This window comes from Neovison vison, chromosome 1, assembly GCF_020171115.1.
Source record: "Neovison vison isolate M4711 chromosome 1, ASM_NN_V1, whole genome shotgun sequence".
Lineage (NCBI taxonomy): Eukaryota > Metazoa > Chordata > Mammalia > Carnivora > Mustelidae > Neogale > Neogale vison.
This window is the reverse complement of record NC_058091.1, coordinates 190804690-190948868: the sequence shown is the minus strand read 5'-3', so window position 1 is coordinate 190948868 and position 144179 is coordinate 190804690. Positions and strand designations below refer to the sequence as shown.

Genomic DNA, 144179 nt, shown 5'->3' with positions numbered 1-144179 from the left:
AGTGAATGAACAAATGGATGACCTAAAAATTATACCTTCAAGAAACTTAGAATTACACTGGGGAAGATAAGACATGCACAACCAAAAGGAAAAACAACTTTGCGATTTGATGAGTGGCAAGTATAAAATAAATAACAAAGATAATAGGTATTGTGAAACTTCAGAGAAGGGAATTCTCACACTTCCATCAGAGTATTAAGAAATGCTTTTCAAAGAAGGTGGCATTTTGTCTGACCTTGATGAATACACAGATTCTTCTTATAGGGGAATAATGAAAGAACATGGTGGCTAAGAATGCTGGATAGTCACAAACGCAATTCCTCTTCTGTCTGGGATCATGGTTGGACAGATTTTCTCAGGCTCTCTTGCTGCTAGGTAGGCAATATGATTGAGCTCTAGCCATTGGAATGTGGATAGAAGTGGTGTGTGCCGTATTCAGGCCTGGCCCATAAAAACATCCAATGGACCACCCTTCATATTCTTTCCCCATGTTCCTACCAGATGCAGATGCTTTAAGAACAAATGAATTTGGATCTTGAAACATTATGTGGGGCAAAGCCACCTTCCAGCCAAGAACATCTACAATGGACAATTAATGTGAAAGACTAATGAGGCTTTATTATCTTAACTCATTAATACAGTTTTGTTGCCAAAGCTAACATAATCTCAAATAGTCAGCTATCCATGAAGGAAAAGTTTTTTGAGCAAAGTTGCATGAGCAGAATGTTTTAAGACATGCCAAAAATTTAGTGACTCAGAGCAACTGCAGCAGAGGCTGTAGGTGGGTAGAGGCAGTGTGGAGGATAAGGCTGGAAAGATAGTCAGTCCGTAAAGGGTCTTGAGTATAAAGATGAGTTTGTACTTGATACATCAACAGTGGAAATCTATTAACAGTTTGTGAGCAGAAAATATATATGCAGTGGTTTTTAGAAGATTAATTTAGAATGGGAAAAGATTAAGATAAGCAAGTCTATTATTATTATAAGAATTAAATATAATCTTGCAATATGACTCTGGAAATAAGAGCTGGAAATGAATGGGAGGTGTTACATGCTATCATAGGACAGAAAACTCTTCATTGTACTTATTTGCATATCTGTCTTTCTACCCTTAATGGAATATATGCAGCTCAGGGACTTATAAATTTTCATATTTGTTTATTTAGGTATTTCTCATGCCTAATAATCTCTGGCACATGGTAGGGGCTTGAAGAAGTTGGCTGAAGGTATTTGTGTGTTTTTTGATAAACTGAAATAACCATGAAAGAAAAAATAGAAAATGTTCATTGAGCTGGTAGAAAAAATAACTAGAAACCTAGGAAATGAGAAGGACCTGAGAAATTGATTTAGAATTTATAAGTAAAGGGACAATTATAAAGAAAAAAGTAAGAGCACTGAGGACAAAATCTTGAAGAATAAAGAAGAGCTGAAGAAGAACATAAAGAAGGTGCAAGTAGATCCTAGAGAACATGGAAGCAAGAATATAAGATAAGTAAAAGTAAGAGAAGAATTTTAAGGTGGAGGAAATGGTCAACAGTTGTACAGTAACAGCACAAAAATAACCACAATGATAGCATTTTAAATCCTAGTCTATTTGAGAAGTCAAGAACAAGGGTCAAGAAGTGATTAAATCTCAAGATGGGAAAGTAAATGATATTACATAATTTTAAGGCGTAGGATGGAAATGGAAGACAGATGTTTGAGCCGTTGGTGCTGATCAGTACATGATGAATGATTAACCAAATAGAGTCATACACTAATATCATCAAAGGTAGAAGACTTTGATGAAAGGTCTTCTCTCCCAAGTAAACAACAGCTTTTTGACTTGAATAACCCATCAATGTGGAAATAACTCATTTTTTAACAACTTTGTTAAGTTATAATAAACATACCATGTATTTCACCCATTTAAAGTGTAAAATTGAATAGTCTTTGGTATATTCATGGAGTTGTGCAACCCTCACCACAATCTAATTTTAGATCATTTTTGTTACCTCAGAAACTCCATAACCATAGCTGTCGATCTATTTCCCCCAACCTCTCAGTTCTAGGCAACCCTGGGCCTCTATGGCCTTGTCTATTGCAGACATTTCATGTAAATGTATTTGTACAGTACTTATTCTTTTGTGTTTGGCATCATTCACTTAGCAAAATATTTTCAATACTCATCCACATTGTACCAAGCACTATATTCCTTTTAATTGATGAATAAATGTTTTATTACTAGAGTCTAGCACATTTTGTTTATCCATTCATCAGTGGACTGAAATTTGTGTTGTTTTCACTTTTTGGATAAATGCTGCTGCGAGAATTTGTGCACAAGTTTTTTTTGTGGATACATATTTTCATTTGTCTTAGGTATATACCTATGAATGGAATTGCTGGGTCAAAGGGTAACTCTGTATTTAATTATTTGAGGAATGAACAGACCATTTTCCAAAGTAGCTATATCATTTTACATTCCCATCAGCAGTGCATGAACATGGTGAATTTCTCCACATTCTTGCCTGTATTTGTTAATTTTGACTTTTTGATTATGACCATCCTAGTGGGTATGGAGTGGTATTTCATTGTGGTTTCTTTTGCATTTCCCTGATGATTACTGATATTGAACGTGTGTGTGTGTGTGTGTGCGCACACGCACGCGCACGTGCATGTGTATACACACGTGTGCTTATTGGCTATTTGCTTATCTCTTTTGGAGAAATCTCTACTCAAATCCTTTGCACATTTTAAAATTGGATTATTTATCTTTGTATTATTTTGTTTTGCAGTGATAATTATCCTTGTTGTAGAAAATTATTTCTGCAGTGTAACCCTTCTTGACAGCTCATTTGATTGCTTTTAGCTATAATTACAGATTGCATTGACTATGTTCCCCTATTCTGCAATGCAACCTACAAATTTTCCCTTTATTAATTATGGTGAGAGTTTGAGGCAGTAGGGCTTCTTGGAGGAAGGAGGTATTTCAAAGTGACCCTGTAATATACCACACAGTATGTAATCTACTTGAGGCCGTTTTAGGGAGCAGATGGGAGTATATATATATCCTGTATTAGACGGAAAGGATTGAGGTGGTAGGAAAACAAGACCATGATTTTCTAAGTTTGTTTCCCTAATAGGACCCTTGACTGTATAGTTTTATGTTTATTATAAAGAGTTAAATGCTGAGCTATTCCATCCTTTGATGCATATTTACATATAATGGAGGAACTGAAAAACTTATAATTAAAGGGGGGGGCTCGTCCTTTCATTTAAAAAAAAAAAATTGTACTATAACAGTAGCATTTTAAATTCTACAACTTCCAGAAAAATGGGCCTGACCATAATTTCCTCTATGGTTTACACAACCCTAAATGTATAGTTTTCTTTTCAAGTTTGCTTGGTATCAAAGTTGGAACATCTGTTTCTTTTGTTTATGCCAACAGATCTCATAAGCATTTAGGCTTTCATAGAAAATGTTCATGCAAATGCCAGCCGGGTGTGGGCAATTAGTTATGTAAGCTACAAGCAAACTCCCTCTCTGTAGAGTTACGGATAATCACTTCCATCCCACCTACAGGTCTCCCTGCTTTATCTTTTTCTCTTCAGTGTGTAATTAAGCCTTTCTAGTGCATCCCGAACAATGTTTTGTGGTGTGAATGAGATTTTCAGAAGTGCAGAAAATACGTGTAATTTTAAAGTCCCTCAACCCCTCATTTAGCAGATTTGACTAGACAATGGATTTCAGAGGTTGCTCCTCAGTATTGAGGAGTACATTTAAAAAAAAAAAAAAGAGAAGTAGACTCAGCAGCTACATGAATCCCTGCCAGGGCAGCACTTTCTGATGTCGAATAAAATCCTAGGTTAACTCTGTATTATATGGTTTCTGCTACTGTAGAGATCCTTCGGCTCTTCCTTTTACAAAACCTCAGGGCCTCCTAAATACAAAGTCACTTGCAAGGCAAACATTGTGATTTGTTTTCCATTTGGATGGACAAGATACAGTTAATGTTCTCATTGGAACAGTTACAGAAGGCATCAGAAAATAAAGAAATTATTATGTTTTATTAAAACTGCTTTTAGTTATTTTATCTAGAAAGACAGGTATGGAAAGTGTTCTGGATGTTTTGTAAAAATCTGATTCAACTTACCAAGTCAGACCTGCTTGACTTTTAAAGGGTAGTCCTTTTTATTTTCCTTATGAGTTTTATTTCTTTGTTTAACACTGATCTTTTAAAGTCAGAGGTAGAAAGAAGAGAGTAGGGAAAGGGCAAGAGGGAGTGGGAGGGAGAAAATGGAGAAAAAGAAGGAAAGGAGAAAATGGAGAAAAAGAAGGAAAGGAGAAAGTAGAATGGGAAGACCGGAAACATCCATGAATATGTTCCCTATGAATAAACATTTATTCCCTTAAAAACAGAGGTCTTTGAAAAACATAGTAAAAACTCATAAGAGACTCTATGATAACAGCTTGCCTATCTTTGTGTCTATGTAAAAATAATTAAGCCAAAAATTATTTTTTACTTTTGGTAATTTGAAGGGCACTAGAGGTCAAACAAGGTTGACTCTGGCAAAATTCCTCATTTTTATCTTTTGTCACATGACTTCCTCTTTTGCGCTCCACCCCACACTTACTTGGGGTCTATGCTTCTACTGCCAAATTCCACCATTTGGGTAAAACCCCTCTCTTCCACAATCATTAAGGCATTTATTTGCTAAATAATCACTTACATATTTGATTAACTGATTAGAAGTTAATGAAAAAATGAAAAAAGAACTTCAGTTGACATTCATTCACATAAAAAAGTAAAAATATACCATGCATTTGCATTTTAATATCTAATTACAGAACAAAAAGGCTTTTCCCCCAGTTCAAAGGACTTTCAGCTTAATAACTTGGCCCTTTGCTTTCCTATAAACATGTTAGAATCTCACTGAAAAATTTCTTTACCAATAAAACAAAAGCAAAAACAAAAGCAGCTACTCTACTAGAATTTTTTTTTAAAGATTTTTATTTATTTATTTGACAGACAGTCAAATAGTAGGCAAGAGAGGCAGGCAGAGAGAGAAAGGAGGAAGCAGGCTCCCCACTGAGCAGAGAGCCCGATGCGGGGCTCGATCCCAGGACACTGGATGACCTGAGCCGAAGGCAGAGGCTTTAACCCACTGAGTCACCCATGTGGCCCCTCTACTAGAATTTTAGTGAGGATTCCACTTACAGATCAGTTTAAGGCAGAACCGACATCTTTCAATGTTAAGACTTAAAAATGATACTTAAGTTTTCCTGGTGTTAATTCAGGTGCTCTATAATGTCTTTATTATTTTCCAAGTAGTATTCACTATACATTTATTAGAACTATCATTATCAATATGCTTTTTTTTTTTTCCTAAGGGCTTTCTGTTCCATACCCTATATGGAGGTCTTCGATCTACACTGCCCAGACATGCCTTCACCTGCCACACTTTCTGATAGTCTTACCTCACGCTGAGGTTACATTGTCACCAGGAAGTCACCAATTCCAGCCACTGACTGAATTTGGAGGGGTACTAGAGCCAGGCTCATTCTGGCAAGGCAAGACTTCTTGAAACAACACTCTGCTCTGGGGCTTCCTATCAGCCTCGGGATTTTTCAGAGTTACAGTGCAGCTTGAGGTTCTAACTATGTAATCCTGATTCCTTCTCTGTCTCCACTCGCATGTGCCAGACCTCCATTGGGAAGCCTTCAGAAACTTTTCTTATGTATGCTCTCTTTCTTTTGTCTGTCATAGTGATTTCCTCCATTCTTTTGCACATCTACTTTCATATTCAAGACTATTTCTCAGACTATAGGAGCTGAGGAAAAGGACCTCCTTTTATTACCTTAAACAAATTTGCATCAATTCCCAATTTACTGATGTTTCTGTAAACCATGGGAAGGCTCGTTTGAAACTGATTTCTGATGAATGGAAAATATAGATAAGAAATAGTGAAGAAGATAAACCATGCTTGCAAGCCTGTGAGGTAGGCTCAGGCAGAGGAGAGAAATTCTAAATTGGATAAAAATGCAAAAATCTTGATTATTACGCTAGAATAACCTATAGCTCTATGATTACTGCATGGACTTTTAATGACAAAACAACAGAGCTTTTATTGTTTAAGAGAGACTATATAAAATTAAGATCCATCCCAGAACTCACCCGGAGCAACAAAAAGTGGGTCGGTAAGTTAAGCTTAATGGAGAGTATTAAGAAAAAATTATTTTATGTAACACACTGAATCCTACTTAACCATAAACGGGTATTTGGGATAATGTCAGTTTAACAGTTTAACTAAGAGGAGTTGATGTGGTTTTTAAAGTATTGGACATTTTTCTTAACAATTGAGAATGGACTAGGTCCATGCATTCAAAGGCAAATCCTTGATAAGAATAATAAAATTTTTAAAGAATGGGATTCGATGGAAATAATAAACCAAGAAGAGACAGACCACCTTTGTGTGTATTAGGTCATACTTTGTTGGTTTGTGTGACTTGTTTTGTCTCTCTGTGGGTGCAGAGTGTCGTGGCGGCAGTATGACTTGAGGCCGAGCTCCTTGACGTCCTCGCACATCTTCTTCATCTCTTCTCCATTATGTGGTGGCTTGAAATAGGTAGAGCAGCATTATTCTACTCTCAAGTCTGGAGCGTACCCTGGTTTCCTAGCAACTCAGGCAGGCAATGTTATTCCCTTGCATTGGGCTTAAGTGAAATAGTTCACATTGTTCTGTAGGGGCCCAGAAACCAGAGGACATTTGAGGGTTGGAGCCCATCCCCTCTCTTTTTATGACTCTGATGTGCCATTAGAAGGCTAGAACTGCTGAAATCATTTTGAATCCAAATGGGAAGCTTGTAACACCAAGGAAATTGGGGTCAAAGAATTCATACCTTTGATAAAATTGAGCTACAGAAACAAATCATCCACCTACGCTAAGAACCTTCAACTTTTGTGAGTCAATCAACCCCCTTCATTGCTTAAACCATTTTCAGTCAGATTTCCTTCGGAGTTGCAACAGAAGGTCCTAACTGATAGAAGCCATAGGGAAAGAACTCTGTTTCTCGGGGCAGAAATTCTGAGATCTGAATCTGGGAGTCGTTGTGATAAAGTTGTGTAACTTTAGGCCAGTTGCTTAACTAGTTTAATGAACTATAAACCATATATTCATTCATTAAATGGAAGTGATAATGTCAAGTCTCAAGTTCTGTTGCATAGATTACATGGGAGAAAGTATATCAAAGTATATCATAGATTACATGGGAGAAAGTATATCATAACAGGTATCCAATGAATATGATGGCTTTTATATTTAAAGTAAATTTGATTTCCATTTTGATATTATAAATTAGCAAGTAAATTTCCTTCTAGAAAACATCAATGAATGTGTAATAGGTATCCAAGTTACTTAGCACTAAGTTAATCCCCTCTGGCTTAAAGGAGACTAATCCTCTATATTACACAAAATCTATGCCATTGATCACCCGGCGTAAGTGGTAACTTGTACAAAGAACTTTCCTTAGGAAAGCTTCTAAAACTATAAAACTTCCTTGTTGCATTAGGAATATTTCACATTCTACTTGGATACTCAGTATTTCTTCTATTCTCATTCACTGAGAATTGATTGTTAAATTCTGTTCATGTAAAAAAAATAGGTGATTGTCTGAGTCCACTGTTTGCCACCGGCGTCCCCCAGGACTGTGGAATGCCAGACTAGGAGGTGACGATTTCACGTGCTCTGCTCTCACCCCTCTGGGCCTTTACCCAAGTTGAGTAGCCATCCACTTTTTTACAGATATGAGGACACGTTCCCAATGGAATCACAGAACATACAATGGAGGAACACCTGAATGCTGAGAAGCAAAGGAAAATGAAATGTGATCCTGGGTGATAATGGCACCAGAGAAGGCAGGAATGGCAGGATTATGGCAGGAAAGGCAGGATTATGGCACCAGGCCAAGGCAGGAAGGGTTGTAAGGGAGGTGGTACTCCTCCCTTCCTTCTGCCCCATGCTGCCCCAGCCTTTAGCCCTAAGGTTCTCAGAGTCTTCCAACAAGCATTTTGGAGCATCTCCTCTATTGCCTGAAGACACTGCACAAAGTACTGAGGATAAAATGATGTATAAAATAGTTCCTGACCTTGGTGAATTCATAGTGTAGATGGGGACCATAATGTAATTCAGAGATACCCCAGTGGACCTGGGCCTCCCTCTGTGATAAGCTCATTAGGCCTTTCCTAATGCAACATGCTGGCTGTAGATATCTTTATCTTTTAGTCCATCCAATCTTAGTCTTCTAGCTCTAATTTTTTCATAGCATTGACCTCAGATTATTCACCTGGTATACAGATCAGGGAGCAAAGGATCTAACTTTGTTTAGGTGTTTGTGAGTTTCTAATTTGTTTGTTAGGAAAGAAGGGAATCTGAGAAGCTGTAAGGGAAATAATTTAGGAGGAAAGGAACTCCTCCCAGAAAGGATTAAAGACAAATAGATTGGCAACTGCTGCCTCTGTAAAACCATTCTTCTCTCCAGAGCTTCAGCCCTGTTTCCACAGCTACAGGTAGGGCTCTTCTCTGTAGGGAGACCAAGGCCCTGTGGCGACCAGGGGACCATGTTCCACAGGGGAAAGCATGGTCCTTTAGAAAGTATTTGACTATGATGTGGGCACTTTCAATCACCATGAGTTTTTGATAGACCGAGATTTAGAAATTGCTTCTATGGCATGTGTGTGTTTTATGGGACTGTATCAAAGGCTACTTATTATCTCGTGTGAAGTTGGATTGAGTTGTTCCGGTCTGAATGAAAGCTGCTATAGTGAGACAACTTACTAGCGTCCACTTCTGTTACCACGATTGGTTTGGAGAATTGAATTCGGAATCCCCAGGGATAATCACCAGTTCCTTTGAACAGTCTCACTGTTCGCTCGCGAACTAAAGAGGAAGCAAAGAGGGCATTCTTTTGAGTTACTCTTTAGATACCACAAATATGATTGTAAAAGTAGCTAGTATTTATTGCTAGTTTATGACATGCCAGACCTAATAAAAATGTTTTAACCACTCACTAGTATTATCTAATTTAATCTTTATGTCAGCCTGTTATTATTCTTTTTGTGGAGAGGAAGAAACTGAGGCACAGAGAGGGTTTTTTGTTTTGTTTTGTTTTTAAGAGAGAGAGAGAGTGTGTGTGGAGGGGGGCATCCGTGGGGTGGGGAGAATCTTAAGCGGGCTCCTTGCCGTGTGCAGATGTGGAGCTTGATCTCATGATCTTGAGATCATGACCTGAGCCGAAATCAAGAATTGGATCCTTAACTGACTGAGCCACCCAGGTGCCCCAAGACACAGAGAGGTTAAACAGTTTGCCTGAGTCACATGGTGAGTAAGGGGCAGTGCTCACCACCCCAAGGCAGAATGATTCCCAAAAGGCAGCTGAGCCTTACAGGTCTGAGTCATTCAGATCCATAAACAATAGGACATCTGTTGCAAAGTTCTACATGGAAATAAGAAAACAGAATCCTCAGCTGTACATTTAACTCTTACAGGACCCAGGGAAGCCTGAACAACTGAGTTTCTCGGAATAAGCAGGAACTGCTGGGTGGACTTTACAGATATTTTTAACTATAAGGTTGTGCTGTATTGAAGGTAGTTCCAGAGACTTCACAGTAAGAATTCATGGATTTTTACATTCGTCTAATGACCTTTCATTAATGTGGTCCTGTGATTTCTCAGTCTGCTTTTCCATGTATCTTCTCCCTTTTCCTCCTGCTACTTTGACAGCATCTTTTCTGTATATACGTAGGGCTCTGGGTGTGTGTGTGGGGTGTGGGGGGTGTGTGTGTGTGTGTGTGTGTGTGTGTTTCATCTTCTTCTCACCAATGAGTTTGGTTTATTCATAACTTCAGCTCACTCGTGGACCCTCTTGAGTTTTCTCTACCTCAACTCAAGGCCTTTTCACTTCTGTGCTCACTACCATAAGGGCTTCTTCAAATTTCTGAAAGTGAGAATCTCATCGGGTGAAAACATCTCTGCTCATAACTGTTTGGGCTGTTACTCTTTGGAGGCAACAAAAGGGCAGGATTATAAGGCAGAAAATATGTCACCGCAGGACTGTTCTTTGTGTGGCAGGACAATTCACATAACAGGAGATGTGGATATTGTAAGCAGTTTGTCTTTTACTGTATATTGACATCTTGGTTTTTATTTAGAAAAAAAATTTATGCCTAAGTCATACTAGAATATAAAATTGAAACAAAACTCTGAAGGGCCTACGTGATCTCAAAAAGATCCATTTTTTCAGTGCTGACAAAGTTATCCCATGAAGAATGTTAAGCAAAAGTCTTCAAAATACTGAGTGTTTAGCTATATTTAAGGTCAAATTCACCAGAGAGAACCACTCACCTAACACTGGGAGAATTAATCTGTCTCTCCAGATGATACTTTATTGTGGCATACTTTATTGAATGATTTTATTAATTTTTCTATGTTAATATCTAAAAATGATAAAGAATAAATCATAATAAAATATAATGATAAACTCCCTACGCTCTATAAGTGAATTATTGGTAATAGGCCTATTGTTAAGTCTGTAGGGGAAAAAGTCAGGCAATTAACTGTAAAATAAGAATACTCCTCTAAAAAAGAAAAAAGAATAGTCCTCTATTCATAAGGACAGGGCAAATTCACACCTTAAAACTATAATTTAATAGTATCCCCTTTTATTAAAATATAGGAGTACATTAGAATTTATGGGTAACATTTTGCTGCTGCTCTCCAACCCTTCTTTGATATTTGGGTATTTCCCTTCTCACATCTCAGAGGGTTTGAGATCTTCCTCTAGATTAGAGATCAAGGACATTTCCTCCTTTAAGGGTTGCATCCTCTTTAGATCCATATTCAAAGGCTATTATGGAATGCCTAATGTAGGCAAATTATAGATAGAATTAGAAGCAATTAAGAGGCCAAAGGAAGGGGCACCAGGTGGCTCAATGGGTTAAGCCTCTGCCTTTGGCTCAGGTCATGATCTCAGGGTCCTGAGATCAAGCCCCGCATCGGGCTCTCTGCTCAGCAGGGAGCCTGCTTCCCCTCTCTCTCTGCCTGCCTCACTGCCTACTTGTGATCTCTCTCTCTGTGTCAAATAAATAAACAAAATCTTAAAAAAAAATCTTAAAAAAAAAAAAAGAGGCTAAAGGAACTCTTAAGAATTTAAAACGATTGACTTAACAATTACATTTTGAGTGGGAAAAGATCTTACTCCAGGTTTCTACTTGATGAGGAACTTCTTCCTTGCCATCTGATAGATGATCTGGATGGGTGAGTCCCTGATCTTTGGAGATACTATTATTATTAATTTACATTACAATTTCTGATTACAAAGTTTGTAAGAAGATGTGCTGTTATTTTATTGAATTTTCTCTCAGATAATCTGAGGTAAATGAATAGGGTTTTTAAGAAGATGTGCCGTTATTTTATTAAATTTTCTCTCAGATAATCTGAGGTAAATGAATAGGGTTTTTAAGAAGATGTGCCGTTATTTTATTAAATTTTCTCTCAGATATTCTGAGGTAAATGAGTAGGGTTTTTTTAAATGAAATTTCTTATAAGAAGTTACAAATACAGTAAAAAAAAAATTAGGCAATATGTCCGAATGTGTTTGGATGTGACCTTCTGCTTGGTCGTCCAGGGAACAAAAATATCTGCTAAAAACAAGGAAATAAGTGTCTCTCTCTTTAGTGATCCATTATAGCCTAATAGTGGAAGTTATTCATTCATGAACATTTACTGAATATCGACCAGGTGTCCAGGTGTTTTCCTTTGTGTTACGACTGTAATGGTAAAGATGGACAAGAGACTTCTCATGAACTTTTCATGCTAGACACTGGCTGCCAAAATAGGCATGCATTTAAAGAGAGGAAGGATAAAATCTCTTCGTATGCATCACTGAAGGAATGTTTAACTTTCCAAAATGTCTGAAGAAAATACAGTTTTTCTGTTGTTGAGAACAGTATCAGGAAAACATGCCGAAGTTCCTGGGAGGGCACTAGTGTAACCCAGCCCTAACACTCTGTCCTCTGCTCTATTCCATGCTCTTGGGAAGATTTCCATCATTTCTTTAATTTCCTTTTGGCAGTCATTTTATATCACTGTTTTGATTGCCATTTACTGGATCTCAGAATAATTTAAGGGACAGAAATAAGAAATTCAAGGACGCAGAAATGGATATTTTCACAATCTGTAACAGGCTGGTAGCCAATCAGGGCAGAAAGAAAATCAGAAATCCTATTTCTGACCTCTGTAGAAATCATTTCTAACATCCCCACTTGTCAAAACGTTTTGCTCCCTCTAGGTTACCCTCTTGATACTGTCTTCTGCTTTTGACAGATTGATTACCCAACAGATATTTGTTTAATGGAATATTTTTTATTGTGTTGACTCAAATCAAATCATGTTTGTTGTTTTGTTTTTGTATTACATGAGACTGTGAAGATAGCTACTGCTTGAAGGCTTCGGTGATGGTGCCTTTTTTTTCCCTTCAATCAGGCAAATTGAATGTCAACAATGTATGCAAAAGTATAAACAATTCAATGAAGTCTTTAAATGGTGAACTCAACTGTAGCATTCTCCTGTGGGAGACGAGACAATCAAAATGTTTTGCAATATGTTCCCCTCCCATTCTCAAGACAATTTTCTCATATTTTAAGATTTGCAGGCCTGGTTTCCCCTGCCACTGTCTGGTGGATAATCTATGAGTGCCACACAGCTGCCGAAAAGCCACAAATGAATGTCATTGTCTTTTCAGAGACTCTGTGGGTACATCTTCAAGTAATTTATCCCCTCAAATAACACACTTCCTTGGAATCATCTTGTTAGATGTAAAAGTGCAAACGAAGGTAAATATTTCCATAAACATAACACCACTCATATATTAAAAAAACCTTAAAATTTTTTTTGTTGCTCCCTCAATATGCTTTTTTTTTTTAATTTGAGAGAGAGAGAGAGTGTGTGTATGTGTGTGTGTGCACTCAAGTGAGCACAAGTGTTGGGGGGAGGGACAGGGGAGAGAGAGAATCTTAGCCCCTGAGTCGGGGCTAGATCCTAGAACCCTGAGATCATGATCTGAACCAAAGTCAGACATTATAAGCTTAACCAATCAAGCCACTAAGTCACCCCTCAATATAATTTGATAGTGATGCAAACCTTTACCTAGTTCTCCAACTTCTAGAAGGGCTCTTTTAGGGGATATAGATTGATTTATTTTTTAAGTGTAAAATTTATTCTTACAAAATACAGGCTGGTAGTTATAAATTAGTATTGCAGTACCTTAAGATGACATTAGGTTAATTAAGATTTTTTTAGTTAAAAATTATTCATTTGCCTTCAGCTCACCTTTCCTCTTAATCTTCGCCTTCTTCTGCTGATCTCTCAATGTCATGTAGTTAAGAACGTAAGCATCTGCTAACACTTCAAGTAAGAAAGAACAACAGCCACATTCTCGAACTAAGTTTCAGTCCAATAAATGGTATTATGAAACTCACTGGCAGCATTTAAACATTTTGTTTTTCTTAGGTGTGATATGTATATCACACATAAGATTTTCTTTGGCAAAACTGAACAAAAACATGTATATGTAGATATGTATATGCACATATATATGAGAGTATATATGTATGTGTGTGTCTGCAACTTTTGGGCAAAATTGAAGAAATTTTCATTTTTTTAACTAAAGCAAATAATAGTGAATCAACCAAATGCTTTATTTTTTGATGACCATAAGCAGTTGTTGAAATAGTGATAATTGTACTTTCTCACAGATATCATGTATTAGTACTAGCCAAAACACTGTGAGGGACTAAATTGTATTTACTCATCACATGTTTTCATACCTGCCTGCTGTAAACAAAGAGGCAATAAATATTCATAAATCTAGTGAGTATCTTAAGTAACAGCAATTGTTTAGAATTCATAGAAAATATGTATGAATATATACAAATGTATGTGAATATATATTTAATATTTATCCAAAATTCTCATAAGAATTAAGAAAAACATGTCCCGGGGCGCCTGGGTGGCTCAGTGGGTTAAAGCCTCTGCCTTCGGCTCAGGTCATGATCCCAGGGTCCTGGGATTGAGCCTGGCATCGGGCTCTCTGCTCAGCAGGAGGCCTGCTTCTCTGCCTCTCTCTCTCTGCCTCTCTGCCTACTTGTGATCTCTGTCTGTCAAATTAAAAAAAAAATAATAAAATCTTAAAAAAAAAAAGAAAGAAAAACAGGGGTGAGAGATAGCAATAATCAAGATGGATAGAAATAGCCAATAATAATGATCACAAATAGAATTTCATTTCATTTTTTATAACACTGTAAGATCGGCAGAGAGGTAATAACAATAAATGACTTTTCTAAAGTCAGATAGCTGGTAGATTTCTGAATATTACTGAAATCCAGGACTTCTTATTTATTCATTCAACAATTATGTATTGGCTTCCTATGATGAGGTATGCATTGTCCTGGGTGGTTGGAATACATCAGAGAACAGATAGACAGAAATCCTAACCTCCCAAATTTTGCTTTCAGCCTGGTGTCCTTTCCCTCTACTATTCTATTACCTAAATAAAAGTTAAATATAAAAATCTTTTAAAAAGTTTTTTTCTAGATTCTCATCATCTATTTTAATTTTCAAAAACTCCGTTCTGAATTCTTTGAATTTTTAGACTTAGAGTCCTATACTTACTAGTCAATGAATGGGTTAAGCTTATTATGATATGAATATAAATAAATATTCTAAATGTACAAAATATAAAACTTGTATTTTATGCATGTGTGCAAGAACTGATTTAGATTTACAACTTTGCCTGTACTGAACATGAGAAGTACATCTTTGTAAAATCTGTCAGTTCTCACTGTCTGTCTTTAACAACTTCCACTAGTGCCTGGACCATAGTAGGCATGATATTTGTTAAATGCATCATGTGTAGTTAATTTAAAATATTATTTTCAACCTAAATCTTTGCTTGCTCGAGTTAAATTTTTAGCTCTTCATCAAGGTCATTTATTTATAAGGCACAAATTTATAAAAGCTCCACATCTTAAATTTTATAGCAAAGATTGCATGAAATAATAATTTCATATATTAAAACTTGTAATTCAGGTATGAGATTTTTTTAATCATTAAGCTGTTATTGCATTAAGGAAATATACATACTGTCAGTAAACTAAAAATTTCATAACAATTATGAAATCATTAGAATATTAATAAAGTCTGCAAAAACATTTATATTATTAAATGAAGATATACTGACTAAATAATCACATTTAAATGTGAAAAACAGGTTATAAAATCTTATGTATCAGACTGTATACATGATAATATAAAATGTATATTTCATGTATATTTAAAAACAAAACTAGACCTATGTATAATACATAATAATGAAAAAATCCAGAAACAATAAAATGGTTATATTTTGGTGTTGGAACAGTACATATTACTTATTCATACTCTCCAGTACATTTTTTAAAAATAGTATTTTTACCCCTAGAATGGAAAATATTGGACCCCTCCTACGTTAATCTTTATTTCAACTTTGGAATGACAATTCTATGTTTGAATGAGCTCTTAAAACAGTTTTTATCTTAATAGTTTCAGATTCTTACCAAATAGTAAGAAATACATTGTATATGTACACTCCAAACTCCAAACTCCAAAATCTCCAAACATTCCACCCTGTGTGTGCATTTTGCCAACCTCAGAAACTAGCCTGGAGCTTGGCTACAAGTTCTCTAAGGTGTTTCTTTTATACTGTAACTGTAGAGTCCTTACCAGCTACTGGACGGGGTTTTTTGCTAAGACATCTGGGACTGTCCTCCGGATTCCCATCATCCCCTCGGAAAACCCATGCTGCTGAATGGAAATTCTCTGTGTAGAATCCTTTCTCTTCAAGATCAACTCGAAAGCCAAGATCCACAGAGCAGCCATCTTCTGAGGTGACTGAGGAGCAGAAAAGGGGATAAGTGAATTATGCACTGGCAAGAAAGGAGAACCTCACGTGCTAATGGGCAAAGTAGGAAAGCAGCAGAATGTGTGCAGGAGTGAAGTGTTCACTCGTGGCACAACATCATCCTTGATAACAAGGAGCTAAGTTTGTTAGTTCCCTTGGGAAAAACTTTGCTAATCCTAAAATAACATAAATAAAACAGACGTTGCTTGAGGACCTACATGCTAGAAGTCAGTACCTTGCAGATGGCACTGTGAATCTTTTTGTTGAGGAAAATATGGAGAAAATAATTGTTCTGAGACTTACATAGTAATACTTAGGGTCAAGAGGAAGCCATGTAAGACTGCGAATGAGAATCTTTTTCAAAACTCCAAGCGCAAGGGAAGAAACCCTATTACTTTCTGTGGTTCGAAGAAAGCACTGCAGAAATATCCCTAAGAAATTCTTGTGATCCTCCATGTAGAATAAGGCATATCGGGAGGTGGTAAAGTTTCAGTCAGCAGTTTCATTCATAGCAGTTATGGGTTTCAATGTATGTGGAAGTCTCCTGGCTAGTGTGGAAGGCTGTGCTTGGGAAGACCTATAGCATCGCTTTTCTGTATTTGCTTCCAAGGGTTTCTTCGTTGCCATGTTTCGGTAACTTATACCTGAATAAAGTCATGCCCCATGTCTTTCAGTCTTTCAAGCATGCAGAATTAAGAAGCAGCATTTCATAACTAAAATATAATTTCAAGAAAAGCCTAAATCCATGACTTGCATTTCTCACCTATCATGAGGAGGGGTGCGGTTTGAGGTCACACTATGCTTTGTCAACAACAGCAGAACACCTCTCTTTCAATCTCTCCTCATAGACTATATACAGTTCTCCCTAGATCTTTCCCTCAAAGAAAGAGCTAAAGTCTCTTCCTTCTTCTCCTCACTGTGTCTAGCAGTGACCAGCTGGACTTCCACTGAAGGTCTCTTTTCTTCTCACTGATTGACTCTGGAGAACCCTCCTGAATGGTTCCAGTCCTTGACCCTACATTTTCACATCTGCTTTCTCAGTACCAAAGACTGTAAATGTTACTTATTGTCCTGACACACAGACAAATGCAACAATAGTTTCTAGCTCATGTATTTGTTTCAGTTGCGTAGAAATGGTTACAGGTTGGTATGATGACGAGAGTGCATCAGCCTAGTCTCTTGCAGACGGTCAAGAACAAACTCCAATATCTTCACAAAAATTTATTATTGAAGTATAATTGACATACCATGTTATGTCAGTTGAACCCCAATATCTTTAATGCTTATTCTTGTAGTTTTTATTTTGTACAGCAAATGAGATTTCATGAATCATCTGATAACTAATCCACAGTTTAAGTGGTTTCAGGTGCATTCATTCATTGTTCACTCATTTATTGAATTGAATTAACCTAAGAGAATTGTTCTTCTGTCATAAGCAAGGTGCAAGTTAAGCACAATGGGGTTGAAAAAATAAGATAGGGGACTCATGAGGCAGTAAGAGAGTTCAGAGGAAAGAGAGAACAATTCTGGATATAGAGAAGGAGAGGATTAAAGGAAGAAGAATTTGAGGGGTGGGCAAAATCTCTACAGGAAGATGGGGTTGTGGATTGCTAAATATACATGATATAGACAAGTGGACTGAGGGTGAGGAAGTAGATACTGAGAAGACAGACCACGTTGGTTGAATAAGTACAATGTTAGTGCAGAAAAATAACGGGGATGGCATACTGGAGTGCTATGTAATGATAAAGTAGGAATGTAAATTATATGAGAATGTTACTGGATATCTTGTTGATTAAAATAAAAAAGATGAAAACTTTAGAATACCTTAACTCTGCATACAGCATGCCTTCTTTCACACATCATAATTCAAAATCACTTTTTTTGCATTCATTTTTTTAAGAAGTCTGAGTGTGACATTTGAGTTTAGGTGGTAGGAAACGTAAACTAAAGAAATTATAACAATTTGTTGACCTTTCTGAGGTTTAGGCCTAATTCAAAGTTGCTTTCTACATTGTACTTACTACAGTTGCAGAAGTCCTGAAGGATTTTAAAGTATGAAAGCACCTTTCCTTATTTGATTTATATCTTATATTGTTGGCCTTAAGTATTCAGTTACATTTTAATATTTATGAATATAAGGTACAGATTCCTGGGCCCCTGGATTTATCTTTATTTTTATTTTTTCCCCCAAGCAGTAGGTCGGTCTCTAAATTATAGTGATCTTTGTTTTTATCAGCATGCAAGAGACTGTTAAAACAGCTCACTTATTTACAAACAGATTTGATTATGTGGATGAGCGGTTTTCTGTTCATTCAGTTACCAAGACAGAGCTAATCAACATACCCTTACATAAACTGAAACATAAAATTTGTGATAAAATCCAATGAAGCAGCAAGTCACACACCTGCTGCAGCTTTGAACTTCCAGATTTCTCAACAACTGCCCCTGTGGAACTTTAAGCCAAGTAAAAAACAAATCCAAATGTACCTTTGTCACTAAAAATTTGTCTCCAAAATTTGGCTTGTGGCGATGAGCCTTTTAATAAATGAAAATTTAAAACAGAATGAGCCCTTAACATTGCCTGGTATTACTGAAATTGGATTTGAGCTTCTTCATTCTTGAAAAACTAGAACACTTCTTTTCTTTTTTTCACTTGAGAATCAAAAAATAAAATGCTCAACTCAGTTCCAGATGGCTTTAGACATTCTCATATCTCTTACATTCCTCTGTATTATTTGCACATAATAATGTGGTGTCACAAGAAGGGAGACCCTGTCTGGAGTTTCCCAGAGAGGAATCAGGTTCAGATCTGAATGGTCCGACCAGAGGTGGTAGACTGGGTTCAAGAGCATAGGGTATGTGGGTTTGAAAACCACTAATTTATACCCGAGTGACTGGACACATCACTTATCCTCCCCATGACTCAGATTGCTCATTTGGTAAAGTGAAGATGAAAATATAGTTCCTAATTTATGGTGTTGTTAGCATAATTCATAAGCAAATGTTTTGTAAAGACTGACATAATAAGCACAATGTAATTGTGAACTCTAATTTTTATTTATTTTTTATAGTATTTTGCTCTTTTTTTTTTTTTAAAGATTTTATTTATTTATTTGACAGACAAAGATCACAAGTAGGCAGGGAGGCAGGTAGAGAGAGAGGAAGGGAAGCAGGGTCCCTGCTGAGCAGAGAGCCCAATGTGGGGCTCGATCCCAGGACCCCAGGATCATGACCTGAGCCGAAGGCAGTGGCTTTTACCCACTGAGCCACCCAGGCGCTCCAAACTCCTATTTTTAGAAAGCAGAGTTCCTTTGCCTGCTTGCCTCTCTCTATCTCTCTCTTTCTCTCTCTCAATCCCCTCCTTTCTTATTTCCATGGAAACTAAGGTTTTGAAAATACATTTATGCAATAATTTTTGTAGCTGAACGAAATAAAAGAAATGCTATCAAGTATCCTCACACAATTAGACCCAAATTCTTGCCACATCTGTTTGTGATACAGGAGCCGTTTGAGATGATAAAAATCGGAGCTCCATTTTGCAAGCTCTTTCTGACTTTAGTTTACAGCCTTCAAGTTATTTACCTGGTGTGCCTTAGTCAGCATTCCCCACAGCCTAGATGCATTGATCAACTGTGTCCACATACATAAATATGTCATTCCTAATGTCTTTTCCAGTTATTATGTAGGAAGTCAGAGATGAGTGAGATTAACAGACTGAGAAACACCAGCTGTAATGATGCTCGATAAAGCTGTCAGGTTTTAAGTCATGGATTAGTAGCATAGCCTGACTCTATAAATGAGATAGAATTTAAGCCACACATTAAACAATGGTAGCTCCAGCACCTCAGAGTGAACTGCAGCCTCTCTTGAAACGTTTCTGAAGAAACACAACATGAGTGTCTGTGGCTTGGATTAAACTGAGAAATAAAATGGCAGACAGTTCAATTCCCTCGTGTCTTAGGTCAGACCGATTGTTCAAGTTTTCGTTCTGAACAGAATTCGCCTCAAAGAAAACAGTCATTGTTTTAAATTAAAATGACTGTGCTCTTTTGGCCTGAATGTGAATGTGTGTAAGTGACACAGCTGACTCCTGTGTTGTTTTGTGCGGGACCTGGTAAATGATTAAGTGGCTCTTCGAAAGGAAAAACGAGAAAACAACCACCCTGATTTGTAATGTTTGCCAGTCTCCACTGCACAAATACTCGCAGCCTGACCAATTTCTAGCTATCAACCTGACCTCACTGCATTGCAGTGTTAGGACAAAGTGTGCTCGGGGAGCTACTGTGAACCACCCAGAGCAGGTTCCAACACACCCACGGCAGTGTCTTTCTCTCAAGAAACGCACAGCAGATGTGAATGTCTAGCAGCAACTATGTCTAGAGGACAAATGTCTAGATTTGTCCTCTAGACAAATCTAGAGGATTTGTTCATCAGATACTGGATGAAACAGGCTTGGACTGAAAGGATCCAGGAAGCTCAAAGACACAATGAACTAGAACAAAGGGGTCCTTCTACAGGAGAAGAAACGGAAGACCAGAGAAAACGATCCCTTTTGCTATGACACATAGGCATCATCTGTGGTTAATCAAGCAAAGCGTCCATTCAATCTAATTTTTTTTTAGATCAATCATAAATTGTTCCAGGTAATAGTGGAAACTACTGTTATAAGTAATAGATTTTTATTACTGCATGTAACATTTTGTTTCTGGTTTTCTTGCTTATGGCCAGATTGTTCTTCCTTCTGACTCTTGCTTCTTAGCTCTTAAGATGGGTAGATTTGGATTCCGTTAGTGTTAGTGGATTGTCGAGGACCTTGGTAATTTTGGTTACATGGGTTTAGAGGTATGAGCGGCAGTTGAATTTTCTGTGGTATAAAAGACAAGAATTTCAAGGGTCCAAAAGGAGAAAACAGAACTCAATCAACATGCGGATTATAAAAGGGAAGTGGGGTTATAAAAGGTCTTCCTCAGGTGAATACAGGGCAGTTGGAGGCCTTTAAGGTAGAGCGGCATCTTAGAAAGGTTTTCAAAGATGGTCCTTTAGCAGGACCTCAGTCTCCTCATTCCTTCAAGGTTCCTGCTGATCTTTCCTTCTGGCCAAAGTCCACAAAAAAAAACCAGGGGGCAAATTAGCCCCTTGATATAGTCCATAGAGGAGAGACACCTAGGGCTGAGTGCCAGGTGGAGAAGAGTAGAAAAGGAAGCTAGGTGGGCAAATGGAGGCTATTTGTAGATGTGGGTTCAGGATAGAGCAGTAGCAAAAACCCAGTCTCCCAGTTTGATGAGAAAGCTAGAAAACATACATGCAGGTAGGTCCTAATTCTTGCAGGTATTTTATTGAAAGTGTGATGAATTGAATTACACATATGTAGAAGCAAGAGTTGCAGCTGAATTTTTTCTGCGTAATAAAATAGCATTTCAAAGTTCAGAGGAAATCAGCAAAAAGATGGAAGGGAAGGGAAGGGTGTGTGTGTGTGTGTGTGTGTGTGTGTGTGTAGCACAGCATGTGTTTTAAGACCTATAGATGTGTTTGAAAGCAAGAAGGGAATCAGTACACAAGTAACTGAGAAATACCTGAAGTCCAGGATCAACCTATAAGCGGTGAAGTGAAATCATAGCAGAGAATACATGTAAGAAAAATTGTTTCCTGTTGAAATCTATTTGACATAGAATATTATGTAAATTGAAGGTGTACCATGTGTTAACTTGGTACATTTATACAGCATAATATGATTGCCATTGTAGCAATAATTAGCACCTGTGCTCCATTTCATAATTATTCTTTTCAGTGGTTTTGAATAATGAAGTTCTAGTCTTTTAGCAAGTTTGATGATAATACAATACTGTTGTCTGTACATTTTATCTTTAAGACATATTTACTACTCATCACAAGTTAGTACCTTCAAACAACATCTGTCTTTTCCCCTACTCCCCAACCCTTGGTAATTACCATTTTACTCTCTGTTTTTATGAGTTTGGCTTTTTTGATTCCACATATAAGTTATACAGTACTTGTCTTTCTCTGACTTCTCTGTGAGAAAGTTTTGATGCAGAATGGCGGGAACACCACCAAGAGTGAGGGAGCTAAAGATGCCCCAGGGTGCAAACAGTGGGGTAATCAGTTGGGCAACCACAGGAGAAACAGCAGGTAGTTTGACGTTCGTACATCACTCACTTTGAACTACACTGTGGGTCAGGAAACAGCAGTGATTGTACCTGTCTTTAGCCATGAACAATGAGTGTGTGAAAAAGTCAAGGACTGAGAACAGAGGACATCCAGATGGGATATGGGATATCTTGTGCAGGAGTGTCATTTATTGCAACCTGAAGCAGGAAACTATGAGAAGAGAAAGGAAATTAGTATCTGAAGAAATCGTCTCTGAGAATTTATGAGAGTGGAAGAATGTTATGAGTCATCAGAATGTAATGGCCTGTGGGATGACAAACATGAAAACGTATTTGAAATACACACAGTGAAATACGTGCTAGAAAATTTTTAGAATACCAAGGTTAAAGCAAAAACTCTAAGAGCTAATAATAACAAAAGCTGGATTAATTGCAAAAGTTTTGAGAAGGAGATTGGATTTAGACTTCTCATCAGCACCAGCGGCCTCAGGAAGACAGTTTGTTCAATAGTCTGAACCTGGAATTCTGTCCTGAACTATGCCAAATTGCCATTAAGAATTAAATGACAAATATATCTTCAGATATATCAGGACTCAATTTATCTCTCAAAAAATTATTAGAGGATTATATTAAGATGAAAAAGAAATTCTCTTGGAAGTAATTGGTGCATAAAGCAACGATATGGAAAACTAATTAAATATTATTAAGAATCGATTATTAAAATATTTCTTAACAATTTGAACCAAATTCTGCAATATATCAGTATAGAAACTGATGAGGGGAAGGGGGACGAGAAGTGGAAGAAAAGGAACATTACAACAAAATGTGAAGCAGTGGGAGTATTTTATTGGAAGTCTAATATAACAAAGGTATTCTCCAGGGAGGTGTTTCAAGAGTCCATGAACAGAAGAGGGATAATAAAACAACCCTACAGAGTAGTATATGTGAAACTAAAAATTTAAGATTACAGATCCAGAGTCCGTGTTGTCAAATAGGAAGATGCAACTGGAGGAATTAGACATTGATCAAGGGATAAGAATGAAACACGATCAGGACAAGACAAAATGGGCCACTTAAATTGTCTTCTTCACTGTTTACATGAATGCAAGAACACTGCTGGGATAATACAATACAGTGTTTTATTATTTCAGTATCACTAGGATTCTGCCCACACGTTTATAGCTACATTCCATTCCTAATCTGTGCCAGCTCTGTAACTCACTCTGGATGAATTTTCCTGCTGCCTTCAGGAGCTGCACTTGTGTCATTCTACCTGCTGGTCTGTAGGAATAGCCTAGAATAGTCACTACTGTCTCTGTCACAAAGACCTCATTCTCTGCAACACAGCTCTTGGGATCCTGGACCCGACTGTAACATGTGTGTGCCGGGGCGTGCACAGCACACACCAACAAGCAATTCTCTGGACACCTTGCTGAAAATTCCAACCCTCTAAGCTCTGTGGTTAGCTTTCTGTGGTCATCAGCCCCAACTAGGTTACCTACGGCCTTCCAAAGTTTGTTAACATAACAAAAGACACCTTAATTGCTCTCCTCAGGGAATTCTAATAAAGGTTTTAGGAGCTGTGAGGCAGCAACCAGTGGACCAAGATCCACTTTATATGAGGATGAATTTGAATTAACAAATTCAAAAAATATATTTTATATTTCTTATAAATCACAATATTGCATCAACTCTTTCATTTTTTCTTTTCTTTCTTCCTCCTTTCCTCTCTCGTCTCTTTCTTCCTTCCTTCTTCCCTACCTCCTTCCCTCCCTCCATTTCTCTCTTTCTCTCAGGTTTCCATATCACTGTTTTTGATGACAAACTGGTATGTTCTGTAAATAACACAGAAATGATGAATGTCTACTACTTGGATAGGTATCTTCTAACAACTCGCTTCTAGAATCTTGCAGCCAGACTAGTGGTGGTATGTACTGAACGTACTAATACTCCCCTCTATTTTCTTTAACACGTTATTTTCCCTTCAGTTGGATTTCCTTACTGATAACCTACCTTCAATTCTCAGTTGCAAGTGATTGTGGGACTGAGGTATAATGCTGATTTAATTATACTCTTTCAATACCAAGAGAAATACCATTTCATTAAAATATATATCCATTTAAAGACAATTCCTCACTTCAGAAAGGATAAATCAAGAAGAAAATCATTTCTTTTAATCAAATATGCCAATCTTAGCTTTTTCTATTATACATATTTTTGCAAGCCAACTCCAATTCTTTGAAGTAGGGGACAAATTTAATTCTGTAAAGAATCCTATAGTTCATTGTTTCAGTTTCTGAAGAGAAAAGGAGCCTTAGTAGACAGTTGTGTTTTGAAGGAGATAATTTACCAACTTGGGATTCTTTAGTGGACAAGGAGGAGCTGATCATTCCAAAAATATCTTGTATATAAAGGCATATAATCACCACATTGCCATGTTCAAGCAGTAGGGTTTATATTCTGGAGATATGAGGGAGGGGACCTGGTGAGCTTGACCTGTTGCTTTGCTCTGGTTTTGGAAAAGAAAGTGATTGTCTACTCACTGGATCCTTCAGTGATGTTGCTGGTAAATGAACTCCCCCCTGCTGAACTGCATCTTTTGCCATCTTTGAACTGCTGCCTCCTCCTGGCCCACAGGTCTATTGCTTCTTCTTGGGAACCATCGCTGACCCTTGTTCCTCTTGGAGCCAATTCCTGGGATAATTTGCGGAGGCTATTTATTTCCAAATTCCAATCTAGATTAAAGTATGAAAGTGAGACAACATTTCAAGATAAAAATTCAAGTATTCCAGGCTTTGAAACAGAATCACTATAGACTAGGACTAGAATAATTCAACTCTTTCACAATTCAATTTTTAGACTTGTGAAACATGAAAAAAAAATCCATTTGGATTGAAGGTGGGAGATCACCACGCATTATCTCATTTGGAGTCAATTCAATTGATAATGCTTAGGTACCAGAAGTATGCCTGATATTATATTAGTTATTCTGGAGGAGCAATGTGCACATAAATTGTTAATTATGCCCCCTGAATTCTCAAAAAGAAAACAAGATATTACCTGAATTAGTTAAATTACAATCTATGAGAGTAAATTTACTATTCCACTCAAGTCCATTATGGTTTAACTTCTATTAATCACAATAATGTAAATTTCATGCTATTTTTCTTGTTGCATGTGTTGACTTAAAATAAGGAAAAGGGAAAAAACCCAAAATGAATGAGGCTTTGATAACTTTGTATTTGAGTAAGTAACAACTTGAAATACTTGATATACTTCCAAATTGCTGCCTACTGTTATTATAAGCCATGGGACTGAGGAATAATTAGAAGAAAGAAAATTACAAATAAACTAATTGCAATAAAATCAGATTTAAAAAAAAAAAACAACTAGCAAGGCAAAATAAAAGGAAAACAAAATAGCAAAGCACATTATACCTATTAGGTAATTTGATAGGCTGGAGTTGGTTAAGATTTTACTTGCTTTTACTTTTTGACACTATACGAAAGGCAAGCAACAGCAATTTAAACAGAGAACAGATCTTAACCTTTATTTTTATTCTATTCTAAGGAGCAAAGGAGTTTTAAAATTTGGCCTTTGTAAATTAAAATCTAATTTATGAGTATCAAAGTTTACTCTTAGAACTATTTAAATAATAAATGGGATATATCCATGAATAAATTATCTCTTTATTTTATTCATAATTATTAGGATTCATTTCCATAACAATTGAAATTTCACTTCTCAGGGACAAAGACCTGGAAGATGGGAAGAGTCATTATCTAACTCCTCTCATTTTCTTTTTTTCTCCTCCTCATTTTCTGTAACTCAGCTGTTGACCCTTAACTCTTCCTTAGGAAGTAAGAGGAGATCAGAAAAATGACATTCGTTCATTCATTCTATATTTACTCTTCACTTTCTTTCTTTTTTTATTTTTAAGATTTTATTTATTTATTTGACAGACAGAAATCACAAGTAGGCAGAAAGGCAGGCAGAGAGAGAGGGGGAAGCAAGTTCCCTGCTGAGCAGAGAGCCCGATGCGGGGCTCGATCCCAGGACTCTGGGATCATGACCTGAGCTGAAAGCAAAGGCTTAACCCACTGAGCCACCCAGGCACCCCTACTGTTCACTTTCTATACATATATCCTTTATTTATCTTTTTTTTTTTTTTAAGAGGAATAGAGAGCACATGTATTTAAGAGGAATAGAGAGCTTGTGGTGGGGAGTGTGGAGGAGGGAAAGGGAAAGAGAGACAAGGGGCTTGATCTCACAACCCCGAGATTGATCATGACCTGAGGAGATTACCTTTATTTATTTATTTGGCCTCTGGGATTTCATACATTGGTAGAACTTTTACAAATTCTCTGACCATTTTCTCCAGTGCTCGCTCTAGTTCCATTTGTTGAGATTAGGAGTCCAGGTTGACTCTGAAGACATCCATGAGATAAGAAGGAAAATTTTGCAATGTCAACTATTTTACCTTTAAAAGCAATTCTTTCCTGGGTGCCTGGGTGGTTCAATGGATTAAAGCCTCTGCTTTTGGCTCAGGTCATGAAGCCAGGGTTCTGGGATCAAGCCCCACATTGAGCTTTCTGCTCAGCAGGGAGCTTGCTTCCTCCTCTTTCTCTGCCTGCCTCTCTGCCTATTCGTGTTCTCTGTCAAATAAATAAAATCTTTAAAAATAAATAAATAAAAGCAATTCTTTCCTGAAATTGCTGGAGAAAAAAAAACAAGTTCTTTTTTTTTTTTTTTTTTTTTTTGGCAATTTTATTTGTCTGAAAGAGAGAGAGAGAGACAGAATGGACAAAAGGAGGGAGAGAACCAAACAGGCAGGAGAAGCTGGCTCACCAGTGAGCAAGAAGCCTGATGTGGGACTTGATCCCAGGACCTTAGGATCAAGACCAGAGGCAAAGGCAGGCAATCCCAAAAAAGAGAAATTCTATGAGCCTAAGAAACTGTGTGTGATAGAAATATGGCCCTGTGATATGGTGGGGAAAGTTTTCTTCTAGCCTTTTCTTATGTATATAAATGAAAGAAATTGTGTGCCCTACAGTATGTTTTGAAGTATTCTTTGAGAACCACTGTAATGCCCACTGAGGACAAAGTGTCACTCCCATTGTCCTGCTTGGTATTTATAGAATCTCAGGTTTGCAAAAATATATAAGGTAATTTGGTCTAATTACCCTATATGCTTAAAACACTTTCACAAGATTTCTACTAAGTAGTCATTCAGTGTAAGCTTGTACACTTCCCATACTCAAATGTATTACCCATTTCCAACCTGGATCAGCACAATCCTTTCATATTTCCAACTGATAGAAAGTTTTTACTTGGTGAATTGAATCTGTATCTCAGTAACCTTCATTCCCATATGAACTTTTCCTCCTTGCATGAATATCCAGTGGATATTTACTGAGCATTTCTAGGAATCAGGCAAGATGCTTGCCTGGTTTGGGACCGGAATGAAGACAGTCAAGTATTTCGAAGGACTCTATTAAAATACACACTGTCACTTTGTAGGAGTAATATGTTAATCCATTAAAAGACATACTAATGTTTTATCAAGCTGAATATAAAAATAGAGAAGTATCACTTTGTGGGAAAAAAAGAAAAAGAAAAAGAAAGTAAGCTATCACTTTGAAAGCCAAAGGGAGGTCTGCAAAGTGAGCTGGAGACCGAGGAGAGGAAGATGCTCAGCTGGGAGAAGCCCTGCGGGAGGAAGGATGGGCATCGAAGCTGGACCCCAGATCCTGCACCCTGGACCCTGCACTTGCTCATCTACTGAGAAATGCTGAAATGGGCACCAGTGTGAAAAGTTCACAATTTCATCAAAAGCTAACTTGTTGGAAATTATCCAAACATCTGTATTCTGCTACAGGAGAAGGAATATTTTCTTTATTCATCTTTTGATTCCTACAACTTGATACAGATCTTGGAACCACCCTTTGCCTTGGTGTTGGCTTTCAGAATCATTCCTCCCCTGGAACGTAGCAAAATAAAGTATCTTACATATGCACGCAAGTTTTGTGTCCCATTACGTATAAAGGGCTTCTTAATGATAAATGTTTTATGTCATGTAAAATAGCGTTTAATCTTTCTCATTCTTTCCTTGCCATTCTCACAGAGTAACCTAGTTTTGGTTTCTTCATTAACATATTTTAGGATATAAAATTTCTGGGTTTTTAGCAGAGATCTTAAAGTTCTGGATAGAGCTGGAGAAATAAGGCCCTGAGAAAGTTCTTTACCCAGGAATATGGAGACCTGACTTAGCAGGGGAATAACCCAGGATTTAGTGTTAAGACTCTCAGACTGGTTGGTATACTTTCCTTTGTATCACTGGCTTTTTGACCTCCTAAAACCTGCCCATCTCTACCCCCTCTTTTTTATCGAGTTCAGAGGTCAAAGGCTGTTTAGTCTGTACTTTGTCTTGAAAGTTTTATAGTATAGAGGTGCATGTACACACACACACACACACACACACACACACGTGTGTGTGTATGTGTGCGTGCGTGTGCATGCATATATATATATATATATACATATACATATACACTCCAGATCTCCAGCTCTCTTGAAAAATTAGAAGATCTGGCAGTAATAGATCTGTATTCTCATTCCCTGGGGACACAGTTCCCTCTCAATCACCAACACTCCCTTATTTCTCACATGCAGCCTGCTTTACTCATTTACATTATCTTCCTGGCTCCTGTAAGCAGTCCAGATTGTGACCTCTAATCTAGTTAATTTGCAAGCACACGCACAGATGGGTAGAAGGGACTACATAATACAGATCTTCTTCAAATTATGATAGGGTTGTGTCCTGAAATACTCATTGTAAATTGAAAATATCGTAAGTCAAAAGTGCATTTAATGCGCCTAACCTCACGAACCTCATAGCTTAGCCTAGTTTACCTTAGCTGTGCTCAGAACACTCACATTAGCCTACAGCTGGGCAAAATCATCTCCAACAAAATATATTTTATAATAAAGTGTTGACTATCTCACATAGTTCATTGAATATTGTACCGAAAGTAAAAAATAGAATAGCTGTATGGTTTCAGAAGGATTGTAAGTGTCTGGGTTGCCTCTCCTTGTGACGGTGTGGCTGACTGGGAACTGGGACTACCACTGCCCAGCATCATGAGAGAATACGGCGCCACATGTCACTGGTTGGGAAAAGACCAAATTCAAAATTTGAAGTATACTTTCTTCTGAATATGTATCCTTTTGGTGCCATCCTTAAGTTGAAAAATTTAAATAGAATCTTTGTAAATCAGGGACTATCTGTATTATAGTCAGCACTTTCATGCCAGGGATCCCTTTTTTTTTTTTTTTTTTTTTTTTTAAAGATTTTACTTATTTATCTGACAGACAGAGATCACAAGTAGGCAGAGAAGCAGGCGGAGAGAGAGGAGGAAGCAGGCAGGCTCGTTATATAATGCGGGGCTCGTTCCCAGGAGATCCTGGGATCATGATCTGAGCCGAAGGCAGAGGTTTAACCCACAGAGCCACCCAGGCGCCCCCTCATGCCAGGGATTCTTAATCTGAGGGACATGGACAGGATCTGAGGAGTTGGAGGACACTTCTGAAAATTTACGCATAAGTTTATGCTTATATCAAATTTATAATTTTCTGATAAAACAGTACAAAGATGTCCCAGCTCCTCAAAGCAATCTACACCTTGCAAAGATTACAAAATCCTGGCCTGAGGTATCCATAGTATAATTAGTAATAGTACTGAATAACTCTAACTTATAACTCTAGGAGAGTCAAATCCATGCAAATATTTAGAGATTTAAATATTTTTAATACAATATTTCTGAAGAATTTCCCTGTTTTTTTGTTCTATTTTCCCATATGAAGGCAGTGTTTCGCACAAAGAAGCCTGATGTGACTTCCTTGAATCTTGCATTCAACAAATACTCATGGAGTGCCTGGTCTACAGGGCAGGCACTGTTCTAGTGTTGTGGATAGAGCAATGATTGAAACAGAAGTCCGTGCCTTCCTGACTGCATCCTTTGAGAGAAGACAGAACAAATAAAGCAGTAAACTATATAGCATATTAGAAGGTGGCAAGTACTGTGCATAAAAATAAAACACGGAAAAAGGGTGGGTTATACCTGGGCTGAAATGGACAAGACTCAGGTTGTGGTTTTAAGCTGAATGGTCTGAGAAGTCCTCACTGAGGACTGAGAAGGTATCATGTGAGCAAAAATTTGAAGGGATGCGAGTGAACCATGTGGGCATGTGGGGGAAGAGTGGTCTAGGTAGTGGAAGCAGCCCAAGCAAAGGAACTGATACAGTGTCTTGCCTGGCAGGTTCTAGTAACTCAAGGAAGTCACTATGGCTGGGACAGAATAATCCAGGGGAAGAAGAGTAAAGGTGAGGGAGGGAGAATTGTAAGGACAACCTTTTCCTGAATCACAGTACCACATGGAACAGATAGTTGCAATAGTTCACCCAATGAGATCATTTCAAAGTCTACTGAAATGCAGCATCAGCTTTGGGCGGATTCCAACTTGAATTATTAATATACTTAAGGAACTAGGCCTTGCTGGGAGAGGCAGTCCAGGGAAGAGAACGGCCTTGGGGGAAGGAGAGCCAGCCTGGGAGGTATGCTTCCGGGGAAGAAATGCATCTGTTTTGAGAGGCACAAGTGCTCTTAGTGCAGATCTGCCTCTTGCTGACTCAAATAATTACGGACTGAAGCAAAAGTTGGGGTTAATGTCATTGATCTTGTTATCTGGAAGTATGTTGGTACTTGGAAGGAGTCGCTGTGACTGACAGATCTTTGCTTAGGGTGTTCCTGTTAATCGAGTGTCTATAGCAATTTGTGTTATTTTAGGAGATTTATTCTCTGTACAGTAAATTTCATGTTTTATGCCAACACTTATATAACTGTGCTTTCTGTATTTTACTTCTACTTTTAGGTTGTATTAATTCTATTTTAGAAATTAGGGATGGAACAACAAAGAAAAGATAGTTCCATCATTCCTGGACATGTGAGGAATGTTACCAGTGGTTTGGAAGGGAGTTTTTATTTGTTCAAGATGTATTTTGTTTTTTTAAAGATTTTACTTATTTATATGACAGATAGAGATCACAAGTAGGCAGAGAGGCAGGCAGAGAGAGAGGAGGAAGCAGGCTCCCTGCTGAGCAGAGAGCCCAATGAGGGCTCGATCCCAGGACCCTGGGATCATGAACTGAGTCGAAAGCAGAGGCTTTAACCCATTGAGCCACCCAGGTGCCCCTCAAGATGTATTTTAATAGACAATGTGGAATAATGCTAACATTAAATATAAAATATTTTTAACTTATTGAGGAAAAACAAGGAGGGCCTTCTGTGAAGTTGTCAAAATGATATAATGTCGACCCAAGATTGAAAGCACACAGGGCAGTATTATGTACTTAGAAAAGAGCTTCTATCGTAGCCCTCTAGAGGTCTGGAGAGCTGCTGGGTTCTATCAATGTTTTGAGCAGGGCCAACCAATGCACAAGGGAGGTCAGGGGTCTGCTTGAGGTCAGACACCCCATGGATGGCTCAGTCAGGATTAGCCATGGCCGTTTCTGGTTTTCGTCCCTTGCTTTGATTACTATTCCACATGGCTTCCTGAAACATGTACACCAACCTTCTGCAACACCCCAGCAAGGTATAAGAGCACACTTTCTCACCAACATATTCTTCCTATTATAGATATGCTTAGCTTGCAAGATGGAAAAAACGGTAGATTATTTAAGAGTGGCAAAAGGCTAACGTTTCCTACAAAATTGATTTGGCAATACATCAACCTTTTAAAGAGAAATTGATTTTTTAAAAACTTTATATTAAATTGCAGCCTTCATGATTTTGTTATGCACTATTTATGGGTGGGGTAGGTGATAATGTAAAGAAGCAGGCTGATATATGCTTCCCCATATTCATCTAACTCTAAAATACTCAATATATCTTCAGCATTAAAGAAGAAAAGCCCAAGCAATAAAAAAAATAAAATAAAATTTTTAAAAAGCCCTCACATTAAGACTTCCCAAAGCTCAAACATGTTAGAACAATGAAAGTTAAAGATTCTGTAAAGCCACCATACCTGCCAAGGCCTTCTGCTTCTGAGGCGACAATAATACATCTATTTGGTAATAGTAAGTTTCCTTTGGGTCATTTCGATCTCCTTCAGAATTTGGCTTTGTCGATGCAATCCTTTGGCACTCTGTTGGCTCCTGTTTAAAGCCAGTTAGACCAAGGCCTTTTTCATCTTGGTTGCCATATTGGTCTGCATCATTGGTCAGTGTTTTCTCGATAACAAACAGTTTATCTGTAGCACATGCTGTGCAGCTGAACTCAGCAGTGTTCGGAAAATCCATTGGAAAACCGACTTCGTCATGATTCTCATTTGATAGGCCTTCAAAGTCTCTATGGCATGCATCCTTTACTACTGGCATTATTTGAAATTTGTCTTTTTCATCATTTCCCAGAGAGTTGCATGAGTCTTCAGGAGTTTTCATTCCCATGGGACAATTGGAATAAACCATGCCTTCTTTATCGTTTTGAATAATTAATCTTTGCTCTAACGCATCAGTTACTAAGGACATGACTAGCTCTGTTGTTGTGCTGAGAGCTGCTGTCTCTGGATGGCTTGCCTGGGATTTTGCTGGACCCCATTCCACAGTGCTGTGGCTACTACCGTTGAGGGGGCTGCCTGCAGAGAGGCTGCTGAAGGACGCAGGGCTGAGGGTCGGGCACTGTGTACTCCTCATTTCCAACACTTGCTCTCCTGTTGTACAAGAGTCACTATGTAAGGTGGCTTTGTGAAGGTCTCTGTCAGTCACATCAATATGCTCTTCCTCACAGTTTTTTAAAGACTCAACACAGTGATCAAAGGAAAATGTATCCCCAGGGATTTCTTTAGGTTCTGAATGTCTGGTGGCCCAGGGGGATGGGCTGAACGACGTGGAAGACCCGAGAGCGTTTTGACTAGAAGGCAAAGGTAAAGAGGGTGATTTTTCACAACAATCTGCAAGTGGAATTTTGCTGCCTTTGTAATAAATGTTGGCTGCCTTTTCTCCTACCAGCTGCATGCTCGGAGAAGACAAAGAACGTAAGGCAGAGTCTTTGCCACCTTGAATGGGGAAGGTATCAGTCGTGGCACTTGGCAAATAATTCATTTCTTCTTTACTTCGCCTGATACATAAGTCTGATATGATATCTTCTGGCATATCAAAGATGACTTTTGTCTCTCGGTCCGCATCCTTGGGATACTCAAAAGACATTTTCTGTAAGACATTTTCTCTTAACCCTGTGGTCTTCAGGGTGTCTTGTAAAGTAGGAAGAATGCTTTTGAGAGGAGTCTTAGCCTCAGAGAAGGGTTTTTTTTTGAGAGTGCTCTGACTAATTTTGAAGTCCTCCTGCTGAGAGATGGCAGATTCCACCTCACGGTGATCTAAAACTGGAGATACTGTATCAGGGTTATTCTTCTCCCTCTCAGGGGTTGAGCACAGAAAATCCACAGCTGTATCGATATTCTTCTCCTTCTGCACAGCAAACACAATAGGAGGAGAGACAGGCAAACCTTCTGAACTCTGATGCTTTTTCTCAAGCTGCCACTTTTCAGGGAGCCTAATTTCGGATGGTGCAGAAGACCCAGAACAGTCTTTAGTAGTGTGATTGGAGGAAATGTTTTTGTATTTAGCTGTTTTCCCCTTTCTTTTAGGATGAGTTATATTAATTAATATGTTCTGTTTCTTACTCATGTATTTAACTTTAATTCCTTTTTCCACAATGCTTACTTTTAGGGAGGGTCTCTCCATTCTGGCAATTTCTTCAGATTTGGATGCCTCCTCAGGTTTTAGTTCTTCTACCAACACATTCCTACATCTGGAAGAGCAGCTTCTAGAAGTGTACCATTTCTGAATGTGTCTGGAAAAGTAATGTTGGCGACATATTGGACATCTCCTTTTTGTTGGGAACTGCATTTCTGTTTTACAGAAAAATCTGTTCTTGATTTCTACTTGCATGCTGAAAGCCCCACATTTTACTTCTGTAATGATTTTGCCTTTTGTTGGTTTAAGAGCTTCCACTGTGTCTGGGAAATCCTGCAGGGTAATTTTTCCTGATAATGATTCTTCACAGGCATTAAACATAGCTGCTGATAACACTTCGTCTCGTTGATGAGAAATGGATGGAGGAAGATGATCATTTTCCTTCTCCCTACTTATTTTGCTGTCAGGTGAAAGTTGTTTATTATCTTTAGGAAGGAAAGGGGAATTCTCTTTTCCATTCATAGAAGCAGATGTATGCTCATCTCCATTTCCCTTAGATTTCCTTAAGGCCTCAGTCGGATGAAGCACAGCCTTTGGGGTATCTCCTTTGACTTCCTTTTCAAGATCTTTTATATTTTTTTGGTATGCTTGATTATCAGGTTGAGGTACAACTAAAGAAGAAGGAAAAAAAAAAAGAAAAAAGAAAAAAAAGGCTTTCTATGTCCATTTAGAAACAGATGGGACTCAAATTCTAGAGAACAATTCAGTGCATATTTTTTGTATTTGAGCAATATTTTCTTTCATTTCTAGTATATAAAGGTATTTTCCATAAAAACTCTTTTCTAATAAATACCTTCATTTAAATTGGTTATTTTAGAATGTAGATTATTACTTGGTAGTTCTAGGAACTAAGAATGTAATTATGTTTGATTCTAAAGCAGAGACTTCCAAAATGGGTGAAAAGAACATTTCAGAACAAATTTATACAAATAAATTTTAAGAGACTTCTTGATAAAGAATAAGTTTCCATGATCAAGTATTTGAACATGGCATTAAAATACTACATATAACACTACTATAATACAGGCTAAATCAAGCTTGATTTAATTTGAAAAGCAAATAAAGAGACCCAAGTACGGGTTATAGACAGACTTTTAAATAGGTCCAATAGTTTCCTTTGGATGGGTAAAGACATTTTATAGCACAGAGAAGGTGTCCTAGTATTGCCAGATGCTATCACTTTCCAGGGGAGAACTAGAGTCTGGATTTATTATATTGTGAAATCTCCTAATTTCTAAAGATTGTCTCACATTAAAAACAAAACAAAACCAAAAACACAACAAAACCTTTTCTAGATGGACGCCAATAAATTTAAGGACCAGCTTTGGCCCAAGAACTGCCAGCTTGTAACCTTTACTGTTCCACTTTATAATTTTAGAATATTTTGCTTGAAAACTTTGTGAATCTGAGTATGAAGTAACAGATCTTGTGTAAAAAAAACAGTGGACAAAAGATAAAGATCTCATATGTTTTCAGTTACGTCTGAGAGAGTATTTGGAAAGGAGAAGAGAGAAGAATGGGCAACAAACAGAGACATCATGGAAACCTATGATCCAGGTCTCCATGAAAATAATTTTAATAGGTTGATTAAGCTAAAAATTGGAAAAGATTACTTATAATTATTTTAAATGTTCTTAATTTAAATATGATATAATTAATTAATAAAATATATGTAAGTACAGGTAAAATCATATTTTTTATAAATATTTATATAAAGGATAAATAAATTCTCTGTAACCAGAAAAAGAAAAACATCCTACCAACGTTTGGCTGGAGGTAGCATACAAGTATGAGGTGTAGAGATAGAACTACTTTTTTAGAATCAAGTAAAGAATCATAGGTTTAGGAATTACTGCTTCCTAACTTGAGGTTCTCAGGCATCCTGGAGTTCCATGGAGTTCCAGTTCACCTCTCTGCTAGTCTGAGGGAATGGCTGTTCTCATAGCAAGTACTGAACGAGTTCCCAGCAGACCTGCTTACAACCCGAGAGCTGTAGTATAGAAATCGTGGGAGATAAGACACGGAAACATCTCTCTCTCAAACCCATTTACAGTATAGCATGAATGTACTTTATATACTGGTGGACTGCTTTCTAAGACTATAGATTACAGTTTATTCTTAAAATGACACCCTCATGCCAAGAACAATTCAGTTTATAGACTTTTCAATTTCATAATGTTATAGTTTATAGCCTCTTTCAACTGACTATACTTCAGTTTCTACAACTAGCAACATAGAACTGAGATAGTTATACAATAATCCATTAATAATAGATTCTAGGGGTGCCTGGGTGGCTCAGTGGGTTAAGCTGCTGCCTTCGGCTCAGGTCATGATCTCAGGGTCTTGGGATCGAGTCCCGCATCGGGCCCTCTGCTCGGCAGGGAGCCTGCTTCCTCCTCTCTCTCTCTCTGCCTCTCTGCCTACTTGTGATTTCTCCCTGTCAAATAAATAAATAAAATCTTTAAAAAAAATAATAGATTCTATGAACAGGGGCCTTAATAATTTTTACTTATTTAATAAGTAAATATTTCTGTTTTAAATTTTTATTATTTGCAATATGTACATACATACCAAACTTCTAAATTGTTTCATAACATTTATATAGATCTATCTTCTTTCTTTTATAGGCATTCTGTGGTAAAAAAAACAAAGTACTTAGCTGGGTAGTTCATTTTATACATACTTATAAAACCAATGAATGAGACTTACATACTGTGGGATTCAAGATTTTCCGTTTTTTACAGACTTTTCTTCTTTCCTTTCTCATTTTGGGGAGCTGAGCATCTTCAGTTTTCACTGTCCTTTGAAAGCATAAAATTTGAAATTATTTTGCCCTCAGAATACTAACTTAACTCATTTGCTCACTTGATAACATAGTATCTTTCTCTGGTATCCAATAGTGCTCTCCTCTGAATACGTTGTGTTATCCTAATTATATCTTCCTTTCCTATTTAATTCTACCCGAACTATTTAAGTTCATTATTATATCCCATGTGAATGCTCAAACATGTATTTTTTCATATGTATAGACATTTAGGATGCAAGTTATAAAATCATATTCTGTTTAACTGATGATTTTTATATTCTAACTTTTCTTAGCATAATAGAAATACAATTTTTGTGGGTTGACATATATTTATTATCATCCAATTTATAGCCCTGCCATATTGAGGGGGGGTAGGGTGAAGGGGAGATGGTTTGCCTCCATTACATTATCACCATAAACACTATGTTTAAATATCTTAAGATTGGATATGTACTCTATAGTCTCGTAGAAGATAAAATTAATTCTATAGTTTTATCACAAAACAAATGGTTATTTTCCCTGTTGATGATGTCTTAACTGATAAAAAGTATTGGGAAAATTATTTGGGGGAGTTGCAGCCTCCTAACTTCCTCAGATCACCTCCATAGGCACCTGCCTGTGCTTAGAGCTATGCCAGATTCAATTGCTTTCCTTTTAGAGGATTAAACTGTGCAAAGAGGCAAAGAGAAATAGCTTCACTCTGAAGCAATTGTTTTGGGTGTATTTATACTGGATAAATATTTATACTGTATTATGCTGGATACCTCAGCAGAGCAGCTCAACTTTTATCTGTTTGACACAAAACTCAAATAAAATGGGGCTGTTTTGTGACCAGTTTTGGCAAAAATTTATTTAAATTCTTCTTAACTTCTCTCTGTCCTCAAAATCCCCTATATCATGGTATGTGATGATTTCAAATGCTTTTCCTCCATAAACTCTCAAAATCTCAACTTTCTGAAAACTCTTTTTCCTTAGGCAACCTGTTTTATATGGAGTAATTGACACTCTTTTGGTGTCTTCCAATTATCCTTTCTATTCTTTCCCCCAACAGGCACAATTAAGTTCTGATGGCTGACTAAGCAATAATCCTTTATTTTTGTTTTTTATTTATTTATTTTATTTATTTATTTTTAAAGATTTTATTTATTTATTTGACAGAGAGAGATCACAAGTAGGCAGAGAAGCAGTCAGAGAGAGAGGAGGAAGCAGGCTCCCTCTGAACAGAGAGCCCAATGCGGGCCTCGATCCCAGGACTCTGGGATCATGACCTGAGCTGAAGGCAGAGGCTTTAAGCCACTGAGCCACCCAGGTGCCCTGAATCCTTTCTTTTTAGAAGGCCAACATGGGGGTTGGCTTGGCGAGAGGATTACAAACACATAATTAATATTTTTCTTTTTTTTTTTTAATTCCCATCTTAAACATATAAGGTTTTCTAATTTTAGAAGTGCTTCAAAAACGCTTAACTAGGTTATCGATTATTTCTCTGCATAGTTTGAACAGCAAAATGTAGGGGGCTCCTCTGTATTTAGTAGAGAGTACTCTGGGCTTTGACTCAGAAGGTCTGGGCTGTGTTCTGGCTCTGCTGCTTATTCACGGCAGGTCATGCAGTTTCTGTGAGGCTGTTTCATTTGACTCTGAAGCAGAAATGTGACAAGTTTCACCTTCCAGAGTGGTTCTGAAGAAACAACTGAAAATGTGTGATAAATAGTTCCAGTCAAATGGCATCGATCATTCTTAACCTTATGTAGGTCAAGGTATCTACATATCTGTTAGATATACACATTAGTACTGAGCAGCGCCTGACATGTGGAAAATATCCATCACATCAGAGCTGCAAGTGAAAGCTTAGGTAAAGCTGATCCAACCATCAACTCTTTTTGAGTGAGAATTTCTAAATGAAGTGTTCAAGATCATCCCATTCAAAAGTCTCATTTTGTTCGGGAAAAATGGATACGCAGAGAGTCGCTGCTTCCTTTATCACACTAACAGTGGTAAATTCAGGACTAGAACCCAGGCTATTAGGAATTGGGCTCTTTCTTTGAGCAGACCGGCAGAGTATAGAGTCCTGAGATTGCTTCTGATCATACAGAGCAAATTTTACATATTTTTTGCACTTAGGGTCAGAAAGAGCATGACAACTTTGATCCAGGAAATTGAATATACTATTGAACATTGAATATGTACGTAGTATGTAGCACAGTGCCTGACACATCGTGGGCACCCAATAAATATGTATGACTAAGTGAATTAGATAGACAGCTCAATCTGCATCTAATTATAGTTTTAATAATGTACCCTCTTGTATTTCTAAAAGTAGTCTTTCTTATTACTGTGTATTAATTTGTTGATTGTTAATAAAGGTCTATTTTTATTTGATTTTTTAAAAAAACATTTTATTTATTCACTTTGACAGACAGAGAGAGATCACAAGTGCAGAGAGGCAGGCAGAGAGAGAGAGAAGCAGGATCCTGCTGAGCAGAGAGCCTGATGCTGGGCTCCATCCCAGGACCCTGAGATCATGACTGAGCTGAAGGCAGAGGCTCGACCCACTGAGCCAGCCAGATGCCCCAATAAAGGTCTATTTTAAAACAAATACACTGCTTATCTTTTTCCCCATTAATTATCTCTCTTGCTCTCTACTGCTGTAAGAGGTACCCAAATCAATGATAGTGCCTAGAAAAATTGGTCTAAGTCCCATGAGCAGTCTCTCATGGGTGCTACAAATTCTAGTTTACTTGTTTACTTAAACAGAAGCAAAGATTTCCCCCATTTCCCTGCTAAACAGGGCGTGGCTACAGGGACATTGTCTTAACTGACCATGAGCAAAATGAGGAGTGGAAGAAGGTGTTCCTTAGCGTCCCTGTCTCCTGCTTCTTTGTTTGTTGTGGGGGACCCTCTTCTTCCTAGTCAAATCACTGTATTCTCTCCCCTGCCTCTTCTCTTCTTTCGCAAAGAGCCTAATAAATTTATTCATAGAGACAGTGCTTGCTTAGGACACCAGAAAGCCGGGGGCACCAAAGTTTTAAAAGATTAAAGAATTCAGCATTTGATATTTCAAAAAATTTCAGAGCAGTCATCACTGGGGAAATCAGAATATTGTTAGATTTCCTTCCACATGCTGTAGAATTTTTTAATTTCACATCAATATCACAATCGTTTCAAAGCTTTCCTACAGTTATTTAGTGGTATTTGCATACTGGGCATCTGGGTGGCTCATTTGATTAAGTGCCTGACTCTTGATTTCCACTCAGGTCATGATCTTGGGGTCATGAGTTTGAGCCTGGCCTTGGCTCCTCTGCTGGGCATGGAGCCTGCTTAAGATTCTCTCTCCCTCTCCCTGAGTTCCTCTGCCTGCCACATGCACACAGGCAGACATGCAAGCTCCTTCTCAGGGAAGAAAAAAAAAAAATTATTTTGCAGGGGTCCTGCATAGCTCAGTGGGTTAAGCATCTGCCTTTGACCCAGGTCAGGATCCCGGGTCCTGGGATCTAGCCCTGCATCAGGCCTCCTGTTCATCAGGGAGTCTGCTTCTCCTTCCCCTTGGCTACTCCCTCCTCCTCCTGCTTGTTTTCTCTCCCTCAAATAAATTAAAAAAAATTTTTTTTTGTATTTCCTATCTCTAAAACAAGTATTTCACACTTTCTCTTTTTTCTACCCTCTTAACCCTGCCCTTCTTCCCACTCTCCATGATGATGTGGACATATGATCAGAGGAAATAGAAGCTGAGTGAAATTCTCTGTTTCCCAGTATCAAAGCTGTGAACTTCTTTGTCTCATTTGTGTCATATACAATCGAATCTCTCTTATTTGGAAGATGAAATGGTCCCTAGGACCATTGTCCTACAATTATTCCTCTCTTCTCACGCAGTGTCAATTTCTGTCTTCTGTAGCATCAGTCTCATGTCAGAGTACAAACATACCCTGACTACTCCTGTCTGTTGTCACCTGGCTCTGTTCACCTCCACAGCATATCTTGAAGGCGTTATCTATTAAATTCCACTTTATCTCCTCACATCTCCTCCACACTCACTCCAGGAAGTCTGTTATGTGGCTATCCTACTGGGAGCACTCTTGCCTCAGTCACCAGGGACATCTATATTGCCAAAGTTTGTGGTCCCTTCCCTTTGGTCAGCTTTTTCACACTTTTAGCAGAATTGGAGACAATTGGTTATTCTGTTTTTCTTGACTCTGTTTCTTTGCTTAGATTTCATGGCACCATGTTCCCCAGTCCTTGTCTTGCCCCACTGACCATTCTTCTTAGATGCTTTTGCTCAGGATCTAGTCTTTGCCAACTTCAGTGCTCTTTTTGCCTCTTCATCACCTCTCTCCCTAGGAAATCTCAACCATTTTCATGGCTTTAAGACCATCTCTATGGATGACTCTAAGATTCATAATTCCACTCCGGACTTCTTCCCAAGTCCAGTGAATCCTTCCAGTCTCAGCCAACACCTTCAGCATTAGTCTAGTTCAAATCAAACACTGACATATCACCTTTGACTCTTCCTTTAACTCACTTTCCTCCTCAAAACCACTAGCCATTTTGCCCTACACTATTTCTAAATTTCTTATCCTAATGTATCCATTTATTTTCTTCTCCTTACTGCCACTCCAATCTAAACCTCCCCCCTTTTCTACCTATATGTGTGTATATGTGTATATATGAATCTAGATTTTACACTATGCATATATAACATATACATATAACATATATAACTATACATATATAACATATGTAATATATAGGTATGCATAAAATATACAAAACATATAATGTATATATACAGGATAAATAGGTATATATTATATTATATATGTATATTTTAAAAATCTAGACTACTTCAATAACTTTCTGACTTTCTTCTATATTTATATATTATATATAATATATAATAAAATATTTATTTTAAATAAATTGCATATATTTATATTTATTGATTGTTCATATAGCCAGCAGAATTTTTAAATATATAAATTAAATCATGTCATCCTCCTCCTGTTTAAAATTATCTAATGGCCTCTCATTCCACTTGGAAAAAAATTTAAGCACTTCAGTGTTTTTTTTTAACACATATGCATAAAGTCTAATTTTACTCACAAGTAAAATACATCATCATTAGACCTTAGGATGTACATTAAGGTATCCATTCCATTACAGATTCCCTGGATTTATGTTTTTCATAAGTGTTTATTTGTTCTGGTATTGTTCTGAAAAATTGGTAATAAAGCTTAGAAAAGTTATCATGATTGCTGTTATATATCAGCTGAATCTTATCACATTTGAGACCTTTATATTGTATTTTATAGATCTTCTATCTAACTGGGTTTTGACTCATTACTATAATTTACAGAAGAATGAGTAAAAATATAAACAGGAAATACTAACAATATCTTTCTTCTGCAGTATTAGATAGTGACACAATTGTCCTGAGAAAACTGGTAGATGGTAAAGATTTTTTTAAAGGTATTGTTAGAAAATTTTACTGGTGCTACTATTCTGACAAATTATTTAAAAATTCTCAATAGCATTGCTAAGCTGAAATGTTTTCCTTGGACCATTCAAAAGCAATGACCTGTTAGCAATAAGAAGAGAAAGAGTCATAACAGGGTACATAATGATCACTATTACAATTCTAAAAGGAAACTAAATATGATATCAATGATACTTCAATTTAAAAAAAGAAAGGGAAAAAAAGAAAGAAATTCAGAAGGTTAAATGTTAAACTTCCAGGGTAGTGTACTATCTCTCTTTAATGTCTTTATTATCCATTGGCTCCGTTTTCTGTAGAATTTGAAAGAAATCTTAGTGTATTTCTTATGGTTTTATGTCCTTGATTTTTAGCACAAAGCCCATGTTCTCTGTACTAAATGTTTAAAGGAGATTCATACATGTAAAACACACCACGGAACGTTTAAGCTTAAAAATAGTCAAAGAAAAGAAAATTCTAAAGTTTCCATTTACTTTTGAAAGTGTACCAGCCCGTCTTCTGTCATTCCTGATTTTTAGTGGCATGGGTTTTAAACTATATTCTTCTGGCCTCTATTTTTAAAAATTCCATAAGATTAAGAAGACTAATATTGGAAAATGGCTCTTTCAGTAATGAGCATATCATTATCGTTATCACGTTTGCACTCCGGTTCCATGAGGCTGCAAGGATGAAAGCTGACAAACTTGGTCGCTGCGTAATAATTCTTAATGAATAGTTTGCTAGGGTCTTGAAACTAAGCAGCTTTAGGTAAGATCATTTAAGGCAGTCTCGGTACTATTTCAAGTGGTCCTTTATGCCTTTACTTCTTCCCCGTGTTGAAAACAGTAAAGTGTAAATGCGTTTCTACTTATGTCTATATACGTTCACCTGGATAAAACACTGGAATCCGTTAGGTTATCATTTTAAAATAGAAACATCCAAATCTCACGTCCAGTGAAACCTGCTTTTCCTTACCCCAAGCACACAATAAGTTGTTGAGGCTCGTAAGTAGTATCCATATTCTTGGTGATCACTGGACATCATGTGTAATGGTTGTGAGTCCAACAGACATAAAAGAGCCTTAGTACTAAAATTATTATCCTGAAACATAAGGTTTGTTGGACTGCCCTCACCTTTTTTGACCCATAATCGATCAAACAGAACTTAGAGGTTGAGGGTAATGCTTGGAGAGCGAGAGGCACGCCCTGTATACGTGAAATGAGACTCTGCAGAAACGACATGAAATGCAGATAGGGAAGAGCATTGTGCAGTGTGGAACTTATTATTGTTCATGTTACTGTTACTAATGTCTTAAAAATTAGGTAAGGAAAAATTTATATTAGTGAACCAAAAGGAAATTGAGCTCAGTATTCATTAATGAAGTTTGATAAATTAAGTAATACCAGTCAAGGCAGGGAAAGAGGAACAAAAAATAAAAGTCACTTATACACCTGAGAATGTCTGCTGTTTGTTCCAGGACAGATGGGTGTGAGATCACCTACCCAACTCCCTCCTGTCTCATCAGAGGAAATGGAGAGGCAGCAAATGGCTCAGGGAAATGTAGTCCTGAGAGCCTGCCTCACTTCCTCTTTCACCATGGCAAGACTCTGAAAGTGAAGAATTTTTTAACCTGAGATTTTTCAAAGATGTTTATTGCTATACAGTGTTAAATGTAGAGGCTCTTCCTCATTTGCTTCAGAAACTACCCCTTTTCTCTCTCACTTTATTATAACATGAAAGGAGTTAAACTATAGTTGGGAAAACCCAGCGTAGGTCCCACAGAGGTAGCTTTCCTGCAGAGATGCTCTGGGCTCAAGGTCCTGAGCTGGACTTAATGTGGAAACGTAAATATAATGTAAGTTTCAAGGAGTTCACGGTGTAGCACAGGGAGTCTCCAACTTGAGAGTGCTCAGAATGTCACTGAACACCTTGCTAAAAATGTAGATTTGGGACTTCACTTTAGAGATTCACATTCTGAGGCAGGACAGAGGAATATGCATTTTTAGTAAATCTTCACTCTCCTACTCCCTTGCAACCAAGTGATTCTGATTCAGAACCCCCCCTGAAGCAGATATAACTGGGTAGGTGAGATGGGATCTCATTCAGGAAATCTTTGACAGAGCATAGGAGACCACAGCAGGGGAAGCAGCAGCAGAAGAAGCAGGCTCCCTGATAAGCAGAGAGCCTGATGCAGGGCTCGATCCCAGGACCCTTGGGATCATGACTTGAGCCAAAGTCAGACCCTTAACCAACTGAGCCACCCAGGCACCCTTCATTCAGGAAATCTTTAACAGCCTTCAGAGTTTAGAGTAGGGCAGTCCTGAGGAAACTTGCAACGAATTCAGTTTCACTTCATGCCACCTCATTTTCTTCCTCTCCCAACTGGTATGCAATAAGGTTTACATTTTTTATTGTTTTGGTTTAAGCTCAGATTGTTTTTCTTTCTCTATCAGCAAGCTTCTAGGGAGAAAACTCCTTGAGACATCACTTGGTTTTTGTTTTTTTTTTTTTACTCCACCCCATGTAAAGAAGCTCTGCTAAAGTTGTGTCCTAAATCAATCTTAGGTATTAACTCTCCAATATCCTTCTTTTATCTTGTGCTAATCATAATTTGTGATAAAAATCTAGCACGTCAGATTAGCAGGCCAGAGCCTCTGGAGTAAGAAGATGGCACATATTTTTGATTGCTTATCTCCCATGTTCACATTTGACTTCTCAGAGTTAAAAGGTTCCTATATTTTGGGATTGACTTTGTTTATAAGAGCCAAAATGGTTGGCAGGTACATGGGGCATTACAGTGTAATGGAAGTATTCATACAGAGGGTACTTGGTACCCAGACCTTGATCTTCCTATTTATAGTGGTGCATCCATCAGCTCATTTCCTGAGAGTATTTGTTGGGCATGGCTGGTATTTGTTGGGCATGGCTCTTTATGAAGCACCTCTAGTGAGGCTAGTCTTCTCCTCCGGACCAGACTTCTGGCTGCTCCACAGTCAACCTGACTTGAGCCAACAGAGCTTTAGAGGAAATTTAATTTGGGGCCCTGCAAAAGTGGATAGAATGCCCCAGGGTATACAGCCATTGATTAACCCAGTCTCCTGGGAAATCATTAGGGTTGTGGGCTGAAATGCAGGATCCACAAGGACACAGAACTTGTCTGTCTTATACTTTGATGTGTTTCTATTTTACGTATGTGGAAAAACACAGTAGTTAGTAAGCATTTTAGGGTGGATGAATGAGTAAAACTTGCTCTAATGTTTCCCGACTTCAGTCATTTGTATACTACCTTCCTGATTCTGACTATTCCCTTGAAATATCCATGCTATTTGCTTAATAGTTTCTCGATTCATTAAAATTTTACTTTAGCTTCACGTTAGGTAATAATGTATGTGAAATTCTGAGTTGTAGCTATTGCACATTAAAACAAAAACAATAACTAATAAAAAGATAATGTCTTTATTTTGTACCACCCCAAACCATTTTATATACCAGCAGTGGTATGTTGCCTCTTGCTTGAGAAGATAAAGTCATATGCTGTGTGCTGTTATCATGACATTATTAGACTAGAAATCTGTTTTGTATTTTGCCTTGCTTCATTTCCTTTTTGGCTTTGGGATGATTATTAGACTACAAGTTTTGCTAATCCCATGTGCAGAACGATGCATGAATTAAATATCATTGTATGAAGAGGAATCACCCTATTCAACTACAATTACAACCTGAGCTACTCTAAATTTTTTTTCAATTGCTAGGTCTGAGAAGTCTGTAATTATGGTTTTCCCCTACTCTGACCTTGACCAGCACAGGGACCTGCAGACTCTATCTTGAGAATCCCATTTCCATTCTCTCAGTCCTAAGTGACAATTTACATTATTCCTTTTCCACTAATTATACTGTCTGCAACTAGATGAGAGTGACAACTTTATTGCAACATTTATATATTTCAAATAATAAGAAGTTTACTAAACAGGTGTATTTCTATTAGACGAAGAAAGAGGAAAAATAAAGCACATATGTGCACTTAAATATGTCATTAGATGCTTTGAAAAATTGGCCAAGAATAGGCACAAAAGGATAATTGAATAGATCTCAGGGACTACTTTTTTCCTGCACAAGACTTTCCCTACCTATTAATTAAATGAAGAATGCCTTTGAGTTTTTTAAAGAGGAATGCTGTCTCCTTTTTCACTTACTGAAGTGGAGCCACACTACTTCACTAGGTTACAGAAGAGCTATGCTTCTCTGAAGACTTAATAATTGCTGAAATACCAACTCTTGATGGGTTTAAATAACATCCTCTTAATTTTGAAGCATTCAACCTTAAACCTCAGTTTGAAGTAGTGATTGAATATACTGTGTCTTGATCTTCATATAGAAACCTCTGTGTGTAATTTCCCCCAAACATGAAATCCCTGTGATTCTTTCAATGAGATGTCTTATCCCTCAGGGGCAGATCTCATCAGTTCTGCTGACAACAGAGTTTTTGATAGCTCAGAACAGAAAATGTGTAACATCTTTATCCCTTTTCAGCACAGAACCCAGGAAAACCAATATATAACCACACTGCCAAGTTCTAAACAGTGAGAAAAAGCTAAAGTCAACATTTAAACACTCAAAATAGTTTTTCCTACCCCCAAGCAAACCTGTACTTTGCTCATATTAGCCTAAAAAATGGCCATAGTTTAATTTCTACTTCTTCCAGTCACTCAGAAGGAAGTAATGAATATATTCTATATATTGTATATATCTATATAGATATAGATTTATAAATGCATATATAAATTCAGAAAGAAGCAATGAGTATATTCAGTGGAAATGTTATCATCATCAGCTATTTATTAAGAGCCAACTTTTTATTTCTATTAGGGTATTTTGGGCATTTTTATTTTATTGGGCATTTTTATTTCATTTTATTAGGCATCATGGTTTAGAGTTCATAATTCAAGATACCTTGAATTGCCTTAAAATTAAAATTAAAATTACTTGTGTTACCTCTGAAAAAAGTAATTTGGTGAGACTATTAATGTTAACAAGATATAATGTCTACAAAGATGCTTCAATGAAAAAATTTAGAGACATCATCTTCAGTAATTTCAGAAATCACATTTTTAAAAATTTTCTATGCTCATTTTACTAATTCTCTAAACAAATTTTCATAGCTTAATCTATTCTAATGCATGTTTTTGAAAGCAACAAAAAGGCATTTATTTTAAATGTTCTTTCTTTGATATTTTCTGCTGACCTTTCTCTTAACTGAGACTACCAACTATGCTCTAGTTTACCCACTGTCATAAAAATGTGTGTCAATTGCAGTCTGGCCAATGATGAGGGAATGAGAAATTATGCTTAGAATTAATCTGCCAGGGTAATTTAATCACTTTATGATTAGGTTTATATTGGGCAGATAATCAGTGTTAACATTCCATCCCATCCCTCAAGTTCATGGAGCTCTGGGCAGTTACATGAGATAAGAACAACGGATCAGTGTATTTTGTGTAAGGAGCATACATCTTCACAAGTCAGCATATTCAGAATTTTCATTCTGCTTTTTACAAAAATAATCAGGAACCAGTCTATGAAAGAGCCATCATAATTGAGAGAGTTGAGAATTGGACCCATCACAGTTAAATTCCTGGTGTGTCATTTTAAAGACCTTTTTGAAAACCTGGCTATTGAATAATTTTTTTTCCCCTGAAGACACCCAGGCTCTTCATTAAGCATCCTGATTGTAATTTCGTCACATGGGTACTACAGATTTCTCTGAGAAGTTAAATTACTGCACCCGGCATTTTTTTAAAAAGGCAATTACTAGAACTGAGAGTATATCTGGGAAAACCAAAAGTAGACAATAGAAATCTATTTTTCAGTTTACTTTTCAAATGAAGGGTTTTAGGATATTTATTCAACACTGGTGCAATCTGACACTAGAAAAAATCACTAATGTTTAAATGCTGGGATAAGAAAAGAAGGCTAAAAATCATCTAGTATTTAAGTTCTAAGTGAGATTAAGGAAGGTAAGAAGGACTGGCTGAACTCTTAATGTTGAGAGAAATCTTTGTAAATTTATATTGACATCAGAATCTTGGAAGATGTCATTTAAAGATCAACTGATCGTGAAATTACAAATATATTATTTTGCAAACTTTGATTTGGTATTATTTATATAAAAGATATCAGCCAGAATATTTTGCTAATGAAATTGGTCCAAATCTCATAGTAACTGCAGTTGTTTATAGGAAAAACATTATTCCCTCATGTCTTCTTTCTGGAGATCAGATCATAATGCTTTGGGTGATCAATATCTTTCAAAAAATTAAATATAAACTTTTATATAGGTAAAATTACTTTCATATAGTATAAAATTAAGGAAGAAAAATTCTATTAACTAAATCAGATGAGAAAATCATTTTGGTGATTAGTAAATTTAATGCTGCAATGGAAACAAAGCAGAATTACAGAAATTCAAAACAGGGGCTATTGCTTTGAAATGAAACTGACCTTCCATGAATTCAGAATGAATTTCAATTATGCTTAGAAGCCTAGCTTGTCAGTTGCATTTTCCTTGCTTTCCAAATGCACAATTTATTTCAAATAACCAAATTAGGATATGGATGGTAGCTATTCAAATGTGCATATGATGTCTTTCTTAGCATAAATAAAAGAGGCCTAAACACACTGAATATTTAGAATTTTTTTCTCTCCCATCCATCCTTTTTCTGTATCCATCCTATTTGGTAACACGGCAAGTTACAAACAGCTGTTGGATTTTTTTTGTGACTGGAAAGAAATGAGTTGTTAAATTGTCTTCATATATAACATTCAAATAATTTCCCTTTTGCTATTATCCTTTGCTAAGCAACGAATCTAGGACAGAGGGGATTAAAATAGAGGATACTTCATTCAAAACAGCAAAAGAAAAAAAAGAAAAAGTAAAAAGAACATTTAATCAACTCACCTGGGTAAAGCCTTCATAATTCCTCAGCTCTGAAGGAGACATAGATAAAACCCAAAGATGTATTTTGAAAAACAAGAAAAGGAAGTAAAGATTTGAATACTTCTTCTTGTTCTACTTGGGATTTATCTGGGTTGTCTAAATCCAAAATCTGATTAGCATACTTAATCTTATGGAGTGTCAGGAATGATCTACCATCCTTTAATCAGTCTATTATTATCTGTCCTAACCATTCCTTTCAGTCTGTTGGTTTTCAAACATACCTTTAGTGAAAAATGATGTACTGTGTGCTTTTGTGGCCTAGGAGTTTGGATAGGGGTACTTTAACACACAGCTATGATGTTCATGTGGTGTAAATGGAGTGGAAGAACTCCCACCCGTTCCCCCCCACCCACAAGGAGTTTGATCTAGTTTGGTTCTTGACACTGGTGGGGTTAATTATAAGGTGACTCATTTATCTTTGTGAGATAGATACAGGGGCAGAAACAGTATGGTGTATGGTATGGGATGTATGATGTGGCAGAGGTTGTAGATCTTGATGAGGAAGATTTAAATTTGAGTCACATTTCCATATCCTATATTGATTTTGAGGGTCATTTGACTTTTCTTAGAATCAATGTGTTCATCTATAAAACTGGGATAAATAATATAGGCTCTTATTTAGAATTTTTGAAATCCAATGAAATATGTAAATGAAATTAGTTTAGAAGTAGAGTTTAGAATCTTTAAATAAATGAGACATTTCTTTTAAAGTAGTAGCAAATGACATGGCTCATAATTATATAGGTGATTCTTATTAATGTCGAATAAAAACTTAGAAGGTTTGTCTGTAGCTTTTTGCAAACACATAAATTACGATATATATGAGGCTGGAAGGAAGGGAAGTGATCAGAGTCCAAACTGCAGAGGTAAGTTGCTATATTAAGAAATTTGGACTTGATCTTTTGTCCAAAGTAGAGTCTTTCTGAAGAATTTAGCAAGATCTCTTTGGTTGCATTGTGAAGAAGGAATTGTGAGTGAAACCTGAAGGGGACCAATTTAAGAACCTGATGCAGAAACCAGATGAATAGCCTGAGTTCAGATGGTGGCAATGGACAGAGAGACAAGAAGTGTTAAGATCCAATACATATTAAGAAGTAGAGGGAAGGAAAGAGAAGATACTGAGACTCAAGAACTTAAAGAAATAGGATATGAAGGAATGAAGTAGACAATAATACCCAAAAGTTCCATATTAGAAATTGCAAGATTATTAAACAGAAATGTACTTGGGATAGAAGATATTTTAATTGTACACATGTAGTATTTGGGAGGCAGTGAAATGTCCCAGCAGGTATCCTAATAGATAGGTGTTGATAGAAATCCGATAATTAAGCAAGTAGTGAAGGTCTTACAGAAATGTCCAGAGTAACAAGAATATAAGGTCCAACCTGAAAAATGACCAAAATTGAAGGAACTAAAAGAGAAATTTGAAACAGAAGTTCTCAATGCAGCATTATTAAGAAGATTCTGTGAGGTAGCTCTGATAAGTAGAAAGATGAAAGGATTTGAAGTGAAATACTTGGGTTCAAATTTTGGCTCTCCAATTTATTCACAATGTGACTTTGAAAAAGTTAACCCCACTTAGCCAACTGTAAAATGGGGATAATGATATTGATATTCATTTCACAGGGTTAAGGATAAAAAGAAATAATAATTGTCCAGATTTATATATAAAGTCTTATATAAATATTATTAGGATTATGAGAATAAGCTAATCAAAGTGTTACATTTCCTTAGGAGTTTGTTGTAAAGATCCATAAGTAGTACTGAGAAATATGCTGGGAGAGAAAAGGCAATAAATACTTTTCACAAAGTTCAGAAATCTGGATTTGAATTAAACTTACAACTTATTAGTGTTAATGTTAGATATACTGACCAAGGAAAATATACATACCCCCTTCATGGTGTAAAAACCAAACAATGCATTCTATGTGATCATCTTAATAGAATGATGATAAATCATTAAAGAATACTAGGATTTATTATCATATAGAATATTACAATTTATCATCATAATAAAATGAAAAATCCTTATTATTCATGAGGATGTATGAATTCGCTGGAAACTAAAGACAAAGATCAGTATGACAAACCCAGTAATATGTGTAAAATGAGAATATTTTTCTGAACTAATTATTATTAGACATCTGTACAGCAATGAAACTTTGAGGTCCACACTGACACATGCCTATTTTCTTTTCATCCTTGACAGTGCCTCCCAGAACATGCAGAGTTCCTACTGGCTACCACTCATGGCTACATTCCCAGTAAAGAGCTCACTACAATGCAGAGCAGATTATGTCAGGGCCAAGGCAGCCTCTGAGGTTTGAATTTGTGCATGTTATTTGGAGTTCCAAATCCTCCAAACTGGCATTAGAGTACTCAAACTTGTTTCATAAACACAAGTAAATCCAGCAAAATAACTCTTAGCAGCAAAGCCATTGGATAAATGGCATTTTAAATTGTTTTTAGCTCCACTGATAGAGATAACTTCAGCTCACTGCTACCTGAAAGCAGTATAAATATTTATAAGGTACTCTACTGAGGTGTTCAAAACATCACACTGCTCCAATAGACTACAATTACAGGGGACAGTAAAATGGACAGGATGAAAAGTAAAAAAACCAAACCAAAGCCAAAAAAAAAAAAAAGGCAAACAAACACTTCAGACAACATCATCTGTCCATTTACACTGGCTGTTCTAAAATAGATAAAAGTACTATTTTCAATTTCTGCTTCTGGGTGGAACTTTTACATCACTAAAAATGAAACCACCTCACAAGTTAAGTGGTTAGAATGTTCTTAATCCATCAGGGGTGAGACAGTTGGCCTGGTAGAGTTTCCATGAGCCTAAGACTGGAAAGGCTGGGTAAATTTTTTTTGCTCCTTATGCTGTATTTTGTCTGTCTCTTATAGACTTCTAGTTAGAAAGAAAAAGTTTCCATTAGCAGAAAGTCTTCTTTTTAAACTTAAAATCGGTTTTAAAACTTCACAGCTGCCCCGACTATTCTGTACAGCACCATTACAATGGGAATTGTGAAAAGAAATACCCATTGTCCAATGCTGGACGATGTGTTGTATGTGTAGCAATAAAAGAGAAACATAGTATTGAAAGAATAGAGAAAAGTTGAAAGTGCTATTTCCACCAGTAAGTACAATTATATGTAGATATCCTTCAATAAAAACAGGATGAGGAATTTGCCTGTTAGCCCAATTAACATAACCAAATGTTCTTTTTATAGTTGAAAAAATGTTTCCCAAACAATAAAAGAACTCAGGCTTCTGATTACCCATTTTTCCTATGCCATCTTTATTACTTGAATAACTTTCCTTTTGACAATTCTACTTTGGGCAAATAAAATGAACCATTTGAAAATCTATTGTAGATGATAATAAACTGTGCTTGCTCTTACAGAAGCTGTTCTGAATTCTACCTGAGTGTCCTGGGAAGAAAAAGGACAAGGCATAGTGTAGGGGGAAAAATCATTTTCAGTTTTGAGTTTATTTTCACAAAGAAACTCCTTTCCATTTCTCTTCTGACTGGTAAGGCTTTTTGAAGATGCAGGCTCTGGTGACATTATCCTTCTCTCCTTGAAATATACCCTCTGTGTATTACATCTGCCCCTACCTTTCATCTGCCTCTATGTCAAAGCCCCCTAGCATGTGAACCCCTGATTGAGCACTCTCCACCAGCACCGAAGTCAAATTCTCTTGCCCTCTTTTTCAACCCATTTGCTGCAAAGACTTCTGGGTTGCCTCAAGACCTAGCTCTTTTACATGTATAGACAGATACTTCCAATTTGCACTTTTGGATTACTTTGTCCTAGATATTTTTCTACCAGAAAAAACTGTGCCTTTTGCCACAACACATACATAAATTTCAACAGCTATTACTCCTCCCTTGCTTGAATATACACACAACACACACACACACACACACACACACCACACACACACATAGATGTATATATGTTTGTACATATATGTATGTCTATATATATGTATGTATATATTTAGAACCTAATAGTTGGTTCTCATCTTTAATAAAATTTGTGTTGTGTTAATCAATAATTAATGGATTTGTTTTACAGAACATTTTCACCTACTATTTTGCTATATACACATTAGCGACATAGTTCTAGAACCAGCTGTCTACTTTTATATGAGATTTAATTGGGTTTATTTGGCTTATTAACAAACATACTCTCTCCTTCCACCTCATGGTCCCACCCTTTGTTGTTCCATTCTTTTGTCTTCATCCAAATCTCTAACCTGATCTCTGAAAGTTACTTAGTAATTTTTCCAACTATATATGTGTGCTTCTAATTCTTTTAGCTCTTCCATGAATAGTAAACCGTGGAAAATTCAAAACGCAAAGATTGGTAATTTGAGACAAGTAATAAAAACAGACATTAGTCATATAACTTCAAATCTGATGACAAAAAATTATTGACTGTGTATACAAATGTCTACATGTAAGTTTGTATGTGTGTATATATACACATATGACTTAAAGATTTAATTTTTCTAGATAGGACCACTTTTAAAAGGGCTTTTATACTTTTTGTTTACACATCATTAAACAGGGAGGATAACTAAAGTTTGGCTTTTTTCATTTTTCAGAAGATATTTATCAAAACATTAAAAAATACATAACACACAAAACAGAATAAATGGATAAATATTTTAATATATTGTTACCTTCATTTCCATTAGAATACATTCATGGCACTTGAACCTCTGAAATTTCTTTGCTATTCCTTTCATTTACATGCAGTTATTTACCTCAGAGGTTAGCAATGTTAAGAATGATTATTAGTAACAATAATTTACTTACTGATTTTCCCTGAGTATAGGATTAAATAACCAAAACTAAATTTATAACTACATTTTGTTGATATTTTATATTTTACTTTGCTACCTGAACACGGAAACCTGGAACTTTATGATGTAATCTTAGAATCGCTAAGTAAATTTGGAGTAAAACTGAACCTTAAGTTATCCCACTTCATTAGAATCAAGGCACATAGTTTTCTATGTACTTATGTAGTTCAAATTTTATTATGTATCTTAATGTCCAATGTAAGCCAATTTTGTCCAAAGTCCTGATCCCAATAAACTTTCATCTGTTACTACGAAAATCATTGTTAATTAGTAAAGTTCTTAATCTAAGAAAATTATATTTAAGTTAAATGATTTTAGTTTCTAAAGTTTTAATTAACAATATTGGCAAATTAAATTTTTTCTTTTTATTCCTTATTCCTAATTTCATCTTATCATTCCTTCTTGTCATTTAATTTCTTAACTTTACCCATAATTTAAATAGTAGTTTCTACTTCCTACTAGAGGAAGAGTCCTGCACTAGGCTATATAGGACAGATTGTTAAAATTAAGCTATTTAACTATAATTACAATTAATTGTATGAACAATGGTAAGTTGTAATTGTGTAACTTTCATCGATTAATTAATTGATTCAACTTTAATGGATTAAATTAATTAAATTCACCTTTCAGGATTTCTTTTTCTTTATCTATAAAAGGTCACTGATCTACATATATTATCCTTATGGTCTCTTCCAGTTCTAACATAAAATACTAAAGAGCCAAATTATGTAAACTTATACATTTATAGACTAGCTTTTAAAACAATTTCAAAATAGCTTTATAAAATATGACAGTTCTATGTTGTGAAATTGTGAATTACTACAATTTACTTTTCTCTGACTCTTGCTGATTCAGTTCTAAGATATACTTATTTTATAAAGGCTTCTTAGAATGTGTTGAAATAAGGCCAAAATCAAAAAGTTGCATTTGAGTTTAGTAAATATAATTAGTAATGATTACATAATTTTTGCTAATATAGATACATCCCTTATCACAAAATGACATAAAGCCAGTGTTTTTATTAAATATGTAAACCTATCTGGGAAATATTAAACATCTGATCTTTGAGGATAATTCTTCAAATACAATTGATTTCAGTGAGAAAGCAGAGAATTTTGATTTGTCTTAAAAACAACTTTGAGTGTAATAGATAACTATACATATTAATTGATTTTAGGTTTAAGGGGGAGGTCCCATACATAATGGTATGCTCTCACTTAAACTCTCCTTTCATGAAGGCATGGTATTCTGATCACTAGCAGAGTTGTTAAAGTAGAAAATTCTTAACACTGATCAAAACAGACACATGGTAGCACTATTACAGCACCACTGCTAGAACAGTGAAACCAGGAAAAAAAGTGGAATACAATGGAAAGTGAACAAAAATCAGCTACTGACGGCTGAAAGAACCTTTATGGTAATATAATGACTGGAAATGAAGCTTAAAATTCATTAAAATTATTTCTCAAGAATAGAACTTTAGTGAGCGGTCTAACGCTTTAAAGAGGCACCGGAATTTAGGTTTGTTTACATTTGAGAGTATCCATCTTTATAACATGATTTTTCTTAATAGAAATATGGTTTTGCTCCACAAAACCATATTTTGGTTGTGGAGCACAACCAAAAAAATATTTGGAGAGGCTGACTTGGATTTAACAAAAACCGAGGCTATGTTTTAACTTACAAAAACACAGATTCTATGGTTAAAATGCAAAGTACGTGTTGAAACTATTTTGGAAACCCAGTACTGTGTTGTGACATTCCAAAGAGCAATAAATATTACTAATATCACTTGAGGAATAATTATTAGAAATCAATTAATACTCAAAATCTAGTTATTTGATTTAGAGATTGGGGTTCATTCCAATCCAGTGTTTGATTAACTGATGGGCAATAGCTCGGCTTGGAGGCACAAAGAATGCCTGCTGCTTCCCTTTGGTCAGAACATCCACAACCTAAAATATACCATAATAAAATGAATTAGGATTTCAACACTGTCATACTTAAGTACTACCGCTATGCTTATGCAATTTAACTAAAATGTGATTATTTTACAGTGAGTAACAACAGTACAAAGTGACAACATCCATGTTCAACATGCAAAATTTAGTACAGTACTTTTAGTTGATTCAATGAGTTAATGAATCAATTTGTAAAAATATCCCAGAAGAGCATATTCCCTTATGAAAATAAGGACGTGAAAAAGAAAAGTACATGCTCCACACTTATTTTCAAAGTAAAATCAACTTTCCAACAGTTTCCCTTTTATAAAATTCCAAAAAACACTTAATTTGTCCTTTGTGAAGTTGAACATAAAATAAATTTTGTTTAGGCAAAGCAGAAATGATTTCACTCTTCATTACTAATAGTGCATTCATTTGTTTTCTCTACAAATACTTTGGGTTAAGCAAAACACAGACAAGTAATTTATCTTTCATTATACTACTGAAGGAAGATGTTTTAAAAAGTTTTTGTGAATATATCTTTGGTATATAGTTTTGTTATTTGTGTCCTTAAGCACATTTTAAAAAGAACAAGAACTTTTCAAAAATTTTAAGCATTTTTACTGATACTTTTTGTTTTAATGCTGTAAACTAAAATACAAAATATCTCAGAATAATCTTCCTGTTTCTCATAGTTCTCATAATGTTTACCTATTTTAAGTCCATTGAAAAGCATCATTAATCTGAAGGAATGGCACTTGAAATTAGAAAATGGCACAGAGTCATTAACTAAAAGAACCTCACAGAATGAGTTGATATAGGACACATCAATTACACTGTAATCCATGCATGATGGGTGGGCCATACCATTCATTCAACTTGGTGAAAACATGTATCCCTGCTGCATGCCCAAACTGATACAGTCAGAGAACAATCAATAGAAGAAGGAAATTAAATTGAACTTTACCTGTTCTCTAGTGAACCAGCGGGCATCCTCTATTTCATTCTTGTCAACTTTAATTTCTGTAGACACTGCCACAGCTAAGCAACCAATCATTAAGGAGGAGGGCATTGGCCATGGCTGACAAGAGACATACTGAACATGGCCAACTTTGACTCCACTTTCCTCTTCTACTTCTCTCCGAACAGCATCTTCTATTGTCTCTCCTAATCAAATGGGGCAAAAGAACAAGTAGCTGATGAACATGCCTTGGACATTTTGTGCTCCGAATGGTTCAAACATTTGGAAATCACTTTGGACAGAACCCCAATTCAAAGCACGAGAAAGCAGAAGCCTAAAACTAGACTGGAATTTAAAAAAAATTATTTCTTAAAGTATATGACCACATACATAATCAAAATGCCCCAAAATTTTTCCTGAAGGTCCAGATTTTTTGGTTACATCTACAACTATCCAGCACCTGCTATTAGCTGAACACTATGCAAACATTTTATATATTATCTCATTTACATATTATCACTAAATAGTTACAAATTATCATTCCAAGATTTTTATAAATGGCTTTTTCCTTACTAAAATTTTGAAACTGTTTTATGTCGTTAAAAAATTACTGCAGATAACTTTCTTGAAAAGAGTTGAAAATTACATTAACACTAAAAGTTTAAAAACCATATAACAGTATTTTGTCTTTCTAAATGATTTTTTTTCTTCTAGATGACTATTGACTCAGTTATGATAAAATAAAGTAGTGCCTAGAAATGTACTTAAAAATTTTATTTTTATTTTTATATATATAAATATATATATCTATTTTTATTTGTATGACATATATAATATATAAATATATATATTATATATAAACATATATATCATATAAGTTATATAAATATGATATTTATATATTTATATGACACAGAAGAAAGATCACAAGTAGGTGGAAAGGCAGACAGAGAGAGAGGGGAAGCAGGCTCCCTGCCAAGAAGAGAGCCTGATGTGGGGCTCGAGCCCAGGAGCCTGAGACCATGACCTGAGCCGAAGGCAGAGGAGGCGTAACCCTCTGAGCCACCCAGGTACCCCAAAATGTGCTTTTTAATTCTGATTTGTTAGAATTGAGAAATAGAATAAAGAGAATGGTTTCTAAGTTTATCTGAAAGTTTAGAAATATTTTGCTATTTAAAAGTAACTTTTTATTTCAAATAGATGCTATACTTCCATATTAAAATCAACTCATGTTCACCAAAAAAATATTGTGGAAAGGTAAGTCATAGACTAGCATTAAGATATCTGCTAGGCCATAGCTAAAGAATATATATTACAAAACACCTGAAATGAGAAAAGAAAGATAAACAACCAAAACAAATTTAGGCAAAGAATATAAATATGTAAAATTCAGAGAAAAGAAAATCAGATGCCTAAAACACATTTGAAAAAGATGCTCCAACAGCAGGGAAATGAAAACTACAATGAGACTATTTCATACCTATCAGATTAGGACATTATAAAGTATGAAAATCCTAACTTGGTGAAGATGTGAAATAATAGAACATTTCATGTGCTTTTAGACTATAAATTGGTAGGAACACTTCAGAGAGCAACTTGGCAATGTCTATGAAAGGTTAGGATGCTTATAACCTATGAGCCAACAATTCTACTCTCAAGTATATACCCTTGATAACTCTTGGAAATGTGCACAAGGAGCAGTATAAGAATATTCTTTGCAGTGTTGTTTGCAATAGCAAAAACAGATATAAACTAACTGTCCGACAGCAGATGGGTGAATTGAAGAGTATTTATAAATAAAATGGTACACAGCAGTTAAAAAAAAAAAAGGGTGTAGAGTTATTAGAGACAGCGTAGTGATTAAGAGCATGGACTCTGCCAAATTGCTCAGGTTTGTATTCCTGCCCTATCACTGATAAGCTGTTAGATCTTGGGCAAGTGATTCAGCCCCTGTACCATAGTGCCCTATCTGTAAAACGGCTGTAATAAGTATGTACTTTATAAGGCTGTATAAGGATCATATGATTTAATATCTGGGAAGCCTTCAAAAGAGAGTGTGCACAAAGTATGTTTACTACTATTATTATCAGTGCAGATTAATACTGGAAGTTAAGATTAAACACATATATTAATTAGCATTTATTCCACAGATATTTGCTGAGCTCCTACTACATATAAGGCAGTGCTCTAAGGGTGTGGGCTATAATGATGAATGAAATAAAGTCCTAGCCCTTACGCAACTTACATTCTGGTATGAGAAGATAAGAAAAGAGTAGATAGATAAATAGATACATCATACATACATCATATAATAAATACAGAGATACAATCTCACATACATAAATACAATTATACATACATAAATACATACATACAAACCATGTCAGGTGGTAATGAGCACTAACTATAGGGAAAAGTCAGGCAGGATGACAGAATTGTGAATGCAGAGTATGATGCTAACTAATGTATTTGGGGCTATTTGGGAAGGCCTCTTTCATAAGGTGACAAAGTTGGGTCTAGTAAAGAAGGAAGTGAGGTGTAAGTCATGCAGTTACTTTGGTAATAGCAATAATATGAAAGACGAAATGTTGAATTCTTACAATGGACAAAATTATTCTAGTAAAAACAAATATTACAGCACTCAAAATACACAGAAGATATTTAAAAATGCCCAATTTCACAGCATGATAATTTGTCAAATGCTGCCTAAAATTTTTATTTGGAAATTTTAAGTTAAAGGAAGATTATTATTAAAATTATTAAGTAAAGGCTTACCAGGTTCAATAAATCCAGCAAGGCAAGTAAACATGCCTGGGGGAAATCTTTTCTGCCTGCCTAAAAGACATTTGGTCCCATCTGGATGAATAACTTGCATGATTACTACTGGATCTGTTTTCAAAAAAAAATCAGATGAGTGAATGATAGGAAAAATAATTTAGACTCAATATGTAAAGTCACTGTAAATAGTATAATAAAAAGGTATAGCCCTTATAAGAACAAGACTCTTTTCTAATTATGAGATTGTTTCTTTCTGCCTTATGACAGAATATTTCAGGGAAACTGCAAAGAATATTATATGTTAAGAAAGATCAATTTTGCCTTCTTCTTAATAGCAACAGGTATTATATACTTACTGTATGCTAGGCTTATATTTTAATTATAAAAATATTAGAGTAGGCACTTTTTAAAAATAATTTATTTATTTATTTGAAAGAGAGAGAGAGAGCACAAGTAGGGGGGGCAGCAGGCAAAGGGAGAAACAGGTTTCCTAAGCCTTACGCAGGACTCAATCCCAGGACTGCAGGATCATAACTGAGCTGAAGGCAGACGCCTAATGAGTGGGCTACCCAGACATTCCAAGAGTAGGTATTATATGGCATGAAGAAAATACAAGTTTTACCATAGTAAATACGAATTTTCCTCTCCCTTCCATCCCAAACTTGAACAAACGTTTTTAAAAGCTAAAGTGGCTCTATGACTAAGTTTAAGCCATTAAAAACATAAAATTTAACTTAGAGTTTATTTCCCAGAAGTCATTAATGCAGTGAATTCTCCTTGCTAGATCATGACTGAAAACAGGAATCAAACGTAAAAGGCTCCTGAGCAGTGAAACCAGGTGTCACAAAGTCATGCATTTTACTCTCAGGAGACTTCCTCAGGTATTGATTAGTTTATTATTATTTTTTCACAAGTTTTAAAGGACAGGGTTCTCAGATTTCCAAATCTATAGAAGGCTCCAAAGCAGCATTTAGAAGGAGGAGAGAGGTATGTATAGGTAGGCAACACGGATGATGCTAGCTCCAGGCTGTACTGCTTTGGTGATGTTCTGAACAGGCACTGAATTGTTGTTTTTTATTTTTATTTATTTTAATTGTATTCTTTTTGGTCTCTGCACTAAGCAGATCCAGATTGGTAGACTTTTGAAATCATGTATTTTAATACATCAAATTCATTTTGATTAACTCAGAGTTAAGAAATGGCTAATTAGGGATGCCTGGCTGGCTCAGTAAGATTAAGTTTCTGCCTTTGGCTCAGGTCATGATCGTAGGGTCCTGGGATCAAGCCCTGCATCAGGCTCCTTCCTCAGCGGGGAGCTTGCTTCTCCCTATGTTTTGCCACTCTCCCTGCTTGTGCTCTCTCTCTGACAAATAAATATATAAAATCTTAAAAGAAAAAAAAGGCTAATTATATACAATGTCCCTTACTTAAAAGCCATGAAACTATTTAATACTTTAATACTTATAGTCTCAAGTTATATTAAATGTGGTTTTAATAAAAAGGTGAACCCCTCAAAAACTCAAAATCTTGTCTTCCCAGAATGTCTTATTCCCTAAGATTCCAGATGGCTGAAATTTCACTGTAAAAGAAAAGGCTTACCAACTCTTGGATATGAGGTATTGTGAACACCATGGAGGCTAGGGCAGTCTTCTTTTAAGCAGACTCTTTTGTAGCCACCTTCTTCAATTTTAGTTGCACTTCCACAGGTTGGGCAGAACTTGTATCGACTGTGCCAGGCAAGAACAGATCTTGCTTGGGCTACAACCCCTTTAAGAGAAGCATAAAAAAGTTTTGTTTCTGTGATAAACTGTAAACAAATTAATATCAAAGTAAAATGTTCATAAGTCAAGGCATACACTATATTTTCTGAATAGCTAAGTGATCAAGAATTTTCATATTCTTATTTTTATGATGTATAGTTCTTTTGAAATAAAATATTTATTCCAATAGATGACAGATGAAAATCTGATTTAACTTTAATTTGAACTAATAAGATGCAATTCTCATGTAAGATAGGTGTTAGCACACCTATCTTATATACTATATTAGGTCAGGCTTTTACAATTGGTGATTTTTAAATTTTAGATACACAAGATTCTAGTGTATTCTAGTGAGCTTACAAATATTGATTTTATAATAGTGACTCATAAAAATACACTATGTAGACACTTCCTAATTTAGACTTGGACTATAAAGAACATACTAATAGAAAACTACAGGAATTCTCCTTTCCTGGGTCCCTAAACTAGTACTGGTCCATGTCACCATGAAACACATCCTGTTTACAACTGGAAATTGCACAGAATATTAAAAAAAATTTCATTTATAACATTCATGGTTAACTTTGTTCATGAAAAAAATGCCTACTAGAATAAATCTTCTATAGATGTATATAAAAATATATATATTTTGGCTATAGTCTTTACCCTGGTACTTCAAAAAAGAATATGGCCTGATCAGAAATGTTATAATTGAAACAATAAAAGTAGAAATGTTACATTTGCATTTGCCTGACACTTGCTCTCACTAAAACACATTATTTGGGTTAAGGATTTTTGGAAAAAAAAAGCAAAATGACCATAAACAACAATAACAATGTTTTAAACTGGGAAAAACAAAATAAACCACGCATAAAAACAAATTAATACTGAAATTCAATGAACCGTAGGCAACAGTAAATATTTCCTTACTATGTCATCTTGTAATATGTAATTTGTGCTACTTACATTATTTCAACATTGTTTCAATAAGAAATGCTAATATTTATTCAGTACCAACTATGTGTGAAGCATCATAGAAAGATCTTCATATGTATCATTTATTTATTTACGAGGAACAAAACAGTTATATTTCTATTGGCCCATCTGATACAGAGGATAGTGGGGTATGGATGGATAATACAAATGACAAATCATACAAATATATTTTATGTGAAATGAATAAAAATACTTACATAGTTCAACAGGTTACCTCATTTTATTTAATGTTTAGATCAATCCTATGACGTAGGTATTATTATCCTCTTTTTCTAGAGGAGGAAACTGAGGCACAAAGAGTTTAACTGTGGAAGTTTACACAGCAAGTGAATAAAACGGCCTCAGTTTTCTTGCTAGTAAAAAGAGAAAGGAAGAGAGAGATCCTTTTGATCTTAAAATTACATAGCTACAAAGAAAACATATTTTCTTTTTCAAAAAATATTTTATTTATTTTTGAGAGAGAATGAGAGCACGAGTGGTGGGGAGGGGCAGAGGGAGAAGCAGAGTCCCCACTGAGCAGGAAGCCTGATGCAGGGGCTTGATCCCAGGACTCTGGGATCATGACCTGAGCTGAAGGCAGCCACTTAATGACTGAGCACCCAAGTGGCCTGAGAAAAGATATTTTCTTTAAAAAGTGCAATGTTTTCTCCATAGATGAGGAGACTAAAACATACCAACCCAGACTTCGGGATGAGATAATCTAAGCGGTCTCTGAAAGGACCCACCACACATCTCCTAAGAGAAGGTGGACATTGACAAGTGACCCCTTCCTTACCTCCCACTAACTTTTGAGGCTACCTTTATTTAGCTTATATTCTTTCCACTTCACCGATATACCTCTTGTCAAATTCATCAACAGCTTCCTATTACCAAAATGAAAGATCCTTAAAAAAATTTTTTTTTGGTCTATCTTATAGCATTCAATATATTTGACCACTTCCTCCTTGAAATACTCTGCTCTCTTGATTTCCATGAGCACATTCTCCTGTTCTCCTCGTACCTTATGGCCACACTGTCAATAATACCTTTGATGGCTCCTCTCTTTCTACCTGACCTCAACATTTAGGGGGATTCAGGTATGATCCTGAGGCTCTCTTTCTTGCTTGTTCTCAACTCCCCATCTCAGTTTCCTGAGATCTAAATATCACCTTTACGTTGATGACTCCCATATGGATATGTCCACTTCACACCTCACCTCTGTGTTCCAGATTCCAATATCCTTCTCTAGAACTGAATATGCCCAAAACTAAAATCTTGATTTATTTACTTCAAGACTGTCCTGCTTCACTTGCTCAACCTGTTAACCCTATATTAATCAAGAAATAGTATCACTATACACCAAATTACTAAAGTCTCAAACCTAGCCATCATTCTTGATGTTTTCTTTCATCATTATATACCCCATACCCAATCCATCAGCAAATGCTGATAATTTTCTCTCTAAAATATACCTTGAACATAACCCCCTTTCTTTATCTATACCATTATCACCTTAAGTCAGGCTATGGTCCAGGGTACTATCATCTCTCTCACTTACAATAGCCTCTACTGACTGATCAAGCCTGATCAGTTTTACCTCCAGAAAATCTGAAACTTTCCCTTTCGCTCCTTCAAACCAATCCACTGCAATCTCTTTACTTAAACTAGTGTAATCGCCAATCCCCTCTTAACAAGACTTATTTCACACTTAATTACCTACAAATCATGATCTACAAAGCAGGCAGAGTGAAGGTTTTTGTTTTTGTTTTTTTAAACCATAGGTCAGGTGACAACATTTAAATGCAATTTGGGATAAAACCATGGCATATAAGGCCCCACATGAACTAGCATACCCAGCAGCAGAAAACAAAATAATCAGTCTTTGCCATCATACTTAGTGTATAGCAAGTGCTCAATAATTATTCACTGAAGAATCAAATAACACGAGCATGCATTAGGATTAATCTTGGGGAAAGTAATTTTGGCTGATTAAAACTGCTGTAACTGCTCAGGAGAGTAGTTCCCTAGAATGAGAAATTTAGGAAAGTTCTAATGAAGATAGCCTAATTTCATTGCTTACTGAAAAAAGCACGCCTCCTAGAAAATGAAGATATGTATAACTCCAACCCAGTTCCAAAACCCGGATTATTACCAACAAGTAATTGTTACCAATAGGTAAACCATATACACTTCTTACCAGCTTCTTTTTCTTTCAATTGCAGAAGAGCTGGCATTGGAGGATGAAGAAAATAACAATTTTCGTGTCTTTGCTTAAATTCTTCAGCAGCAACAGGATCTATACCTAGAGCAAACCAGGCAACCAACCCATCTTCTTCTTCTCTTGGGACTTCGCCAGCATAATTAAATGATTCTTTTTTCATTTCAAGTTCTACTCCAAGAAAAATCAAGGTGATCTTTTCACGCTGACCCAAATAATTTTTTATATCTGTGTAGTTCAGCTGACAAAGCCTGACTTCTGGCTGTTGGAAACTTTCTTTATTGCCACCTAGAGTAACCAAGGGATTTAAGTCTGAGAAAAGGATATAAACTGTCGCTGGATGGCTTTCTTTAGCTAGTAGCCAGTCAGAATTATTTCTTTTTTCACTTTTTCGGTCTAATAGTGTTCTGCTAAAATAATTTTCACAATCTTCCACTTCATTAGTTAGGAACCAAGGCTTCATCCCACCTTTAGCATTAGCTAGTAAATTAGCTATATGCTTATAACCCCAAAATTTAGCAATATCCAGTGCAGTCTGCCTTGATTTATTGACAATGGATCTGTCACACCTACAGATGGAAAGAAAAATAAAATAGGAAATAAACATTTTCTTTAATATTTATTACAATAAAATGTTTCCAGATGCACATGATAGCCCCACTAATGATTATTATGTAGATTTTTTCCTTTTAGGACATAATTTACTAATGGGAAGGTTAAAAGATATAATAAATGATGAAAAGTTAGAGATAGTAGATATTTAGTATATCTGGGGAATTATAAAATAAAAACAGTAAGTTTTATATGTTATAAGAAGAAATTAAAATTTTATGAGGGGTTCTTCATAGTCATAGTGGGTAGATCTACATTTTCTATTGGGGAGTAGAGGATTAGACTAATTCATAAATTTGATTTGATATTAAGTATGAAGGATTTCTCTCTCAACAAATGAAGTTAAAGGCTTTTAGTTAGATACTATGCTGTGTTTTTATATAATAAAACTGGTCAGTGAGTTATTTATAAGCCCAATGGTATAAATATGGCTACAAGAAAAATATAAAAGAAAATATGTAACCCAGAAATTAAACCAGAGCTCTTCAAGTAGTAGTCCCTAAAATGTTTACCCTTTCTCAAGTAGAAATTGGACAACATCTGGATGCCCATTTCTTGCAGCATACATTAAAGCAGTCCAGCCATTTTCAGACGTTTCATTGAGAAGAGATGGAGAATGACTGAGGATTACTGTTAACCTGGCAATATCTCCTTCTGCTGCTGAATAGTGAAACTGGGAAATTATTTCTTGATTTGGGCTTCTTTTTATAGAAGACATTTCTTCCTTAAAAAGAGGAAAATAGAAAAAAAATCCTCATTTTCAATTGCTATTTGTTCAATGGTGGAACATAATCTACATACAGATATAATTATGGTTTTTAAATTACATACTCTTCAAAAGGTAATTAGTAGTCAATTGTCATCACAGCATACATTTCAAAATTATCTTAAATATAATTTTAATTTTAAATATAATTCATCATGGGATGTGTAACAACATATAAAGAACTTTCGTAATAAAGATAAGGGGGCATATCCTTGAGAAGGAGTGTCAGGTAACAAACATTATAAAGAGGAGGAGGACTCTGAAGTATTCCGGAGGGATTTCAATATAGATCAGAGGAATGAGGGGAGTTAAAGCATAAGTCGAGTCCGAGGTTTTTTAGCAGATGATGACTAGTATTCTCTTAGATTCTATAGTACCAGAAACAGGTGCCTTCCCTTAGGAAAATTATTATCCTACACAATTCGAAAATTGTGTTAAGTTTCACATGAAAACAATTTATTGCTTTCCCGTGCACAATTAATTCTACAATCCATCTGGGATTGATCTTTGTTCATAGTGTGAAGTAGGGGCTAGATACATTTTTATCCCAGGGGATAATCCGTATGACTTGGCACCACTCTTGAAATTACCATTTGTCCCATTGCACTGCAGTTATCATTTTTGTCATAAATCAGATAACAATATATTTTGGATCAATTATTGAACCCTGTTCATTTGGTCACTTTGTCAAAATTTGAATCAAAGAAGCTTTTTAAACCATTAACTTTGCATTGTTATTTGCTGTTTCAGTAAGAAAAAATAAAGAAAATATGTTTCATACCTCTTAATAAATTTCATCTCAATGTGGATTGAAAGTGGTAGGGCACAAACTGAGCTATTCTTGTGGAAATGATTCAAGCTTAAGTTCTCTATGAGAACAAAATATTTTTTGTAAGGTATGAATTTTTGTTTAGTGAAATGCTATTTAAGAATTTATTTGGATTCTAACTAGTTTCTATCATTCTAAGCATTAAGATATTTGGGCTAAAAAGAAAAGGTTATAGTCCATACATTTTGAGTGCTGTTGTCTCTAGCATTCCCACACTGCAATTTGGTTGATCAGTTTTATAGTCGAGGGAGTATGAACAAAATTTAAGGAAAAATGGGCTGAAAATTTACTTTTCCTGTTTTTATCTTCCTGCTACTTATAAAAAGGTAAAATTTAACTACACAAAGGGGAGGTCGGCGGGGGTGGGGCAGGTGAAATAGGTGATGGGGATTAAAGTATACTCAGGACAAGCACGCAACAGCGTATAGAACTGCTGAATCACAATACTGTACACCTGAAACTAATTTTAACACTTAACTATACTGGGATTAAAATAAAAGGCTTAAAAAACTACTCACAGGAATGGTGAAAATGTGTTTATAATTTAAATTAGTGGAGTGGCTTTTATATGAGAAAACTATTTCTTTACTGTAGAATTTACTTCACTGTTCTGTTCATACTGAGATTTCTAAATGCTTTACAAATATCATCAGTAACAAAAGCTACAACTTTTCAGGACTTCATTTGGAATCATTGCTGTATACTGACTCATGGATAGTGTCCCTTTCAAGTTGCCTTTCCCCTAAAATAGATTTTCCAAAAATCACCACACAGGTTCTTCAGCTAGGTTTACTTTAAGCAATATTTTACTGTGTCATGTTCTGAGGTCATAGTCATTTCTACACCCTCCACAGGACACTCCACAGGGCAGACTGCAAAACTGTCCTCCAAAAATAAAGTACCATTCACTATCTCCGGTGCAATTCTTATGACTACAATATTCTCAGAAGAAAGGCAGTGAAAAATGTATACTTTCTCCCTTAGCTTTTTTTTTTTTTTTTTTTTTTTGGTGGCAGCAGAGCCATCTAGAAACAACCATTTCTCTTTCCAGAGAATCACACAGAATCTGCACTCCAGTTCTGCTGGATTTATTTTTTCATTTCTCATTGACAGGTTTTCCACAAGGTAAGAATCTGAAGGCAGGATGAGGTGATTCCCTTAGCCAAATGCCGTCCTTGCTTTCCAAAAAGAACACAGACCATTCTGAGAGGCCCTTTAAGCAAACGACACCCACTTTTACCGGTAAGTACCGAGGGCCCACGACTCGCTCATGGTCACATGGTTAGAGAGACAGGGCAGAGTTCAAACACAGATCCGTCAGTGAAGTCAATGACGATTTAACGAATTCCACGGCCTTCAGCATTCGAGGTGGCCATTTAACAGGTCAAGCGCCACCTACACAAGGTCTCTGCCAACATTTAATTGCCTTGAGATAGTTTACTTTCTTGTCACTTCTGTGAGACTCCTTTTAAACGGGAATATACAGAGGAGGCAGCACTTCGTTTTCCCCACCTCAGAGACTGGGCTGCAAAGGCCACAGCAGCCTACCGGCGGCATCCCCTGCCCTCTCTGTGAAGCCGGGCTACCAGCCCATAGCTCCCGCGCCTGCACCCTCACCGCATTCCGAGGCTGCGCCAAACAACCCAGCATGGCTAGGCCAACAGCGCTGAGATCAAAAAGTACTGAGAACTGGTCACCCACCCCAAGGAGGGCACCGGGGCCGACTAACTACTCATTGCTGCTACTAACCCAAAGGTGACCAGAGTAGAGGAATGCAGGATAGAGCCGCAACACCGGGAAAACCCCACTCTCACTCTTCCCGGCGCCGGATTCAGCCTTCCTGACTTCCGGCGGAGGTTCGCTATTCTCGAACGGTTTTATGGGTAATGTAGTTTCACGGTGACAAATAGTGCGCGATCCGTGAAGGGGAGGGGTTTTGGCGGGGGTTGGCGAAGGCGCTCGGGAGCCTCGGCGGGAGGTCCAGGCTGTGAGATCCAGCTTCTTGGGGGTGAGTGAAAGGCTGGTTTTCTTTCCCGGTCTTCCGGAGACCTATCAAGTGTGGTGCGGCCGACGGAAAGCTGTAGGTCTGTGGAAGAGGTTTTTTAAGTTTTCCAGTGTTTCACACCCAGTCCCCTAACCTCCTCTCTCGTATGGTCTGATGCAGTGGCATGCATGTTCAAAGCATTCTTCCACCTGGAATATTGGCTGGACCAGCTTACTCCAATGTGTGACCTTAAAACAGTGTGCACCTCTGAACCTAAACTCGTTACGTGCAAAATGGTACCATGTATTATTGCCTACTTCATTTAATCGTCTTTTAAAAAGTATATATTATGTGCCCACAACTCCTCCTTGGGTTATGCGGTTAAAAGAGGATAATGCGTTTAAAGCTCTTACGAAGTTTAGAATTTAGAGTTAGTACTCACAATGCAATTATCATTCATGCTGTTATTTCACTTATTGTGTTTTCAAATTCCAAAACTTAAGTTACGTGAGTCCGAGCTTGCAGAACTAGCTGTTGGTAGTCTCCTAGACCAGGGCTTTTTTTCTTTACAAACTGCCACCTTGGCAATCAGCAAGTTGAATTGGCTAAGGCTGACCATTGCTTCCTGAATGACTTTGAGACATTGGAAGCTTTTTCTTCTCACAGTGAAGTTATGTATACTCCTTGGCATTGTGCTTTCATTACTGCTTTTTAAAATGTTTACTATTTATTTATTTATTTTTTAAAGTTTGTTTATTTACTTTTTAATAATCTCTACACCCAGGGTAGGGCTTGAACTCGTTACCCCAAGATCCAGAGTTGCTCGATTTTCTGACTGAGCCTCCAAGGCTTGAACTCGTTACCCCAAGATCCAGAGTTGCTCGATTTTCTGACCGAGCCTCCAAGGCACCCCATCATTACTGCTTTTTAAAGCTTTGCCCTATGCTTCTTTCTGTGGGTAGTTGTCTTTAGTCTCTAATGATAGCAAGGATCATACAGGAGATCAGAAGTACAAAGTTTTGGTAACTCACTTGAAATACCCAAACTTTTGTCTTCAAACATATATTTAATAGATTAGTATAAGGAGCAGTCATATATTAATCATCTAGCATAAACAATTACAAATATATAGCCATGCCAGTTTTTTTAATTCTTGTGAAGTAAATACCAGGCACCATATTATTTTATTGATAAATATTTAAGGGTAAACTTTTTGGAATTATGAATATATATCTAAAATGTAAAATGGCTCTTAAAAAGAACAAAATTATATTATCGTTAGTACGACTAAAATTTTTATAATAATTCTGTAATATGGAAGACTCATTAAATATCAAATATAATTGTCTCAAATTTTTAAAAAATATATTTTACACTTGTTCTAAAACAAAGTTCTAAACAAAGTTTCCACATTACAGTTGATGTTTTTTGATCTATAGTTTCCTCTACAATTTTTTTCTTGTGATTTATTTAAGAATAATGATTATCTGCTTTGTAGACTGTCCCATATAATGAATTTTATAAATTGTATTCTTATGGGTCTTTTTGCCTTATTTATTATAAACTGGTAGTTCTTTTCTTTTTTTTTTGAAAGATTTTATTTATTTATTTGACAGACAGCAATCACAAGTAGGCAGAGAGGCAGGTTGAGAGAAATTGGGGGGGAAGCAGGCTCCCCGCTGAGGAGAGAGGCCAATGTGGGGCTTGATCCTGATCCTTGGGATCATGACCTGAGCTGAAGGCAGAGGCTTTAACCCACTGAGCCACCCAGGTGCCCCTGAACTGGTAGGGAGATATTCAGGTTATTCAGATTAAAAAAACATTTTTTTCCAATGGGCAGAAAGAATTCATAGGAATTATTTGCTTCCCATTATTTTACATTAAGAGGCTTCCACTGTCTGGTTGTCTGTGTCATGTTGCAGTTGCTTTTTGGGTCTAAATATTGTTAATTTGAATTTTCCCATCACTTTTCAGCTAATAGTTTTAGCAGCCATTAATGATTATTATCTAGTTCCATTATTTCTTTAGAAGTTGCAAAATGATGAAATTCTAATTTGACCATACTACATTTATTAAGAGAAATTATTTTTTGTAATAAAGAGCTTTACCTCATTAAGTACAGTTTACATAGGAAAATTAGGATAAGTGTACAATTTTCCTTTATTTTCTAGTTTTAGGAATAATGAGTTAGTTCCCTAATATCCTTCAAATTTTTAAATATTTTTATGAACTTATAGATGTTAAAATTTTTGATATATTTCTAGTCATTGAAGATATTATTTAAAACATATTTCTCTCTCTGCCTGCCTCACTGCCTACTTGTGATCTCTGTCTGTAAAATAAATAAAATCTTTAAAAAAACCATATTTCTGTAATATTTGTTATTTTGATGTTCAAATTGTTGAACTTAGAACCCTAAGTGGGCTCCTTTGTTCTTTTGACCAGGGTACTGTAGTGTTTGACAGCTTCCTTCCTGGAATAACAAAATGTTTTAAAGTCATCTTGTAAATATTCTACACAGATCTGGAATCCGGACTTTTTTCAAGGAACCTTGGAAATGGTATTTAGATACCACAGTTCTTTGTATTTGGGGTGCTCATTGTTAATAGGTTACTGAATGGTTCTCTGCATGTAATCCTCCCCTAGGGAAATTGAACAGATACATATCCTATCCAATAGAAGTTTACATTCCGAAGACAAGAGTGGTGCCAACATAGACATTGATGCCATAAAGTAACGTTTTCATTTTATTAATTTCCTGCTTGGAAACTTAAAGGTTCCTTAATACCTAGAAGAAAAAGTTTAAACTGTTTAGCTGACATTTCTACCTTTCTTAATATGGACCCAACATATATTTTTTGCCATATTTTCCCAAGAATCTCATATCTAAGTATATTCATGATCCAGGAAAACTGGCTTATAACTGACCTAGGATACCTCTTATGATTTCTTACCTCAGACCTTTTGCTCATGCCACTTTTCCTAACTTAAATGCTTTCCCTTAACCAAATCCAATCCATTTCTCAAAGTCCAACTCAAGTCCCTCTCTTATTGGGTCTTCTGGATTATTTCTGTCCACACGATTGTTAGTTTACCATTGGTATCCCCTTGCTCTTGCCACTTCAGTGTAAGCTGGCTCTTATCCCAATTGCCAGCCACTATATTCCTTTGTCTGAGGGCTCTTTCTTGTCACCAGGGTCCACTTTGTCTTTCTGCTCTGCAATGCCAGATGATTAATACTGCCTGGAAGTAGCCCTAGCTAAAGGCTGACATGAATGAATATATAAAATAACTGTGTCTTTCACATACTGGCTAGACTGCTTTGGACTGTTTGCCAGATATCCCGAGTGGAATTAGTGGTTTTTTTGTTTGTTGGTTGGTTTGTTGGTTTTAATCCACAGTGGATACATGATTAATAATAACCAACCCTTTATGCTTGCCTTTCCTTACCAGGCTCACTTCCTTCTTTCCCTACCATTTTTTTCTCCTATATAAGCAATTGCATGTGAATCTTTGTCTCAGGATTTGCTTCTGGGAAAACCTAAATTAAAACAATCTTTTTTTCCTCTTTTTAGTTCAGAACCTCTGTTGTATGGCAGTTAGCCTCCAATGGAAAGTTTGGGAGAATCATTAACTATTATTATATAAATATATCCCTATTACTACTCATTCTGGGACACACTATATTTTGTTGTGTATATGAGAATTAATGTTATTGCAAACCAGTGCATGGAGTTTGGATTGATTGTCTTTGAGTTGAATAATTTGTAATTCAAATTTGAAACCATGAATTTCTTCCCGTCCATTTATAACATTGTTTTACAAAATGGCCTATCCCTCACTATTACCAGCCCTTTCGGGTTTCATGGACCTTTTGTTGTACTTTTAGTTTTAGCTGCTCTGGAAAGTTAGTCTCTACCTTTTTTGTGTGCCCTGCAAATGAATGTTATGTATAACACATAGATTGTTTCTTAAGACAGAAATATGCCACTGTATCCTGAAAATTTAGTGAAAATCCATCTAGTTATTTTTCCCTCAACCAGACAGAAACTTTAGTTAATAGATAATATAGAAATAAAAGTTTATGTAGATAACTTTATTTGGTAATTTAGCCTTATACTCTCTGGAGATATATCTTATTCTTACTCATACATTGCTTTCAAATTTTTGTATTTTTTTTTAAGATTTTATTTATTTATTTGACAGAGAGGAACCTTAGAGAGAGAAAGAGAGAAAGAATACACAAGCACGGGGAGTGGCAGGCAGAGGGAAATAGAGAAGGAGGTTACCCACTGAGCAGGGAGCCCAATGTGGGGCTTGATCCCAGGACTCTGGGATCATGACCTGAGCCAAAGGCAGACACTTAACCAACTGAGCCACCAAGGTGCCCCTCAAATTTTTGTATTAATACTTTATGTAGTTTTGCTTTATTCTCTAATAGATTGTTTTTTTAATTGAAGAGGGTCTGATTTTTAGAAAATTGAATATGATAATGGTGCTTTTCTTTCCTATCTAAGGCACTTAATAAAATTGGCAGCTGAGAGTGGTGAAGTATGATGGGAAACATGCTTTAAACTTGATAATATAGAGGTGGATTCCTTAAAAGTATCTTCACATAAGATCCTTGATATAAGATAATTTCACATATAACTATAGTTGGGGTGTTTCTGATTTACATACATCATACAAATATACTACATTCTTGAATATACCAAGTTTGCTTTGGACTTTGGACAAGCTTTTCCTCCTGTAAAAATATTCTTCTCTTAGATTTTCGTCCTATTTTTTTTTTTAAAGATTATTTCATTTATTTGAGAGGGAGTGAGAGTGCGGAGGGGGAAGGAGAGAGAGAGAGTCTTAAGCAGACTCCACACTAAGCATGGAGCCCCATAGAGGACTTGATCTCAGCGCTGAGAGGTGAAACCAAGAGTCAGATGCTTAACCAACTACACAACCCAGGTTCCCCTCCCTTAGATTTTCTAATTGCTCTCTCCTTAATACCTTGTCCTCCAGATCTTTATTACCCTGTCATGGCAATATGGGTATGACATGTTAAGATAACCAAGTCACAAGGAGATAGGACTGGCACTTATCCTTGAGAGGGAGCTGCTATGGATGGCTGCCAGACTTGAAACAGACTTTATATGAGTGAGAAATAAAACTTTTGGTGTAACCCTGAAAGAGATTTCAGGGTTAAGTCACTACCTCACTGTAACATAGTCTGTTCTAAGTGATACAGGAAACGGTGACCAGGTAATCTCTGAACTGAGGTTTGAAAGGCCAAGAATAATGAAAGGACAAAATCAGTTCATGAGGAAATCTTCCTTTCCTCCTTGCCAGGGTGGAGTCTGGTCCCTTAAAAGAGTAGGAGCAAACTTAGAAGTAGGTTAGTACTCCAGATTCTAAGGAGATGGTAGAGTTTACTATGTTATCAGCTATGTCAGGAAAATACACCATAAAATTCTGATATTCAAGGGCCCTGGTAGGCAGAGTGCAGACAGTGCTTTGTCAGCAGTCCCCAACTTGTCTGATTTAAGGCCTGTTGTGCTCACTCTGCTTTTGCAAATACATTTCCCCTTACTGAAAATGACAGCATGTAATAGCAGTTGGCAGAGATGACCAAAATAAAATACTTTCCCCTTTGCGATGTGTACATCCAGAAATGCATTTAATCTTTAAATATACTCATTTATGATTTTTATGGGTACCAAGCCACTTTTGTCGAGTTTAATGGTAATTTCATCTGTCTTATGATTTTCAAAAACAATTTTCAGAGTTTTTCACTCTTGGAAGTATATGGAAATGACTGTATTTTTCACATAAACATCAATTTAGTTTATGTATTTTATAAAGAATTCCCAAACAGCAGTTTATTCTTATTTATAAATCATCTCTCCCCTTTTGCTGTGTGAGTTGTGTTTTATGAAGCAACAACCATGATATGAGGAGGGGTCTGTCTGATAGGGGGGAAGAATTAACATTTCTTTGAAAGAGGAGCATTCTTTCTGTGTACTCAAGTTAATTGATGCAGTAATTTAATCATTGAACCAATACTCACATTTCATGTTTAAGTCACTTAAGCTTGATTTTTTTTCTTTTTTAGAATGTCTAGGCTGATGAGGATTTAAATGGATTTGTAGCATTTAAAAATGTCGTCAAAACTGATTGCAGCATGACACACATCAGATTCTGTATTCAGTTTCAGTTTAGTTATTTTGAAGCCATCAGATGAAAAAAGATCTGCATTTAATATTCTGCAACAGGTTTTCCTATCACTATCCCAAAGCCCAGAGGAGCACAATATATTTTTTTTAGTTTTAGTCTTCTATTTTTCCTTAGGATATTTTTGACCCTAGATACATTTTCCTTTAAATTTGACTGAGCTGTGATCATGGTTCTGACCTCTAGCCTTGAAAGAAGAGGAGTTATGCCTCTCAGGAGCGATGCCTCAGGCACTTTGCAAGTCCTCTGGCAGGGATTATTTCCCAGGCTGTGAAGCGATGACCTTCTACAGAGAGTGAATGTCTGCAGCGCACGTAAATTCCTTCAGCCGTGATTGAGAGCCTTAGGTTTGTTACCTGCTCTATGAATCAGAGTCCATTCTATCTCTATGGAGGACGAATAATTTAGTGCTATATTTAAAGCCACATGTTATGTGCTCACATGTCAGTGAATTTATTGTTGGTGGTGAATATATTTTGTTTTTGAGCCCCATATAGGTTTCATTCAGAAGTAAATCTGGAATTTTGGAATGAAAAACTGGAATGACTTTACTATTATAGAGGGCACCTTACCTGTAATTTCTCAACGAAGTGCCCCAACAGTGCTCTGTCAGCTGTCTCTAACTTGTATGATTTCAGTATCCCAGAGAGGATTTTTGTTGCCTCCTAAGCTATCATTACAACAATAATACAATGCTGATTGCCACGATATTCTCAGAATACATTAAAAAGAGGAATGAAATTTAGAATGATTAATAAACACTTTTTGAATCTGTGGGATGACAGTTTGTTTTTATTCTCTGAGCTGTCAGTCTATATTCAGTGAATTTCCAGAGTTTTGAAAAATTACAGGAATATTCCACCTCTCCCTCTTTTTATTCCAAAAGTACCTATACATTTTTAAGGTACGAAAACCTCATTTTAAACATTATATGGTGATTTTTTTTTAAAGTCATGGAAAAGCACCTTATGTATTTTATTTATTTCTTAATTTAATTTTATTTAACATCTTAATTTAATTTTTTCATGTTCAAAGATTCTATTTTATTTTTATTTTTTTAAAGTAATCTCTACCGTCCACTGTGAGGCTTGAACTTCTGACCCTGAGATCAAGAGTTGCATACTCTATCACCTGAGTCAGGCACCCCAAAAATGCTTTATGTATTTTAAGTTCTTGTGAAAAAAATCCTTGAGAATCCATTTATTGTCACTATGCTGGTTAGCCAGTTTCAATATAAATCTGATTGGCAGAATTGTGGAAAAGCCAGAATAATTTAGGAGAGGAGCAGTGCCACTGAAGGCCACATGAAGTACTTAGAAAACACTTTACCCTTTAGGAAGCTGGGATAAGGAACCATTACAAAATGCCACTAGGGTATCTCATATAATATTCCATTTTGTCCTAGTTAAAAAGTTATCTGCTCTGAAGAAAACATTTCCAATTTAAATCACATGGAGCTTTTCTGGCAACAGGGCCACCCATGTGACAATTCTTATGTAGGACCAAGCACTTTGATCTTAAATAAAATTTGAACAGTAATTTATTTATTCATTCAGAAATAGGAAAGGAATTTTTCAAATGTTAATGGAGAATAGTACTGGAAGGTACAACTTAATCAAATTCTATTATCAAATCTTTTCCTTTTCCACAATTTAATCTTAATGGAGATCCCTTATACAGAATGTATCTAAAAGCCAACTGTTTAAACTCCCATGGATAAAGCATAACTTACCTAAATTATATCTCATTATTCTCTTTTGTTTTGTTTCTGGTTCTTAGCAAAGGAAATCTGTGATATATTTGGACACAGATTTATTTAAAAGCCCCTGGCCTCTTGAACATTTCTGGTAAAACAGAGAAGAAAGTGGAAGCAAATACTATCTCTGTTCTATCACCAGTATGATGGCATTGGGTAATTAGATACTGATTTGAACATCTTAGCTTTCTGTCATCCAGTACCTTTCACCTTCACCTTTGCCTTCCCCCCCTTCCTTCCCCCTTTCTCATCTTTTGTGAGTAATATTTAAATGAACTTACATGAGAAAAACTAGAATGGTATAGTTTGAATATATTGCTTTTCAAATATTGGTTCTAGTCAGGAAATAAGAATATAATTTCATCTTTGAGTTTTAATGATCTCAAATAGGGACATAGTACATTTTAATTTGACCTGTAGGCCAACTTTTGGAAAGGTATGTGAATTATCTTTGTAGAATTGTATAAGGTCCGAAATGTAGTAAATGATGTAAGTCAATCTGATTTATAGTTTTATACTCCTTTTTTCTCTTACAAGTAGTCTCTGTCTCCTCCTTGGCATTCCTGTTGTGCCACCATCATTATTTAAGATATTCTCATTAGGATTACTACAGTGGCTTCATAACTGTTCTACCTGTCTCAGGGCTTATCTTCTAATTTACCCTCTAGAATACAGTCAGAGTGACCTTTGAACGTCCAATCATTGGGGTGCCTGAGTAGCTGAGTGGTTGAGCTTCCAACTCTTGGTTTCTGCTTAGGTCATGATCTCGGGGTCTTGAGATCTAGAGCTCAGCACTGAGTCTGCTTGAGATTCTCTCCCTTATCCTCTCCCTCCCCCCAATATGCTCCTCCCCTAGTTTGTGGATGCTCATGGGCACACCCCCACACAAACCCTTCTCTCTCTTTCAAGTAAATAAATAAATAAAATCTTAAAATCCAATTGTTACTTATTTCCTTAAAATGCTTTGTTACTATGCATCACTTTCAGGATAATATAGAATATGAGGTTCTTTCTCTTTCTTTTATTGCATTACCACTAATTAAAATTTGGGGAGGACATATACCTGGTATATATTTATTTGTTTACTAAAAAATTATGTTCATTAAATAATTTGTTCAAAAAGGAGAATTTTGAAAAAAAAGGTAGTAAGAATAATTGTATAAGAAGTTTTAATATTTTATTCCTGTACTCTTATATTTGTCTTATAAACCTTTGGGCATATGCACCCAACTTTGGAGAATCCATCACTTCATTATTTGCTACCTACCCTAGACCCATAGCTAAGTAATTTCAGAGGATGTGGCATGTCTCTTCTCCTAATTCTTCTGGTCAAAATAACTATCCTACTCTACCTCCTCATACATACAGCCTCTTCTGAGTAATGCCTGCTTGATTTTCAAAGCTCAGTTCACGTGTCACCATCTTTGGGAAATTGAGTTTACATCCCTTTGTCTGTTTCCAGAGCACTCTGAATGAACCCATCCTATAATATTTTGTAGTTTAGGTATTTTTTTTTCTGTCACTCAAATGATGAGGATCTCCTTTGGGAACAACTATTTCGTTCATCTTTTTAAACTTAGAGGCAATCATTAACCCAGCATACGTTATACCCACTGTAGGAGTTAAATGAATTCATGAATGAATCAAGAATGAAGGAATGAAAGTAGGAAGGGATCCAGAGGGAGGGAGGGAAGAATTAACAGGTATGTTCAAGATAAAACAATCAGTTATTGGTGTAAAGAGAATCTTAATCCGTATCTCCATGGTTCCCTGATAGCCAATTGGTAAATATTCAGGAAAGATAACTTTGTATTATTTTTAGGTGAGAAATTCTGATTATATATCAGAATATATGATTCTGATATATATCAGTATCAAATATAAATATTGTTGGGGCACCTGGGTGGCTCAATCAGTTAAGCATCCGACTCTTGGTTTTGGCTCAGGTCATGATCTCAGGGTTGTGAGATTGAGCCTGCATTGGGCTCCACAGCTGGGCATAGAGCCTGCTTAAGATTCTCTCTCTCCCTCCCTCTGCCTCTACCCTGTTTCTCTAAAAAAAATTATATATCTGTATCTATATATATGTAAATGTTGTCTGATTTTGTCCAGCTCCTAAATATTCACCTGGTTACTTCTTCCTATTCAAAACTTCATTTTTGTCCTTTAGAAAAAAAAAAACAAACCTCTGTTTTATGTAATGCCTAGGGCCAGCACAGGTATGTAAAATATTCAAGTGCTTAAAGTTCCTTTTGAAATGAGTATGAGGATAGAGTGAATCATAGGAAGCAGGTTATGGATAAGGATAATGTATTTTGATGATATTCAAATTCATGCAGCAAAGACCAAATAAGTCAGAGCAGATTTGCTGGTTCATCAGTTGTGCTTCTTCTGCATCCTTATTAGTAAACTGTAACACATTTTACAAAGACCCATCATTTCCCACAGGGTACAGCTCTAGGTTAAGCCTAAAAAAGCAACTTTCATTACAGATCATTCATTGAAAGTGGAGTGAAGCAATTACGGTATCTCTCTGAAGAGGTACATTGGCCAAACACTCTACTTTGGAATAGTGCATTATACTGGATTAGTTATTTAATACATTGACCATTACTGAAACTTGGAAATGCATGTAGATGCCCTCTTGTGCTTAGTGATATTGCTAGAAAAGCAAGAGATCTATTCTGGAGGTGGAAAAACATCCCTCACCAAGTTTCTTAAAAACTAAAATGTAGTAATTTCCCAGCTGTTTTTTTAGTTTTATGCAGTTTACAGTACTAATGAAGGTTATTTTGAGAATTTACAGAAACTGGTATTTCTCACTGTAGTAATCATTATTCTGTGACATATTGGTATAACCAAGTTTCTATTCTGTTGATAACTTGTCTTGAGCAAATTTAGATGTAAAATATAGAGACCCTTCTTTTATATTTAATTTGTCTGAGTTTTCTCACTTGAAATACTGGAATAAAATGCATAAGATCTCCTTTTTCATAATGGACCAATAATAAAATCCTGGCTCATTTTAGTCAAATTAGTTTTTCTAAGGAGTCAAATTGTCTCCTTGGAAATGTTTGACTCTTTTCTCCTAAAAGTAATGGATTTTTGTCACCTTTCTTTGATATTGGGACTTGGGTATTTTCTTTTTCATTTCTTTAAATTTAAAAGCTCTGAGTTATTTGAATATGTCAAATTTAAATTATTTAAATTAAACTGAATCTTTTGAGTCTTTCTTGAAGGTTTTGAATATAATTCCAAATTGGAAAAATATTTTTTTCCAGCTAGTTAATGATTTCTCAAATCACAGTTGGAATTTCAGAGTTGAAATTTCTCTGTTTAAATGGCATATCTTCTATATAAAAGTAATAGCTTATAAAAACTTGCCATTGGTATTCAAATCTCAATCTAAGGTATGTTTCTTTCACATTTGCAGAGAGTTGTTATATATTTACACATTCTGGATATGTAGAAGTCCATCATTCTGTGGGACTTTTTTTTTTCAACATTGCCATCTTTATGTATTTATTTTTTAAAAGATATTAAAAGATATGAAAGATGTATACTATACATCCAATTTGGAATGCATTTGTGTGGAGTACTATCTTAGAGAGATGCCATAGCTGTTATTTATTGTGTCACAGTTACCATACATTTATTTGTTCATGATCTTAGCTTTTTCAACTTTACTTTTTCATTACCAAGAACACAGTCTAGCTCAGAGATGAAAATTTCTCAGCCACACTGGTGAAGAAATTGTAACAATAGAAGTAATGGATTTAGTTGAACATTTATGTTAGTTGATGCATTTACATGATTTCTATCAATCTAAAATGTCAATAATTTAAGTGACTGGGATTATTTAAAAGACAGACTTAATATCTACTAATGAAATAGTAGTTTATTTTTGATACAATATCATTTGCATTTTTTCCCCAAATTCTTTTTGGTTCACTTGTATTGGTATGATAATATTTGGTCGAAATGGAGTTTTAATATTGCCTGCCTGGTTTCAAAACCTGACTCTGCTACTTAAGAGGTATGACTTTTGGACAGTTACTTAATCTGTGCCTTAGTTTTCTTATAAGAATGGACTAATTAATGGTAACTTCCTCATAGAATTGTTATAAGGATTAAATGAGTAAAAATAAGTACAATGCTTAGACAAATATTAACATATGCAATGTAAAACACATTGAGATCATTTCTTAGTCTCTTGTTAAAGACATGAAAGTGTTTTTGTTCTTGAAATGGAGATGTTTTTCAAATGATCACCTAGAATAAAAAAGTGAATTGCATGAGAAAATTCTCTAATTAATACAGTTTATTGTGCTTTTACGAGTGGGGTTAGTGGGTTAGTGGAGAAGCAGAAGCAGTTTCCAACATTACCTGATTCTTCAACAATCTAGTTTTTGTACTAAGGTTTATGGAAACTCTATTTATGCATCTCTTCTGCTTCTGTTGTGATCAAGTGCCCTTTTGATTTTTAGGTTAGGGAAGAGGTTATAGCATTATTTGGTTCCTACAACATGTGGTAGGCATAGATTATTATCCTCATTTTTTCTAAGCTTCTCTCTTGACTCATAGAGGTTGAATGACTTCCCTAAAGTCACATAGCTAATCTTAGTGACAGAATGCATAACATTAGCCTCATATTTTATCTTACATTTATTTGATAACTGTTTCCATCTATCAAAACTCTATTTAATAGGACATTGCTTTCAAAGATACTTAAACAACAGCAAAATTAATACCTGGATTATAGAGGATTTAAGGCCATTGGTATTATAAAGTGACCAAGGAAATAGGAACTGTATTAATAATTTTTTTTTTTTTTTTGGTTTGTACTCTTTGGAAGGATCAGAACCCTTGCTATCAGGTTGTTTTCATAAGATTGAAGGAAAGCATAAAATTGGTTAAGAACTTTTTCTTAGTTGATACATTGTTTTTGAAAAACCTTATTGTACTCACAGGTTTTGGAAAAGTACAGAGGCTAGAATTAGAATATCTTCGAAGTATTTTAAGAAGTATGTCTTTTGATTAATCTGTTGACCATTCTTAGAAACACAGAGAGAATAGTAAATCTATCCTTTGGTAAGCGTTTTCTCTAAGGATCCTTAAAATCATCAACAGTATGATAGCTTGAAAACTAAAAGGGCTTATTTAAAATATAAGCTTATTGGCAATATTTAAATGAACTCCAAGATAAAGTATTTACTTGGCTTTATTTGTAATGAGTATCTATTTGAGATAAGTACCTGTCTGCTTTTGCCAGGTTATCCCATGGTACCAATGAACTCCAAAATTTCAGTTACTTATAACAATACAGGTTTATTTCTTATTCCAATTACACACCTATTGCAAGTTGACATGTAACACACCTGCATATTATTATAACACAGGCTCAGCTTTTTTTTTTTTCCCCCCCCTGTGGTCAGAGAGAAAGGAAAGCAGGCTGACTCTGTGAAACTGGAAGATCGCCTTCACATTCCTGCTTGGCAATGGCAGTCCCTTGGCCTGACTTTGGATTGGCCAAAGCAAGTCATGTATCCAAACCTGAGGTTGTGGTGGTGGGAAATATATTTCTTTCATGGGGACAACTACTAGAGAGGGAATTTAAAAGGAGGAGGGATGAGTATTTTAAAGAAATAATATAATCTGCCATAGTCACCACTCTAACTCCTACGTAGGGACTCTGTTAAGATAAATATTGCAGTTTTCCATAGAGGTTGCTTATCTTTAAAATTGTGTTTCATACACAATATCTACATCTTTAATTTTTTTATTATTGGATGGGGTTCTAATTTTTGGTTGTATTAAAAATTTCTCTGTATCTCTTGTGTCAACAAATTGTTGGAGTCAAGGCTTTGTCTTTAAGAAACAGAACCCACTGTAAACCAGTGTGACTTTAAGGGTGTGGGGTGGAAGGTAGGGTGGTGGGGGAGCAAATGAATACAAGGGAATGTCTTGGAGCCCAAGGGCAAGAAGTACTCCTGGGCTCAGTTGGAACTGGAAAGGTTTAAGACATTACTCCCTCTCTCTGTGTGTCTTTTCTTCTTTATTTCTGTACATGTCTTTCCTTATTTTCTCTATGCATATGGACATTTCTCTCTGCTTTCTCATGCATTTTGTACTCCATGACAATCCCGTAGATCTTGAGTTTTCCTGTCACCACTTCAGAAAACATCGGAGACCAAAATATCCTTTCTGAATTCCAATTCTGAACTCCCAGAAGAGAGAAGCACTGCCCAGTGGCTTATGACTGGCTAGAGTCATGGAATTTGAATTTTTATGATAGAGTTGCTGGGAGGGAAAATCCACAGAAAGAGAGTTTACAGACAACCCAAAAGCTGTCTTTTATGCAAATGTTAGGTTTCTTGGTAAAAAAAAAAAAAAAAAATTAGCAGCTTTAAAATGAATTTTCTTTCTTTTTAATAATAATAAAATCCTCATGAATATGTTTTAAAGAAGTTCTCAATTATGGCTTTTTAATGTTTGATAAGAGAGAGAAAAGGAAGCACAGTGGTAAAGCTTTCAAGGCAACTAACATTTCAGTTTTGAAGCTGTTAAATTATAAAAGAAAAAAGTGTTGGATAAACTTGTGTTCTTTTATACACTTTGTTCCTGCCTTCACTAAGAGGCAGTGTTAGGTCACTGCTCTGGCTCCACGAATAACCATCTCCCCTAAGACCCATGGCTGCTGTATATCATGTTTTTCTAGAACAGGGGAAAAAAAGAGAGTCTCAGTATTCTTTAAAAAAAAGTTTTTTTCAACCTTTCTCAGACTTAAAAATACATATTAAATTTGTCTATTATAGTATCAGTGTTCCCTTAAAGTTTGTAATGTTTAGCTGCACTGGTAAGACAGATTAAAAATATCAGCATATTATAATTTTTTCTCCAACTTTTTATTTAGAAAATTTGTAAATTTAAGCAAAGTTGAAAGGATCAAAAAGTGCTTTCCCCTATACCCTTCAGGTAGATGCACCAGTTTTGCCACATTCACTTCTATCTCCCTACATGCTTATATCTTCCTCTATTTCTTAGACATGGTTTACTCAATTAGAAGGAAATCATATAATTCCTCCTGGAAGAACTTTATTACCTCATATTCCTGGAGACTGCAACCCGCTCTTTTTTGGCAAATAAATAATGCTCTTTTAAAACTATACCACAAACAAATGTGAATAACTAAAAAGGTTCAGGGCCTTTATAGTTACCTATTTTGTTCCTTTTGCATACTAAGAGGGTTTTACCATATAGATATAACTTTAGGTACTGTAATGCAAAACTTTATCTGTGGCTTTCACACAGATTGTCTCTAAATTCTGTGTTGCTACTTGTTTTCTAGACCAGTTTGCCCATGCTAATTCTGTTTTGGTTTATTTGCTGAAAAATGCTTTAGAATCAACAGCAGGTGGCAGTGCTAGTAAAGGTTGTGACTTTCGGTATAGAGTCAGCTTTGAAAGGACTGTATCTTTTAAATTTACCCAAGTAAAGGTTAGTAGGGAATCTTTAAATAGAGACCTACATTTATCACTAATTCATTTTATTTCAAGAATTATTTTTGCAATCAATTGAATTAAGATAAATTGTATTTAAAAATACTGTTTTAGAGGCTGAATTTTGTTTCAATTGTAGGACCCATAACTCAGAAAAGCCAACTAATTTTTTCCTTGCTTTTTGTTTATTCTACAACAAGAAACAAACAAACAAACAAACACCGAATACTTAAAATTAGAAAGATTTCCTGTTGCAGGAAAAATGTCACAGCAAAATCACTTATTTTTCTGTTGATGGAAAGGTGGTTATTTTGAAATTTTGCGGCAAACTTCAAGAAAGCTTTTATAGAGCTAAAATGCTCTTATTCAACAGAGTAATACATTTTAGAAAGCTTAAACTGCTTTAGGCATTTGTGGAAATAATTGAAAATTTCTTCTTTAAGTTATGATTTGTTTCATAGATCATAATTTTGCTGTGTTTGTCTGCTTTCCTTTTAAAGAAGAGAAACCGGGGAAATAAAGTAATTTGTTTCCACTGAGGTATTATACTTGTTTTCCACAGTTTTTGTGTCATTTTACCACAGATGATGAATTTTGAAGAAGATGTATCAAAACTTAACTTTCTCAAATTTTAATAGATCCATACATGTGTTTAAATAACTTACATATTACATATTTAAACATTCCTATGTTTGTATATCCATGTGTCATCTAGATATTAGCTTACAGCAGACTAGTTGATTTCTGTTATTAGTTCAACTTACCTTATTAGAACTCACAACACTTAAAACTACAAGAGAATTGGGAAATCAGGGTCATTGCTCAGATGAAGAAACTGAGGCCCAAGAGAAATTTCACTGAAGGAGAATTAATGTTGTGCAAGATCTTGTTACATTGATTCTTGGGACTCAGGAATGACTCAGCTAAAAATTATTATTTTATTTACTTAATATTCTCTGGACTCGTTGTGTTCCCTTGCCCTCTTAGGAAACAGGGTAATGGAGGAGGCAGTATCATTCACTAGGTCTTATATTTTATTATGAAGAAAATGATTTTAACAAATACTCTTTTTCCTCCAGGAAAGACATAGTTAGCCACTTAATTAACTGAATAGTTGACTTCATACTTGATACTTATAATTAAAATTAGATGAGCTTTTCTGAACCCTAGTTTCATTGCTTTCTGAGAAGTACCCTATGTAGTGACAGCTATTATTATCCCTACTTTTTAAGATTAAGTGAAAAAAAGTGACAAAATATTTAAGTTGCATTAAGATAAAACACTGAGTCATCAGGAGATTTGAGTGGGACAAAAGGACTCTTAGGCATAATCACCATTCCCCAAGGAACAGCTTTTTCCATGAAGAAGAAACAAAACAGAATCAAATCTTAAATTTTTCTTCCAGAACTTCATTAGAACTAGGAAATGAGATAGAAACATCTATACATTGTATGTGGGATAAATCATTATGAAATAGAAACATATTGCTTTTTCTCAAAATATCAATTGTTTATTAAAGTTATTAGTTAACTCAGATACAATTTTTTATACTTTTGAAATTTAGTTATGATCAATTCTTAATCATTACCCCTTAAATTTAGTTTTTACATATAGAGTAGCTCTTTTTTTTTAAAAGGCTAGGCAAGTCACTGTTTCTTGAAAATTCTCAGGTCAAGTCCATAGCCAAGTGAAGTACCTTAAAAAAAGAACGTTATCAAGTTTGGCCTGCGGTAATCTATGCTTTAAATTACAGCACAACTCATTCAAAATCAATATAATGAATTGATTTGTGAACGTTTCAGGCAGGATTGCTTTCTTTGGATTTTGTCTATTCAATGTGCACTGCAGTTAAAGCATCTTTTTTTTTTTTTCCTGCATAATTAAGTCCATGTTCTTGGCCTTTCACTGAGTTTAAACTGGGTTTAAAAGGCAAAAATGTATGTTAAAGCAAAATTATGCACATCCATTATTCTTAGTCTTATAAATATTGAAACATTTTTTTTTCTCTTTTATTGAGAAATAGAAGAGAAAATACAGCTGAATGGCCTGAACTTTAGTTCCCATTTCTTAGGATATTTTATGTCTGGAAAAAATTGAACTTAGTGTTTTCGAATGCCTAAATTGCCTGAATATACAGTAAAATTCTTTATCTTTATAGATATGATTATGTTTAAATTATGGTGTATGACAAAGCATAAGAAGGAACGAGATAGTTATTTAAATTTTGAAAAACCTGGAGAGATTTTGAGTTAATATATACACGGAAGGCACTATAGGGAAAGAGCAATTCAACTAACATTTACTGAGTACATATATAACAGTGCCTTCTATGTGCCAGGCACTGAGTTAGTCATTTTATAGGTATCTTTCAGTTTTCCAGCGATCCTGCAAGTAATAAAATATATAATCATTTACATATATGGAAAATGGAAAGTTCAGTGCAGCTAGGATTAAAACACAGTTCATTTTAGTGATGTTTTGGACTCCAAAACCATCTTGTTGCATCATTACCTAGTACTTTTCAGGTACTGGGAAATATAAAAATAAATCAGTTCAGTTTGTAAGGTCTTTAAGAAATTACATAGGGTAGTCGGTTGGGAGTCCTAGGCATTCAAGCAAATCATTTGCATTACCATGTGATAAGTCCCAATACATATCGATGTACTGCAATAAGGGAGGGCATTATTTCTGTTAGAAGGAGCTAAATGTGTAACCATTGTGATGTGCAAAGGAATAGTGCTGAAGAAACGAGAAGTAGTGTCCTATGGCTGATTTTGAGGGCCTGGAATTTTATGCAAAGTAGTTGAGGACCCCTGGGTTACTCTGCTTTCCAACAACCCTCATTACTGGCTTCCTAGGTGGTTGTTGGAGCCAGTAGATTTTAACTGTTTTGTATCCTTGAATGCACAATTAAATTATCAGATTTTGTAGGACACATCAGACTTTTATAGAACAGAATACATTCACAATGCTCGTTAGCAAGACATACTCACTTTAAAAAAAAAAGATACACATATTTATAAAGTATATTCTAGTTGTCCAAGATTATTATTATTGTGAAAGAATGCATACCCGAAGAGGTGCTTGTAGGGCTCACTTGGCATCTTCCTATCAGTTGTTTCAGTGTTTATGAGCCATGAACAAGATATGTTAGACAATGCACATGGTTGTATTGTAAGAGAGATGACTCGTAGGATTTTAGATTCTTTGGAAGTATAATTATAAAGAACATTCCTGGAACTGGCAATAATCTAATGCTCTGAAGTGCGTATTTTCTGTGAACACATCTGACACACTGAATAATATACTGGAAACTTATGGATTGATACATTACAGGCATTGGGGATCTTTTTAAGTGCTGTTATCTACTGTGAGAAATAATTGCATTTTTCAGTTCATCCACCCCAAATTTTATTTTTAGATTTTATTTGTAATTTGGGAATTAACAGAATCTTATAAATTTGGGACATTATCCTGTGTAATATCTGACTGTAGCTTGATGAAACTGTGTTTTCTGTCTCCTGAAATGTTGTTCAGTTGTGGAATTTCTTGCACTCTTGGTGAGTGCACTTTTGTGCCCTTAATAATATTAGTTGTATTTTGAAATCAAAGTTATTGATTTATAGATATATCTATTGGTTCTGGTTCTGAAGTACTTTTCTGACAAAAATATGAATGTAATATAACTCAGGAACTTAAAATCCATACAGTGCTCAAGTTACACTTTAAGTTAAAAATATACAACGTGAGGCAGTCACCTCAGTAAGAGAAAAATATATAGAAATGCAACAATTCTCACAAATACTTTAAATAGTAGTTTTTCTGCCATATGTAGAGTTAGAAGAGTTGCTTCTCTTCACCTCAAAGCAGATATCCTTATCACTAGCAGTAGCACGAGCTCCAAAATAAGGCTTATCATTATAACTTTTCATGTTTTTTTTCCTAAATGTTTTCTAAACATGAAACTTCAAGTAATAGAAGATTTTAAGTCAGGAAAGGAATAAGCAGTCTTTATTTTTATTATGGGTGTCAAATTAAGCATAATAGGTAACAGTTGATCATTAGTTTGTGATTTTTTATGATCTCTAGGTTTAAAGGAATTTAAGGTTTACAAGACAACATACGAGTCAATTAAAGTATAAAATGTGTGTGTGTGTGTGTGCGCGCGCATGGGTTTAATCTTGCTGTTGCTACTTTTTAATGAAAAACAGTCATGTTACTGCTGTTCTTTTAGACTATTGTCTTACAGAAGTCATTTTCATTCTTTGTATAAATAGGCCCAAACAAACTCTAGGTTGATTTTTGGCATATCAGTTTCAGGAAATAAGGCCTGTGATGCCCGATCATGGCCTTTCTGTTGAATTGTTTTATGCCTAGGAGGCAGAATCTAAAATTCTTATTAGCTTGTTAATATGTCAGACATAATTGGAAAGTATGGAGTGCTTCCTAATTATTATCCTGGTAACCTCAACTCTATCTACTTTGGTTTTCTCAGCAGTGTGAAGAGGTGTGAGCTTCAATTAATATTTGGGATTATGAAATCACAGATTTAAAGGTGTGAAGTGTGTAAATGTCATTATTCTAATAAAGATTCAAATTTACAAGATGAAACCTTTAAATAGCCTTGAATAAATTGAATCTCCCAATAAAGCAAATCCTAAAATGACCATAAGAGGGTGCACAGGCATTGTAGGAACAAACAAACCCAATTCTTAGAATGACACAGAGAAGTTTATCTTTGTGACCATGAAATATTTAACATTTTAGAAAACATTCAATGCTTCCAGAGTATTTCGTTGAACATGACATGAGTTTATGCTCCTCTGAGTATAATCCTACTTTTCTTGATTTCTTCTGAATGAACAAGTTGTCACTATGTTGGTTCTTGAAAGGCTTAAATAGGATCAAATCAGGAAAACAGTGTCAAAAAGAGGATGTAATTATAGCTGTTGCTATTGAAACAACTGAATCTAGGGGTTTTTAAGGCATAAATTACCATATTAGAGAAATATAGATCCTGTTTTATATTCTACATGAAAAGATGGACTTTTCACTTGAGGGGAGAGGAAATTAATTCTTAGAATAAGGGCTTTGGGAAAGTTTGAGAAAGAAAAACAAAAATGCTATAAAATGCCTTCTAAATACAAAGTACGAAGTTTCCATTTGTTAATTTGGGCTTAAAATTATTTCCTACTTTAGATTATATAATTTTGTGAAGCATATCTGTAAGCAGTCTTTAATGGACTATTTCATTCTTTGCAATTTTTAAGAAACAAATTCATTTAAAAAAAAAGAAAGAAAACCAACTTAAACAAAATACCTAACCTAAAATTAACTTTAAATATTAGTAGATTAATTGACAAATTGATAAAAGGAACAGTGCTCTTATGGGGCATTGTTTTTATAAATTTTCATTGCATTAGAGAATTAGATTAAAAAATTTTTTAATAAAACATCTTTTGTTTATTTTGTGATAACCCTAGAAAAATTGAGAATTATATCTCCTATTAGTTTTAAGTGAGAGGGAATAAAATAAATGAATGTTGGGCATTCAGTATTAAGGCTGTATCTAAAGGAACTACTTTAGAAATAATCTTTTTGGTTTCATTTTAGCTTTTCAAAATAAAGTCAACTTTGGAAGTGAAATTTTATAGTAGACGTCAAGTCAATGGAAACATTTCTTGATTTTACGAGGTCACGTACTAAGAAAAGCCCAAAAGCTCATGGCATTCCTCATTTTTTCTCCAACAGGATCTTAGAACCACAAGAAGCCCCCCCAAATTACTATCATTCTATCTTTTAGGTGACTGTCCTTCATAAGAGCTGAATTAAGGGAAGATCTGGTAACATGATTCTTCACATTGTTGTGGTATGTCAGAATCAGATTCTTGGAACTTGGTTATCCAGATAGATATCCAGATCATAGCCCTAGAAATTTAGCAGTAGAAATATCTCTGCTTACACCTTGGCAAATTTTTATTACAGTTAAATTATTATAATTCTTAGAGTGGTGGTGCATAAACAATGAATCTTGGAACGCCAAAATAAATAAATAAACAAACAAACAAACAAATAAATAAATAAATAAAATCACATACAAAAAACCAAACCAACAAGGGTTGAATACTATAGACTGATGTATGAATGTTAGAAATTATCAGTGGGATCTGGGCCTACTCTAACTCATACTCCACTTGTTCAGTTTCTAGTTGAGATGGAAAAGGTGGTCAATTTAGAAAAGAAAATTTATATTCTTGCTGAACTCTCAAAAATGTATTTCAGCAATGATTGAAAGATCTGCCGAGATTCATACTGATTTCAAGATTTAACAAAGGTAACATAAACCTCAGCTGCATAAAATAACCCAGTAAGAATCTAGATACACGCAATTACACTTTTAAAAAAATATTTATTTTAGAGAGAGAGAATGTGCATAAGTGGGGTTAGGGGTAGAGGGAGAGAATCTCAAGCAGACTCTCTGCTCAGCTTAGAGCCTGCTAGGAGGCAAGGGTTGATCTCATGACCCTGAGATCATGACCTGAGCCAAAATCAAGAGTCGGAAACTTACCCAACAGAGCCACCCATATGGCCCACAATTATATTTTTTAAAATTGAAGTAGAATTGGCATACAATATCCTACTAGTTTCAGGTGTATATCATAGTGATTTGATGTTTTTATATATTTATGAGAGGATCACCATAAGTCTTGTTACTGTCTGTCACCATACAAAATTATTACAGTTATTATTGACTCTATTCCCTATGCTCTTCATTACATCCCCATGACTTACTTATTTTCTAACTGGGAGTTTGTACCTTTTAAACTCCTTCACTCATCCGCTAACCCCTTACCACTCTGGGAACCAACAGTTTTTTTCCTGTATCTATGAGTCTATCTCTGTTTTGTTTTTTAGATTTTACCTATAGTGGAATCATGTCTGATTTACTCTACTTAGCATTATATTAATGTCCATCCTTGTTGTCACATATGGCAAGATTTTATTTTATTATTTTTTTTATGGCTGGGTAATACTACATTGTACATACAAACACATCTTCTTTATCCATTTATTTGTTTATGGAAACTTAGGTTGCTTCCATATCTTGGCTATTGTAAATAATGCTGTAGTGAACATAGGGGTGCATGTGTCTCTTTGAATTGGTATTTTTGTTTTCTTCCGGTAAATACACAGGAGCAGAATTTTTCAGTTGTGTAGTAGTTCTATTTTTAATTTTTTAAGGAACTTCCATACTGTTTTCTGTAGTAGCTGTACCAATTTGTATTCCCACCAACAGTGTACGAGGGCGAGCTTTTCTCCACATCCTCACCAACACTTGTTATTTTTGTCTTTTTGATAATAGCCAATCTGACAGGTATGAAGTGATGTCTCATTGTGGTTTTGATTTGCATTTCCCTGATTAGTGATGTTGAGCATTTGTATGTTGGCCATCTGTATGTATTTTCTGGAAAAATGTCTTTTCAAGCCCTTTGTCTATAATCAGGTTGTTTTATGATATTAACTTATGTACGTTTTTATGTATTTTGGATATTAACTCCTTATCAGATGTATGATTTGCAAATATCTTTTCTTATTCAATAGACTGCATTTATGTTTTGTTTTGTTGGTGGTTTCCTTTGCTATGCAAAAGTTCTTTAGTTAGATGCCATCCCAGTTGTTTATTTTAACATTTTTTGCCTTTGCCTGAGGGCACTAATCAAAAAAATATTGCTAAGACCAATGTTGAAGAACTTGCTACCTATGTTTTCTTCTAAGAGTTTTATGGTTTCAGGTCTTACATTCAAGTCTTTAATCCATTTTGAGTTTATTTTTGTATATGGTGCAAGATAGTGGTCCATTTTCCTTCTCGTACATGAAGCTATCCAGGCAATTATACTCTGAATGAAAAAGAAAGCAAGAAGTATTAATTCCAGTTTCATACTGGAAGAAGAGAAAGGTCTGAGCATATTGTGAAGGGCAGTAAATAGTCATCTTACCTGGGTTGCTCAGTTATTGGGCACCTGCCTTCAGCTCAGGTGATCCTAGAGTCCTGGAATCTAGTTCTGCATCAGGCTCCCCGCTTGGTGGGAAGCTTCTCCCTCTCCCACTCCCCCTACTTGTGTTCCTTCTCTCACTGTATTTCTCTCTGTCAAATAAATAAATAAAATCTTAAAAAAAAAAAAGAACAAAGGATAGAAGAAATAAATATTGTCCATTTATTCAACATTTAGTTACTATATACCAGACATTGGTGACCTGTTGCTATTTTAAGACTCATCAGCTCTTAGTACTTGGGAGTTCTAAAGAGATGACCTTATCTTTCTCTTAGAATCTACATCTACTCAGAAGATGTCAGATATCCTAGTACTTTTAATAAACATTCCAGTCATCCTGCATTAATTATTAGACACTGCAGACTTGGGCATAACTGAGTTCTAAAAGGCAGTTATGTCTTCTAATTTAGTGTTGATATGGGTCTTCTGTGGCTCATTATGCTACATTGGTATTTTTCATAGTAGTCAATTAATTTTGTAGCTCAACTGGACAGAGTTGGTGCTACTTTGACATTTAATGTCAGGGTGGCAGAGAGTTACATTTAAAAAAGAAAAATTGCTATATTGGAAATAAAAAGTGTTTAAAGGAATTGTTTTATATTGTGAAGATAGCTAATGTTTTGTTTCATTTTGCTTTTCCTTTACTCATAGGCACTAGGGACAGCCAAGGTTTTTTAATTCATTCTTCAACCTGTGATAAGGATTCCATGTCATCCTTCAAAGACGGTTTGATATTTATCTTCTTTAAAGGTCTCAAGGGAAGGAAAATCTATAAGCTACCTTGGTGACCCATCTTAGTGTAGAATAGCCCTTATACATTTATACAAGAAAGAATGAAGAAAATTTCAGTTTGACATAAAAATCATCATTTATAACAGCTCACTGAGGATGAGGGGACGACTACACATTCCTTCTCTTCCCATGTGGAGAAGACTAATGACCTCTCACAGCTCTCACTTTCCCCTGTGTTCTGCCTGAAATCCTTGTGATCGGTGAATGTTAAATGAAGGGAGATCAACAGCTGTCAGGCGGTGGATGTATTTTTGGGGAAATGAGAGGTTGAGGAAAACTAAATATCCTTATCTTCTTCCATCCTTCTTTTTTTTTTTTAATCCATAGGTTTTTTCTCCCTGACTTTCTGCTGGCCTCATCCATTTCTCCCAGCTCACAAGCTTAGGTCATGACAAGTCATGACACTGGGGTGCAGAAGTCTCTAAGGCTCTCTGACAGAAAGGAGGTGATTAAAAGAAGAAAAAACAAAAACAAAAATGAAAAAACTGACTTAAAGTGAATGAGGTTGGGTCAGGCATAAAAGCTGGAGTGTTCATCTCAACTCTAACTCAGAAGCTGATGCCCTGGGGATAGAATGGACGGGTAGTAGGTGAAGGGGATATATTTTGAAGCAGCAGCTTAGTAAATAGACTCTTGGGCCTCTGTGTAATATAAGGCCCTGTTCCGTTAGGTCTCAGGGATAATCTATGTTCTCCTGGCTACATACGCCATAGTTTGAGACTTTAAAGAAAGCAAGTAAGAGCAACCAAAGCAGGAGTTATATTTTAATAAGATGGTAATTTTGAACTACTCTCTCTGGAGATGGTCTATTCAAAAGTTTTGTGGGTATGATGCTATTTTAATGAAAGCAGCATGAGAAATGCATCATATTACTACATAATCAAGCTGTGATAATGTTTTCATTAGCTATTACATCACTGCTCTGTGATCTGCTCTGATTCCAGATGAGATTTAAGGTGTTGACTGCAGACTATAAAGTCCAAAATTATCTGGATCTTGGTTGCTTTATTCTCCCCTAATGTGATCATTATAAATTTAGAGTTCTGGGGCATTTTTGCTGCTGGTTTTCAGATTACATTGATGGAAATTGGAGAATAGGATACATGAGTCCTTGCTTATTAGGAAATCCGCTTTTGGGGCAGGGGGTGGAGAGAGATAGAGACGGGGCGGACATAAAAATACTGCAAACAGCATCTGTTAACACTGGGCTTTCTTTGAGAGAGGAAGTTTTATTTCAAAATGTTAAATATTTAAATTATTTTAAATAACTGGTTGCTTTTAAAATGTCAAGTATTGTTTTGTATATATAATCTTGTACTTAACTTGTATGGAGTTAAATTTATGTTATACAATGATGTGGTTCTGGCTTAGGGCTAGGAGGCGTGTTACAGACCGAATGTTTGTGTCTCCTCAGAATTCCTCTGCTGAAGCTTGTCTTGAAGATGATAGTGTAGGAGTGCTGACAATGTTGGGGTTACATGTTCTGAACCTCTTGACGATTACCTTAGAAATAGCCATCGAGGCTGGGTTTCACGGCCAACACGACAAATCGACCAGGAAAACGTGAGGGCTAAGGAAAAGAAATTAAGAGACAAAGAGATGGGGGCAGGAGGGACACTGAAGGTGATGTCCAACAGTGCCGATTTTATTCCACATCTTACAAGCATTTGTAAGGCAGACCACAATAGGAGGAGTAATACATCAGTACCTAGTCAGATGACCGCAAGTTTCTACAAGTTTACATTAACTATGAGCAAACCTCATGATGCCAGGTGGTCTCAGCTAAAGCCATTAGCAAGACAATCAACCAGGGAGTAGGTTACGGGAGGTACAGAACAACAAGGACAAACTAGGATTGCATGACCCTGACCACATTGTTCCCTTCTGTAGGGGGAGTGTGTGGGAAGTCACGTAGGCAAGCGCACGACACATAGCACGGACCCTTTTCTCAGTGTTACCTCAACTTTCCCGTCTTTAACCTTGTCAAGGTGTCTGGACTTTGAAGGAGACACAAGTCAGGGCCTGGTTTGATCCTCGACTCCAACCATGCCGTAGCCTCCAACAGCTGGGATGGAGGGAGGCTTGCTTCAGGCTTCCATGAATCTGTTAGAGCTAATGGAGTTTTTTTTCTTCCTGACTCACAGGTGGCCTATAAGATCTAATAAAGTTTAGCTGTCACATAGGTATGCCAACCCTCTGAAATGCATGCAGACTCTTTTATCTTACTGTAGTGCCCCCCACCCTTGCCCCACCATCTGTCCCCTTGCTCTATAAAATGTATAGGCTAAGGTCCAGACTTTGCAGAGAATAACTGTGCAGGGTAGGTCATCAGCCGCCCCGTCTATCCTTGCAGGAAGTTACCCTGAATAAAACTGTAAACTGTAGAGGGTCACCTGCTTTGTTTTTCAGTCTCAAAGTGCCTCCTCAGTTTGGGGGATAGTTTTCTGTTCCTGCCCCACCTTCTGGTAGACCTTATTTGTAGCTAAGGACTTTGGGAAGTCATTAGGTTTAACTGAGGTCATGAGGGTCGTGGGGTGGCTTATGATGGGATTAACATCCTCTACGGGGAAGAGGGCTTGAAGAGAGACTGGAGTGCTTCCCCCCACCCCCATGAAAGCTCAGTGAGAAGGCAGCCTGCTGCAAGCCAGAAAGCTGGCTCTTACCAGGAAGCTTATCTGCTAGCACCTTGATCTTGGATTCCTCAGCCTCCAGATCTTAAGAAATAAATGTTTTATTTAAGCCACCTACTTTATGGTATTTTGTTCTAGCAGCCCGAGTTGACTAGGTTAGGATGAGAATATCAAAGCAGTTGTAGGATGTAAAATATTACTCTCTTCGCTTCTTTTGTGAACGTTCTTTTGAACTTTCTAACTACCTTTCACAAATCCCTAGCTGCCATGGACCCATCCTACTGGCTTCAGAAAGTATCTATCTCTCAAAATTCTGTACTTTGGAATTTTACTTGTTTTCTAGTACACAGCCAAAAATTTATGTCATTTATCAGTACATCTCCCTCCCTTTTAACCCATATTCAAATGACCGCTAATTCTCATACCAACCCCCCCTCAAGAATTCTGATTCTTCCCTTTTGGTTCTTATCTATACTAGTCCAATTTATTATCATCTCTTGATTGCAGAAGTCTCCTAATTGGACTCCTTCTTCCATTCTAGCTCTACTCCAATCCATTTTATTCAAAGTGATCAGCATCATCTTTTTTTTTTTTTTTCTCAATGGATTTATTTTTCAGAGCAGTTTTAGGTTTCTAGAAAAATTGTGTGGAAAGTACAGAGTTCCCATTTACCTCCCTGAACCCAGTGGTTTCCCCTATTATTAATGTCTTACATTTTTGTGCTATACTTATTACAGTTGATGAGGTGTAATTGATACATTATTATTAACTAAAATTCATGGTGTTATGTTAGAGTTTTCTCTTTGTAGTGTACATTCTTTGGGTTTTGATTTATGTATAATGGTATATATCCACCACCAGAGTATCATTCAGAATACTTTCACTGCCTTAATAATCCTCTGTATTCTCCTGATTCGTCCTTCCCTCCCCTCCCCTTTGATACCCACCAAACTCCCAACCCTCTCCATTCACTATTTTGAGAATGAAAGTCCAACATTTTAACACAATGTTTTATGACTTATCTGTTTATGCTATTAACAATATTTAGATTAATTTGTTTTACATTTTAAGGGGAAACCATTTTGAGGATTTCAAGGAAGCTGAGGACCCTCATCCTGTATTCACTGACATCCATCCTATCATGTAATTTCACATAAAATTTCACTGGCTTCATAGGCACTCTGAATCCATGCTAAGAACCCCTGTCCCAAAGAGAACAATTTGTATACAGTTCTTTGTACCTTATGGAATAAAGTACTAACAATTTCTTTCAATATTAACTAAAATGTGTAAATTTGATGTGCAAACTAAAATTTTAAGCTGTCCTCCTGGGGTAGCTCTATTGGTTATAAAGAAACAGAATTCACTTTTAGAACAAATTTGATGAATATATTTTTTCCTCTGGTGAATAGGGATTTTTTTTCCACTGCTGTTTGAGCTTTTAAGATTGCCCAAACATTCATAGGTTGTAAAAAGTCATTCTCATTTTGGTGTTTGTGAAAGCCATTTCAATATGTGCTGTTTCTCATTTGCAGTGTTTTCTCTTTTTCATTTTCATTGTTCCAATTGTTTTAACCTATTCAGTTTTTCTTATAAATTATTCCTTCTTCAAATATGGGATTCTGTTTCTAGATAGAATATTTACCGAAGATACTTGAGTTCATAAAAATAATAGGACTGGAGATCTAGGAAAACCCTCATTTGATTACATTAACTTTCTTGGCTTGTCCAGCTCTCCACCATGATCTCAACAGGTTCCACAGCAGATCGCTGAGAGGTCCACAGCTTCATTGCCTCTTCCATAGCCATGGTCTGCTCTCTGGCATTTGCAAAGGAGGCCTGAGGGTTCCTTGGGCTGCTCAATTTCAGCAAGCCCTCCCAGCTCTGTGTATTTGAGGAGTCTATCTCACTAAGAGAAGCTTAAGGGAAGGAAGCCCAGAGACCTCACTTTTTGCTGGCAAGGCAATCACTCTTCATTTATCTTATGACTACAAGTATCCAAGGTAATAATCATCAAAAAATGCTGCATTTAGAACTGCTTACCCTTCTAAAAAAAAAAATCAGGACAAATCCCATTACACTTTACTCTCATGTTTATCTAAGTCACCTTCAGAAGCTTCCAAATTTCAATTCATAGATCATCAACTGGTCTCATGCTCCAAAGCTTCAAATATCTCCTGATATGACCAAGTCATTTGCCTCCACATCATACTTCAAATTCTTTCACTGTGCTTTTACAGTGTATCATGAAAATCTGAAGTCATTGATATCTGCAGCTCTCCTCTCATTCCCTTTACCCTTTTTCTTTAGCTGAAACCTAGGCATTATTTCTTTTTTAAGATTTTATTTATTTGTTTGACAGAGAGAGAGAAAGAGACAGAGACAGTGAGAAAGGAACACAAGCAGGGGGTGGGAGAGGGAGAAACAGACTCCTCACTGAGCAGGAAGCTGACTCAGGGCTAGATCTCAGGAACCTGCAGTCATGGCCCAAGCCAAAGGCAGATGCTTAACTGACTGAACCACCCAGGTACCTGAAACCTGGTCATTCTTGAGGATATTGGTACTCATCTAGTTTTCTTTACTGGTGACAATTTTAAAATCTCACCTCCCACACATAACGGAGACTGGAGATGAGGTAGATGTCCTCCTCTTTCATTGTTTTTTTTTCTAGATTACTGTATTTCCCTTCTTGGTAATCTGTAAACCTCATTGAAGATCTGAAAAGCTGAATCACTGTTTTCATTATTGATGACTTCAATAACCTTGTGGAAGATCACACTCAAGCCCTATGAGCTTCTTGACCTCAGTTTTCCTGATCATATTATAGTCTATGTGTTAAACTTTGTCATTACCAATAGGTACCCCACCTTCAAAATACTGAATTTGAACATTCTACTCTTTAACCAATTGTATTAGTTTACTATTGCTGCTATAATGAGCTTAGTGGCTTATACTACACCATTGTTTTATCTTGTATTTCTGGAAGTAAGAAGTCTGAAATGGGTTTTAGAGGCTAAAAGCAAAATACCAATAGAGCAGCATTCCTTCTGGAGACCCTCTGGAAGGATATGTTTCTTTGCCTCTTCTAGCTTTTAGAGGCCACCTACTTTCTGTGGTTTGCGACCTCTTCCTTCCTTCACTTCCTTCATTCCTTCCTGTTCAAAACCAGAACCATGGCATCTTCAAATCTCTCTGAATTTGACTCTCTGTTTCTGTCATCACATCTCTTATTTGTCTCTGATTTTTCTGCTTTCCTCTTGTCATGGCCCGTGTAATCATATTTGGCCCACCTAGATAATCCAGGGAAACCTCCCCATTTCAGGATATTTAACTTAATCACATCTACAAAGTCCTTTTTGCCATATAAGGTAACTTATTTACAGGTTCAGCGGATTGGTATGCGAATGTCCTCAGTGGACCATTATTTTCTTCTGTCAGATCAACTATCTTATATTTCTAGGTCGTTTACTTATTCTGTCTTTGTCATTATTTGATTACATTTGGATCTAGTTCATTTAATATACTACTTATTCATTGTGTATTACTGTTGTAATGGACTCACTTTTCTCCTTATCCAATTTATATTTGATGGCACAGACACTCTCAACACCCCCTCTCGCTTCCTCCTCTGCACCCCTGCCTTCTGTAACACTCATGAGGTTGTATCCTTGGTTAAACACAAGCAACTCTCTGTCCACCCATTTTGTACCCGCACCTGAGCCACAGAAAGTGGCTGGAGAAACACAACTTTTCATGAAGATGTTTCTTATCCCTCTCCTCCTCTTTTCTTCCATGTGTAGGGGTTTTAATAGCATACCTGTCCTGTCTCCAGCTTCTTATTTACATGGCAATAGAGGAGATGTGACTTTATTTATTTGAGAGATTGAAAGGGGCTATTGGGAACATTTCCATCATCCTCCTTGGCATCTGACTGCCTGCAGGAGTTCCCCGTCCTATGTGCTATGTTGCTGTGAGGGAGGTTTAACTCTATGAGGAAGCCTGCAGTTTTCCAACACTGATGATCACTGGGTTGGCAGGTCTGTATAATTGTGGACTTTAATATTAGGAATTCTGCTTGTCTACAGATATCAGACACATTTTCCACAATCAGTGTTATAAAAAAAAAAGGTGATATTTTATTTCCTATTTGCTTTTTTCTCAGTTGAAACACAACTTGAGTTTATTATTTATGGAGTACCCCTTTATCTGACCATTCTACCTAAAATATCCCTTTCATTCTCTGATCCTTTGCCTTGCTTTGTTTTTCTTTGTAATAATTACAGTACTTACTATGATATATTTATTTATTTGTTCCGTTTGCCCTACTAAATGTAAGTTCCACAGCACAAGACATTTGTTTTAGCTATATCCATAGTGCCTGGAACAGTGATTGGCTTATAATGTGTATTTGTTGAATGATTATTGAAAGAAAGAGTATGAGAACATTTTCAGTATCATCTGAAGATTTAATTTAGACACTTATAATTTTATTTTGCTTTATTAAAAAAGCCCCAACTCTCAATTATCCAGGGTAGAGTTGCTTAATTTGGAGATTAAATGTGGTAAAAAGTAATAATAGTTCACATGTTAAAAAATTAAAATCTGAAAAATTTTGGTGTATAGAAAAAAAAGTTTTGTATACAAGAAAGAGTCTATTTTCTTCTTTTCTTTTTAAATATTTTATTTATTTATTTATTTATTTACTTATTTGAGAGAGAGAGAGAGAGAGAGAAAGAGAAAGCATGAGCAAGGGGGAAGGACAGAGGGAAAGGGAGAAACCGACTCCCTCCTAAGCAGGGAGCCCAGTGTGGGGCAAGAGTCTAGAAGTATGTAATAACTAACATCTATCAAATATATCAAACATATATCAAATGTGTGTTCTTCAACTTGGGAATATCTTTTTTCTTGTCAGCCAGAAGTATAGAATGTTAATTTGAATTTTGGAATTGAAGCAAAAAAGCAGAGTGGTTAAAGAAATCATTCCATAGAGAAAAAAATGCACCATTTCTTCTTTATAGCATGTTATAGGGGAAAAAACAAATTTTTTTGAAAAATATTTTATTTTATGCCCTTTATGAGTTCAAGTGGTTTGAAAAAGTGAAAGCATGATAACAGACTCTCTTTTGAAGCTGTGATAAAATTTGGTTTCATTAGTCATGGTTAGAGAAATGCTGTTCTATGGGAAAAAAGTTTATTTGAAGTCTCAGAGTGAAAGATATAACAAATACCTACTGTTCCTCTTTTCTGATAGGAGACCTAGGTTTTCCTGTTCTGAGTCTTCCCTTTCCACTTGCAGTTCCTGTGATTCAGGCGGGCCTGATTGATCTCCTAGTTCCAGAGGGTGTCAGAAGGATCAGGCTTGCGTGATCACCATATTCCATATCCTTGGCTACAGTCAATGGTATGGAGATGAGCTCATGACCCAAGCAGTCTTGGTCAATGGTAATGCCAGGACTTCAGCTGGAACTCTTGGAACAAAGTATGCGTTTTAGCTGGGGTTGATTGGCTTGGTAGAATATAAAACTGTGGTTGCCAGGGCTGTCTTGGTGGAGGCAGGCCAACTCACTGAAAATCAATTCTACAAAAACTAATTCTCTGAAATTAAATTTCCCAAATGAAAATTTGCTTAAATGACAAATCTACCAATTTACCAAAATCTTACTTCTTTTAACTACTTATAAGGATTACTACAATTTATACTTAGTGGATGTTTTAAAAGATGTAAATGCTTTTTAAAAATAAGTTTTCATTTTTTTAGTTCTTATTTTTATATAAGCATCTTGAAGAATTTATGGCTGTTAAATTCTAAGCTTATGGGGTGATTTATTCTTCTAAAAATATTTCATGTTTAGAAAACAATATTTCATCATTAATAACTAAGAGCATTTTATGTGAAATTTTTTTCGTTTCTGTTTCCTTCATATCTTTTTAATTTCAGTTTTTGTATTGTTAAGATTCTTCTGCCAATCTTCCATGTGACATTTAAATTTCAGTTTATTTCCAAGAAGTGGTAGTAAAATTTAATATTTGGTTTGAGTTTTTCTTGATGCCTTCCTGTTAGTTTTGTACTTTAAGCATATAATTTTTAGGATTTTTAATCAATTTCTATTTTGAGTCCCCAGAATTTTGTTTTTTTGTTTCCTATATGCTAAATATGACATAGTAATCACATAGTACATTATAGTAATAATAGCAGTCGCCTCTGTTCATCCTAATTTTCCCAATGCTGCTTTGAATAGTTTTATTGTTTAAAGCCAAATCTCTTAACAAATTATTTCCAAGTTCATATATTCAGTTGTTTATTGTGGGAAACCAGAATAATGTCATTTCTTTTGGGTGATTTCTTTTTTTTTTAATGTCATATTCTTCCAATTTTGGGCATTTTTAGCTTTTCTGTACCAATTCCTCAGATGACATATGAGCTTAACTTTAATTTTAGCACTTGTTTACAAAATTTCAACGAAGGTATTAACATCAACAAAGTCATGAGCCAAATTTATTTTCACAGCATTGGTTTTGGAAAAAAAATTGGTACAGTGACCTAAAATCTACTTTCTACCACAGAGGAAAGACTTGTTAAAAATGAACTGAATGCAGAGCTAAGAGATAGATTGCTGAAAACAACATTATTTGAAACCTGGATCCTAATATGCTTTAAAGTAGAGGTTGGAGATTGGGTTGTCAGGGATGTAAACTTGGAACTAGACTTTAGCATATAGGAAGTATATTGTGATCAACACCTACAGAATTGAAGTAAAGGTGGCTGATTGGACAGAGAGAGAAGTTGGGCTATGATGTAGTCTCAACAAGGACTGCAGACCACCCCACTTTTGGAGGAGCTGGAATTCCTTTATTTACCTCTATCTTTTCCTAGCATCAAGGGGCCAGGGAAGCTGAACTGTAAACAGAAGTTTGCATGGGAAACAAGGGGAGTAGCTACTTTACTCAGCACACAGTGAAGCCTTCGATATCTTGTATAGTGGAGGATTTCTTTCTGGTGACTGTTCATGTCTCTTAGAAGTGGTACTCTTCCCCATGGAAAGTGTCAGATAGAATCACAGTGCCACTTTTGCCTCTGAAACCCCCCTATTTCCAATCTCACTGTTCATAACTTTTTTGTAACAAAATTTAATTTCTCTTTTCCCAGTTCTTCTAGAAGGTTCTGGCTAGACCCTCCATGAATAGTTTCCATGTGTCTCCTACAGCCTTTGATTCTTAGAACTAAACTTATGTTGTGAACACTAATGAACATATAAGCATTTTCATTGCACAGGAATTAGCTATATCTGGGAGGGGGAAGTCTCCAAATAGGGTTTTTACCTGGTATCCTATATAAATGGGGATTATTTTCACTTGCCTTGATGCCAAAGTCTTCATGGTATCTGATACCAAGACTTAACATCTGTCTCTGAAAGACTTAAAGCATACAGGCATACCTCTTTTTGTCATGCTTTGTTTTCTTATACTTCGCAGATACTGTATTTTTACAGATTGAAGGTATATGATAACCCTGTGTTAAGCATGTCTGTTGGTGCCAATTTTTCAATAGCATTTGCTCGTTTTGTGTCTCTGTGTCACTTTTAGTAATTCCTGTAATATTTTAGACTTTTTCATTATTATATTTATTATGATGATCTGTGATCAGTGATCTTTGATGTTACTATATAATTCTTTTTGGAATGCCACAGATAGTGCCCATATAAGAAATTGATATTAATTAAAAAATGTTGTGTGTGTTCTGACTATTCCACTCACCAGCCATTTCCCTCATTTTTCTTCTTCTCCTCAGGCCTCCGTATTCCCTAAGATGCAACAATATTGAAATTAGGCCAATTAATAATCCTACAATGGGGTCTGTGTTCAGATGTTCAAGTAAAAGGAAACATTGCACATCTCTCACTTTAAATCAAAAGCTAGATATGATCAAGCCTAATGAGGAAGGCATGTTGAAAGCCAAGGCAGGCTGAAATCTAGGCATCTTGTGCCAATCAGCCAAGTTGCAAACATGAAGGAAAAGATCTTGAAGGCTATGAAAAGCATGACTCCAGTGAACACAGAAATGATAAGAAAGTGAAACAGCTTTATTGCTGATATGGAGGAAGTTTGAGTGGTCTGCATAGATCAAACCAGCCACAACATTCTCTTAAGCCAAAGCCTAATCCAGAACAAGGCCCTAACTCTCTTCAATTCTATCAAGGAGAGATGAGGAAGATACAGAGCAAAAGTTTGAGGGTAGCAGAGATGATAAACAAGTGAACAAGATAAACATGATCATTTCAAGCAGTGATAAGTGCTCTGTAGAAAATATAGCAGAGTAATGGACAGTGGAAAGAGGGAGTCGCTTTAGATAGTGTGATCAGAAAAGGACTTCATGGGTGGCATTTGAGCTGAAAACTGAATAGTGACAGAGCTAGTCATGTTAAGGTCATGGGAAAGATGAATCAGGGCAAAGAAAATAAGTAAGTGGTGATGGTGGACCGGAGCCTAATATAGACGGTAATAGACACTTATTTTTATTCAAATCGCAATTGTATTCTGATGGAGGATTTTAAGTCAGGGAACAATATAATCTGATTCATGGTTTAAAAGGGTGATTCCAGATTTGGGGGACATAAGATTGTCAGGGAGCACAAGAAGAGGCAAGGAGACTGGTTATTGATTCTGCTAGTCCAGGAGAGTGATGATGGTGGCTTGAAGTGGTGGTCCATCCGGGAAGATGGAGAGAAATGAGAGAATTGAGATACACTTTGAAGTTTGACTGTAAGACTTGCTGATAAATTGAGATAATGCGGGACGCCTGGGTGGCGCAGTTGGTTGGACGACTGCCTCCGGCTCAGGGCGTGATCCTGGAGTCCCGGGATCGAGTCCCACATCAGGCTCCCAGCTCCATGGGGAGTCTGCTTCGCTCTCTGACCTTCTCCTCGCTCATGCTCTCTCTCACACTCTCTCTCTCTCAAATAAATAAAAAAAAATCTTTAAAGAAAAAAAAAATTGAGATAATGCTAGGGAAGATAGTAGTGAGGTAATGAGAAAAATCAAGGTTGATAAATTTCCTTCTTTCTTTCTGTGAGCAGTTTCCTCACAAGGTGATGGTCTTTCTTTGCCACTTCCATGTCTGCCCCCTCTCATCTTCAGTAATAGACCACCTTCCAGGTATTGTCATGAGAGATACTTTCTGGAAAGAGAAGTCTGTCTTTTGCCCTGACTGCCTTGTTTTTGAGAAACAGGACTACTAGAATTTTGATGACTATGTTTCCATCTTAAAAACACCATGTTATATTTGCTGCCTTTGTTTTTGCTGTTACCCCTTGCAAGTTTGTGTCCCCACAAAATTCATATGTGAACTCCTAACATGCAGTGTGATGGTATTTGGAGATGAGGCCTTTGGTAGGTGATTAAGTCATGAGGGTACAGCTATCATGAATGGGATTAATATCCTTATTAAAAAGATCTCAGTTTCCTGGACCCTTCTGCCATGTGAGGACACAGCAAGAAGACAGGCCTCTATGAACCAGGCAGCAGGCTCTTACCAGATAACAAATCCACAGGCACCTTGATCTTGGACTTCTAAGCCTCCAGAACTGTTAGAGATAAATATTTGTTGTTTGAGCCATTCCATCTATTGTATTTCTGTTATATCAGTCTGAGTGAACTATAACACCCCTGCCTTAAATTGTTTGACCTGTGTCTCTGGCCTCCTCCAACCCTCTCCAAGCTCTAGAAACACAATTTTATCTTTCACATATTAACTCTTCTCTTTAGTTTTCCCCACTGTCTTCAGCGGTATTAGCCACTCTTTCCTTCTGTATCTTTTTGTACCTGCCTCTAATATTTTATTAGAACACTTTATTCTATTTTCATTGTTTAAATTTTTGTCTCTTCTGTTGGAATGTGAGCTCTTCAAAGGTAAGAAAAACATCCTTTTTCATCCTGGTATCCCTAGCACAGAATCTGGTACATTATATGTTCTGATTAAATGTTTGATTAATTAAAGGCATTGAGTTACCTCCCATTCTGTTTTAATTAATTTTACTTGTAACCAATTACTGAAATAAAAGTGTTATCAAATAACACCTAAGTTCCATTCTTACCAAAACAGTTAATTTATGTGTTTAATGTTTATTTAAAGGAATCTTTTAAATTTCACATTATATTTTTCCCATCTCTAAAGCTCTTTGCTATGCTGGGTCCAACAGATGTCTCAGAGAGTCAAATTTTGCTTACCTGTGTGAAAATAGGTGAATATTAACTGACCTCTTTCCTTTTCCCCTGTTCCTACTAATATCAGTTCTGGAAAGCTTCAGCCTCCTGCTGTTTGATGGAAACTTGTCAACAGCATGTCCCAGTGTTGCCACATGAACTCTTCCTAAGGAAGACTGTGGAATAGTTTGGCATTTTTTGAGGAGTATCTTGCTTCTAAAAAGCAACTGGTTCTCTGTTGCCTTAAGTCTGCAGGTAGAGATGTTGATGGTGAGAATGATGTCCTGTGTGAAGGGTGGCCAGAGATTTTAGATTCAGATTCTTCTCTTGAAGATGAATTATTTCTTTCTTCTAATTTTGGAAGATTTATCCTTTTTTTTTTTTTTTTTTTTTTTGCTTTGAAGCAAAAGGATAAGGAGAGAAACAATTTGCTGATTCATATTAAAAAGGGAAAGATGCTAATGTGTGTCATATTTTGTCAGGAGGAGACAGAAGGATAAGTACACCTTTCACACTTTACCAAGGTGATAATTGTGGTAACTAAGTTGAAATAGAAGGCATTCGTTGATAGAATATGCTTAAAAAATATTAAATTGTTAGCAGGTTTGAATATGCATTTTTCTAAGTTAATCATTGAAGGGAAGCCAAAATAATTATATTTTGACCAAGGATAGAATGGAGTCTTGTGCTGCTATTACTGCCTTCTAAAGAAATGCAGACATTGGTGTATGTCTGTGGTTATACTGGAGTCTCAAGCAGTTTACCGTTGATACATATTGGGAACAGCATGGTATTGGCTCATCTCAAGATACAAATCTCCTCTGCAGCCTGATTTCTTTGCTTCTCTTTGCAGTAAAAGTCCTCAAAATTGTTACCTGCACTTCTGGTCCCTGAGAGCTCTCTTTATATCTGCCTACACTCACTCTTCTCAGGTTGTTGCTCCTCCACATCCCACCAAAATCTCTCTCATCAAGGTCAACAAACAGCCTCAGGCTGCTCAGTTCAATTCTCGGTCCTCATCTTACTTGACCTATTAGCAGCGTTTTACACAGTCAAGAATTCCTTTTTTCTGAGAACTCTTTATTCGCTTAGCTCCCAGGATACCACGCTCTTCTGATTTCTTTCTGCATCACAACTGCATCTTCTCTCTCACCTCTTTTCTGATTTTCTTATTTATCCTGACCTTTTAATGCTACTTTGGCTCAGGCCTCAGACCTTGGATCTTTTCTCTCTCTTTCTCCTTACTGTGTTGGTGATCTCATCTGCCTTGTGGCTTAAATTTTGTCCATGTGTTTGCTATTGCCAGATTTATATCTTTTGACCTAGACCTCATATATCCAGCTGACTATTCGATAGCCTCATTTAGATCTGTAATAGATACTTCAAAATTAATATGTCCACAGAGGGATTTCTACTCTTGCCCTCTCCAAATTTATTTCATTTACAGTCTCCCGCATATCAGTTAATGATGACTCCCACTTTCTAATTGCCCAGCTCTGAAAGCTTACACCAATCTGTTAGAATATACATTGACTCCACCTTCAAAGCAAATCCAGAATTTGCATTTGCTTACAGTCTCTATTGCTACTAACAGGGCCTAGTCTACCATTATCCCTCATTGAGATGGTTGTAATAGATTTCTAACTACTCTCTCATGTTCCATAATTACTGCACTGTAGTGTTTTCTCAAATGACAGTCTGAATAGTCTTGCTAAATGTAACCTACATCATATCACTCTTCAAATCACCTTCCACCAATGGCTCTTGTTTTTCTTCAGAGTCAAAGCAAAAGGCCTTACAGGATATTATGTATTAGTATCTTGGTTAATTATAACAAACTACTAGAGACTGATTGGCTTAAACAATAGATATTTATTTCTCGTAGTCCTAGATTCTCAGGAGTATAAGATTAAGGTACACCAACAAATTTGATTCTTTTTTTTTTCTTTTTTAAGATTATATTTATTTATTTGAGAGAGAGAGAGGGAGAGAGAGAGAGAGAGAGAGAATGAGTAGGGGGAGAAGCAGAGGGAGAGGGATAAGCAGACTGTACACTGACTATGGGGCCTGATGTGGGGCTCAATCTCATGGCAGTGAGATCCTGATTTGAGTCCAAGTCAACATTCAGATGCTTAACTGACTGAGCTACCCAGGACCCCCCAGCAGGTTTGATTCTTAATGTCCTCCTGGCTTTTGGAGGGCTTCTTGCTGTTTCCTCACATGGCAGAGAGAAGAAGATCTGGTGTCTTCTTCAACTTAGAGGGGTGCTGATTTTATCATGGGACCTCCACCCTCATGGCTTCATCTAAGCCTGGGTGGCTCAGTGGGTTGGGCCGCTGCCTTTGGCTCGGGTCATGATCTCGGGGTCCTGGGATCGGGGCCCGCATCGGGCTCTCTGCTCAGCGGGGAGCCTGCTTCCTCCTCTCTCTCTCTCTGCCTGCCTCTCTGCCTGCTTGTGATCTCTCTCTGTCAAATAAATTAAAAAAAAGAAAAAAAGTCTTTAAACCTAGTCACCTCCCAAAGGCCCCACCTTTAAATACCATCACGTTAGGAGTTAGAGCTTCAACATTTGGGGGAAGACACAACCATTCAGCCTGTAACAGCTTAGAAAAATCTCTTGTTCTCCACCCTCTCCCAGCCCCCTCACAGCCCTTAGGTCTCAGGCCTTCGTTGCAGTATGCTAGTCTGACCATGACAGCCTTCTTCCTTTTCCTTGAAACTACAAGGTACTATCCCACATCACAGCTTTTGAACTGACTGTTTTTCCTGAAATGTTTTCATTAGATACATGTATGGACCTACCCATATTCCCCTTTAAGCCTTTATTCCATTGTCACTGGATAAATGAAGCTTACTCTGAGTATCTTGTTTAAATTTGTGACCTCTTTCCAAACACTCAAAAGCCTTTTTACTTTTGTTCATTTTTATCCCATGGCACTTTTGCCTTGTAATATATTGTATATGTGATGGCGACAGTGGTTTGTACTCATTGAATATACTTCCTTGCGGTACCTCTTATGCCTTTTGCATTTTGGTGAGTCATATAGCTTTTTTGCTTGTGGAATATGTGTGGAAGTGATGTGTATCACCTCTTGGCCAGGGTGGTTCAGAGCAAGTATTTCTTCTTCACATTTCTACTTTCTTTCTTCATCTCTTGGCTGGCTGCTGATGATTGAGAGAGACCGCTAGAAGGAGAAACCTGATTTTGTGAATCACAGGAAGGCTGTCCATAGAACACCCAATTAGAACATGATATGAGGAGAAAAAAATGTTATCGCATTCCAAAGGTATGTCCAGCTTCCATTCTCATAGGCTAATGCCCATGATATTTTATTTCATTATTTTTTAATTTATTTAAATTCAATTAGTCAACTTATAGTACGTCATTAGTTTTGGAGTAATGTTCAAGAACTTCTCAGTTGCATATAACACCCAGTGCTTATCACCTCTTGTGCCCTCCTTAATACCCATCACCCAATTGCCCATGCTATTTTAGAACATTTAGAATATCACCCTGAGAGCATAACTGGATCAGTGCGTTCACTTGAAGCCGAGTGGGTAAGTAATAGCTATTAGTGGAGAGGAGTATCAACAATTAATATGGATACTATAGGTGTCATCAACAATTTCAAGGGTTCCTTAGATGAATTAAATAAGGATCACATGCATTCAAGATCATTGAGTATTGACTAAAATTTGGGCTAGTTTATGTGAAAGTTAGTATCTTAAATCTTAGCTGGTGAGTTAGACAGGTCAGGAGAAAAGGTTTCCAGAAGGGAGTCAAGACCCTACTTTAGATGTCTGAGCCAAAGTTAAGAAACAAATTATTATATTTGAAATTCGGAAAACCAAATCGATGTTCAGGTAAAAAGAGAAATCTAGGTGCTACTCCAAATAGCCATTTATAGGCTGACCTGATGATAAACTTGGGGCAGTGAGTTTATGGTTCAGAATTGGCTCCTGCATCTGATCCAAGTCTTAGTTTATAATTGATAATTTAATGTTCCCAAAGCTAAAAGTTTTGAGTGATGACAAACTAGGAAAGAGCAGATGTTTTCACCTTTGCTGTCCAATAAATACCCCCACAATGCTTTGTTAATAAAGTAAAGGAATGAATAGGCAGAAAGGTTTAATTTAGATATTTCAAAGATGATTAACAATCTTAAGTTGTTCAGTGAGTTAAAATATATTTGGTTGTATCTAGGTAATAATCTGAATATGAATTTTTTTTCACAATTTCAACTTGCTCTTAAGTTTATGTGGGGCAGTTTTTAGATATGAAATGTATTTATAAGACAGTTTGTGATACAAAGTACATCCAGGTGATCCTTGACCAACTCAGGAGTTGGGGCTCTTCTTCCCTCTGCCTAACGTAGTTGAAGATCCATGAATAACTTTTGACTTCCCAAAAACTTAACTGCTAATAGGCAGAACCAGGAGAGATCCCTTTTTACTGCCATGTGCAATTTACTGGAGAGATGAACTGCTCAGGCGGAGATGATTGGTGTCACACAGCATTTTAAGCAGATACTTGCAACACTTGAGCTCTCTGCAATAGCAACAGGAAGTGGCTATGAAATTATTACGGTAGTACAGTATGTACTATAGTTAATTTTATGCAGTTTGATTTAATTTTTCATCTTTATATTTGTTTACATTTCTCGCAACTCTGAGTGGCACCAAGTATGGTCTGTAAATGTTCGTGTGCATAACTTTTTATAAACTTTAACTTTTTATAATAAATTGGTATATGTTTTATAGGTAGTAAATGATAAAATAGAGTACTATCTACCTGTATTTTATGCATTCATGACATAGCTTTCTTTTAATTTTTTCAATATTTCTAGGCTACATGGTTTGTCTCTTGAGTTTTTTCATTCCTAAAAGTCTTCCAATGTATTTATTGAGAAAAATATTCATATTTGTGCAGTTCAAATTTGTGCAGTTCAGATTCATATCTATGCAGTTCAAATCCATGATTTTCAAGGCTCAATGTGTATTATTTGCAATTAAAGTCATTTAATTAATAGTAACTTAAAAATAAGTAAAGAACTAAAAATAGGGATAGCATTAGTTTAAGAGACATAGTATGAATTAACCATTTTTAAAAAAGACTATTCATTTGAGAGAGAGATAGAGATAGAGGGAGAAATAGACTCCCTGCGCAGTAAGGACCCACTTGTGGGACTTGATCCCAGGACCCTGGGATCATGATGTGAGCTGTAGATAGACGCTTAACTGACTGAGCCACCCAGGCACCGTGAATTCACCTTTTGTACAGAGAACTGCCAACACTTAGTGTATATAAAAGTGACCATGGCTATCAGTATTTTCCAAAATCCACAGGATAAATTTATTCAAAATGTAGAAAACTAGGATTTTAATATGTGATCTCATATGCTTGATTTTCTGGATCAGGAAATTAGGGTTTGCTTCTCAATGAACAAATAGGAAAAGCCAGGATTATATATATGTTCATTTTATGTTGACATAAACTTTTGTTTTAAGAAGGATGCAAGGCCCACAATGTCTTTGGGTGGGATTTAATGCCCAGGTGTGTGGCTCTTTATTAGCTGGAGTGATGGGTGATAATAATTCACCCTCCTTTGCTTTGTTGAATCCAGCTAAGTTCTCCTAATGGTGAACTGGAAAGTTGTGTCGACCCTTTGCCTACTCCGTGAAGATGTGGCTGGTGTTACTGCATTATTGTAGAGTTTCTCTGTATTGTCTTCATATTGACCTCTCTTGGTCAACAGGCAAACACGAGAGTTTTGATGAACTGCCTACAAATTGTATATGTTGTTGTTGTTTTAGAGAGGGAAGAAGAGTGGGAAGGGGCAGAGGAAGAAGGAGGGAGAGAGAGAGTAGACTCTTTGCTTACTGCAGAGCCTGATGTAGGGATCTAACAACCCTGAGATCATGACCTGAGCCAAAATCCAGAGTTGGATGCCTAACTGACACCTAGGTGCTCCAGAGATTGTGTTTTTTATCTTATTTTTACAGTGACTCAAAACAAATATCTGATATAACATTCTAGCCACCATCCTAGTCAATGCTTTGTTGAGTCAACTCTCTGTCAGGATAATCTTTTGAGCTTTCGAAAACACATTTCTCTCCCTGTATTTTCTCCTTTTTCTTTTATGCAGGTTAAAGATTAGGTGTTTCTTTTGTTCAGAGATGTGTGGAACAACATAAATGTAAAAATGGTAGTGAAAATTTATTGAATATCTTAAACAAATTTTTTATGGTTATGTTCAGTTAGCCAACATATAGTACATCATTAATTTTTAAGGTAGTGTTCAAAGATTCATTAGTTGTGTGTAACACCCAGTGCTCATCACAACATGTGCCCTCCTTAATACCCATCACCCCATTACCCCATCCTCCCATCCCCCCTCCCTTCTGTAACCCTCAGTCTGTTTCTCAGAGTTCAGTCTCTCATGGTTTTTCTCCCTTTCTGATTTCTTCCCATTCAAATTTCCTTCCCTTCTTCTATGGTCCTCGGTGCTATACCTTATGTTCCACATATGAGTGAAACCATATAGTAATTGTCTTTTTCTGCTTGACTTATTTCATCTAGCATAATCCCCTCTAATTCCATTCATGATAATGTAAATGGTAGGTATTCATTTTTTCTGATGAATGAATATCTTCTGAATGTTAAGTACTTTACTACTTTGTAAATGAGGACAACTTTAATTCTCATAGTACCTTATAAAATGTGTATCATCATTATTCCCAATGTTGACCCGAGAACAGAGAGCTGCAGTGACTGTGTCACAATAGTATTATACAGAACAGAAATGGGTAGGGTACTTTCCTTTCTAATTAGAATTTCCAAACCTGAAGTCACCTGAGGAGACTAAAATTGGTTCCGGAAATAGAGGAGAAATGGAATATCTCTAAGATAAAAGTAACAGGACAGAGGAATATTTTCCTATGATTAAAGTGTGAGATTCCCCAGACTGGGAAGAAGAGGTTTGTGGACCTCAGAAGACATGAGAATTTTTCTGATTCCTGACCCAGGATTAACATACTCTAAAGGCAGGTCATCAAGCTTTATTCAGCCTGTGGGTCATGTCTAGCTGGCTGCCTGTTCTTTTTGTCTGTGTGCGTTTTCATAGACTTTACTTTTTTTAACAGCAGTTTTGGGTTTGTAGAAATATTGAACATAACGTAGAGATTACTTATATGCCCTCTGCCCCCAACCCATGCATAGTATCTCCATTATCAACATCCCCCACCAGAGTGGTACATTTGTTACATTTGTTATAATTGATTAGCCTATACTGACACATCGTTATCACCCAGAGTCCATAGTTTACATTAAGGATCGCTTTTGATCTTAAATTCTGTGGGTTTTGTCAAATGCATGATGATATGCATTTACTATTATAGCATCATACAGATTATTTTCAGTGCCCTAAAAATCCTTTGTGCTTAGCCTATCCATCCTTCCATTTCCTGACCCCTGGCAAACACTGGTTTTGTTATTGTCCCTATAGTTTTGCCCTTTTCAGAATGTTAAATCTCTGGAATCGTACGGTATATGACCTTTTCAGACTGGCTTCTTTCACTTTGTAATGTGCATTAAAGTTTCTCCATGTCTTTTGGTGGCTTGACTGTTCGTTTCTTTTTATCCCTGAATAATATTCCATTGTCTAGATGTACCGCAGTTTATTTATCCATTCACTACTGAGGGACATCCTATTGCTTTCATGTTTTGGCAGTTAGGAATAAAGCTGCTCTATGCATCTGTATGCAGGTTTTTGTGTAGACATAAGTTTTCAGCTACTTTGAGTAAATACCGTGGGTCATGATTGCTGGATATTTATGTTAGTAAGAGTTTTGTTAGTTTTATAAGAACCCGCCAAACTGTCTTCCAAACCGGCTGTTCCCTTTTGCCTTTGCACCAGCGATGAAGAGTTCCTGTTGCTCTATATCATAATCAGTATTTGGTGATATCAGTATTTTGGATATTGGCCATTCTAATTGGCTGCCTATTTTTTGTAAATATAGTTTATTGGGGCAAAACCATGCCCAGCTGTCTACATATTGTCTATGGCTGTTTTTGCACTACAGTGGCAGAGTAGAATAATTGTGACAGAGACCTATGACCTGCAAACTCTAAAATATTTACTCGCTGCCCCTTTACAAAGTGTTTGCCAACCCCTGTACCACAGAGTTGCTGTTACTGTATCTGTTCTGGGTATGGCTGTTTTACATGAAGCTGACATTCAGAAAATATTTTCCTGTTTCCTATGACCCTATTAAAACTCTTGCAATATCTTAGTTGTTATGGATTAAATAAATTCTTGAACAGATTCCCAAATCATGCTTTGGGAGTGCCTGCATGACTCATTCAGGTAGGCATACAACTCGATTTTGGCTCAGGTCATAATCTCATGAGATAGAGCCTCACGTCCTCAGGCTCTGCATTCAGTGGGGAGTCTGCTGAAGATTTTCTCTCTCTTTCTCTCTCTATCCCTCTATCTCTCTCTCCCCTGATTGCTATCTCTAAAATAACTAAATCTTTAAAAAATCATGCTGTATTTTTATTTATAGGCACATATCTTTATTTCTTAGAAGTCTTTTTTATTGCTATTTCCTTAAGCACATGAATTCAATTAAGGTTTATTTTAATACACATTTTCTTTTAGCATTCTCTGTTGCCCTCCTCTTTTTTTTCTAACAAGCAATTATGCCTCTCCCCCTGTTTCACTGACTCACCCTGCTATGTAGCAATTTAAAGTAGTGCCAAGGAAAGATGCTTGTCCCTGTTGAATCTGTGAAGCTGTTAACTAGTTTCTTCTCAGGTGTCTGCTGAAGATGAAGCATGTTTTCAACAAATGTGTTTCAGGGACTCTCTGGCTAGTTTTTCATCATTATTTTCAGCTACAAGGAGGTTCTGACCAAGAGAATCCTTTGTACTCTAAATATTATTTTACCAAATTGCCATCTTCACACATGTAGTAACTTCACATTTATTTGGCATAGACAACATGACCTACAGAGTAATTTATGATCTAAATGCAGCTTGTAATAGCAGAATTGCTGCTGGTGCTTAGAATTAGTTCAGAAATCACTGTCTGTAACGTAATGATTTACCATTGTTTTTGAACCATGTTATGGAACCTACAAGTATTAATTAAGAATTATGGCATAGGGCCAAAGAGAATCTGGTGAAGTTTTATGTTGCAGTGAAACAACATAAAAAGTACTTTGAATATAATATCAAAGTATTTTGAATATAATAAACATTTTCATGTTTCCAGATCAAGTTGGGAGAGATATTGTTTAATGTACTCTGAGGGCTTGAATCATGCCACATTTAGTCTACAATTTGGATAGTTCTAATAGATAAATAGGTCCCTTTTGTGAATTTTAAAAACTTAGTAAGAATAATTCACCAAGTTTGAAGCAATTAAATGGATTTAAAATTGAAGTGAGACTTAAAGAGGAGGATTTTATAGAACAGGTCAACAGTGGTGATTTTTAAACGTTGGATAGAGTTGAAAAAAATTGGTAAACAATTGAAAATAGACCGGAATGAGGAAGTGGAGATTCATGGAATGTTTAAACAATATGGTCTGTCTCAGATATAGTGCATCCCTGAAGGCTTAGCTTAAAGTAACTTTCTCCCCAAGCAGCTACCAGAAAATCCCTACTAAAAGTGATGATGCTAATGAGAACGGTCATTAAGCTCTTACAGCATTTTATAGCACTCTAGTCTGTAACGCCCTTTCTCAAAATGAAGTTCATTTGATTTCATAATGTGTCTAGAAGGTATCTTTATTTCCTGAACTCCTTTATTTATAATTGCCTGTCAGTTCAATATTCTTCTGTTGTTCCTTCTTTATCAGGGATGTATGTCTAAGATTCTAATTTGGGAAGTAGGTATGGGTATAGGTTTACCACTCCTTTTCTAATATTCCTGATTCTAACATGTACCACCAGGATCATCTTATATGAAGCATTTTATGTGCTGTTTTTCCTCTATTTATGTTCAGGTTTTGTGTTCACAGCTAAGGTAACAATTATTAAATGAATTATAAGGCTAATCAAAACAAAACATATCCATAGAATAGGTATCCTAGGAATTAAAATCTGACATTCAAATTTTACAAAAACTCCCATTTGTCCAGAATTTAACTCAACTTAGTTAATTTAACAACTCTTTTTTTTTTTTTTAAGAATTTTGTTTATTTATTTGACAGAGCGATATCACAAGTAGGCAGAGAGGCAGGCAGAGAGAGAGGAAGGGAAGCAGGCTCCCTGCTGTGCAGAGAGCCCAGTGCAGGGCTTGATCCCAAGACTCTGGGATCATGACCTGAGCTAGCAGAGGCTTTAGCCACTGAGCCACCAAGGCACCCCCGACAACTCTTACAAGTATTATGTGTTGAGTGAAATAAGTCAAGGAGAGAGAGTCAATTATCCTATGGTTTCACTTATTTGTGGAGCATAACAAATAGCATGGAGGACATGGGGAGTTAGGAGAAGGGAGTTGAGGGAAATTGGAAGGGGAGGTGAACCATGAGAGACTATGGACTCTGAAAAACAATCTGAGGGGTTTGAAGTGACAGGGGGCGGGGTGGGAGGTTGGGGGGAACAAGGTGGTGGGTATTAGAGAGGGCACAGATTGCATGGAGCACTGGGTGTGGTACAAAAACAATGAATACTGTTATGCTGAAAATAAATTTAAAAAAAAATTTAAAAAAAAAGTATTATGTGTTAAGTGTTACAGAGACTTCCAAGCTGTGTAAAACATGGTCCTTGTCCTCTAAGAGCTGGTAATGAGGGAGGGGAGATAAAGCAAAGTAGAATATTATCACAAAAGGAAATTCTCAGGTTAACTGAGAATTATTACAGTTATCCTAAAGAGGCTATCAATGACCAAAAAAGTACAAAAGCAGTATAACATACTTGATATCCAAAGCCCACTGTATGATTTATAATATTCTTTTGATGCCTGTGGAAGAGGAATGACTTCTCTCTCTCCTCAAATGTGTTGGAATCTAGGAGAATCCTCCTTTTATGGGAGAGAACCAGACGTAATAAGTAGGGGAAAATAAAATGGCATCCAAGGAAAGTGCAGATTGCAAATGAAGGCAAATTTAAGTAACCAGCTGGGTTTTAAAACCTGGAAAAACAAGACAATAGAAAATGGGAGAAGATTGGGGATTAATTCTAGGTGACAGAATCATGTGCACCTTGCCGAGGTTTCTGTGTGCTCCCAGGAAATGTTTACAAACAGTATTCTAGGTGCAAAGAAAAGGGCTGTGACAAGTGGACGACTTGGAAATGCTACAAAAATACTGGGGGACGTTATGGTTAATTGGATCATAAATAAAAAGTTTTTTCTATGCAGAGAAAGAAATTCTTGAAATGTAAGCTGTGCCTCACTGTCAGAAGTTTCTCCCATTTTTTCTTTTAGTATTTATTTGAGGAAGAATAATTATGAATAATTCTTCATAATTATGAGGAATTATTTATGAAACACCATACAGCTGTTTATTACAATTGATCACTAGGCACTACATGGTGATATTGTTTACTTTTGCCATCTAGTAAAAGCTTGTCATGCAGGGTTTTTTGTTGTTGTTGGTTTTTTGTTTTTTGTTTTTTTGTTTTTTTCCTAGTGAAGAAATCTGTCAGCTTTGCTAAAACATAGGTTTACTGTCTGGCATTGTTCTTTCAGGCTTTCACTTTATGAGGCTACAAATGTTCTTGATCCTAATGGGAACCCATTTTTGTTGTTATTTTTCTGGATAAGTGGCTTCCTTTTCTTTTGTTGATGGCCTGAGGTGGATCGGGCTGAAGACAGCACTACATTAGACTTGTGTTCTTTTGAGGCAAATACAGTTTGTAAAGAAAAGTGGAAACACACCTTGATGAAGAATGTCTAGTAGGCATTGTGCTTTTGAAAGTGCCTAACCTTTCCTCTATATGTAATAGGGATCAGGATTCATCCTCTCAGTTAATAGTATTTGTGGGGTGCCTGGGTGGCTTAGTGGGTTAAAGCTTCTGCCTTCGGCTCAGGTCATGATCTCAGGGTCCTGGGCTCGAGCCCCACATCGGGCTCCCTGCTCAGCAGGGAGCCTGCTTCCCTTCCTCTCTCTCTGCCTGCCTCTGCCTACTTGTCCCTGTCTGTCAAATAAATAAATAAAATCTTTAAAAATAATTAGTATTTGTTAGAGACCAGCTAGTATTTTAGATGTTAATACAGTGGTGCCTGAGCCAGGCCAGGTTTCTAAGCTAAACAATTTTATGAAACAGGTGAACAAGTATGTGAACAAGATAGCGATTATTGCTAAAAGAAAATAAAACAAATCAATGGGATAAACAGGAATGTGGGTCAGAGACAGGTGGTAATTTAGGTGAACTGATCAGGGAGAACCTCTCTGATGATGATAGGGCATTTAAGAACTGAATGACAGAGACAGGGGCATATGATGACCAGGGGCTCTGAATGCAGCCCAAGGAACAAAACTAGCACATCAATGGCTGGGTGGAAGGAACAAGGCTATAGGTATTAAGAAGCTTGTTGGGCAGTTCTTAATTTTTGACTTGGTAAAGATGTCTGTGTAAGCCGTAGCCAACTAGGGTTGGAATACAGCTGAATTCGGGAATTTTAATAAAGATGAAGGCTTTTATTTATTTGTTTCCTTTGTTATTTCTTCTAACCAGATGAAAAGTATAAATAAGTTACAAGGGCAGAAAATTTGTTTAACCTACTTAGACAACAAGCAGTTTTCTTATTTAATCACCTAAGATTATACCCAAAAAGCAAAATGATTTTTTTATTATATAAAATCATGTTTTGTAGTATTGAAGCAGAATTACCAAATAGTTATTGGAAATATTTTATTCATATAATTCATATTATATTCATATAATTCATATAATTCATATAATTGTGGGTATAGAGTAAATGAATGTTTATGAGCACCCACAGTATTTCAGGATGCACTGTCCAAAATTTGTTGTAACTGTTGTCTTCTTTAAACTTGCTCCATTTTATGGACAAAGAATCAAGGTACAGGAAATTTAAGTTATGCAAGTAGGAGAGCTGGTCTCTCTCATGGATCTGAAGCACAAACCTGCCATATTACTCTTTCCCTTGCAGCTTGAAAGTATTAACAATTCTTTAAAAATAAACAATGATTATGATCTTTTACTTGTTCAGGTGGGGTTTCTTTTTACCTAGTTCTAAGTAGTGAGATTTATCCTGGATATGATAAAATCTACTTTTGTTTTGTTTTGTTTTGTTTTGTTTTTAACCCCTTTTAACTAAAGCTTATTATGTGGAAGTGTTAAAGGTTAGATGGCTTTGTTATTATTTACCATCTGACCTGCTGTTGTACTGGAGTAAGATAATAGCATTTGGGGAAAATAGAACCACTGATTTTTTTTTTTAAGAATTTTTTTTTTAAAGATTTTGTTTATTTATTTGACAGAGAGAGATAACAAGTAGGCAGAGAGGCAGGCAGTGAGAGAGGGGGAAGCAGGCTCTCTGCTGAGCAGAGAACCCGATGCGGGACTTGATCCCAGGACCCTGAGATCATGACCTGAGCCGAAGGCAGCAGCTTAACCCACTGAGCCACCCAGGTGTCCCAGAACCACTGATTATTTGACACATTCCTGTACAAGGACTTAGAGTTCAGGATGAACTTCATTCCTAATATTGCTTTTGATGATTCATAGGTAGGTTGGGCTTTCCATTCAGAATGCAGCAGAACAAAACCTCTGTGGGGGTGGTAATAGCTGCGGTCTTGAAACTTTGTGACACAATTCATCACTGTGATTTGAATTCTCAAAATTATTCCTTTCTGCTTCTACTACTGGAAATGTTTTACTTTAATTAAAAACGTTCAGTCCCCAGCAGGCCTTATATGTATAGACTTGCTAATCCATAAACTTAGTTCATGGCTTTGAGTTACAATTTGTATTCTCAGTGACTAGATTAGTGATCACTAGAAAGCTAGTTACTAAATGTGACTGGTTTGGTATAACTCAAACAGTATGTCGTAACAACAGTAAGTCAGCATATCATTTTGAGGCACAGATAGCACATTGAAAAGAAATTATCTCATCCAGTCATAGAAGCTAAGAAATCAACGCTTTTTTATGAAGAAATATTTGGAAAAAGAAACGAAACCACACAGATCCACCCTGATTTTATTTAAGGAATGTCTCCTTATATAGAAGAATGTCCTCTTACATATTTTCAGTCTTGTTGAAGTGGTAAATGAGAAACGGTGTTTCACTGTCGAGATATATCTTGCACATTTGATGGAAAATTACTGAAGAGAAGCAGTCACATTTTAGAGTCTCAAACCTGTTAGAAAGTAAGAGCAGTTTCTCTCTATGGAATTGTTATTGTGAAAAAAATAGGCTAGCTTATAACACTGGGGTGCTTGATTTCAAGTCCAAGTTTATATTGGGCCTTCAACAAGGTGTGGAACTATAATAGGATGTGGTGGTTTGATATAAGGTAGTTTATAAGTCTGATTCTTATAAGCCCATGACATTCTACTGAGAATTCTCTGCTCTAATTTTTCTCAAGTAAGAAATGTATATATGGGGGTCATTGTTAGACATTCTGTGTGGGTTAAAGAAAACAAATATGAAACAACTACTGCTATATGGGAACATTTCCTTAGTGTCTATGCTATGGTATATGTCTGGCATGTTTGAATTGTTGGCAAAAGAAGAAAAAACTACTATAGATATATTGATACCTACAATAACTTTGGGAAAGTATTGGTCATATTTAATTATCTTGGATTTTGGCTGTTCTACTGATATTGTTTTCAGAAAAGAGATAAAAATAAGACCAATTATAATAAGAAGACCCGAGTTCCCGGTGGTTTTCTCATTAGTGGGTAAGATTTTAGGGAAATCCCAATTTATATGATTTAATAATGGCTGTGAGAAAGTAATTTCCAGAGTACAAATAGTTCTAATACAGATTTTTTTCATTGCTTTACATAATCCTCAGTGTTTCACCATCTTTAATTACTATGTTGCTGACTTGTGAATGAAGATCTGTAGTGATCACAGAATATGTCCTAGGCATGCTTACTTTGGCAGATCCCAAGCCTTACTGTATCACATACTAATTCTCATGCATCTATTTGAATGCAGCACATTAGACTGATTTTTTTTGATGTAAAAATTTTAGATAATTTTATTTGAAAAGAATAAATTATTTCTTTTGCTCTTGAAATTTAATTTTTTTGTATTTGCATGTAAACCAAGTAGCAGTTGACATACATTTCTTTTTATTTTTAAAGATTTTTATTTATTTGTTTGGCAGATGGAGAGAGAGAGCATAAGTTGGCAGAGCTGCAGGCAGAGGGAGAGGGAGAAGCAGGATGTGGGGCTTGATCCCAGGACCCTGACATCATGACCTGAACTGAAGGCAGCTGCTTAACCCACTGAGCCACCCAGGTGCCCTGAGTTGACATACATTTCTGTAGACATTATTTGTACATTGATTTATTTTTATTCTTGGAGCCAATGATAAACAAATTTGGAGGGAGGGAGCCCTTGGAAAGCTCATATTTCCTATGTTTTTTATTTGCAATATTAATGCAAAAAATGCCCCTGGCTCGGCAAAATTGGTCTAAACTACTACAGTTCTATAAGAAGTCTAAGACAGTCATTGCATAGCTGATTTCATGGTTCTTATGGCAAAAGTTGGTAAGTATTTACTTCCACTTTTGTAAAGAGTAATGTTGAAATGTTTGGGCTTCTTGAGACAAAATACTGTCACCTCAAGGATAGTGTAACTGTCAGACTCAGTAAATCTGAGGTAAAACTGCTATTTAATATAGAACAAGTACTACTCTGATACCAATTTTTTCTAACAGATGAAATGATCATTGATTTAATCACACTTATACATACACACACGTATGTACACATAACTTTTAAGATGACTGTATTATATGTCTTTACAAAAAGGAGACAGAAGCCTTCCTACCCCCACCTACACTGTAGACACTACAGATTGAAAAAAAAAAAAAGAAAAGGTTGAACCTTGTGGATGGAAGAAGAAGCAGGAGATATAAAACGGATTAAAGTTAAAATGAAGATAAATTCCTGAAAGCAAACAAAGGCATGAGAAAATGCAAAAAGCTTTCAAGGTTAAATAGAGTGATAATCTCAAAAGCCAAATGAATTTGAAGTTCTATTCGGTTTTATCACAACCTTTCACAAATAAGACCTTAAAGAGATACCTGGGTAAATATGATGAGCTACTGCAGCGGTTCACCACAGGAATACCGTATCTATCATCTGATTCCCTCTTTCTTACCGTTACCCCTCCACGTAAAAAAGTGTCGGTTTGAGACCAATTTCATGACTTACTGATGTTTGAGTCATCTCAGTACAATGTGTATTTTGTTTTCAATTCAAATCCTTGGCTCCGTCCAAGGGCAGGCACCATTTGTTAATTAGAGAAAGAATATTCAAATTGTCTGAACATGGTTATCACCCTAGTATTGAGTTCTGTGCCAATGTGGCTGGATTTTGTGTTTAATATCTCCATGGAACAGCAAGTTTTACTGTGGCATTAGCTGACGATGTCTTTCTCTTCCCATTAATCTTTTCCTGTATACTTGCTGAGGGCTTTTGACCTGGTCACTCAGGGACTTGCCAGCCAGCAGTTGACCAGTATGTGTCCTTTGTTTTGTTTTCTGGTTGATCTGGTGGGTCATCAGGTCAGTGCCCAACTATATTAGAAATAATAGCTGTAACTTAAATCATGGTGAGCCTTTAAAAGCCCATAAAATGGGTAAAAAGCCATTTGATCACATTTAATGCTTAAGAAATACCCTGGTAGAAGTTTGTGTGAAAAATGACAGGTACGTATACTACCACTCACCTGTCCACTGACTCTTATTTTATAGCAGTGTTGAGTATTTCTAGTTTTCAACAATACTAAGTTTGATTTTTTAAATAACAGGTTAATTGGAAAGGGGATTACAGTAAAGATAGTACAAAATATCTTCATTTGACTGCTAACATTTCTTTATAAGGTCACACTGTGCTTCCTCTAATCTCAAAAAGAAAGTATATATTGTGCTTGCATTGCTTGACTTTTTTCTAGTAGAAAGCATCCCATGTTGTAAATTTATAGTTTAAAAATATTATGGATAAGAAAAAATATCATATCTAAAATTAGAATTTGTGGAAACTAAAATGAATAATATATTTATTCAAGAGTTGAGACATGAACCTTATTTCCCAGTGGAATGTGGAGTTACTAACATGGAGAACGAAGGAATGTTAAAGTTCAAGATAGCAGAAATTCAAGGAAAACAGGCTTTTTAGGTATCTTATTACTTGTGAGAAATGACTAAACCTTTGAAAGTAGGACACTGAAGTGAAGAGGAAATCTATAGGAGGTATAAGTAGATATGTGACCCACCGATAACTTTTTGATGTGGGGATGGAGCCTGAAAGTTTCTAGGTACTGGTCCTGCTATAGGTAGCTAACCTGTGGTGGGGCCCAGTGGGAAGCAGTTTCCAGATGACTGGACTAGTCTTGCTCTGAGAAAAAGACAATGGAGACTTAGTGTGTTTGGGGAGAGGGGAGGGAGAACTCAGGTAAGATTATAGATGACAACAGTGATACTGAATTCTGGATCAATTAGAAGTGGCAAGCAATCGGATAGTTAAAGTAGAAGCTTGAATAGACTTCCAAAAGGTTAATACTATTTTCACCCCAGGCACTCACTTCATGTTTGTACAAGTTAGCTTGCAGTAGTAATGTTTTTTGGTAAGAAAATGGGGAAAACACTGCACTGGCTTTTCTACTGGCTTTAAAAACATACACAGTTTCTTATATAGGTTGGGCATTTAAAAATAAAACGTAGTTGGTAATACTTAGTTGAAGAAAAATACAGCTAAAATTTGGGCCTTAAACAAAAATCATAGATTCCATCATCTTCAATAAATCATAACATAAGCTTGTGTCAAAAAATATTCCATTGAGGAGCAGGGATTCTTGAATGGTCTGGGGTGCACTTAGGAATCCAGAATGGGTTGTATTTGGTAGGAGTTAGTCTCCTTACTCTGACTCTCATTTGCAATTTTCTTACCAAACCAGGGTCATCTAAGAAATTAACACTCACAAGTTCTATGACTTTTAAGCAAGAAACTAACTCGTAAATTTAGAGATTGCCACTTAAGTGGACAGTGAATGTAAGTGGATTATTTTATGGAGGCTTTGAGGCCTCTAATAACTTTCTGTAAAGATTCTTTGATATATTAAGAGAGCTTGTGCACAGTTGATTTATTTACTGCATGTTCTTTACCCTCTGCACCATGGGCATTAAAAAAATGCCTAAATCTAGAAGTGGCTGAGTTGAGTATGGTATAGAAAAAAAGTTGAGTTGAATGATAAGCATTTAAGAATATGAAAAAGAAATATTTGTATATCCATTGGACTCTACTAGTAACAGATTGGTTCAAAGCAGATCTCAGTAGCTTGTAAGGTAGCATTGGTCATTTTCACGTCCACCCTCAGCCCTGAAATTGCTTTCTCTTCAGGGCACTTTGCTTTTCTTTTTCCCCTAAAGACTCTTTGTTCTGTACTGCAGTTAGTGGTGGATACATCGGTCTTTTTTGATAGGTTTTTAAGCTCCGCTTCTTATATATCTTATTCGGCTCCCAGGACACCGCCTTACTGATAGTAGCCTTTCAATCACTGCTTTTTGAATTAGATCTTGAGAACTATTTAGCCTGCATCAGGAAATCAACAGACTGCCTAGAGCCTCAGATGCCATTCCAGCTTTACCACTTGCTACCTGAGTGGCCTTGGAAAAGTTACTCAGTCTCTTTGAGGTTTAGTTTCTCCACCTGCAAAATGGGCTAATAAAAGTACTTGTCTCTTAGAGTTGCTGTGAAGGTTGACTAAAATAATTTATGTCAAGACTTAGGACAGTGCCTAGTGCCATCTATAGGATACATATAAAGGAGTCCCTACATTTGAGGTATTTGATTTTGGTGATGATATCCCAGTACTTTTTTCAGAGACTACTTAAAAGAATTATTGACTACAGCAGTAGAAAGAAAACTGTATTGAAATACTGGAGTCTAGATTTTCTTCTTGTTTTTATTGGTATTTATGTAACCTTACCCTGACCAAGATTTCATGAGCTTGATTCCTCATTTAGAAATGAAGTTGTTTGGATTTGATGTCTCTACGACTACTTCCAGTTTAAAAGTTTAGTGATTATTATCCTATTTATGCTAATGGAAGGGCATTTTAAAAATACAATATATAAACCTTTAAGATATTACATAATTTATGTATGATAGATTATACTTGATTAAAAATGAAAAAATATTAAGGTCTTATTGAGACCACAACAATTAAATAATGTTTAAATCTGTATAAACCTCATTTAAATAAGTGAAAGTAAGATGTATGTTTATTTTTTAGAATTTAACATTTTTATCTGCTTAGCAAAAGTTGAAACTAAACAGATGACTTATCAGGTGAAGTGATAATCCAGATATTGTTAGAACTGAATAAAATGCTTCACAAACTTAATGAATGTGTCCTTTTCCCGGGGCAGTTTACTAATGTTCTGGTGACATCTTTGGATCCATTATGCTTCTGTCTGGATGATTGCTGAATGGTTGAGCCATTTGTCTGAAGTTCTCTCTGCGACTTGGGTTCCACAGCAAACTGACATTTAAGTCTTGATGACTGGAAAGTGGAAATGATCCATTCCACCATGAAACCCTGGGTTTGAAGGGATTACCCTGGATCTTTCATAGTTCTGAGTTGCAACACATGATTGATTAAATCTTTTCACTCTAAGTACCCAGCAACTATAACCCTCTTGTTTCTGCTCTGTTGAGTTTTGAAGTGATAACATTTAGTGCTATCTCTCATTCCTCGGGCCCCATTCACTCTCCAAACCATTGCAATCCGATTTCTGCCTTGTCACGTCATTGAAACTGCTTTGGCAAAAGATAACACCTTCAAAATTGTAAACTCCAATGGATATTTTTATCCTTTTTTTTTTTTAAACTCTACTGCTTTAGATGATACTGCTATGTTCTCCTTCTCTAAACTTTCTTTAAACAAATACACTTCCTTTGCTCTGTGCATTCATAACTTGTTTTCCTTTCCTACTGACTGGTCCTTCTTATTTGAAACTTTGTATTATCTTTTTAACCTTAATTTTATCCTTTCTCATATACTCAAACTCAAAAGATCCTGTGGGCTCTACTTTCAAAGGGTACCTGATTCCTACCAGTTCTTGTTACCACTCTAAACTACCATCATTCTCTTATGAATTAATGGTCCGACCTTCAAAAAAAAAATGATAGCAACAATAAAAGCCTGTTTTTTGCCCATACAGTAGGTAACAGCCAGAGTAGGTTCATTAAAACAGCCAGAGTAGGTTCATTAAACGTAAATAATATTACTTTGTCAACTTAAACTTCCACTGGCTTCCAATATTATTCAAAGTAAAACTCCACATAATGAAGTCTATACAATGTTCATTAAGGCTCTTCTTCATCTGGCTCATTATTCTCTCTCTGACATCTCTTCCTTCTATTTTCTTTCTACATTTGTAGTATTTTTTCATCCATACCGACCCCATGTTGTTTCCCAATCCAAGCATAGTCATAACTCAAGATCTTTACATTTGCTATTTCTTTTTTCTTGGAAAGCTATATTCCTAGGAATAGGAATTCCTATTATCTAGATATCCTACTATCTAGGAATGATTCCTCTAACTCACCTTCTCACTTTAGATCTTTGCTCAAAAATCACCCTAAAAGTGAAGCATTTCCCAACCATGCGATATAAAATAGCAATGCTCTCCCTCCTTCAGACCTTATTTTATTTTTCTCAGTTGTACTTGTCTTCATCTTTTTATACTATTAGTCGCAGCTAGATATATTGTCTTGACTTTTTTCCTAAGCTTCCTGAAAAACAGTTCTACTTAATTGTCCTACAGGCACCTTGAATGCACATGTTCAAAACTTAAGCACATTTTATGCCCCAGAAATACCCATCTGTAACCTGAACAAAACCTTTGGCATCATTCTTCTATGTAACTATTTGTATTCTTTTTCCACCTGTAACACTCTTTGTCACTTGCTAATTCCTACCCATGCTATAAGATCAGATTTCACTTCTTGTAGTTTTTTATTAGCATGATTTCCACTCTTAGAATGGAGTGTTCCTCCTCTCTTTCTATAAAACCTTGAGCTTATCTTTAACCACTGTATATATTAAATTATAGCAATTTGATTTCTTTAATTATCTCTCTCCCCTAATAAACTATAATCTCCGTAAGGATAGGGATTGTGCTCTACATATCTTTCTGTTCCTAGCACCTTAGTATTGTCAGCATAGAAGGCACTCAAGGAGTATTTGTTAAACTGATTATAGAGTTTTAAGGAAACTACTAGCCCAAAAGGGCAGAAGAGAAGAGAAACAGGAGAAAAGGAACTTTGTGCCCTAACCTGATTCATTACCAAGATTAATCTTTATGCATCTCCAAAAGCTTAAAGTCTTGGGGACTGGAAGTTGGGCATAGGGGTAGAATAGGATTGACATGAATTTTGTACCTTTGGCGACAGATGCGTTTGAAGACAGGAAAGATAATAGAGGTAAAACAACAGAGCATCCTTCTCTTAACAGTTTCATAGCAGTGTGTCAGGTGGCTGGCCCAGCTTTAGTAGCCCTGTTGGGTGGTAGCAGAAGGATAAATTCCACAACAGTGAATTCTTAGATCCAGAAGCATCTTGTAAACAGAAGGAAAATAGAGGACAATGTTATGTTTCAGAGAAACATTGTGAATGAACAATATAAATAACAAACTTTTAGTATATTTAAAATGTATAGATAATTGGATAATTGACGTCCTTTGATGCATGGCTGTTTTTTTATCCTTTCCTGCCTAATGGCAAATAAATAGATGTTGAATTGAGGCTTAGAGTAGATAATTCAGTGGCTGATGTTTCCATATCTGGTAATTACAGAGTTAGAATAGAAATCTACTTCTGACTCCAAATATTTGCTTTTTGTTTAATCTCTTGCTTCTTCAGAAAGAAGTGTTTCCAAAGATGTGTATTCAAGTACTGGCTTCCTTTCTTACTAATCAGTCACTTAACTTAATATTTATACCACCTAGCTTCCAGAGTTGTGAGGCTCTAATGAAAACTACAAAGTGTTACATGGAGGTAGTATTTTTAAGATCACCTTAAAAATAAGGGACTATCTTATTGGTATATATATTGTCACCTCATTTAAAATTATATTATTTGATGTTTAGTATATTAAAGTGACAAACAATATTTACTTTAACTAGGCTAATGTTATTTTGTTATTGTTACTTCCAGAACAAGCCATCTACTTGATAAATTAATTATGAATATATTTAAACCCTTCTCTGAGACAGTGTCCACACTCAAAAACGCAGGGTCTACACTCAACTGCCACTTATGATGAGCATGTATTCTTTTGTTTCTGCTGGTGGCTTATGCTTCCTGAATGGGTTCCAAGAAAGAATCATGTTATATTGATTTCCTCTTAGAGCAAGTTGTTGTATAGCCAGCTTGGAATGTATACATGATTGTAAGAGTTCATAACATTTGTTAGAGGAAGCAGATCCATATTTATAATAAGCACTTTGCAGAACATTTTTTTCAGGAAGAAAAATATTCTAAGTTTTTACTAGGATATTAAGTGAATTATTATATAGTCATTCATTTACTCAACAAATATATACTGAGTAGCTATTACATGCCAATGTTTTAGGCACTTGGAAATATCTATGAACAAAATAGAGTTTCCAGCTTCTTGTTTCAGTAGGGGGAGATAAACATTAAACAGTGAATATAATAAATGAGTATATTATGTAGTATGCTAGTATGTGAAAATTAATATGGGGAGAAAAAGAAAGCATCGTAACAGAGATCCAGAGGCTGAACTTATGCGCTCACTCAGCCAAATAGTGAGTATTTAAGAACAGCTGCAAAGAAGGTAATATCTAATTCATACTCCACTAGCAGTACTTAGAGAAATCCAAAATCTAGCTTGAAAAAATCAGCAAAGCTGGTGATGATATGGGGAAATGAGGCTAGCTAACAGATTGCTAGTAGATGTGTAAATTATTCCAACTTATAAGTAACATAATTTGACATTATCTATTAAATTTATCATGAAAAACTATTTCACCAACTTCTGTGAATCCATCCTCTCAAAGGGAAAATATTAGTATATTAGGAGTTTAAGGGTGTTTATTCCAGCATTGTGTGTTGTTGCAGAAGAAGGAAAGAAGGTGATTGGGTAGGAGCCAATGCACAAAGAAAGCAGAAGATGGGCATGCATCTGAATACTATCAGTAACTGAATCCATGAAATTTCATGGATAGTACCAGGGAAAACAGAATTAAAGAACAAGTAGGATTTTAAGGAAGTGTAATTGATATCCTTAAAGAGATAAAAGAAGCTAACGCAACCAGGAAACAGTGACAGGCTTAAAAAAATTAACCAATTAGAGATCATCAAAGTAAAAAGCTCAGTAAATGGTCTAACAGTAGAATAATCAGAGATGAAGATTTAATTAATGATTAAGAAGATGGAACAAAGGAGTTTACCTAAAATTCAGCACAAAAGACAAAAAGATGAGAAGTATGAAAGAGATAATTTATTTAGGTTCAAAATTGCTATATTCAATTAAAAGATTTCCAGGAGTCTCCAGTTATTGTGAAGTGAGGCACTATGGGCAGTAAAATCTCCCATGACACTCTATACAAGGCCAGGGGTTGGGGTTGGGGGAGGCAGGGAAGGTCCTGTGCTGCTACCAGGAGGTTTTTGGATACTTTGCTGTAGGTTTTTGTAGATGGTGGAGCTGCAGATCATCTTGAAGAACTCTGACTCTTAGAAGGACAAACTCCTCTTGGGCACCATCAGGCTTAAGTCCACTCCCTGCCCCAAGTTCTCTGTATGTGTTTTGGAGGACCAGTGGCATCTGTGATGAGGCCAAGGTTATAGATAGTCCCCACATGGACATTAAGGTACTGAAGAAATTCAACAAGAATAAAAAATTAGTCCAGAAGGTGGCCAAGAAGTATGGTACCTTTTTGGCCTCAGAATCTCTGATCAAGTAGATCCTACATATCCTGGGTCCGGGCCTTAATGAGGATAGCAAATTCCCTTCCTTGCTGAGCCACAATGAGAATGTGGTGGCCATAGTGGATAAAAGTGAAGTCCAAGATAGATTCTGGATGAATAAAGTGCTGTGTCTGGCAGCGGCTTTTGGCCACGTGACGATAACAGACGATGAACTTGTGTTCGACATCCACTTAGGTGTCAGTTTTCTGGAGTCATTGCAAAAGAAGATTGGCAGAACATCTGGGGTTTGTACATCAAGAGCACCATGGATAAGCCCTAGCACCTGTCTTAACGGCCAGCTTAGTAAACTCTATTGCTACCATTAAAAATGATAATAATAAATAATTAAAAGATTTCTAAGAGGAGAAAAGATTCTGTGACAGTACTTGTACCTGTATACCTCTACACCTGTATATTCTTAAAGGTTGGTTATTTTTAATTTAAACTTTTTTTTTTTTTTGCAAATCCAGTAGGTTAAAAATTATGAATGGCATTGAAGTTGAGCATTATTTTCTATAATGAATAGATACGTGTATGTATATATATGTATTTTCTATTCCCTCGTCTATTACCTATTTGTGACCTTTGGCTTTTCTATTAAATTATTGCTTTTTAAATATATAAACCTTTTTTCTATGGAGGGGGTAATAATCTTTTGCCCATAATATAAGCTACTAATACATAATCTTTGTCATTTAAAAAATTAGTTACGATATATTTTATCTTTGAAATTTTTCCCCATTTAGTCAAATGTCAATTTTTTTTATGTTTTCTGAATCTTATGAGTATCTTAAAAAGCATTGCCTTTTGCTTAGCCCCCCCAACCTAATCTATATTTTATTTAACTCCTTTATAGTTTACTTTTTCAGTTTTACATCCTAAATCAATTTGAAATGTATGTTTAATTACTGTATGAATTAGGTAGTTTTCATATTAAGTCTTTGTGTATGAGTTTAAAAGCTTGAGCTATAATGTTCCATTCATCTCTGTACTTGTGTCCCTCCTAGTACCATACCGTTTTAGTTACCAAATCTTTATATTTTTAACCAGTAGAGAAAGTGATCTCATATTACTCCTTTTTCCAAACTTACCTTTGCAATTCTTCTGTATTTGCTCTCTAGAAAAACACAAGAATCCATTTGTCAGGTTTCTGTATTTTGTTTTAAAGTAAAACAAATATGTAAAACCACAAAAAAATATATGTAGCTTCATGAATTAATGTAATGTGAACACCCTTTTAGCCACTACCTGTGCAGGAAATAAAATTTTGTCTGCCATCCTAGAATCCATCCACGTGCCCCATCCAAATTCCAATTGCCCCAATAGAAACCACTACCTTGACTTTCATACTTACCACTCGCTTGAATTTCTTTATTAGTTTATTACCTGCACACCAGGGTGCTAAACTGAAAGAAACTCAAGGGAGTGATAGGTATAAAAAGGAAGACAGTACCAAGGTTTAATTATTTCTTGTAATTTACCAGTTTCCAAGATATAGAATTGATTTCCGATCATCTTGCAGAGACCTATTGGCTTTTTTCCTGATCATTATGAATTCATGGATTTAAATGTGTTGTGATATGTTTCAGTATCTTGGCATTATTTTTTTCCTGAAGCTTAAGTTGTCTCATTTTTGCCTGGTGGGAGACTCTTCCATTTGACTCATGAGTGTTTTGACAGGATTCCGGTAGCTTTTGATTGCTTCCTTTCTCTACTCTCTGCCTGGTTTGACAAGAATTTCTGGCTTTATTTTGTATATTTCCTATGTCAGTTCTCAGTCCTTTCTCCAAGAAATCAAACTCTGGATTATTCAGTGGTAAGTTGGATTTCGAGTTTAAAATCTGGATGCCCGTTTATGTTGGTCTAGTCATTGTTTCTTGGCATTTTAATAAAATTAAGTTTGTAGGCAGAGGTGAGAAGCACACAGAAATAATGTATCTTTGAATATATACATATCCAAAAATAATATATGAGTTTGTATAGATATTTTCCAATAAATGTAGATACTATGGGTTTTTTATGTAACCTCATCTCAAGGATATAGGAGATTGTAGAATTAAAATTTCTTATTTCCTTTATCCTAAATTATACATACAGAAGCCTTAAAATGACATTACTAATATGACAATTATCAAAACAAGCATGGAGCACAATTAATTTTTGTACATGCTATTCACATTCCTTGCTCATTTCATTTTTTAGTGGTTGAATTATAAGGTCTGAGTATATAAAAGTTATCTTTTGGTTTAATTCATTTAGTTTTAGTTCTCAGTGTAATTATAAATGTAATGCTCAATCATCAGTGCTTATGTTGATATTTCCGTAGTCATTTTGGTTGCCAGAATTCTTTTCTTAGTAGATTCCTTAGAAAGTTCTCATGAGCGTATTCCTGAATTCTTGAACATCTGTAATCGTTTGCCTTATGCCCTTTGTATTTGAAAATTAGTTTTGCTGCGTATGAAGTGCTTGAGACACATATTCTATCATTGAGATTGAGATTGAGATTGATAATAATAAAATATATTATTCCTTTTTTTTTTCTGGCATAGACATTGCTATCAAAGTCTGATGATAATCTAATTTTATTTTTCTTATAAGTGCTTTTAAAAAAATGCCCAAACATATTTTTTCCCTTTAAAGTTCAGTAATTTTTTAGAGTACAACTTAGTGAAAGTAGTTCCAAGTCTGTAAGGTACGTGAGTGCTCTTATAATATGCAGTTTCAAGTCTGGAACTTAGGAAAGTTTTCTTGCATATTAGTTTTTAGTATTTGTTTTATCCACTTGCTCAGTTTTGTTGTTGTTGTTGTTGTTGTTTTTAATTTCAGGGACTCCTATGATCTATATCCAAGACAATATCTTCAGTATTTTTAATCTCTTCAATATTTGTCATGTCCTTCCTTCCAAGCCATGTTTTGTCTTTTCTTTTTCAAAAACTTTAAAGTAAAATTCACCCATTTCAGTGTACTGTCCTTTGGATTTGAGGAAAGTCAGTAAATGGAAATGGAAATGTGGTGTAAATGTCATCACAACCAAGATATAGAAAGAGCTCCAGCACTCCTATCCCCCAGATTTCTCTGAACTCCTTTGTAGTTGAGAATTTCCTCCGCACCAGTCCTGGAACCACTGACATATTTTCTGTCTCTATAGTTTTGCATTTACAAGAATGTCTTATAAATGGAATCGTATAGTGCATATCTTTTTGAGTCTGAGTTATTCCATTTAGTGAAATACATTTAAGAGGCATGCATGTTGCTCCATTTATCATAGTCTGTTCTTTTATTGCTGTTTACGGAGTAATATTCTAGCATGTGAATGTACCACTGATTCTTCATTCCTCAGTTGAGAGACATTTGGGTTATTTCTAGTTTTAGGTAATTATGAATAAACCTATAATAATTTGTATATGAGGTTTTTGTGTGAACTAAGTTTTCATTTCACTTGAGTAAATACATAGGCATGGGATTGCCGGTTGATGTGGTCATATGTGTTGAGAAAGGCTTCTGCATCTAGAAAGAATGAAACTGGTGTGACGAGGGAGGAAGCACTGAGTGACCTACTGGTGTTAAGTTCTTGGTCTCAATTTTACCTAAGATCCAGGGGCTTCTTTGTTTTTCCCATAACTTGGTTATTCAGTTTTCCTTTAGATTTCATAACATAATGTCCTTTGGATAATTCATTTTTTTCCTGCCAGGCAGTTCTAAATATATTTCTGATGTGTGCAACAACCTAAGACTTGTTTCATGGCAACCTTTTATTGAGCATTTACAGTGAACTAGTTACTGTGCTCAATCCTTAACATGCATTTTATAATTTGTGGACTGAGGTTGTCCAGCCCATTGTACATTGGTTGCAATGAAAATTTAACTCATTGTTATGAAGGAGAGAGGAGGAAAAATGAAAATGAATATCCTCATGTGGAACTGATGTGTTTACTAAAGGGCTAGAAACATGATGTTAGGCATTGCCAATGTATTGATTATTTTGGAGAAATGCACTTTTGATTACAAGTAACTTTATTGTTTAGTACAGGCACTTTAATGTTGACAAGTCACTTTGGGCAAAAGAACAAGTACATTGCTATAAAGTCACACATAAATATGTAGATTACTTCTTTGGTGTATATATTAATAAATAAAATATTTATGAACTAAAGCCTTAAAATGAGAGATTTAACCTCATTATGGATAAAACACTTTGCTATTTCCATTAGTTCTAACAAAATCCAACTTTATGGTTCCCTTTAGAACAGATTTTTAAAATATAAATGAGATACTATACCCCTCAATATGGCTATGACCTTTATTGAATAATTTAAGATATTTTTATTTTTCTTCTGTTTTGGGATGAATGTTGTCTTTTCTTGAATTACTTTATAAGGACACATATGATAGGTGCTATTTCAGTAGTTTAGATGCTATGTGTTTCTGGAGTCGAGAAGAGGGAGAGGCCAGTTTCTGGGTTGGAGGCTCAGGGAAGGCTTTGTGGAGAAGGTGATAGTGGAATGGGGCCTTTAGGTTATTTGTGTTCAGGGACCACTGGCACCAAAAGGAATACCTTTATTTAATTTTTATGTAATATAGTAAACTGCTATTCTGGTAAAAGAGTCACTTAAAAAAAGTAACAAAATTTCTTTTTTCACAGTATTTTGAACATACTGTTAAAATAATTAAGTCAACATTGCTGGATTCTTGACTAATTATTAAAAGAAAATCATGTCCTCTTTGATCCTATTTCCTAGAATAACATTATTCTCTTATCTAATTCATGGTGGAATTTTTTTTATATTTACCAATAATTCTATATTGCATCATTGTAGTTGATTGACATGAGTTCCAGCAAGAGAGTTATTTTTAAATTTTCATGCTCTCCTGGAAAGATAATAGGTCATTAAAAATGAACATTATTTATTCAGTGGAGATCAAAAGAATCAATGTGGTCACTCGGTAAAATATACTTTTGGACTTAAAAATGACTCAAATGGATTTTTAGAATAATAAAATAATCCAGAATGCAATAAAAGCACAGTTCAAAACAGGGAAAATCATCATGACATTTAGAAGCAATAGAAAAAATAATATATAACCTATTTGTAATTGATTGTAGTAGGACCTCTGACATTTCTGTGTACTAAGGGTCTTGTTCATGAAGCCATTGCTAATAAACAGGGAAGTGTTGCTGATTATTTATGAAACATTTAAGAAATAATGGTTCATATTTGGCATAAATTCTAAATTAATGTCTTGAATACTTGTATGCTATATAGTATTATCAGTCTAATATGCTGATATACAGGGATCACTATAGACACTTGTGTAGAGAAGTTTTCTTCGTATTTACAAGGTGTTGAAAGATTTGATTGCCTTAACCAGAAACTGCAGACATTTGCAATAATGTTTGTGTGTCCTATAGTAAATGTGGTGTTTTGTATGTGGTACATGTTAAGCATCACACAAATAAATTTAATCCATTATTCAAATTTTTAAAGTAATACAATAGACTACATGCTTTGAAATGCTTGTGTTATCATTGGTTGACTCCATTAATCTTAAGATAACATCAATGGGGCATGTGGTGAGTGAACCTCTTTCACTTATCAAACCCACAATATGGGTTCCAATTTTTATTTTTATTTTTATTTATTTTTATTTTTTCAAAGATTTTATTTATTTACTAATTTGAGAGAGAGAAAGAGAGAGCCCTAGCAGTGGAGACTGGGGTGAGGGGCAGAAGGAGAAGCAGACTCCCCGCAAAGCAGGGAGCCTGACTTGGGACTTGATCAGTACAGGACCCTGAGATCGTGACCTGAACCTAAAACAGATGCTTAACAGACTGAGCCATCCAGGTGCCCAAGTTCCAACTCTTATATATGCCATGCCAATAAAAAGTTTGGGAAGCCCTGAAAGTAACATTTGTTGATCAGTCATTATGTAGAAGATATTGGCCTCAGAACTAAGTGATTTAAAAACAACAAAATATCTTATGCTTTTAAAAGTATTTAAAATTTAATATAAGAGGAATATGTAATGAATAAAAAACCCCACAGATTTGTTATTTCTTTTTTAATCAACTTAACATGAATTCCAAGTCCCCATTTCCACTGTAATGAGAATCAATCTTGCCAAGTCAAGGTAACTTCCAATCTAAAGCTGTATCTTCTGGATAAATGCTGGCAACTTTAAGTCTCCTTTCCTGCTTCTCTTCCTCAGAAGGATCTAGGTTCTTAGATCCTTCCATGTTTTCATGACATTGAAGGGAGGTGGTAGGTCTGGGGTTCCTATCTGCTGTGTTCAGTGTCAGCATACCTTACCGTCTGTTCTGTGTCAGCAGGATGCAGTGAGCATTCTGGGAAGTTCATTCTGTACTGGAAGCCTCCTCACTCTTACCATACTTTTCATCCCCTTATTCTTCAGGGACACTATATATTAATTTTCATTTATTTCTCTCCCTTACTTGGGCAAGAGAGTCTTTTCTGATTCTCTCCATATCCCACAGGATTCAAGGAAAAATGGTGGAGTGGGCAGTAATCTCAAGGTACTTCTCTGTCTATGCCTGTCCTGTTGTAATTTATGCTTAAAAGTAGTGGCTCCTTGTTGGCAAGCATCACACCATCAGGCTGCCTGTCTCCAAAATCCATACGAACATGGAGTTTTTCTTTTTTTTTTTTTTCTGCCTTCATATTCTCATGAAAGTTTTGGTGGTTTCTATTGACCCCGTTTCTCTGGGTTTCAGGCCGTCAATGGGAAGAAAGTTTGGTACAACAGTTGAGAAGTTGCGCATAGCTTCCCTCCTCAGGTCCTCTCCAAGCTCAATCTCCCATATCACCCATGAACATACTAAGGTTCTGGACAACGGGACTTACATAAGCATATTCCTCCTCCACCCTAATGTGCGTTGTAATCTAGACTAGTATTCTTCAAATTTCTTTTTGATAGAAACCCTTTGTGAGAGGTACATTTTCATATCGACCCCCCAAATCACACACTTACCTTAGTCTTACTAATTGCAGTGTACTCTGTTCTAATTCACTAGGGAACAAACAAACAAAACAATGCAGTCTAGACCCAGGAAATTGTTTTTGTGACTTACGGGTGGGCCCTGAACACCAGTTTGAGAAGCGATACTATAATCCTTTGCTCTTACTCCTTCTTACTCCCAATAAACAAAACCAGATATTTAGAATTCTAGTAGACATCTTCCCTTTTCAAGTGGGTGGGTCTTGCAAATAGAGTTTTGACCTTCAGACTAGTACCTATGCTATATGCTCTAAAAATCCATTTGAATTATTTGTTTTGGTCTATACCCTACTGTCCTCCTCTGGCAGGGAATATCCCTGGGTATATGGGCAGACAATAGTAAGAAAAATGAGGGAAACCATCTGCAGGTTTTATCCTGCTGCATGTAAGTCAGAGAGAAGTACAGAATTTTAAATTTCCAAAGAAATTTAGGTTAATTTTCCTGGCCAAGGAGTTCACAGAGGACACTGTTATTCAGGGGGATTATTTGAGTTGTCCAAGGTCACAGAGCTTGTTAGAGACACAACTTAAACTCTTCGATGTTGACTGTCACGTGATCATTTTTTCTAACTAATACTATTTGGTCTTTTCTTAAAATTAGAAAGTTGGTCAATTGTAAGATAATACAAAGTGCTGACATGGAGTGGGGGCTGATTTGCCTCATGTACTTACTAATTGTTAGGGCTTTTTTCTCTTCCTCACCTTAATGTGTCTGAGATTGAAGTATTCATTGTGTCTGATGCAGTTCCGAATTTTATATATTCCCTGTCTCTTTCTGTCTTTTTCATCATATTTCGTGTGCTGAGGGAAAAGTGAATATTGCATTTACTTTTGTGGGATCACTATTAAGCCTTGGTGTTAGAGGGCCTGACAACTCATGTACCATAAGACAAACGTTTGTGGCTTAAACTGGTAGTCACTTTGTACTTTGGCTGATTTACCTGGTAATATAGAACCATCTTCCATTTCAACTCTCTTAGAGAAAACATATTTCATACACTGACATGCAGATATCTGGACAGTTTTGATGGTCTACATCAGGGATCAGCAAAAAGAGGTTTATTTAAAAAAAATACATATCTAAAGAGAAACATGTCAACAACTCTTTTAGAAAGTGTTTTATCAATATGTCAAAGATCTTTGAAATACACATCAGTGTTTATCTGAGTTGTGTCTGATCACAAAAGTCTATGTTGAATACAACTTAGATATCAGCAGTAGTGATATGATTAAGTAGATTATGGTACTTATGCAAAATAAATTATTATATAACCCTGAAGTATGATATTGATGAACTGTGTCCATGACTATGGGAAATGTTTTGTGTTTTTAGTTTTATAAAGGACACATAAAATTGCAACCTCAGTTTGAGATTAACTATGTAAAAACAATCATATGGAAAAAGATGAGAAGAAAATAGATTAAGATAAAATAATGATTATCTTTGGGAGATGAATTTCCAGTGGTTGTACTTTTTCTTTTCCCTTCCAAATCTTAATTTTTTTCTTCAAAATGTGTAGTCTAGTATGCACCTGTGTACTATGCACTACACATACTTAGGGGAAAAAAAGTTTAAAAAAGGTATTTTAAGAATATGTAATATCAGTTTTAAAAGTTGGAAGCAGGAAAAAATAAATCTCAGGTTTTGGGTTTTTATGGATTTTAGGTTGTATTTGATTATAGTGTTCAAAAAAGCTCTGTGAATCAGACTACAGCACAGTTTTTCGCATGGAGTATCCTGAGATGTAATATTAGTGAATCGCAACCACTATTAGTAATGTGGAATATGAAGAAAGAATACGCTGAGTGGAAAGAACATCAATCTTTAAACAACAGGTGGAGTTATTATTTAGCATTTTGAGTGGGCCAGGGTGTTTGTTTATCTCCTGCTGCTACTTATAATTCAGCACTCTTGTTATTTGATCCAGAATAGAGGAGCACGTTGAAAAGAGAAGAAGAAATGAATAGCTCCTCCACATCCTCTCCAAGGAAGGTTACCTGCAATCAATCCTGCCCGAATGAGCAGCAGCTACAAATGGGTGTGCTCTCTTGAATTCACTGGCTGTACCCACAGTCCACGCTGCAGTAGTTGAAGCAATCTTCCTTTGAAGATATTGATTTCCTATGGAATTGTCATTTGAAATGATGGATCTACAGTTGGGTTGGGACCTGGAGGAAAGATGGTTGTGTTTGTGTTGCAGGCGTGAATCTCGACAGGCTTTGTCCTTCACACAAAGGACGAAAAGAAAGGAAAGAAATTATTAGAGTTGGGAGAAAGATGAAGGAAAATACTTTAATCAGTTTCCAGTTTTGCAGCCCATTTCTAATACTTGGGACAAGGTTATTTATGGGCCTATCATTTCACAGCAGTTGAATTTTTTATTTTTTATTTTTATTTTTATTTTTTATTCCTAAAACGAAAGTAGTAAGACGTGGTTATGTACTTTACAACAGAAATGCAGAAGGTTTTCTGTTTTGGCTAGAGTATTCATGCTCACAATTGTCTATTTCTCAGGGGTGGTCTGAAGGCTGATCTTTGGGTCAAAGTGATAACAGTCCTTTTCCCAGGGATTAGATTTCCTGGAGCCCTGGAGCCTTTCTTTCAGAAGGACTTGAATCTTGATTGTTTCCATCCTAAAATATTGGGCCTTACTACTTTCTTTCCACTCTCCCTTCTCTTATCTTCTTTTAGATAACACGAATTTCACATAATATAGATCATCTTTTTCAGTAACAATCTTTCCTTTTTTTTTTTTGCCATATTTTGAGGCAAGTTATTCTAGCCTTTCTTTTTTTCCTCTTGTCATTTGTTTTTCCTGTTTGCTCTACTTTTTACTTCAGAAACTACCAACAATATTGGGTTGGGGTTTGTTAATCAGACTGATTATTTGCTTGACCTATATTCTTTTCTTATTATTCTAAATAGGCCCAAGGATATAAATATACCGTTTTGTTTTCTTCATTTTTAGAGAACAGTCTATGATGCAAAGTATGTATGTGAGATTCTCAGAGTGTGTGATATCCAAAAACATTAAGTTCCTAGAGCAATTAATAAATACCTATCATCAATGAATGCAGCATTCTTCATAAATAAATTTCATAACAACAAAAAGGTGGCTTTATTATCAGCCTATATTTTTAAACCATTTTCTAACAGAAAAATTTCTATAAAACCCGTCTTTCTACTACATCAATTATAGTAAAATTATATCACTTGTAGGTGTTAGTACTGTGTAACTGGTACTTTTTGGAGTTTTGGGGTCATTGAGTCATATGTCCTTAGGCTAAATGACCACTATGATTCTTTGTAACGGCATTTAATATATATATACTGATTTTTTGGATATTGCATTATATATGTCTTTAAGCAGCTTTTTTGACTGTCTGAAACATGTGCTTTCCCTCTTTAATTTTCTGCTTTCAATCTGCTATGTACTATAAAAAATTATATCTGTACTAAGCAGAATTCTGTCAGAAGTAAGAATAAGTAGTAACTGGGTAATATTTAAAAACACAAATTTTGTAATATCAGAGTTGAGCTTTTGGTTCAGCTTTTGACCTCTATTTTTTTGCTGCCTTGAGCCCTTTGATAAAACACTTGATTTTCTGATTCTTATTAGGTTTGCAGAGATTTGAAGTTGTTGGGCAAGTGTGATATTGAAATATGTGACTCTTTCTAAGCAATGCCCATATTAATAGGTAGATCAACTCTCAGAATGTTATGAGGATTAAATGTATCCTATATATGAATATTTGATACATGACAGTCACGTAGAATGTGTGTGTGTGTGTGTGAGAGAGGGAGCGGGGGTGGAAAGAAAGGGAGATGGAGAGAGGTAGGAGGGGGAGGGAGACTCTAAACCCATCTTTCAGGAAAGAAACGACTGTGAGAGGTGGCTTAAAACTTCTTTCGTAGCCATCTCTAGCATATTTCACTGACCTGAATCACAATTTTCAGCACTATTGTCAGGCAAACAGCAATGTCAACTTCATCTTCGTTTTGTTTGGGACACATTCCCTGTATTTCTTCTATTTAGAAAATCTATTTAGTTTGGGGAATGGACTAAGATTTGTGTATGTGGATTAATTTAAGGTGAAAAAGAGTATGAGAACATCCAAGTGGAGCACTGATTCATCTGATTTTAGTATTCGAATGAATTTCTTTCACACCAAAAAAAAAGGAAAGTCCACTTGGTAGATGCTTGGTGATGATCACGTGTCATTATAGCACTGGCTTATTGCCGAATAATTAAAAACACACTTCCAAACTAGAGAAACTCTTTCAATTTGGACATAAACATGTACTAGGATTCAAATACCAATTAAGGTTTCCGTGGATGAAACCTTAATTAATCAGAAATCAGTATGTTAGGAACTCAAATAGATTTCAATAGTTAAATAATTTCTCTTCTATCATGGTAAAATAAAATAGCCTAATATTTTTAAAAGATTCTTCAATGACAATAACAACAACAACAACAAAATTGGGTATTTTCTAGGAAACTCCCATATAGCCAGGGTTCATCGTCCATTTCTGGCAAGATATTGTTAATTGAGTTTTTCTTGTAACAATTAAGGAAGAAATGTTTACTCCTTCAGGACAGTCGGACTCTATGCATTCTTTAAATTCCTACAAATCAAATTCTGATTAGATGTATTTATAAAGATTATCTGATATGGATTTTCTATATATTCGTCTTCTTCATGCATGTGCATTATTTTTTTTTCCAATTTATTTATTTTCAGAAAAACAGTATTCATTATTTTTTCACCACACCCAGTGCTCCATGCAAGCCGTGCCCTCTATAATACCCACCACCTGGTACCCCCAACCTCCCACCCCCCCCTGCCACTTCAAACCCCTCAGATTGTTTTTCAAAGTCCATAGTCTCTCATGGTTCACCTCCCCTTCCAATTTACCCAAAAGCCATGCGTGTGCGTTATTAATGGGAACAATGTCATTTGAAAAACCGTTTTGCTCAGATTCTCACATTTATTTTAACAAAGTAAAGTGTTAAATAAAACTAGTTCAGTGAAACAGCTTAAGTTATGTTGCTGGATGTTTATGGTAAATACGTACCATTTCTCGCTCATCTTTGTTTAGACAAACTTTCATTTCTGACATTTATCTATCTTATTTACCAGTCAGTGCTATTTATATTAGTAGGCAATACTCTTTCCTATTTAACTTTGGTATGATCACTATGCAAGTATAATTTTGAGCTCAGCCACCTGTTTATACTTTCTGTCATATGGAAAAACAAAATCCTTTCTAGAGGAAGTATTTAAAAGAAGGGAGGCAATGGTGTGAGTGAGACATTTGGCGATCCTAACCCTAAAGCAGCCTTAAATTACATTTTTAAAAGCTGTTAGCCTGCATTAATTCCTGAGGATGCTTATTGGTAGGCAGTATAATTGAGATGCTGGTGAGAATGAATGGAGTAGCAGGACCATTATTGATAACACTTGGATCTAAGCTTTTAGCTTATAAATATTGAAAATGTGTTAACATGTATTGATGTTTGGGCATGAACCCAGGGGCAGTGAAATACATAAACAAGGCACTGAATACATAATAAATGAAGGAGCCACAATTCTGTTGTTACATTGATGATGTACTTTTCACATGCATTTTTTTCTTTTAACGTGGAAATATTCTTTCTTGTCAAATATTTGGAAAGGACCTGTGAAATCTTCTAGTGCACAGGTTTGCCAAATTTCAGCAGTTTACAGAAAAATCTCCGATTAAGTTTCACAATGAGTGTGGTGTACTAGGGAGTCTGGAGATCAGAGTTTAATCCTATTACTGTGTTGTTTTCCACCTTAACACCAGGAATCCATTTTGAACATTGATTTCAATGAGCTATTATTAGGTGAATGTCATTTTACTGAGTGATCTAAAACTGAATGAAATCCCCCAGTCAAATCTTTTGTCTTGTATACACCAGTAGATGATGTATGAAAAGAATAATTTACTTCGATAATACGGAATTTGACATGGTAGGCTCTGCTATAAAATAAGGAATTCTCTTTTCTTGAATTAGGGGTCATCAGAAAGTATAAAGAGAGATGGAATTCTGCTGAGCAAAAATAGTTACTATATTTTTGTTAATGAAAAACATTTATTTCTGAAAAAACATTTTTTAAGGTGGGCTGAAGGAAAAGCTATTAGGTCTTTAGGTAGAATGAGAGTTTTGACCAAGGTTTTGTCTTCCTATCATTGAAAAGAATTTTCTTAGTATGAGTTTCTAACAATATGGGTAATCAGAATTGGAAAAGAAAAGACTAGTCTTGTAGGATGTCAGGAAAGGGCATGAGTAAGCATTAGATTAAATGAATGCACACAAAAAAGACCCCTAATGGGATGAATACCCAGCTTGTCACAAAAACGCTTAATGATGGAGTAAAGATAAATTTGTCAGTTTTTCATATGTTGAATATTCATCATATAGTCTATGCAGCTGTATCTTAGAATGCTATTTCCTTTTTTTTTTTTAAACATAAAGCAGATTACTAGTTTATTCTTAGGTACTGCATTATGTACCTTGCATGCTTAAGTTAACCGTTATAGACAGGACTTGAAATGGTATTTTGTTATTCTCAGTATTTTTTTTTCTATTGTATGATCAGGTTTATGGAATATAGGCTACTTTTTTTTTTAATTAGGCAAAAGATTATGTGAAAATGGGCATATTCCTGGTTGGTACACAGGTAATCTGATTTATATTTATTCAGTGTTAAATAAAACTAGTACTATATTAAATCATATATGCACATATGCGTTAAGGAATGGACATGCACCTGATTATTTATTAGTAGAGGACGTGATCTTAATTATCTTTCTAGTAGGTTTCATAGGTTACTTCAAAGTCTACCATATCTTTCCAGACTCAATAACACATACAATTCAAATTTTACAAAACTGTAACTTGGAAGTAATATTTACAATATCTCATTGGTCTTTATAATCT

General features: G+C 35.9%; 1 protein-coding gene and 1 pseudogene across 5 annotated transcripts; one reads left to right on the top strand and one right to left on the bottom strand.

Annotated features, from left to right (window-relative positions):
• Positions 1-53842: 53842 nt before the first annotated feature.
• On the bottom strand, positions 53843-68730 carry NUDT12 (nudix hydrolase 12). 5 transcript variants are annotated; one of them, XM_044264476.1, is made up of 7 exons: positions 68648-68730; positions 65816-66023; positions 64671-65260; positions 61338-61505; positions 59736-59849; positions 56967-57166; positions 53843-56011 (listed from the first exon to the last, which is right to left on the bottom strand). In XM_044264476.1, the coding sequence occupies exons 2-7, from the start codon at positions 66019-66021 to the stop codon at positions 55901-55903; spliced, it is 1389 nt and encodes a 462-aa protein (XP_044120411.1). In that variant the 5' UTR covers positions 66022-66023; positions 68648-68730; the 3' UTR covers positions 53843-55900. The 5 variants fall into 5 exon arrangements, with proteins under 5 accessions (XP_044120411.1, XP_044120402.1, XP_044120430.1 ...); XM_044264467.1 differs by having other exon boundaries at positions 65816-66027; positions 68648-68729; XM_044264495.1 differs by having other exon boundaries at positions 65816-66027; positions 68707-68721.
• A 3938-nt stretch (positions 68731-72668) lies between these two features.
• Positions 72669-130474, top strand: LOC122918213 (annotated as a pseudogene).
• The last annotated feature ends 13705 nt before the right edge of the window (positions 130475-144179 follow it).

What these genes read in the sequence shown, in the direction of transcription:
- NUDT12 (XM_044264458.1), bottom strand. Translation starts at nt 68,548, where the DNA reads ATGCTGGGTTGTTTGGCGCAGCCTCGGAATGCGGTGAGGGTGCAGGCG. An exon ending in TTTGCAGCCCAGTCTCTGAG is followed by an intron (nt 66,028 to 68,410) that starts GTGGGGAAAACG and finishes CCTCTTTTTAAG; the next exon opens with GAAGAAATGTCTTCTATAAA. An exon ending in CAATTTCTACTTGAGAAAGG is followed by an intron (nt 65,261 to 65,815) that starts GTAAACATTTTA and finishes TTCCATCTGTAG; the next exon opens with GTGTGACAGATCCATTGTCA.